We start from the raw sequence: 144179 nt of genomic DNA on the forward strand, positions 1-144179 counted from the left end.
CAAAAATGGTTACAGGTTAAGGGTTAACAAAACTGTAGCGAGAAGTCCATTTATCCATAAACGAGGCACTACACAGAGAGCTGTAGGCAATCGTTTCACACACAGCCAGGCCCTAGTTTAGTAACTCAGAACAATCCTATAGTCATCAGAAGTTACTGCTTTCAAAAGTAGCCAAGCAGTGCCGGGTGTGGTGCCCTTTCATCTGGTTTAAGACGAAGCCCACCAACGCATTCTCAGTGGACACATCCTGGACATCCCCTTTAGGGCTCCTACTTGCCAGCCAAGGCCACTGCAGATGGAAGCACTGAGGGACCTTTTAAAAATGAATGCAATGAAAGCTGCACATTTGATATTTTCACATAAACTATTTAAAAATCAGTCACAAAAGCCACAAGAGCCAGATAACTTACCAGCACTATTACAAACTTGTTGTTGGCATATTTTGTATGCTTAGCCAGTACATAAATATAGCATAAAGCTACTTACAGGTACAGTATCTGTAGCACTTTGCTGAAAAGACAATTGGACAAGCAAAGCCCTTGGAGTCTGAATATAAACTAGAGCCAGGAAACTTCACTGTTATTTTGAACTACTACAGTAAATCACTTAAAATGATTAACCTTAGGAAACAAACTGTCCAAGCATGTATTCATATATAAAAATGCTTAAATATTTGGTATTTTAGCAGTTCATACATCCATTGTTTTTTTTAAATGGTATAGGATCTTATCCCTGGGATATAGGATCTTATCTTATTCCTGTATATAGCCAATACCTTGGATCCAGTAGCACTGAGGTCAGTCACCTTCACAGGCAGCTAATGGTCAGATACCAATGACACAATGATGTTGGAAGGTTGTTATAAACTCATAATTAAAAGTAGATTACCATGAATAACTATTACAGGGTTACAATAGTTAACACCGAGGTATAAAATCCTGCTACAGAAAATGGTTTCACAGTGGAAACAATGTGAGGGGTGCTTGATCCAGTGGTCTCAAAAGGTGCATGAATATAGCCAGATTTGTCAGGTTACCACACACATCTTAAAAGGTATTTGATCACTAGGCTGTCCTTGCAAAAGAGACTTTTCAATTTAAAAGCACAAGTGAGAAAGGCAGTCACCCACCTGTAAGGACTGCAGCATTCAAGCAGTTAACAGACATAAAACACACAGTCACAGTTCAGAAAGCATCTCTTCAGAAAAGAAAAGTCACCACATCTAATAATGCTGTGTATTCCCAATGATGCTGAATAAATAAAACGTGAAAAATCAAAAACGACAAGTGTGGTTCTGGCATTAGTGCAGGAGGACTGTATTAATGTGCCATGTGTCATTCACATTACCACAGCATGAATAATGGGGATAATTCTCAGCGGCAGTGCGGATTCTTTAATAAAAAGGGCCTATGTAGGACCTTCAACATCTTGAAATCAAATACATTGAACCCTGAAACGTTATGATTTTAATAGGACAATAGCTCAGATAAAGCACGTATAGTAGCGCCACCCCTTTTTGTCTTCAGACTATGTGGATTTGTTGGGGTTGAGCAACTGAATAATTAAATAAAAGTAGGGTTGTAACGAAGGGTACATTTTCACCTGCGAAGGTTCAGAACACATTACCGAAGGAAGGTTACTGTTCTATGCGTTATAGAACAGTAAATAATGTTTTTATCATTTAAATAAAAAAAATACACGTGCATCGTGGTGGCGTCTTTGATAAAGAGGTGCTACGTATAACGATCTACCGAACGAATGACCTTCGAACTCCTGGTTAGCGAACGAACCTTCGAACCTTTGAACGCAGCCCTAAAAATAAAAGCCACGTTTGCTTAGGAACACCATGACTATTTTGCAGTCCAGAGATGACACACATTAATGGCACTAAATTAGCAGAAGCTTGACCTAGAGCTTAGGATAAGGGTGAACTGGATGAAAGGCTGGAAGTGCAACTCCTCCTGGGGACCAAGGCTTCCAGATTTATGAATCGAAATTACAGATGAGAGTTCCTTTGCATCCACATGCTCAGTGAAAACGGATTACTGCTGTACCATTTAACAAGAAAAATATTATCTGCTATACAGCTAGATGTGCAGGACCATATATCAAAAGAACAGTTGGGACAGAGCTAGGGAACTGCTTTGTAAAACCTGCCGTGATGATGCCCAAGTACTATACTGTAAAGAAGAGTAAGGCAATTCAGTATGTTTTGTTGTGGGAAAACTTTATATAAAAAATATTTTAAAAAAAACAGTACAGAACAAGCCAGCATTCTACAAAGAAAGCAGGATACAGAGGTACAGTATTGTATCACTCAACCAGTCACTCAGTTTGAATAGTTTCATTGTTGAGAGAGAGAGAGAGAGAGAGAGAGAGAGAGAGAGAGAGAGAGAGAGAATTCAGAAGCCAACATGATTAGTGTTAGAGCTGCTAGCTAGCATGCTGTGAGAGAGCGCAGCCTCCTGTAGCCAGAGTTCACAGCACAGTCGCTGTTACTTAGTGTAAACCATTTGATTTAGGAACCTGGATGATGATGATGATGATGATGATGATGCACAGGAAGCAGCCCACAGTGAGTTTAGCTTAATTCTGTATAAATACACATAGCGACCAAATTACTCAGCACACAAACACACTGTGCTAGGAGCTCGAGCAGGCACCCGAGAAGCCTTCTGAAATCGTACATTAAATTGCACTAATTGAAGTAACACAGTCGCTGCTCGGCTAGAGAACCGAGTCAGCAAGCTCTCCCCAGCTCTGCTGTCGAGATCCAATCTGTGTGCCTTCGCCTGAGTTCAGCCATAAACAATTCATCCGAGTCATTCACTGATTTATTACCCTGCCCATGACTGTGGCACTGCAAATCGTGAATGATGTAGGTCAGCGTGTTCATTTATTTATATTTCATATAAAACAAACTGGACAAAAACCACAACAGCCAGACAGCATACCCACTGAAGATGATCTGTAGGACTCCACTTGCTCAGCCCCTCTTGATTAGGGTACATGCAGTGCAGAAAACAAAGATGATGTGCTGTTTGGCAGCAGAGAGAGCCCTGCTAGCTGGAATAGCATATCAGCAGGGGAAGCTGTGGTACTAAACACCAGTGCATGAGGAAACCATTCAGCCTGTCAGCACTGCCAAAAAACTAATGATCACACACTCCCATAATGCATTCCTTTCAGAATAGCGCCAAGGCTGGAAACAAAAAAAAAACCCCAAAAAAACAAAAAAACAAAACAAAAACAACAAATAAAGGTAAAAAGATGAGACACAAACTGCAGTTCTAGATACCCGTGTGGTTTAAGAGACTGGTTGAAACAACCCGCTGAAGCCGCTACACTACAGACAACCCCCTCCCCCTCCCCCTCCCCCTCCCCTTTAAAATAGTATTGATGCTTCCTTAGCTGTGTAATACTGTATTACACAGCTTGCCAATTAAATTCATTACAGGGAAATGATGCCGGATTAAAATCATCCTGAAAACAGGTCGATGATAGTTTTCATTATTTCGACAAGGATTGGTGGTTTGGAATGGAGATGGCCCCCCAAAAATCACAGGAATAAAATGGCTTTGTATTCAAGCAGAGAAAAAATAATAACTATTAGCCTTGATAATAAAACAAATAATACAAATGAACAGAGAAGCTTCTGAAACCTGTCCATTTTCTTCTGCACCGTTTCTTCCACATTCTGGTTTGGGCATTTAAAGAACAGACGGTACAACCCCCACCCCTTGCTGAGACACTGTAGGTCAATATAAACCAGGTGTACACTTGGCTACTCTGACTTGCCCCATCAACAAGCAGGAGTTAAACAGATTTGGTGGGATTTAAACCCCCCAAACACAGTTGTCATTCTCCAAGCCAACCTACAAACTTTCCAAAGAGATTTTAAATAACTAACATCTCAAATAAAAAGGTAAAACTTCTTTTCCCAAATAAAATGCACTTCCTATGCTGTTCAGATCAATCAGATAACAAAATAGCTGATAAATAAACAAAGACTTTATTCTATTGAGTGGTGAACACTATTTTTTTTTTTTTTTTTTTGCAAATCATGGAGCATAAAATTGACCAGCGTCAAGCAAACAACCAATTTTCTACAGGCGCCTCTGACAAGCGTCTTAATAAACCACGCTTTCTGCCTCCCTGCTCCCAAAATCATTTTTAATGCCGATACAGTTTTAGCCAACACAAGAAATGTATTATTATACTATATTGAGCAGCATTTGCTTGCAAACCAAAACCTATTCCAAATAAATATTATATATATAGATAGATAGATAGATAGATAGATAGATAGATAGATAGATAGATAGATAGATAGATAGATAGATAGATAGATAGATAGATAGATAGATAGATAGATAGATAGATAGATAGATAGATAGATAGATAGATAGATAGATAGATAGATAGATAGATAGATAGATAGATAGATAGATAGATAGATAGATAGATAGATAGATAGATAGATAGATAGATAGATAGATAGATAGATAGATAGATAGATAGATAGATAGATAGATAGATAGATAGATAGATAGATAGATAGATAGATAGATAGATAGATAGATAGATAGATAGATAGATAGATATAGATATAGATATATATTATATAATGTTGTAGAAATCGACAGTACAGAATAGAAAAAGAAAATGGTTTTGTGTTGGGTACAACATTTTGTTGATTAGTTTGTTCTATGTCAGAGCAGGCATATTCCCCACCCCCCCACCCCCTAAATACAAACATTTTACCACTGGCCCCAAATCTAGCACCTATGCCAACAGGTTTTTCTTGCACTCTATTTTGAAATGGCCCTGATAGTTTGCACAGCTCCTTCACTCAAGGGCAACAAACATATTGCCCAACAACATGCCATCCTGCCAGGAGTCTGAAGAGGACCGCTTTAATGTCCCATTAGAAAGCAGAATTAGCTTGAAAAACAGGAGGAAACCTTGTTACAGGGAATCAATTTAATACCATCACGAAAAATGCTCTTCTACAGACAGTTCTCTCTGTGTCATTTCCAAGTACAATTTACAATTTGGTGGCATAATGCTTCAATATAGTCAATTTGGTTTTACTAAACGACCAACAAGTCAGAAATATTTCAGAAAGGATTTTGTGGACACAGAAAAGGCAGCACATTATGAAAGGAGGGGTACCCCCTCCCACTGAACCTTCTCTCCTAAGCATCGCTGGCAGACGACCAGGGTTTATCTGCAGTCTTGCGTTACCCAGTGGGGAAACGGCTCACCTCATCAGCCACTTAGGAAAGCAGCACCCACTGTGTGCTGCCAAGCTCTGGAAACTGGCTGCATCACAAGGGGAGTCCAGATGCCAACCCGACTGGCAGCAACAGGGCAGGGACTCAAAGCATTGTTTTCACTATGAATAGTGAATGCTGCAAACTGCTTGCAAAAGGAAGGGGGAACAAAAATAAAGCAAGTGGAAAGTTAATTAAAAAATGTCAGGTTACACAAGATATTTAGGACTTGTAGTGCACTGGGTATTAACCTCTGGAAGCGTGGGATGAAACGTCCACTTTATCAGATAGGTCAGATGGGAAATGATTGCTGGTTTAAGCTCCCAATAGAAAGCCCCTTCTTAATACCAACACACAATCTGGTCCAGTGTTTGTTCAAAACAGACCAAACGGCACTGGAGACAGACCCCAACCCCCAACATCTCCTTCCCCAAAGACAAAGCAAGCACCCTCATGGTCTTGGTTTAACCGTTAAAGTACTTCATGAAATTGTTTATATTGAAGCAGACTCCATTCCTTATTTGTTGGTAAATAAATGGCGTCGGTCAAATGATGCAAAATAATTATTTGTAAGCATTCTGAACATTGAAAATACACAATGTACAGAAACAAAGACTATTGTCCTTTCCCTGCTTGTCTTTGCATTGCTACTATAGACCTAATCATTTTCCCTAACCTGAGCGGAGAGGTTCCCACTGCCCAGATTAAACCTTATTAAACTCTGCCCTAATGATGTTAGCCTTAGTTGCTCTGTTACTGCCCTGCTCTCTCTTCCCACATGCGAGTAATAAAAGCTGATTACTGTATAGGTCAGGACTTCAGAGACAGGTAAGACAGTATTTAATTGGAATCCAGCTAAGCTGTTCATCTTGTTACAACTGCTCTTATCTTAAGGGACCAAAAGTAAAGGTGCTGCCACACCTTAGTGTGGCTAATTAAAGCAACTGATCAAGCATCCAGCAAGCCAGCAAAATGTGTGTTAACATTACAATCCCCAACTGCAGAATCCAACAGGCAGTATAATCATTGGGCTGTGGTGTGTGTGTAGCAACATGCCAATCTTTATGTGCTCCAAGAACAAATTAAAAAGACAGACGTTTAATTACTCTTAGGAATAAATACTCAATGCCACACATGCCTTCCCCCATTGCTTTATAGATTTTTGCTCAAGTACAATTAGATTCTAGAACACTTTCATTGTACTCTTGAATAGTTGGGGTGGGGGGGGGGGGGGGGGTTCCGTTTCTCACAATTTTCTATTTATAAAAACAGTGCTAACCAAACAAGCTTTCCACTCAACACTTAAACCCATTTCCCTCCTTCTCCAACACCCCCCACCCCCCAACTTTTCAACACATAATCCTCTTGTGTTACAACATTCAGGTCAGAAAGATAATTTCTGGTTTATTGTCCTTTTAGTTTTCACATTAATCCTATAGCATGCCCAGCCAAATGACAGTTCATTCTAAACAGTAGTGGAACATCGTTGCCCACCAGACAAAGAACTGAAAAAACAATTTAAAGCAGATTGTTGGCAACTGGAAAATTCAAAAAGTTCTTCAAAATAAGAAGCTACAGCAGCAGAATCTGAAGCTAGTTAGAAAGTAATGGAGGAGAGCAGCGACTCATTCAATTCCTCTGTGAAGATGAATCAATATATATATTTATTTAAAACTACTCCTGTTTATGAAGCAAGAGCTTCTGCACAAGGCACAGCGTTAAGCATTATGTTATTCACTGACTTTCCTCAGTTCGCCCCCCGCCCCCACCCACTCCAGCAGAAGGATAATCTGCAGAGAGAACTAAACAAGAGTGCCGCCTAAATCTTACAACAATAGGGCTGAAAGGTTTTAAGAAGCCCCCTTATCCGTGGCTGGGAAATCCCCCCTAAATCAGTTACACGTTTGTAAAAAGGTCTTATCGTTGCATCCCAAGGACATCTGCTCGTCAATCAGGACTGGGAGACTGACTGCAAACATTTACCAACAGCCCCACACTGACTGCTGCTGATTATGCTTTATCTAAATATATCCCGGTGAGATCATTCATCAGCCTTGTGAAATATCTCAGCAAGGATGTAAAAACAGGGAACGCCACACTGAGTAGATCTTCAGTTCACCCGTTATGAAGGTTTGCCCCTCAAGTAAGCCAACCTTTTCTAGTAGTCATGTACCTTTCTTATTTTCGTTACTACTGGCCCATCAGGGAAATAGTTACTCTGTTTGTAAGAAGTCTCCTGATTGACTGGATTCATTATTAACCCATCCCCTCTGCCCCCACAGCAAAAAAAAGAGGGTCCCTTTTCCTTCCCCCAGCTATTTACAGATGCTCAAGGAGCAAGGAGCCACAAGCCTTTAAAAAAGCATCTGAAGATTAAAATCATTGTAAACTGTCAATCTAGAAATGATATGAGCAGCACTATCCCTAGCAGTAGTAGTTGTGAAGAATTGGAATTCAGTCTGCATCTCGATAAAGTGAATAACGTGCAGCTTTGTGACCAACAGCTAAAAAGAGATAAATTGATATCATATTGCTGAATGAAACCCTGAATGCACAGCAGTTTGTGCTCATTACAAGACTGGAACCCTCCTCTCTTTAATAGCCCTTCAGACAGATTGTTGCACCAGTCCCTTTAAAAGGCCCTTGTGACTAGGAGAGATCCATCTTAACCCCTCCCCCAAAGTCCTGGTTCAATATATCTCCACATGCCTGGGTCACTGTGGTACAGGAATATGAAGCTAAACCCTAGAAGTGCCCCAGGCAGATTTAATCGTCCCATTTCCTGCCTGTGAAGTGTCTCTGCAGATTTAATCAGACACTTCAAAAGGCGATGAGACTTTCGCTTTGAAACCAATGGACCTGCAAGAGCTGCAACTTGACGACATACAGAGAAGCTCCCAAACAGTAGTGTTAAGTAAATAGTGGTGCTTAAACTGTTTAATAACTATACCCTTATATACCTTTCTATTATGGACCACTCCTCAATTTAGCATCTGAGTATTTTGAATGAATAGAAATGCCTGCACATCTAGGTCTGAAAGACAAGACCAAAACCAAATTATGCAAACCCAATGCATTACCAAAGCATTGGGAAGCAGAATGTTACTGTTATTTTTACAAGAAAAAAAAATAATAAAGGTATAACCGGTTTCACTGCCCATTTGTTTGTTCAGTTTTGTTCTCCTATTGGCTGGACAGGCCAGTCAGCTCTCAATACCTGCACCCAGGAGTACTCGCCCCCTTCATATACAGCACAGGCGTGCAACATTAGCAACTTGCTCAAAAAACATTCAAGTTTTGTGTTCTACTCTCCTGTCCAACTGAATTGCTTACTGTCTAATTTGTGAATATTAGCTCTGATGAGAAAAGGAAATGTGGTAAAGTTGAAAAATTCTTTGGGTCAAAACTGTAAAAATGTAGCAACAACTACATCCGATGGCTAATCTTTGTTCTGCCCACGTCCTGGGTTTTACTCACTTCCTCTCCACTTAATCCATTTCCTGTAGCTGTCTTCAAATCCGACTGATGGACGAACAAACAAGCCCGGGATTGAAAGAACTTACAGGGATGAATAAAGACGTACCAAGTTCCTGTATCAAACTGGTGTATTTATTTCCACAAACTCTTGGTGGGGTAGTACCACTACCTAAAATGTCAAATGCAGCACAAAGTACACATTTCCAACCATATTTTGGGATATCTTTACAGTTATTGAGTCTTGCCATGGCAGACCATAATGGCTCTTACTGAATCAGATCTCATCAAGTAAGACTATGTTGAAAAGAACCTGGTGCCAAAAGACAGTTTTACCAAACCATGACATTTAAGAATTTCCGTGAGAGCACACACAAACACACACGTAAAATGAAACCACCACACGTCCAGAAGCTTATCCCCTTGGATTCAGATGGGACCCTTGACAGAAAAGACCAAGCCTGGGCTTGAACTAATGACCTACTGATGCAATAGAGTCAGCTACTGCAATAACCACCGAAAAAAAGCATTATTTATCAACCAATAAGGATTAGAATGATGTAATAATCATCAAAAGACTAACTTGATGTCACGGGGGGAGCTAGTAGTAAATGAAAATGGACCAATGCCCTTGCAGGAACAGAAGATGCGTTGGGTAAAATCATAGCAGGAGACAAGTGATAAATAGGACACACATTTTTGGCTGGATAACTAATAGCTTTTTTGTCCAGCACAGAACAGAATACAAGTTTCTTCTGCTGAACAAACAAAATCACCAATAAATTGCGCAGATTCCCTGAAAAGGGGACCCTTCCTAGGTAAAGCAAATCCCAAATTATTCTTGTTCAGTTCCAAAATGCAAGACCCATGCCCACTGGGTTAGCAGTACAGTATAGCCAAGATTTGCAAACATCTTAACGTGGTCTCGCACAATTCATTTGAGAGATCCTACATCTAGTCATGTGCACAGATGTGGTGTCTGTTTAAACTCGCTGGAAAGCAGTTACTAAAATGGAAAATTTAAAAGTCAAAGCACTTCATTTGTTTGTGCATATTGCAAGCAGGCATTGGTTATTTTTTTATCAAGGTTATCTAGTAACAGACAGGTATACGGTAAGCACCATCTGCCTAGTAACCAGACCTCAGAATATCATAGTATTCATCTCCTAAAACACATCCCTGTTGAAATACACGGACAATAAATCAATCTGTAGGTGAAGGTATATACACTGTAGCACCTAAGATTATAACTAACAATATATTTAAAATTGTGAGCTATACAATCAATGTTGTTGCTCATGAACACATTACAAACATTGTAATGAATGATATCAAAGCAATGCAGAGGGTTTGAGAGCAGCAGCTTTATTATAAACTCTACTAGCTTCCAAAGATGTAGGTCACCCACAGCAGAACATTGAAATGAAGCACAGCCTTTATTATGAATCCCAGAACTGGGGGTTTAATCCATCCCAACCCCTCCACATAGGGTAAATGATTTTGCAGAGGAACACTAGTGTGAAATGGCTTACATTTCTGCAAGATTAAACACAATATTTAGAGGATGAAAATACTTTTAGCCCTTGATATCACCAACCCGTGTGTTAGCAAAATTTTACTGATAATAATAAAATCCTTCCATCAAACTGAAATCTGCAAGTGAAAAAAAAACTAAAACAAAGCCTTCTTTGGAAGGAAGTGACTTCACAGTAATCCATCTTTATTTATTTTTTTTGCTGCACCATGCTGTGCTTTACAAACTTTCCAAATGGGTTGTAAATGTTTTCTGATGGTAAAGAAAGAAAAAGCCTCTCATTCCCCCCCCCCCGGCTGCAGCTTTTGTCTTCAGTGTGCTACACCAACCCAGACTGGATTTGTTAATGATTGACTTTAGCAGGGCCTCCTTCTACAGACAGCACTGTGTGTTTTGCCTTGAGGCGATAGCGGAGAAATCACTGCTTCTTACAGGATCATAAATAGGGGGTTGCAAAAGGCCATGTGATAGCGGGGCCTGATATTCCGATATATTTTTATATCAGGCAGCAAGGACCTGTTATGACATTCAAAATCAGCTGAACATTTCTGAAGGCGTACTCTTGTTTCATGTTTTGTTTTCCTTCCATCTCATATCTTGCAAAAAAAAAAAAAAAAAAAAAAAAAGAAAATATAAAATGATTTAAAAATCACTTCAATAACTTAAATCATGTGTAATTAAAAATGATACAAAAGCTTGTGTGGCCAAAATGTTTGATACATTTAATAAACTTTGGCACCACCACATTTGAAAATTGATTTAACAATTACACAGCAAATAGGCTTATGTGAAAAAAGAGCCTGAATCCGTACACACCCGTTTTGCAGTCAACAGAATAGCACAGAAGTGTAGTCAGCTGTTTATGCACAGGATGCATTGGTAAACAAGATAGATAGATAGATAATATTATATATATATATATTATATATATATATATATATATATATATATATATATATATATATATATATATATATATATATATATATATATATATATATATATACACACACACACACATATATACACACACACACAGAATCAAAATCCTGCCAGTTGACCACAGCTACCAGCTCCAGTGCAGGTGCAAGTGTTTTGCTGCTGTTGTGTTTTTGACCCTGCGCTAACTGAAAAGGAAGCGCATGACATTATAATCCTTGGAGGCTCTCTGGTTTAGCACACTAGCTAAACAAAATGGTCAGCTTCAGGGAAAGTTCTCCCATCTGGTATTGTTTTCCAGAGCCCCTGCCTCACACCCCTCCCAAGTTGATTGGCATCTGTTCTCCTCCCCCCTCCCATCTTACAGACATCAACCAAACAGTAACACACTGACCACAACACCCAGCGGGAGGAGTTTTCAAGTCAAACGCTGCAGTTAACATGAATAAAGCATCAGCCCATGTTTATGATGCTGCTGCATCCATGCAACATGCAACAAAGGTCAACAATGGAATTCTGCTGTCCACAATCATAAGAATCATCATTTTCCGCGATGAAGATTTTCAATGAATTTTTAAGGGCTGGGAACCCCCACTGTGCCAGCGTCTCCAAGGGCTTGATGGTGACGGATTGAACATGATTGACAGCGACTTCCAAACTGTCAAATCTAATGCTTAAAATAACCCCCCCCCCCACCACCACACACACACACACAAAACCCGCCTCCACCACTAAAGTGACAGTGGGCTTATTTTCTATGTATCGCTTTTTATCCTTTCATCTGAGGAACAAAAGCACTCCATACTTAAATTTGTTTCAGTCACAATTTTATTTATTTGAACATTTTATGAATGGGTTAATTTTTCAATTGCATCCTTAATACACATATGCTTTACATTTCATTAACATTAAAATAAAAAAAAAATGGCTGCTGTCTTAACGCCGATACAAAAGGATCATTTAGTACAGCAATGCTGAAAAGGAACAGCCAGTCCCACAGAAGGAGGAGCATCAGAATGTGACCCCGGATAACCACTGTACTGCGATTACCACAACACTGACCCCAGCCATCGAGAAACCTCTTAAAAGCATCTGAAACAAGCAACCGGAAACCAGGCATCCCACCCTGCTAGCTACTTAATGCTTCCCTGCTGGAGTCCCTATTGCATCGTTATAGAAATATATCTGTTCAGCAACAACTGTAATGGTATACATACAATGAACAGCAATTTACTAGGCGAGAACATACAATAAATACCACCAGACTGTGAATTACAAGGTTTCGATCACATCAGGGTTCCTGAAACGCTGTGCACCACGAGAGCTAAGCTATGGAGAACAAGCTGGACTCTTGTTACTATCCATTTCTTCTCTTTATAGCGTCATGGCTGGTTCAGTACAACAGACCGAGGTTTTCTTCATAATGAAGCACTGAAGGGATCATTTTGTGAATGTATTTCTGCTGCTCTTTACTGTAAATTACAACTTTCAGCTGTGGCTTTACACTGAAATGTGTTAATTCTGTGTTTGACTGCGGCTTATTGCAGCAAATAAACTCTCAGTATTTGTACACTTGTGTGGGCATCTCTTTGCAAATCTTTGTGCGCATCCAATGTAATCAAAAATGGGCACCAGATTAAAGACACAAACCACAAAAATAAATAAAAAGGGAAGGTACAAAAGTGATTAGGATTGACGAAGCTACATTCAATCTCAAAGGGCTTTATCCTCGCTACAGCACCTGTTCAGCAACTACTCAAACTACTGTCCACTGCTAATTATCTCATTAAGATCTATTTATATGTGGTAACATCTTATTATAGGCCTAGTGCTGGCGTCTGCAATTCAGCAAGTACACTGGGGTCAATATTTTCTTCTCATAAAACCCCATACAGAATTGGATTACATGAATCAAGGTTTGCCTTTACTGTGGGGCAGAGACCAATTGCCACCTCCATAAGGACTCGGGACTATGGTTTACCATATTTGTAGCTGCTTAAATACACCTATTGAAAATCAGGTTATACTGTTGCAGAATATTTATCCAGCTCCAAGTCTTTTGACCGTGACATACTGTACATTACAAGGCTACAGAAGCAAGTCTCATTCACCCTGCACGGACACTCGGGATTAACACTTCGTACAGCAAACCTCTGCCAGATTAAACAAACTACATCCTCAGATACAGTGACTGCCATTCGAGGGATTCAGGGAGAATTGATCTATTGGAGTACCGTTTTAGGAACGATACGAAACGATCGCAATCATGAATTTAACTAGACGAAGTGCAGTTTTGGAGTGGGACATCATATATAAAATCAAATACAAATTAAGCAGGTAGTTTTTCAGTCCATTCTTGACAAAGCATTTACACCTGGAGGACAGCCTGGTGCTTGGGATTATGAAGCCAGGTAGTTTACAGTACTTGCAGCCACTGGAATTGCAAGAGGCTTTTGGTCATTACAGCCAGTCAATTAGTGGAAAAGAGTGTGCCTTATTAAACTCTGTTTTACATTTGAACTGCTGTGGGCCAATGGTTAATCAATGCACCAATTATTTGATCAATGCATGCCGTAGTACACGGTTAGTGTTCCACTGCCTCAGACCGACTGGGACTTAAGTCACAGCCCACACATTTTAGTATAAAATGTAAGCGCGTACCAAAAAAAAAATAATTAAATCTCAGTTCCTTTAAGTCATGCTCTGTGGTGTGCCAGCTGGTATTCAGTTTTAATTGGACCTGCATTACAACAGTGGGTCAGGCAAAAGTCAACTGGTATTTTAAAAATCGAGAGTCAGTCAGAGGGAGGGAGTCGATTCAGAGTAATTTTGCTGCTCCAAAATCATTAAAAACAGTAGAAGTGAGAAATGATAGAATTGGAATGCCATCATGAAATGTAAATCTCAGGTTTAGCGGGGAAAGGGGGCTCATACTGAAATGAAAACACCATGCTGTGTTCGGACCTATTGTTACTTGGCTGCGAACATGGGATCAATTAGTGCTGGATCGCACCGGATCTGACTGGCGAGAAATAGTCCGGAAAACCACACAACAAACCTATACAATAAAATAAAACACTTTCCTATTCCATGAATTGAACGACAAGTGTACTTTAATTATATATTTGTGGATGTGAAAATTACTATAGTTTGTTTGTAACCCACAAAGCAAAACGTCAAAAAACTAACACTCTTACCATCAATAGTGTCGTCACTGCTGTTCATCAGATTAGTCTGCCCGCCACTGAAGATTGTTCAAACATGGCTAGCTAAAGGTCAGCATGCAGCTACTGACACCAACAATAAGGCACGAAACCCACAAGCAGATTAGAACATAAAGCATATATGGATGCTAGTGAAGAAGAATGCTTCCTTAAGGGCAGCAGTGTGGAGTAGTGGTTAGGGCTCTGGACTCGTGACCGGAGGGTTGTGGGTTCAATCCCCAGTGGGGGACACTGCTGTTGTACCCTTGAGCAAGGTACTTTACCTAGATTGCTCCAGTAAAAACCCAACTGTATAAATGGGGAATTGTATGTAAAATAATGTGATATCTGTATAATGTGAAATAATGTATAATGTGATGTCTTGTAACAATTGTAAGTCACCCTGGATAAGGGCGTCTGCTAAGAAATAAATTAAAAAAATGATACGATCCAGTGCCTTTTTAAATTTACAAATGAACCTCTACTGGTAACAATCCGTCAATTAAAAATGCACACATACACAAAATAGTGCTGGTCGGAACATGTTTTTTTGTTCATGTTTGAAGTTCAAACTAATATTAGGTTATTTTTCAAATTATGTTATTAACCAACTATAATCTTAAATAAAAAAAAAAACATTTCCAGCTGAGTCTCAATGACTGCTCAACTTCTTTTTTTTTTTTTTTTACTGTTTATATTACCAGCTGAACACAGCTGCTTTGAACTCTCAAAACAAGCTGTTTAAAAGTAACAGGGTGTGATAACAATCTATTTGGAATAGTTGCGGTTTCACTGCATTAGGAGTTTGTATTACGCTGGTACGTTATTTTAATTGTTCTAATTTTTCAAAATCAGCTATGTTCATGTTTGAATACTTGTCCGTTTTCATAGCCCTTAAGTTTTCCAAACCTTAAAAAAAAAAGAGAAATGGGTTTGTAAACTGGCAAGGTGTACTAAAACAGTGTCCGATTTCAACACATATGTAGAAGTCTGTCCAGTCAAGTACGGCCTGACTAATGGAAACAAGCATTCCCCACTTTACTCATTAGTGGCCCTGGATGCTCATTTTGTATATTCAATACACAAAGAAATAGGAAAGTTAAAAGGTCAAGGGGGACTTGGGTCAATAACCCTGCATCAGGACCTTTCAACAATGCATTCACATGTGAAGGTCACCAACAACATCCAGCTATGCTTGGTATTGGTGGATACCAATGTATGTTACATATGCAAACATCTCTCCCACCTCCCCTCAATTCCAAGTCCCACCAGTTTTAGGACTAGTTTGTAGTGGCAAAGACCAGATATTCTAGCACAGTTCAGTTTGTCAACACTGGCCATGCAGGACTGTTACAGTACACTATTGTTACAGGACCCATTATTCTTTGATACAGTAGTTAAATGGAGTGGTGCATTTAAGTGCACGGTGCCCACAGCAGGATTAAAAGGAAGGATAGTGTCTATGAAAGACAGCTCTAGGATTTTTTTATTCCTCATTACCAATGTAGAATAAATTGAAACAATTCCCGTTACTATGGATTGTAAGTTTTGCAATATAGACACACACAAATTCCTGGAAGCAACTCCTCCATTATTCTGCACGACAAATATTTTTGTAGCTGAATACCAGCAATTCTGCAGACAGAAGCACCAGCTTTAGTTGTAAGAGACCAGCTGGAGAGCCGCAGCCTCTTGAAATAATGAAATGCCAAACCAACCCCTACATCTTCTCCAGTCTCACAGGTCACCTGCCAGATTAAGAGGACTGTTGCTATGGCAACCATATCTTGCAATTGCAAGCAGAACGTTCCCTATTTTAACCCTGCCTTGGTTTCTAATGAAAAAATACATAAATAATAATAATAATAATAATAATAATAATAATAATAATAATAATAATAATAGCAACAGGATAGATGGAACACAACTACAAACTGTGGTAATATCTTGCTTGTTTTTCTTTCAAGATTATTTTAAAAGGGATGCTTCACAGCATTTTCTTGTTATGTTTGGCAGTTCCAGTGGCAAGATAGTTAAGAATGAACAAGAAACAAAAAAACCAAAAGATGCAATAAATATATATTAATCCCAGTTATCCGGAAATAACTGTTTAAGTATCCCTCATTTTCCTAATTGCGTATACTGGGTTTGATTGCAGCTACACAGCTGGACTGAGTTTGAACTAGAACAGGTGAAATCAATACAGTAGGTACTGGACCAGGAAGCAGCTAGTCTTTGAAACAACTCTCATTCCAATTTAAAAGTAGGACACAAATACATAACCAAAAGATCATCAACAGCAGGAAAAGGCAGACTAATTCTATGAGAAGAGGCTTACTCAAACTGTCTGTAACAAGCACTGTTTTCAAGCATTGTTTAAAATGTGCTGCAAGTAAAAATCAGTAGGTTCATCTACATAACCGGGCAAAAAAAACCCAGTTTGCTAAAAGTAATTCGAAACAGGTGTGAAAGGAAGTGTCTGAATTCTGCTCGTCTCATACATGCATTTTGTTTTGCCTACTGGTTTGCTGTTTAGAACAGGCAGTGCCTCTGCTTCTAGAGCTTATCAGCGAGCTGCACACAACGCAAATTTGACAAAAGTGCCAGCTGTTATTATGCAAGGTACACAGATATGGAATATCTGAGATATCGCCCAACGGATTCTCAAAAGAGCAAACTTAATACACCGATGACAAGCGGCCTGGCAGGATTGAACTCTTTCTTCCCTTTGTGGTCAGGTTGTATCCTGCCAATGTAAGCTTCGCAGAGAAATTTGAAATGCAGCCACTCTCCAGTTTAATCTGGTATAGAAATGCCTCATTTAAAAAACTTGGGGATTCCAGCCAAGACGGACAAAGACAACCGATTGTAAAGCTACTCCTGTGTTAAATTAGGAATTTATTGACAATTAAATTAGGAGGTAACTAAAAAAGGGGTACAGTCATTCACAGAAATCCCACCCTGGAGACACCAGATCTCAGTCTTACACCCAGTGAGTGCTAATGATCAGAGGATTTTTACCATGGCAATTCCCACCAGCTATAGTGATGTGTGTGATAAAGCCACTGCACCACGGCTCAGTGACGTTTTCCTACTGATGTGAACTGAGATAGCACACTGGTTATACAATGTGCCCTGAAAACATGTTACATGAACACCACAGCCTGAACAGGGAGACTCCTCTGACCAAACAAGTCAAGGGTAGTCATATAAAACCTACTTTAGCGTCCTTGTTACAACCCGAGCTCCCTATAAAGCTGGAACTTCTTTCTGAGCGCAACACAAAAGTATCACCAAGATGATGGTTTATCAAGACGACATGTAGAGTTCAACACAACTACGGCAAGTTTTAAACATTTTTTTTTTCCTGCTTATGCTTGGGGAGGTCTGAAGTTAGTTAGGCACCTGTGTTTTTTTTTTTTTTTGTTTGTTTTTTTTTAAATCATAACTATTGAATTAAGTTTGTATTGGTCACAATGCTTTCCATTTTCAACACTGACATTTCAACAAAGACATTTCCTGAATGACCATATATGGGAGGTCATACATCCATGTGTTATGGTTACAGATTAAAAAAAAAAAAACGAAACCAGAAAATAATGTTGCTGGATTGAGGCCCCCAGGTCCCTGGTAGTCCGGTCTCCTGGACACAGGAAAGAATATTCCAACCCCTGCGGATTCCTCTCACCTTGCCAAGAAACAGAAAGTACACAAAATTCCTATATAAAATAAAGGAAATTCTTGAGATATCTTCCAAGTAAATGATCCAGACATGTCTTAAAGCCAATGCATGTCAAAACAAACATCAAGTACTATAAAACAGATATTATAGAATCATTATGATCTTTTGTCGTCCCCCCCCCCCAAAGACTGGTTACCCATTTAAGACTATAAAAACAGACACGTTTGGGAATTAAAATTAAATATATATGAAATACAAAAGTTCTATTTATTTATTAAAATCCACAGCACGAAATATTCCCCAGGACATACACATACATAGAGGACATCGCTAGAGTACTGCTAAGCCCACCCCCACCCCCCCCAAAGACTGGTTACCCATTTAAGACTATAAAAACAGACACGTTTGGGAATTAAAATTAAATATATATGAAATACAAAAGTTCTATTTATTTATTAAAATCCACAGCACGAAATATTCCCCAGGACATACACATACATAGAGGACATCGCTAGAGTACTGCTAAGCCCACCCCCACCCCCCCCAAAAAAAAATTGCTCTCCTCTTGCTCTCTTAGCAAAAACAAAACCAGATGACAGCTCTAGCACCGTGCAAGTAGGAGTGCATGTCAGCACGCTGGTATGAATGCATTGCGTGGGTAGCAGCACTCTGTAAACAGCCCTGTGTCAACTGCTCACACACCACCGGAGCGACAGGCTGGGACTCAAATTCCACACGTCCCCCAACCAGCTTTGTCGCAGCCCCCCTCCCTCCTTACCCTGAGCCACGGCCATCACTCCAGGCAATAACCAGATATGCAAATACAGAGCCTCCCATCCCTCCTCCTTCACCATCACCTCCCCTCCCCCAAACAAACACTGAGCTGCTATGCATCTGCTCCCTTTTTAGCAAGGCGATGGCATCTTTTGTTAGGCAGCTCGCAATGCTTGTCACACTATCAGATGTCAATTCAGATCAACAGACACACCCAGAACAAACAATTGAGACTTCAAATTATTGATTTGTTACATAAAGATATTGTTAATTCAAGCCTCAAATGTTGCTTGCCAAATCTTACTGTGGGCATTATATTTTGTTCACCAAAACAAATACTGCACAAGCACCCTTTGCAAGCCAGGATATTTCCTTTATATTTGGAGTAAATTGTACCTTATTTTTACTGTGCTTTAAAATAGGTGTTTTGAGGGATACACATTTGTGGGCAGTAATCAATTAACATTGATTGGCAATGTACACACATTAAAATAGTTCACTCTAACTATACAAAAACAGAATTCATTTAAAAACGACCAAAACTTTACAGTACTAGCCCTGTATAATGCCGCAGTCGAGAGCCAGAGTGTGCTATTTATTTGTGTTGAGCCTTATAACAAAAGTACAAGTGCTTGTAAAATATTAGTATATGCTATTAGGATACTTCACTAAGCCATAAGATATAAAGCAGCCTATGTAAAACCTGTCACTGTGTATTGGATGAACAGCTAAAAAACTAGCGTTATGAGATGGTGCAGGACAAGTGCTGTAAAACGAGACAACATTAAGCTTTCATGTTAATTGAATTACAAAGAAAATGTTGCATACAAGACGTGCTTACTGCATTTGCTGTCCTCCAAAGAGACCATAATGAGAAGCGTGTAATATGAACCATTTAACTGACTTGGTCTATTTTGTACTATGTGCTATACACTTTAAATGATCTGGCTGAAATAACAAAACGCTTACCTTTTAACCACTGAAAAATTTAAAGTAACAAGCATGCCTTAAAAGTTCCTTCGCTGTGAAGCAAGTATTGAGATCCCACTTTAATCATATGTTAAAAAACGTGAGTGCAAGGCTAAACTGGCTTCACCGAAGACAAAGTTAAAATAAGAGTCTGGAAAACGTTGTGGTCATTACACATTTACACTGAAACCAAGCGAGCACGTGTTGGTATTTGCAATTGTCATTAATAGATAAACCCAGTAAAATATGTGGTTTAATACGAGTCTATCATGGCCATGTTCGTTCTAGTGAGTAAGGGGATCTACACACCCACAGAAACCCCAATGTCAAGGACTGCAGAGTGGAGAGCTGGTGGCTGGCTGTATGCTCCTCCCATCCTGCTGTATCAGGTTTGAAGCTGGAAGCTTGGTGCAAACCTCACGATCATCAACTCCCCAGAATGAAACCAACCAGCCCTTCCCCCACACTGCTAACAGTCCAGCAGCAGCAGTGTCAGTTTTAAAGGGCCAGTGCTTATTAATTCTGCCATCATGTAATACTCTACTAGTCAAAGCTTTACTTCCTTACAAGTCAAAAAGGTGTAGGCTAAAGATGCTTCTTATTAAAACAAACAGAACAGAGACAAAGAAGATAGGGCACATTTGTCCCAATAGTTATAAAAGGTGGACAACCTGCATAATCATGTGTTAAAGCACAAAAGGGTTGGCTTGATTAAGCAGACTTTGGTGCTTCTTCACTTCACAGGAATTTCCCCCGAGTGTGTCAACTTGTGGAATGCTGTGGAGTTCATGCCAAGATCATGCACAGATCCACAGAGATTAGTGAGAGAAAAAAAAAAAAAGCTACCTGGGAATTTTTTATATTTATTATTAGTAGCATCAAAAATAAATTTAAGCATATTAAAAAAAAAAAAAAAATTCTGGCTTTGCTTTGCTTGCATGAGGGCTTACTGCTACAGCAAAGAGAAAAGGAAGATGGCAGTATCAAGGTTTTTTATTATTTTATTAGCAGCGTCTATGGCGGCCAATGTTCATTTTTAATAGACTCCTTTTAAATAAGCCTTCCCTCAAATTGAAAATAAAGGTATTCAGTCTTTAGTTTCAAGGGAAAATGTAAATGTTCCCCACCCCCTCCCCAATCATCATCCTTTGTTCAGAAGGACAGTGGGAAGATCCTGAACTGAAGGGTCTGCTTGCTTTGTGTTTACAAATTTGCCACTTAGCATTCTGCTGAATGAAGTGACCCCACCCTTACCCCAGACAGGGGTCAGCCAGCCAGCAGTAAAACGTCCTGCTTGGAAAAGACTAGAGACTCACAGCCACCGACACACACACGTCCCGCTGCTGACATTACACACGGTGAAGTCATTGGCAAGCAAACAATGAAACTACAATCCACAAACAAAATGAACATGGTGGGTGTTAGGTTTAATAAAGACTATTTTACTTTTATAAAACACAATAAAAAAAACAGAAGCAAAATAGAAACAGAACACCAATTCCTGAACTGTGGCATTTAGCTGCGAATTGGTTTGGCGGTGTTGTTTTTCACAGTCCCCTTGTGCCTTAATTCATCTCATGTCTACAGTACAAACGATTTAACACCCGATAGCCACCTCCAGCTTCAAACAGGCTCCGAGGGAAACGAGCAGCCACTGCTGTCCGATCCTGGGGACGGACATTCTTACTCTGTAAACAGCAACACTCTCCCATCGATTGGAGGAGACTTTCATTTCTAATAGGTATCAAACAAGATTAGAAAACACATTAAAATGTTTCTAAACTTCATAAAAAGGTTTTTGAAATTTCTCCAATGTATAGATTATACTGGAAGTGTACAGGTTTACCAGATAAAAAACAAAATGTTTCCAAACATAAAAATTCAAAATCTACCTGATCCAGGTACTACTCCCTATGGAATCCTACAGTGCATTCCATGTTGCACAAAAATAATGTTTCACAAAGACTATGCCGCTCAACAAGTATTAAACTTTATTAAAAAAAGAAACATTATTTTCCAGGACCAATTGGCTGCCATTGGAAAAAAGCTCAAATAAACCTCAAGAACATGCGTGATTGACACAGGTATAACCACAGTTTTTACTGCAAAGCACTTTTCAAAGACCATGCTAAATTTGGTGGTACCACGATAAAAAGACTGATCTTTTCAAAAGAGAGCGACATAAGGAGACTGTCTGCTTCTATTTTAAACCGTCAGAATTAGCATTCTGTAATTAAAACTCACATCCCCTTCTCTTAATAACCCAAACAGCGTGATTCAATAAGGTTGTGCCAACTATTTAATCTAATTGACTAATTACAGATTTTAATTTAGCCAGTTACTGAACAACTGCTGACAATTTGTTTTCATTAGGGACAGAACAGCATAAATATTTAGACTTCCACTGACAAGAGTCCTTTCTACATTCTCCAATACCAGAATTTGAATTCATTTCATGGGCTGCTTCATTTTGCCAAACAGAAGTTTATTAACCACCCATCTATTATACATATTCAAGAACATGAATAGGAATTCACAAGCAATCCAACATTAACACAAAAAAAGTCAAGAGGTGCTCTTTATAGGAACAGCCATATTTTAGATTTACGAACCAGACATGCTGTACACTTTACAGTTATATTATTCAAACTACACTTAACCCTTGACTTGATTTATCATCACGAATTTCCCCAACCTTTGCAAGAGATTCACCAGTACCAAGGCAGATAAATATTTTCATGTAATAACTTTTAAATGCCATGCAGTAATTTGTAGTGGAGCTAAAGAACGTGTAAAACAGCCTCAGCATCACCTGCATTTATAAATTATATGTTGTGATGTAAAAGACGACAAGCCAGTGGTCTATTGCAGTTACTTTTCTCCATTTGTTGGACAAACTTCTCAACCCAAAACACACACTGCAGTATTGAAAACGTCTTTTCAGCGCTACGTTGAAATGCTGAACTACAGTCATGAATTGGACAATTCTGAGATAACATGTCAGTTGTAATTCCCTGTCATGACCTGGGAGATGCGTAATGAAACCTGCAACAGAGCACCCTGTCACAAGAGCAACAGTGTAATACAAGCATGCTGTATAGGGCCATGCTGGGAAGCACGATAACTGTGATGGAGCCAACAGTGATAATGTACAAAGTGTGTAGACAATTCTATCTGCAACAAAGATGTTCAGCAATTACGGATCCAAAAAGAACTCAAGTTAGATTACTACTAAGCTCACAACTACCTATGATGGAAGAATTCAACGTTATCTATGAGGAGAACAAAAAACATCAACAGCAGATATGGCAACAAGGGAGCTGCAGTATTACTTTTCAAAATTCTCCTATCCACTTCATAATGCAGAACTTCGAAGCCCCTGAGTGTATGCATTTTAATTACTATAATACTATTATTCATTAGGTCACCTAATGAGCTTCCAATAAGTAAGTCCTGTTACAGAAGGGATTGCAGTCCTAGTACAGGAGATTAAAAGTAGCAATCTAGAGTTTACAGTTATTATTCCTCAATTTAAATGAAAAAGAAAAAAAATGTTCACCATATGCACAGCAGCTCCAAACTACTCTAATCTGGGCAGTTAAACGGCAGCACTGGAAGTAATGCATTCAGGAACTGCAGGTGCCAGTTTTAGTCCTTGACTCTCTTAAAGATAGAAGTGAGGTCGCCAGCTAATTAAAAAGTAATAAGGCAGGATGAGAAAGCTTTGGGGCTCAGTGATCAAGGATTAATATATTCAGTCATATGCTGTAAACCAGTGGCCAAAGCTATTTAAAGTGCTACTGGAACTCGGACTGAACTCTTACAGTGGAACAAAGTGGATCCTATCACTATTTGGAGTAATTCAGGAAAAGTTTAAACCTACATTATATCCACAGCTTCCATATAAAGACAGATTTCAACAGCTTGCTACGTTATGTACTGAAATACACAAGATTAGTTCACAGGCCGCTGTTTTAACTTTAATTTCAAGAAAAGTAATTGAGGCTAGAAATAAACCTATGAGAGACTGCTGCATGAACACAGAACTATGAAATTCATTAAAACAGCCTTTTAAAATGATCCATTATTCTTCAGTTTGGGCTTTGTGAAGACGGACTGTTTTGGTAAAAAATAATCAAATCTGAAGATAATAAAGGGTGTAACGATTCATCAAATAATCGATACATTGCAATCTTTTATAAAACGACCCGATCCACAATCCATGGATTTTGTATCTCGATACAACAATAAACATACATTATGTTTTCATTTGTAAACCGCCACATTGATCAGAAAGTGGTTAGTTGCATTATCCAATAGTTGAACGTAAAATGTACAGGAAGGGATTGAACTTCACTGCCTGCTTGTTTTGAGGGCGGAGACATTTTCAGGAAGTACACAGAAACAAAACATGACAATAACTTGTTTACAGCTTAGAAAAAAAAAACTAAGCCACTGTAAATCCCATGTATTTGACTTGGTTATAGAAGTATAGTTATATTAGAACACTTATTTTATCTTGTGTGTTTTAATATAATATTTTGCAACATTTATAAAAGAAACAAGTGGATATAAGCAGATACTATTTCATGAGCTTAATGTATGGTACATTTTACTTTCCTTTTTACAGTACTGATAATGGAATAAATCAAATATTTATTTTGAGAAAATAAGCGAGAGAAGTGTCCATTGTTGCTTATAAAGACCCTGAGAATAAACATGTCATCACTCAGGCGAAACAACGTTTTAAATTTGCCCAAACATCAATTTTTTCAACAAAACTTTCAAGTATCAAGGCCCCTCGGCTCATAGAATAACATGCATCTCCAAGCAGAATACAGAATACACACACCACATACATATACATATATATATATACACATATACACACACACACACATTATATATATTATATATATATATATATATATATATATATATATATATATATATATATATATATATATATATATATATATATACACATACACACACATATATAGTTTTAGAATGTTCCCCAGAGTGTTCTAAAAAAAAAAAAAACCCACCAATTCCAAGATGCTACTGTAGTGATTTTTTATAGGAAAAAAGAGTCACCACTAGCCAAAAAAAAATTAATTAAATTAAATAAAATTAAAAAGGTCCTGGGAGGGGGAAGCATCCCACTGAAAAACGGCAGCTCCTTTGTACAGTGGTCTCAACGCTATGCTTTATTGCGAGAGGTCGCGTGTTCGCGCCCGCCCTCCCTCCGCCTGTGTGTGGATTGCCTCGCCCTGTGTGATGAGCCTGCCTGCATTAAACAAGATTGCTACATTGATGTTAGAAGTGGACGCAGGAACCCTGGCATGCACTTGTCGGACTGTAGCCTGGTTAGCAAGTCCGGGGCGGATTTGAGGCTGGCAGGGGAGAGTGTAGCGTGAACGGGGGAAGGCAGCAGCAGGGCTGGTAGGTGACGTAATCACACACAGAGACATAAGCCCGATATACGCTCCTTGCAAAAAAGCTGGCTCTTTTGTACAGCGCTATCAGTGCAACGCTTTAGTGTGAGAGGTCCCGGGTTCGTGCCTCGACCTGTGTGATGCGCCTGTCTGCATTAACCGAGATTGCTACAATAGATAGACAGATAAACAGATAGATAGCTGCCATTTAGGAGCCTTTTTTTCTTTTTAAATCAGAGCTACCCAACCCTATAATTATTGCAAGATTTAAAATGTGTTACTCACGTAATCGTGAAAGGCTTTTGCTTCACTTGAGTGTTCGCAGGTATCTCTTCTTTCAGGAGCAGCACAATATAGGTCCCAAAATACACTGTCAGAAAAAGGATCAGGTTACTAATTATTACTTGTATGGTAACCAGCAACTGCACAACAATGTGCTTTGAGTCATTCGGATAGTTTTGAAAGAAAACATTGAAAGAACCATTATTATTAGTATTATTTATTACTAAAATGACACACATGGCAAACTTTAGTTCAAGCTACTATTACGACAGTCTCCTGTAGGCATCTTTGCAGCTCAAGAAATTGGTTTAAAAGTTGCCATTATCAGATTATAATACAAACAATCACTGTTATTAATAAGCCAGTTTAAAAAATGAAAATCAACATCATTGTAACAAGACACAAAGCTGTTGTTGGGTCAGCTGATCATTGTGTATTTAAACCCACTTTGTGTACAAGTCAGCATGGGTTTGGTGTTGTTTTCCCACAATAATGTATTTTGTTCTTCTCTGAAATAAAGCTAACTGCAGTGACATCAGGTAAACACTGGGCCACACCGATAGTCCCGAATCCAAATCCAAGCGAGACATGGATCCCACAACATACCACTAGGGTCAGGTCTGTAGTCCAAATAACAATTGCCTTAACACAGTGTTGGCTGTCTGACTGCTAGCGTTAATTCTCCAGCTCAGATTAGTGCGTTGCAGAACTCCCATCATTGTCTGCACTTAAATGTAACATGATAGGAAAACAAAAGTAAACGGCGGTTGCGTTTTTGCATGACCAGTAAGGCCAGCCATAGTAAACTCTCGTTATTACAACAACACTTAACTGCCTCGCACCACATGAGAACGCACTCCGCGGAGTAAGGAGCTGCCATCGCGGGCTTAACTGCTTCCACACCAGTGTGCAAAGCAAACGAGACAGTAGGCAAACAATAGTTTGCAACACTAAAAAACACAACAATAACAACTGTTTACATTCGTTAAGACACAACTTAATATAATACATTGGAGTCCAAGTGAAATATACATGACAATACTCACCACCACCAAGAATGTAAAAACCCAGGCGGCTCCCCTAGCGTGATATTTTTCTCCCATCTTATCTAGAAATACAGGCAACACACACACACAAATAATTAAGCGTGGATAGCTGCGTGTCAGAGTAAAAGAATGTTCTGTGAAACCAACCGGCAATAAATGGTAAAAGGTGATAAATTCAAAATGGAGGCCACGTAGGCTCTCTGAAAACAAAGGGTATCGCAAAAGTAATGGGGGTCAAGCATAACAAATAAAATACATTAATTAAAAAAATATATACATCAAATTACCTCTGATAAAAATGTCTGTGCTGATTTCTGTGCGCCTACGTGTAGTAAATATTCATATACATATAAAGCTAACCTGTGGAAATAAAGGAAAAGGAGTTTGGTTATTACATTGTATCCTGTACTTCCAATGCAGAAACAAACACAGAGATCAAAGTGCTGCAGATACAACATCAAACAAAGCAGTTACTGGTATCATCCACATTTACACAAGACGTACAATAAACATGAAGAACAGCGACTTAAACAGTAGGTACGCATTTTTATAATTATTAAAATAAACTTTATATATATATATATATATATATATATATATATATATATATATATATAATGAATAAAATGCACAAAATAAAACACCCACATAAAAACGACTGCTCAAATATTAACTTCAAAACGTACATATGTTGCATCAATCACAAACAAAGTCTTACCAGATGTAACGTTAATTTTTAAATACCTGCAGCAGGATAACTTACACACATATGCAACGTTTTAAAAAGAGCGTAACAAGGCAACACATTGTAGCTTGCAATGCGAAAACCGAAACTCGCGCTTCTTAAAGGCAATCTTTTAAAATGTTTCTTTACTTGTATTAGATTTTTTTTTGAAAAAAACAACATAATTTACGCAAAAGCAATGGTTTAACAATACCCGCGGACTATACCCCCTCTGTACTTTAAAATACAAATGTAAATATAGTAATAACTTTACATCCAGCGCTATTGGGTTCAAGCCCATCTTCGGCTCACAGCAGTAACAAGAAGCAAGAAATCTGAATGGAATGAAAACGGGTTTACATTCAATTGCCTGCAACAAGAAGAGAGGAAACGCGCTTGCAAAGAACCCCAGTGTGTCCCAAGAACGCCAACAACACAAATGCATTCAGCATTTAAAATCCAAAGAGGGCAGGGGGGAATCGAAGGGTAGAGAAGTCTTACTTTTCCCGAGCTTGCCCGTCCGAGGGCACCGACGAGCCTTTGCCTTTAGCGAACATGGTTTGCAGTGCAGAGCCGCTCGCTCTTTTTTTCCTCTATATCTTCTACTAGCTGTCAAAGCGTCAGCCCCGGCTTCGACCCCATCACACTGCAACCGCACTGCTCAACAGAGTCTGGTCACGCCAAGGAACAGGGGCGAGACCCGTTTTCCCCTGATTGGCAGACAGATTACCCAATCGGTTAGCGAGACAGCCGCGCGACCGACTTGCAGCATGCCAATCATTTACAGAAGCCAACCGGAGTCTTGCAAAATTCTGAAAGACTTTCGTTTTAGCAGGTTAGTTTAGTTATATTATTAGCCAAATTGCTTTTTAAAGCGCCACAGCGCAAAATTAGAAAAGCGATGTTTGGTATTTGCTGGGACTTGATTTATGTTTATTCTTTGACTTAGCACATTTAATAATTATTTTGCCGTGAAAATAACTGGTCACGGGTGGCATTTCGAAGGTACAGTAATATAATGTAAAAAAAAAGGAAGAATATTTATTATGCCTGATTATTCAAACCTAATCTGTTTTGTTAGTTTGATTGAGCAAATGGATATGCAGTGGTCTGGATAAATAATATAGGTAAAATGCATTTTAAAAAGGCAATTTTATGAAGCTAAAGAAACGCACAGAAGCGTATATTCTAATATGATGCTACTAATTATGAACTCCCTCGTTTGGATTCCTATGAAGGTTAATAATATTAAACTTTTTTTTTTGTAAAGACTGTAGGTTTAGCAGGACAACACAAGAAAAACTATGGGTTTGTTTATGGTTACTTTTACTAGTACATTTCTTGCGTCACTATAATAATACAATAACAACAGCAGAACAGTTTATATTATCCGTGTGTGTATTTTATTATTGTTGTGTTGTTTTTGTTAAAATATGTATTATTTTCTTTTAACAAAAATACGTGGAAGCAGCTTGAGAAACTATAAATCAGAAAATGACTATACTGGTTTGTCTATCAATGCCACGCTTAAAAAAGAGACTCTGTCTCTTTAAATAAAATAGGAAAAATAGACCTATCCTGATTGGTTGTTGGTTGGATTCACTTTAGGGGCGCCTTGAAACCGTCAGTTTTTTTTTTTTTTTGTAAATCTCGAGCTCTTCAAGTAAACAAGCAGCACGCCCTCCTTAGCTGGCAACTACTAAAGGACCAGGCCGTCAATTTCTGTACTTTTCACGCTTAAACAATGAAGTGGAAAAATACAGTTAACTCGGTCGCTTATTTCCATAAAATGAATGCTGATTGTGAAAACGAGAGATATACGTTTATAATTACAAACCAGTGACAGCAATAGCGTTTGTGTGACAGTACAGGGTATTGAAATTAGGACTGCAAAATGATTACAAAACATAATGCGATACACCAAGACAAAATAAATAAATGTAACAAAGAACATGCCTTTGGCACTGTGCTTCAAGAACACATTGATTCAGTGTGTTCTGTTTCTGTTACACAAAAGTGCACCGGGGAGCACATCGCATCAGCGCTAATGGGAGAGATTGATACTGGGTTGAGTGGGAGAGGGTGAAAATAAAACTAACTGGGGAAGACGTGGAAGCGCTGTCTTTTTTTACAGGGGCGTATGCCTTCATTTTTGTTAGACAAAGGTTTGCACTGTGGTGGATGGATATTGCTGTACCAAACTGACTCCCACTACACCAGCCTGCATGCTTTAAAGACAAATTACGTGACAACCCCAAAATGAGTCGTGTTTCCCGTGTCATTTGCATACTCCCCGCATACTGCAAATGAGAAGCTGAAGGTTAATGTCAGTTTAGCAATTGCCCGGTTTTAGACCGTAAGTAAAGGGACGGTTTCCAGCCAGGTGTTGTCTGTAATCTACTGCCATTTTGAATTAGAAGTTTACCTGCTGTGTTTCTCTTAATCTTTAATCGGTATTTCACTTTTATTGTTTAAATTTTACATTATTATTATTTTTGCACAGATGCTACAGGATTTGTAAAAACGAGGACGCGGATTTCTAAGTAAACGTACCATTAATACAATAGGCAAAATAAAAATTTGCCTACAGAAATATGCAAAAAGGTTGTAAAAACTGTGTTATAAATGTTATGTTACTGCATTTGGAGATGCTTTATGAAAATTGTTTTCAAATAAAATGTGTCACAAGAGAATATCTTTTATTCCTATGATATTTATATTTGAATTTGTAATATCGTCGCTATTCAAATGTAATTCCTATATATCTTTTGGACCGAAGATAGAAACTATATATATATATATATATATATATATATATATATATATATATATATAGGGAAAGAGTGTTTGAAAACAAACAGTGGAGGGACTTCACACGGTTTTGATGCCGTTGCTATTCTTGTTGAATTCACTCCAGTTAAGTTGGAGATTCCTTGACTTTCAGTAGTTTGAAACTCCCCAAAACACCTCAAGAAAAGCAGCAGCAAAAATCCGAAGCCGTACTTCAGCGGTAGAAAACCAACGCTTGTACCGACAGACTTGAGAATTGCAAACGTAATACCGATCCACAAAAAGGGAGACAAAACTGAACCAGGTAACTACAGATCAATAAGCCTGACTTCTATTATATGTAAACTTATGGAAACTATAATAAGATCCAAAATATAAAATTACCTATATGGTAACAGTATCCTGGGAGACAGTCAGCATGGTTTTAGGAAAGGGAGATCGTGTCTAACTAACCTGCTTGATTTTGTTAAGGATGCAACATCGACAACGGATAATTGCAAAGCATATGACATGGTTTATTTAGATTTCCAGAAAGCTTTTGACAAAGTCCCGCATAAAAGATTAATCCGCAAACTGAAAGCAGTAGGGATTCAAGGAAATGCATGCACATGGATTAGGGAGTGGTTAACATGTAGAAAACAGAAAGTACTGATTAGAGGAGAAACCTCAAAATGGAGTGAGGTAACCAGTGGTGTACCACAGGGATCAGTATTAGGTCCTCTGCTCTTCCTAATCTACATTAATGACTTAGATTCCGGTATAGTAAGCAAACTTGTTAAATTTGCAGAGGACACAAAAATAGGAGGAGTGGCAAAAACTGTTGCAGCAGCAAAGGTCATTCAAAATGACTTGACAGCATTCAGAACTGGGCAGACACATGGCAAATGACATTTAATAGAGAAAAGTGTAAAGTACTGCACGCAGGCAATAAAATGTGCATTATAAATATCATATGGGAAATACTGAAATTAAAGAAGGAATCTATGAAAAAAACCTTTATGTTGACTCAGAAATGTCTTCATCTAGACAATGTGGGGAAGCTATAAAAAAGGCAAACAAGATGCTTGGATATATTGTGAGAAGTGTTGAATTTAAATCAAGGGAAGTAGTGTTAAAACTTTACAATGCATTAGTAAGACCTCATTTAGAATATTGTGTTCAGTTCTGGTCACCTTGTTACAAAAAGGATATTGCTGCTCTAGAAAGAGTGCAAAGAAGAGCGACCAGAATTATCCCAGGTTTAAAAGGCATGTCGTATGCAGACAGGCTAAAAGCATTGAATCTATTCAGTCTTGAACAAAGAAGACTACGTGGTGATCTGATTCAAGCATTCAAAATTGTAAAAGTTATTGATAATGTCGACCCAGGAGACTTTTTCGACTTGAAAAAAGAAACAAGGACCAGGGGTCACAAATGGAGATTAGATAAAGGGGCAATCAGAACAGAAAATAGGAGGCACTTTTTTTACAAAGAGAATTGTGAGGGTCTGGAACCAACTCCCCAGTAATATTGTTGAAGTTAACACCCTGGGATCCTTCAAGAAGCTGCTTGATGAGATTCTGGGATCAATAAGCTACTAATAACCAAACGAGCAAGATGGGCCGAATGGCCTCCTCTCGTTTGTAAACTTTCTTATGTTCTTATGTTCTTACATGGTAGACGTTTACTACGATAAGGGATGGCTTTGCAATTCCTTATTATAGCAACATCGTGGGGCAAATTCAATACTTATTGCAAGCCATCCTTTGCAAGGTAATACCTGTACTGTACTAGGCATTTCCAAGGTTATACTGTACCAGGCATTTATGTTTTACTGTTGCTCCAAACTCTGTGCTCTCCCATGGAGCATAGAGCACCCATAGTGCTACTCCACTTGGCCAAATGGGGTTCACATTGTACCCAATTCTAATTTAAACTAAAATAAACTGAACAAATAGGGTCACAATGAAATCATAGTGCTTGGTTTCATGCTGTTTTATGGCTTTTATGGAGTGATTTGTTCTGTCGTAAGAATTTATAAGTTGGACTATTAGCATCACTAATGTTCTCAAAAGCAAGGGGTTGCTTGGTTGAACCAAATCCTTGTGTGCTGAACCCCTGTACGCATCTGCATCACGATAAGCGGCAGGTAAAAATCAAAGAGCAGTTCTTGTCATAACCTATTAATATCCCAGAAATACTGCAAAATCGTTTCCTGTTTGTACTCCAAAGCCATACTGATACATGCTAAAAAAATATAAATTAGCAGTTATGTTGCTTTATAAATATATGCAAATAGTACCTTTCTTATCTTCATTTTGTACCTGTATTCAAACAACAGCTGAGAGCCTGCACACTTCCTCCATTCGTCAACCTTTTATCGCCTTTATGTTTTCAAATACACACAGCAATGCCATAAACTGCAAGGAATTGCAGATGAGAGCTACGGAAACTTTAGGACAGTAGGGCCCCAGTGCTAGCTTGAAATAAAAATCACAAAATGAACAAAGGCTGAGGTGCAATATTTATTTTGATAAGATTAACAATTCAGTGATAATACATCAAAATAAAACTGAGCCAGATTTGCTCTGATCGTTGTAATAATTCATGTTCCCCAAACCCCCTCTGCAAGCTATAAGGTAATTGAATAAACCCCCAAGGGTTTGCACCAGTGCAAAGCATTTTTTTTTAAACTGAAAGAAAGAGCAATGCTGCTGTACACAGGCTTTGTGCAAGTAACCCATTTTCTGATTTCCAAGCCTGCAGATCATCTCTGCAATAATGAACATTATTCTCTTTTATTTTTTACAAAATATCCATGCAAAAAAAAGAAATGCTATTCATTGTAGATTACAGCACCAATTTATCAATTTACCTGCTGTAATAGTATTGCAGCTATGCTTTAGTGTGAGGGGTCCCGGGTTCGCACCCGTCCTCCGCCTGTGTGTGGATTATCTCACCCTGTGTGATGCGCCTGCCTGCGTTAACCAAGATCGCTACATTATCTTAACAAACCCTATTCTCAAAAATGACTTTTTAAACACATTAGAAACATTTTTCTTCTGCAGTACAGGGATAAGCATTGAGATATACCATATGTCTTTCAAAAAAGGATGATTTTTTTTGTGATGAATTTAACACAAAGGGATTCATTACAGACTACAAACTCTCAAGTCCTATGTTCATCCACACTACAGCCACAGGGAAAGTGGCCCCACACAACTCTGTCTGTGTGTATTGTGCCTCCTCTTTCAATGGCAATGCAGTAGTCTGTGGACTATTCGAGAAGTAATGGTAGCACAAAGGCTGCTACAGTGGAGCCATTGGTATAAAAGTAGCACAGTGTACCATTGTGCTAGTGTTGCTGGTTATGCTGGGGTTTACTCAGGGTAATATACAACTATTAATAGTATTCCAGTGATATTCCAGAAGAGAGAGAGAGACTTTGACTGCTGCTTCTGCATTCGTACTGCAGTCTTGGGCTATTTTGACACAAGCATTTGTTTAGCAGAAACCGTTTTGATTTCAAATGGATTGATTCTTTTAAATGACAGTATAAATGGTTAAAGAGAAGGTAGTTTAAAATATTGTGTAGTGTTTCAGGTATTGTGGGGAGTTCAGGATCTGTTCTCAGGTGCAGTTGCCTGTCATGTAATAGCTAGATCAGCCAAATTGCCTTTACAGGAGCCATCTAGTAATAAGTTTCCTTTTGTTTTGCTGGCAATACACTGCTGTGCACTAGATGGCGCTGGCGCTTCTAAATATAAAGACACTTTGGTTGATCTAGAATACCTTACAGGCAGACAACTAGAACTGCAAAGCAGCTTCTGTCTACTGTAGCCAAAGCAGCTTAATGCAGGCTTATAAAAACACACACACAGTACTTGAGTAATTGCAATAAGAAACATTCAGAATGATTTCAGACATATAAAAGGCAAGGGGACTGTGAGCAAGTCTAATAAAATTGAACGTGAAGCTACTCAGCTGTCTCTTGATACATTTCATTCCTGTCTATATAAATGCACTCCTGCACCATTTCATCAAATTAGCAATGTGAAAAAAAAAACATATGTATTATGTAGGACAATCATTTTCTCTTAGGAAATATGTATTCTTAGAATCCATAGATGAAAATGCTGTGAATGACGTTATTCACAGAGCAGTATTTGAAATGTCAATATTGCATGCAAGGGTTTCTTTTTTTTATTATTATTTTACATTTTTTTTACATACAAATCAACCAACAGTTTACTCCACAACAAAAGTTAATGTTGCTCGTCAAGGGAGTTTAGTACAGAAAACTGTACAGTACATTGAGGATTACAAGATATGTGTATGTAAACGTCTCAGCAATTTTATGTGTTGGAAATAGAGAAGGGGCATCTTGAAACCGTCTGCAGACTGTAACTCATTGGAGGAGCGTCGTGTCAGGGAATTCCGTTTACTGCGCACCGCCCCCTCCGGAGCGTTCATCCCGGAAGGAATTAACTCTCCTGTTGCTTGGTTGTTGCTTTCTTTGTTTTGGTAGAAACACGGTTATTAAAGTTCAGCTGAGTTCTGAGCTTGTGTCACACAAGAAAAGAAAACCAGGCAACAGCAGAGTATGAGATGTGAAAACAGCTTTATTGGATTTAGATAAGCCCCTTTCACACTGGCATGCTCTACTCGGGTCAGAACCTACCCTGGTCAGGACCCGGTGTCATGCGGGTCGGGTATGCGATTTCACACTGCTTTTGAAACAGCAGGGTTAACTATTTATTTAAACTGATCAATGAAACATGACTAGCTGGACTTCTAAAAATAATTGAATATGTTTAATTTTAGAATGTCAAATCTACATCCAGCCCTTTAAACCAGCCTCATAAGAATAGAATATTTTATAAATGAACTTAACATTGATGCAAATAGCTTTGTGTGCATGTTGTACTCATATTAACCCCTTATTATTATTATTATTATTATTATTATTATTATTATTATTATTATTATTATTATTATTATTATTATTATTGTTAACAGAGGCAATACATAGCTATGGGAACATCCAGGGCAGTGAAGGGTTAAAGAATAATGAGGCGTATGCTAAAAGAATGGGTGGTGAAAATGGTGCTGAGTGCAAGGGACATGTAATTAACCATTTATTATCCAAGCATTTGTGATACAGTTTAATGATCACAACCAACCAGCAAAACCTGCTGCATCTCATCACCAGTTTCACAGGTTAATGGCGGCCGTTGGTTATAGTGATTAAGAGATGATTCATGATACAAAAGGGTACACTTAAAGTATTGGGAATACAATTATTCCAGGTGTGAGGGATTGAACATTGTCTAAGACGTCAGAGAGCAGTGAGAATGTAAGTTTCTAACATCTGTGGAATCGCTTCAAATTTGTACCTTTTAAACACTGAAAAATATGAAGTTACTTTATACTCACTAGTGATCCTAACAGGGTTAGTAGGAGAGGAATTGTAGTAGTGTTCTTTATGTACTCTACAGTTCAAACCTTCTGTAGTTATGCGGGGGATTGTGGAGACAAAAGACTGGTAAGGGAATGGATCAAGAGGGATAAGGTTAAGAATACATGTGGAAAAGATGACAATAGCAGGGCAGGGTCAGAGAAGAGGCTCTGGTCTGATTAAGACTTCCAGGGTTTAAGGGTATGTTTAGAAAACAAATCAGCACATGTCAATAACAACGGGATGTTTACAGTGTTACACTCCTGGCCATCTGTACAGAAACCACTGTAAATGCCACAGATGCATTCAGTTCTAATCACCAATGAAACATTTTGAATGAAATACATTTCCATTATATAGAGAGGGTATATAGTTTGACATCAATTGTACATGCAAGTACCTACTTGTTTCCCTTAAATACAGTATCTTATATTAAAGTAAAAGGATTTTTACTTTGCAATGCTGTTACTAATTTGAGTATGCTAGATATAGTCAACATGTTTGCTTAAAATAGAGCTTTTGAGTCATAAATTCTGACAATATTATTTCAACATACATAATTTGGAGCGTGTCCTCACAGTACCTGGCAGTTTGATTATTGTTCAAAAGGGAAATTTAAGGATTGCGTGTTGGCACATGTTCTTTTGTAAAACCAGGTATGTTTTGTGTGTTAGCTGGTTGCTATACAGAGCGGTAAAGACTGAAGACCTTTAAAGTTGTTTTTTAAAGACATTATGGGCCAGGTTTAGTTTTGCCACAATTTAATAACAACCATGGTTACAAAGAGAGAATCCTTTTCTTCTACACTCTAATCCTAAATTGTTTGCCTCCATTGCATGGATGTCTTAGCAGACACCCTGGATGAGGCTTACAATTGTTACAAGATATCACATTATATTTACATTATTTTTTTTCTGCACATTATTTTTACATACAGTTACCCATTTATACAGTTAGATTTTTATTAGTACAATCTAGGTAAAGTAGCTTGCTCAAAGGTACAGCAGCATTGTCCCCCACCTGGGATTGAACCCACAACCCTCCGGTCAAGAATCCGGAGCCCTAACCACTACTCCACACTGCTGCCCGTTGTATGGGTGGCTACATAGAAATGGTACCCTTGAGCACAGCTCCCTCTGTTGGTGAGAAAGGATAGTGCAAGCTTGATCCAGTGGTTCATTAACTAAATATGCCTTTAAGCCATGGGGCATCGTAGGTATCTTCTAACATGCTATATATAAACTGGCAACCCTAACTGGTTACCTCATATTCCCCAAAACACATCAAGAGTGCATAATCTGCACAAGATAATTATTATGTTGACACATGCATGTGTATGAGCACCGGTGCCCTCGCTACCTTTGTATTAATGTCAGATGCTTTTGAGTTAAGATGCTTTTCAGTTAAGCTGCAGGTAGTAACCAAATCAAATTAATTAACATCCATGAATATTAGTACAGGATTTACAAGCTGTTTGTCTCATCAGGATAAATGGAAGTTATCAAAAGTAGGTGCTGTAAAAGGCTAACAGCTTGTACAGTACATGCCAGTGCAAGTAATTCAAATCTTCATTGGACTTCACCTTGTGCTGAACTAGCCATAAGGAGCCTACCTTTTAAACATAAAGTATGTGAATTCATATAATGAGGACGCTACTAACACACACACAAATGTGACTAAGAATTGGCAATTTATACCCATTACAATACCTACAGTAGACAACCCCCTTTATCTGAACTGATCTATTATCCAAACAGTGCCCCCATCATTTTTCAGAAAATGGTAAAAGCAGGATACAATAATTATACACTTTCTGTTCATGCTTGTACTCATGATTCACAAATTCCTATTCTCCTAGTCAGTACACTTTTATGGTGCACTGAAACACCTGCTTTACTGCAGACTGAGGGGGAAATCCTATACTGACATCAATAATGTTTCCTAGTGTGATGGTACCCTGGCATTGCATAGATGATCCCCCAATATCCTTATCCTAACCATGTACACAACGTGCAATAAATAGGAGAGGGTTGATACCTAAGCTGCTGTGTGTAATTACTGCTTTATCCCAAAGTAATAGCAATAGCTGCAAAATGATCTACATGCACAGTTTCCCTTCCCCCTCCTCCTGCCCCTAACACTGGGATCTTCAGCAGCAGCGATTTGCAGAGTGCATCATATTTCAGCCTATGACATATCACAGCTGCCATCTGGAAATTGGTGCTCTTGGCAGGACATAAACCCCTGACTCAGCAAAGAGCAATAAAGAAGCCAATACATGTCTGATGCAACTTGACGAGGTTATTTTATTTAGCCCACAATCACACCCAGTATTTTATACAGTACACTGTACTTGATACTCTTGCATAACTAAAACGGTGCTGGCCAGAATGCAGGGTAGTTAGGGGAAGACTATGAAAGAGCATGTAAGAAGGCATGTGACTGAATATAACAATAATAATAATAATAATAATAATAATAATAATAATAATACTAATACTGAAGCATGCATTGATTGTGTCAATATTAAGAATAACTTTTGAGCTGTTTAGATGCTACTCTGAGTGGGCTACATATATTCATATACTAGCTGAAGTACCTATAAGTTACCGATCTTGGGCGTCTCACAATGCGCTCGGACCCCTTTCTCTTTTTTAACTTTATTTATTTTTTGGTTTTTACCATTTTTTATTTTTTTTAAATTGGTGTTCTTTTTATTTATTTATTTGGTTTTGTGGGTTTCTTTAATTTGAGATACATGGCTACTGTCTACTGTAGTGATCAAGCAATGGGGTTACTAAGTAAAGGGGTCAAAATTTTGGATCCAAACATAGCCCTCGACCTTCCCCTGGATGAAAGAGGAGGCCATGCAATGTTTGGTTGCACTGGCTCCTGCAGGGTCCGAATGCATAAAGGTGAGCTCTTTTTTTTTATTTAACACAGCAGTTCAAATTACTATTAAGGTTGAAATGAAAACTTTTTTCATGTTGCTTATTTTTCACCATAACCAGTTCACCATGTTGATGTTGATACTTTTATTTGAAGTTGTAAACCTGTACAATTTGTTGTACTCGGGGTTAATGGGACCAAAACATGTAATAACTTCAAACCAATGAAAAATTATTCACAACAAATGATTGCTGTTAGTGAAATAGAATACCAGCCGAAATACCATGGGAATAATTTAGTTTGTCTTTTATTTTTACACAGCATAATAAAGAATAGGTTGGTCACGTGAAAAATCAATGTTTACAAAAGTGTTTGCTTTTTTTTAACATTAAGCAAATATTTGAGGATTGCGTTGTTTTAAACAATAAATACACAACTCGACCATAGCCAGTGATATACCCGAACCACATTTAGAATCGCAGAGGCCAACCTTTCTCAGTAATTCACAAGTTCCACCTTAAGTGTTGGCACCAAGGGATTTGGGCGTGTGTCACCTCACACTGCAGCTCGTTGACAAGCCGGGGAGGGGGTAGGTCTGTGGAACACTGGCTCTAACTTTGAGCTGTGGGGTATTCTATCGAGTCCAAAATATTAAGCCATGTTTTGACATAGATAACATTTCGACTTTTTGACAGATGTGATCTGAGATCCAACAGTAAGATATCGAGGTAAGGCGATCTGGATTAGAGAGAGGATTGAAATCAGAAATAAGCGGATCTCCCAGAAGTATCTTAATTGAATTTGTTTCCATTGCTTCCCCAGGTAATCAGGATTCAGGTAGTGGGGGGCAGTCGAAACCTTCAGTGGTGTAAAATGTGATGAACTTGCAGTACTTTAAAGTTGTGAATGTTATTGCTGCTAGTTCTACCGGGTTTTGACCACTCATTTTGTGGAACGTTGCTGATGAAGAAAAGGGATAATAATAATAATAATAATAATAATAATAATAATAATAATAATAATAATAATAATAATAATAATAATAAGACTTTTCATAATCCAGGCGGGTTGTGTGTGCTCCCAACTGAAATGGGTCAAATTTGTTAAAAGAAGAAGAAATAAAATACATTGCACAGTGAATTGGGAAATACTGAGGTTTTTGGGAACTGGCATTTTGACATTGCACACCACTAACGTCATTAAAACAATATGTTAAAGAATGAAACATTTACTGAAGGATACCCACTTGAGTGTTGATAAGCCACAGCTTGTCAGCGCAATGTATTTCTCCAGGCTTTGTGTTACACTACGTGACAAATGACAAGCGAGTGCTTTCATTCACCTGATGCGGCGGGGCTGTTGAAGTGTTCCAAATCACATTCAAGGTCAGGACTGGCTGGACACCTGGCAAAACATCATTTTTGCAGTCATTTTTGCAGTCGTCTTACGTTGTGTTTTTGTTATTTTCCCCACTAGTTTAACAGATGTCCTGACAGATTTGTTTGAATCATAAACATGAATACCTAGTGCGGAGTGTACACTTATAGCAAGTCCTTCATGCTCTGCGTATTTCGCCAAACATACCACAAAGCATTTGGGGATATTGGAGGATACACAAAAAATGTAGTACGGTATTACAGCGTCCACACTTCTGATAAACTGCACTACCTGAAGCGATCTAATTAGAACCGGACTCGAGACTACCTCCTGAGGTGGTCTCGAGTCCGGCTCTCGAGTACGGTATTAAATGCTGCGTAGTGTGGACGCAAAACGTATTTAGCACTTTTAAGCCGGCTTAAATGCAGCTAATACGGTTTAAAGGCATAGTGTGGACAGATCCTTTGTGTGTCCTTTGAGCTGGATGAGGATGGTGTAATGTTGAAAGATTCTGTAAGGTATTTAGAATTTGGGATTGTCATTTCAATAGTAGGCAAGCCTTGAGTCCAGAGAAATTAGTATAGGACAGCTGTGGTGTTTAGGGAAAAAAGGATACAATGGCTGTATTGTCACAGGTAAAGTACTAGCTTTCTACTGGCTGTGGGTTTACCTTGTCTCTATGTTGTTTAATTCAAATACATTTAGCTAACTAGACACTAATAGTGCTTCATCATCTAAACATGCTAATCTCTTGGGAAGTTTGTTTCCAATGTTGCATGATTTTTCTGAGAAATATGTAATGGTGCTTTTTTTTCTTATTTTCTTGTTTTTATAATTACCCTCATGAAAGTTTACCACAGTAGCAGCATAGTAAGAAAGCACAGTGAAAGCATGGTAGAGGCTACATTGTTAAAGCCCAGAGAGGTATGGTAAATAAAAAAGTGTTTAGTGCTCAGTTCGTGTGTTTATTTCAGTTTAAGGGAACTTAAAAACCCTGTGCAGTCCCAAAAATACATGCCAAGGTGTTATTCTAAGATGCCTGCCAAACCTTAAAGAAACAAAGATCCCAATCCACTTTAAAAATTAGCAGGCAGAAACTTTTTTTTTCTTTTTGGTGGTGGGACTGATTGACCTTTTGTAGTTCCTCTTCCATAAAACATGCATTTCAAATGTATAGAGTTGAACCCATTTCAGGGGTCTCCAACCCTGGTCCTGGAGATCTACTGGGTCTTCTGGTTCTTGTTTCAACCGAGCTCTGTTACTTAATTGCACCAATTATTGGCTTAATTAGTCACGATTAACAGGTGTTCTAGGTCTTTAGCCATTGATGATGTAGAGACAGATGGGACTCTTCAGGACCAGGGTTGGAAATCCCTGCATAGAATGAATGAATGAATGAATGAATGAATGAATGAATGATGTTGCTTTATGTTGTTGACAGCAGCACTTTCACATTTTTCCTGGGCCTGTAGTAAATAAATAGTTCGCAAGTGCCTGGAGAGGCTTGTCACTGCAGAAGTGCCTGTTGTTTTATGTATTACATTTAAATTGACTAATATCCCTTGGGGCTTATTCCTACCCGACGTAAAATCTGCACAAAACAATTATTCGGATAAGCTCGTCACAGGTGAGGATCATTGATGTTCCTGATGCTGATTTACCATTCCAAGTGAAACAAGAGAAGAAACAGCTGCACAGATTTGTGTGGATTGCAGCTCTCCACTGAGTTTAAGAAAAATAGAAGTCAAAGCAGCTGGAATGGTAAATTAGCCCAATGAACACCAATGACCCTCACCTGTGGAGTGCTTATCTGAATAATGGAATACTGGTTTTGTGCAGCACTCCTAGGATGTGTCCAGTAGGATGGGCTGCTGATTCTGCTTGCTTTGGAGGTGGTAAAAGGAGGAACTACATGGTTTGATTTGCAGTTTGTCACCTAGTAGTTAATCAGTTTGTTCCCGGTGGTGGTGTTGGAAGATTGAATAAATGGTTAGTTAAAGATTGTTGTGTTTCCTAAACCCTGATTTCCAGTTGGGGAAGTCTGTTACACCCTTAATTATACAGGCTGGTCATGTGAAATGTGACAGGAGAATTTGAATATGAATAACTCGCATATTCAAACTCGCTGAGTTTGGTTCACCACAGGGCTGTCTGTACAGTTTTCCAGCAATGACATCAGGCTTCCAAGACTGGGCAGTGCTTGAAGAACCCTTGCTCATCCTGGAATATGGGGAAGCTTACAGAAATCTGACAAGTGAAAATGAGTCCTGCCATGCCACGTTAACCACTGTATTGAGCTAAGCATTGGACAGCTGCTAAAATGGATGGACACCACAGCCTGTCTAGCGGGTGGGTTGCGATGCACTACAGTAACAGCAGTTTGAACTCCTTGATGTATTACATTCAAGGATATGGGCTCTAATGACTTGAATGCACTTTTTAAGGTACCTCTAAAGAATTTATAATCTGTATATGCAAGATATTTAGATATCATCTGTGACAGTGCATTAAATACATATTTTCTGCAGGACAATGAAAGCTCATCCTCTTTTACTAATGATGTACTTTTTGTTGGAGCTCAAGTGTTTGGTATTGCACTGCTTGTAACGGAGCACCTCTCTAACACAGCACTGTTTATTGCATGGCACTTAATGACTTTGCCTATTCATCACATAAGCACTAGCTGTTTGTATGCAAAATAAATTAATAATTAAGCAGCTATTTGAGAGGACTTGAGGTAGTTCAGCGATTATTAAACATTGAAAAAAGATAGTAGTGGTTTATATTACAGGGATTGTTTTCTGTATACACACTTACATTTTTGGCAACATACAGTAAAAGCTGACACTTAATCATGAACGGGTTATTATAATACCTAGTGTTACATACCTTGCAAAACCTTTTAAATCTAGTGTGGTCCAATGGTTAGCGAAAGGACTTGTTACCAAGAGGTTCCCAGTTCAATCTCAGCTCAGCCACTGCCTCACTGTGTGTGACCCTGAGCTAGTCACTTAACCTCCTTGTGCTCCGTCCTTCGGATGAGAACTTGCAAGTGACTCTGCAGAAGCAGTTGTGATGCATAGTTCACCCCCTAGTTTCTAAGCCACTTTGGATAAAAGCGTCTGCTAAATGACTAATAGAGTTGGTTGCAACTCCTTGTAATATAAAACATGTCAATAATAGGGCTGTATTTGTATGTACTTCTGCTACCAATAGTGGGTAGAATCATGTCACACAAGCGTATTTCTTCTCCGCTGAAAAGCATGCTGGCTCCCCCTGTATTACAGCATCAGTTGATGACATCCATTTCAAACACACTATCAGGTAACCGATTCAAACCAAATGTTTTCTGTTCCGCTCTCCATAGTGTCATTGTGTAACTGCTTGATCAAGGATGTGGAATAACCCACATTACAAAGGCATTGCCAATGATCTTGTAAATGCAATTACTTAATTATTAACTTGCAATTGAATTGCTCAACAATGGTTACTTGTATAAAACGGCTGTGCTATTTGCTGTAGACAGTTTAAGGTAATGCATCTCATTAGTTGTAAGGGTTATAAAACCAGTATGTCACTTTGAACTTCTGCTATGGAAAACCACTCCCTTGTTGAAGATATCTGATAAGGTGTGCTGTGTGCCTCTGTTTTAATGCCAACCTCACATTCCAGCTATTCTTCATGAACCAGTGCGCACCTATATAAACGCTATTATTTGCCCCTGATAAACAGGTTCTGCCAAACAAATGTACGTACATGCATTGCGATCGATCTTAGTTTATCGCTGGCAAAATACTTTGACATGTTACCCGTCATGTTTATTACTGTACAGAACACCGTGTCATTGGACCGAAAAAGAAAACATTGTGATTAACACGTGCAGGGTTGTAGTTTTATGGGATTTTTAATGACCATCGCTATGGCGACGGTTTGGCTCCAGGACTGTACTTGGTGGTATAAGGAGGGAGGGCTGTGTTGAAAAGGGACTCTTCCACAACTGCCGTGCTGACTTTAAAACCACCCTTGGATTCATCATGGCTCTCCAGCGCAGTGCGATTCTCCAATTGGACAAAAAGGTGAATCAATAAGAGGGGCTGTTTGGTCTCAAGTGTTTTTGTGTGCCAGACAGCGCAGGTATTCCTGCAGTACCTTTCCCCTGTACTAACACTGATTATTGTGCAGCTAGACAGGATTTGAACTCATGCCAGACATTGAGTCTTATCTTCACAGCAGGGGAAGATTTAACTAACCATTTATATTTTATGAGTCCAATCTGTACTTTTTTTGTAACATCTCCTGAAAATGACTTGACTGGACTCGAACCCACGCTCAGCTTCATGTCAGACTATAGACAGCCCACTTGTAAATATGACCAGGTAGCAAGCCGTAATAAAGACTTTCCAAAACCCGTTCATCGTCCAACAAGTAAAACTTCTGAACGTATTGTGGTAATGCTATAGGAACCCCCAGCTGCTTACTAAAACATTTGTTAAGCAAATAAAATTTGAAGTCACTGACTACTTTACAGCTAGGCCTAATTAGCTCTCTGGAGTAGTGTAAACCACGAGCAGGCATAATTAATGACTGCAGCTGTTGCTACTCTGGCGGGGGGGGATTACAGTTAGTACAATTAAATTAAAATGTCAAAATAAAAAGGACACCAAAGCAAGCCTCGAAGTCACTCATCTCACTGATCTCTGGCTATGTGACTGATGAGGATAAAAACATCTATGTGATTAATCTTTAAGCTGCAGAGGAGACTGCACTTCTTCATTCATGTTTCTGCCGGCCGTGAACAACAAGATGCTCATTTGAATAATGTGCTTTATGGGGCAAATACAAAACTCTAAGATGTATTTATATAGCAGTTTCTTAAGTTTTACTGCTTCAAAGTTGCCTCTGCTCAGCTGTTGTGTTCATGTGGGGCTGTGTTTGGGGTCTCTTCGGTTTCTTTTATACTGTGCATTCTTTAGAAGTCTGCCTGAATGTGTCTTTTTAAACAAACTGTGATGGAATACAATGGTATCCTCATTGTATTTGACTGCTGTACAACAACTACTGATTTAAACGTGTTCTATGGTACTTTAATATTATATTAATATTATAGTGATCAGTTATTCAAACAGGAGTGTCTGGGTAAATACTCGTCTGCAGTATTTGCTTGAACTTGTTCTTGCTTATCAGCAGTTCTTTCATAACGAGTTGTCACAAGTTCAGAATTGTCACAGTGTACCTATCCCTCTCCGTGTAGTGTGCATATGTTATTCTTGCATAAACTCAATAGCTCAGGGATTGCAAAAAAAAAAAAAAAAAAGTGATCAGGATTGCGTACCCAGTATTGCCATGTCATTGTGTCAGAGGGATACATGGATGACATGAGAAGCAGGGAGATTAATACTGTAAAAATTATGAATAAAAAAAATTGAGAAATAGAAAAAATAAGGTGATACATCAATGTGACCTTAAAGTAATACCCATCTTCAGTCTGCCTTTTTTTTTTTTTTTTTTTTTTTTTAGGTTCGGCTCAAGCCTTTAGTCCCCAGGACTCGGGAGGAGCAGATGGAGTACAGCATTGCTGTGGAATGTTGGTGAATGAGATTAGTGCATGCAGACATTTTGAAAGATCTGCTTAGCAATGGTGCCATTCGGAGAGGTAAACAGCAGTCGAGCAGGTGCTGCCCCAACATGCCAATCATCAGGGGAACATGTTTGGCTGGCAGATCATGGCGTGGATGGAAAACGTGGCCGTGATAGCTGCAAGGTAACTTTACCTGCTGCTGCTGCTTTGTATATAAAAGCAGCTGCTTGAAAAATAACTCTTGTGGCATAGCATTATATCTATATATATATATATATATATATATATATATATATATATATATATATATATATATATATATATATATATATATCTGTGTTTACAAGTGTGGCCAAAAGTTTAGCATCACCTAGAATTTTGAGACATAATTAAAAACAAAACAAAACAAAAAAACTATATGAACATAATTTGGGTCTTTTATTTAAACTGACCAGGCATTATATGAAACAGCTCAAATGTTCACTGTGTATTGTCAGTTTTATCACTGGAAGGAATTTTATTAAATTGACATTGATTATTTACATGAATGTATTTGTTTTTAGTGCCTGTATCTACCATGCTGTCCTGGCATTGTCCACCAGATGGCAACCTTTCATTACCTGGGACATGTTGGTCATGGGTCATGTTGTGCTGTGAGGTTCATGCCCTGGGGGGACTTGCTGGTTTTAAAGGCTATTGTTAACAACTCCTTTAAGAACAGGTATGTGTAGAATGCAGTGTTCCAACAACATGACAATCAACCAATGATTATTTTCACTATTAGAGGCCACTGCAAAGCAGATGGTAAAAATGAGCTGTGATGGTTTAGAGAGCTTTATGTAACATTACATGTTAGGTTCATTTTGGATGCTTGCTCAGTTGTGGGCTGACATTGCTAGAGGATTGTATATAGGAAATGTTAAGGTCAGGTGACCCAGGCAATTGCTGTAGATTCCTCTTCAACCAGCTCGCCATTTGTTTTAGGAGAAATGAGTTTTGTTTTCTCAACTGAGATCAGTTAGTAAATGGAATGTTTGTGCTATGACCATTCAAACTCCATCCAGCAATGGTCAAGACAAAATCTACTTTCACAAGTCATCGTACTAAATGGTATAATCTATCATGGAACACCCATGCTCCCCTACTCAATCTGAAGAAGTTGTGGATAATAGTATTCTGCTTAAATAAATCAACCACAGGATTAATAACTGCTGTGCTGTCATCTGTTGAATCTTGTTATTATGCTATATTAGATCAGTTTTCTTGGAAATAATGGCTAATGCCTGTGGATTGGATTGTTCTGTGTCGGCTGTGTGCTTCACAAAATATGAAACTGTCCGCGAATGGCAGTAAAAGGGATCAAGCTAAATCGGAGATAACATTTTGGTTAAGGACAAACTAACCGCTGTAAAAGTATACGAGGCAATGTCGTTTTTTTTTTTGTATATGTATTAAATACCCTGATGGCATTTGAAAGACAAAATCACAAAAATAAGGAAGTTATAATCCCACCCACCTAGAACCACCAAAGCTGTCATTTTTACTGCCTTTTACAATACATGTTTTTATTTAATATAACCTGCAATATTCTATTTGATTTTTATATACAAACCTGTTGTTATCTCTGCTGTACCAGGCAGCCATCAAATCCTTCGTTTTGTACAAGGAATGCACCGGGGAAAATATCACTAGGATTTCATCTTGAAGCTAGCCACATTGCTCCGGCAGAAACATTTCGATCAGAAAACTACAAAGCAGCAGGTGAAACTGCACTGGCCATTGGCCGTCTCAGGTTCACTGCTCTCTCTGTGGACTGATTACATTAGATACTACTGACTTCAGCAACAGTGAGGATGCATTTCATATTGTTGGGAATATCTTTGTCTTGTTTGTACAAGTGTCGGTTTACTATGACCTGTCAAGCACTGTCTCATGTGGCTAGCTTTAATCTGGGGGGAATTATTATTATAATAATATTTATTTATTTATTTATTTATTTATTTTAGACCACAATGACTTGTTTTTTTGCTTCTTAGTGATAGCACTGCGATCAGTTACACTGCCTACACATTCAGCCACAAAAGATTATACCAGGGGTGAGGTGTTAAGTGCTTAAGTTTGGGAAGAATTGGATACTGTTACAAAGGTAAGATCTTTCTTCTCAAATTCACAAATATTGTCAGTGTTGTGAATTAGGATAGTTCCCTTATTCGGTAAAGCTTCTGTGCTGGAACAGTTAGTATTCAACTTCTTTAGATAGAATATCGCCTTGGTATGTGTGATTTATAAAATACTTTTTGTTTTGGCCTTTTATTAGGTACTGAGTAAAGTATAAAATCCAGTATTATATTTAATGTCCCTTCAAGAATAGAGCTGCACAAAACAATTATTCAATTATTTGGATAAGCTCTCCACAGGTGAGGGTCATTGGTGTTGACTGTGGTAATTTACCGTTCCAAGTGAAACGGCTGTATGGGTTTGTGTGAATTGCTGTTCTCCACAGAGACTAAGAAAAGCAGCAATCAAGTCAAACAATCACCAATGACCCTCGCCTGTGGATAGCTTGTCTGAAATGATGCTTTTGTGCAGCACTACACAAGTAACCATTGAAAAGTGGTCTTCATATCCTGCCCTTGAACACAGGAATCATACATACGGGTTCATTTGACAAACTAGGATATATGATATGAGCTTTTGAAGTCATGAAACTGAGCTCTTGACATGTGTGGGTTGATTGGAGCATTTTCTATTAAGGTCAGGGTCAGATATCTGCAGGTATACAGTAGTATACATAGTGTTTTTCTCTTAAATTCCAGGTGTCCTACTATAACCAGGCTAACCCTGGAGTGCTGCCCTACATCTCCAGAGACATTGCTGGACTCTCCTCCAACTTCTGCACAACATTCATTTCCTGTAGCAAATTCCACACCCGCTCCTGCTTCAGAGTTAACGGAAATGCCTGCAGTGCCAAAAAAAATAAATAATAAAAAAGCTGTATACTGTACATTGCCTGTTCACTTTAATATTGGGGTTTAGTTGTAAGGGCATTTACTGTCATGTAGAATTCTTATGCCTTTAGGTTTTTGCATTAGCATCCAAGCTTTACATGTAGGTTACAAATTCAAGATGCTGTTCAATAAAGTCAGAAAGCTGCACTTTGCAACAAAGTAACTTTACCCCCCGCACGTGAATGTATTGATGCCTATTGCTCTGTAAATAGGACACTTTTTTAACTTACAACTTCTGATGTTCTGTAACTGGTACTGTGTGGTTTATGTTAAAGCCTTGGCAAGTACTTTTATATTTTCTCACTGATTTACTGTTGCTGCTGCTTTGTAATTGATTTAGATGTCAAATTGTCATAGAATGTGATATTACCACACATTGTTTCAAGAAAAATAACCTCTCAATCAGTATATTTACATGTTAGACATATCCAGAATACTTCAGTAGCCAAATAAGTGTTCTGGATAATCTGTTAACATGCAAGTGGAGTTCGTTATTCCACATTGATATGCAGACAGAAATACCCTCAACATGACACACACTGGGTATGCTCAAGGTGTTTGAGTTTTTACAACGAAAGACTAGTAAATGGTTAAAAACAGGGTAAAATGGATTCTATGTACAGATTAGTGAAAAACACTAACATGTTGGATCACTTACTTGAATATTAAATGATTTACTGAAAGTGGTGTTGTGTTCTTATTTATTGGACCTGTTCAGATTGGACTGGTGCGTTTGCTCCCAGTTGTTATGCAAATAAAACCCTTTTATGGTGTTGGTTCTTATTGGGATTCTTCCTGCAGCTACTCAAATAATGTGTTAAGGTGCTTTGACTGTGTGTTCAGGAGATGCTCGTCAGTTCTGGTTGCCTGCCACAGAGGCACAGTATGTAATGTTGAGAACAATAGAACTTTAGTTTGGGTCAATGTAATACAATGTAATTTCTGAGTTGTAAAGCCCCTTTAAAGATAGGGTCCAAACATACCACTCTGACTTATTATGAGGTATATATGATGTTGTTGTGATAAGCATGAGGAATTTCTTCATAACCTTGGCTTTTGGTTCTCATTGATTCAACCAGTTGTAGCCTGACAAGTTATCTAAGCAATAAGTAGAGGGTATATGGAGGTTACAAGGAGATAACAGATAACAATTGGATAAAGTCCATGACCAGAGGTGACACTAGCACGAGGACTGTTGTCTAGAAGTCCACTTAATGCATCCTCTAGTCATAGCTGTTATGTGCTTTGAACTTTCCTTGACAGTGTGGCATGATTGGGACCCTGTGATCAGGATGTGAGGGGTGTGGTGTACAAAGAGATTGTCCAGACAGTAATTATCTCCCAAAAGAACGTCCTTGTATATTTGAAATACTAAACAAAAAAATCCCACCCCTCTACCAATGATGGTATCGAGGAGAGGAGGGGACACGGCGGGCTTGTTCGCAAACAACTCATTTCGTGTATGTGCAGCTACGCGCTTCCGTCAAGATGGCCGACCTCCAGTTTCTGCCTACCGTCGAGTCAACCTGTCTAGGGGGAAGCATACCGCCAACCTCACACAGCGCCCTTTCTGGTCAGGAGGGAGATTTACAGCTTAGATTCACAGACCCCACTGATTCCACTTGTCGTGTAATTTAGATCATGCTGACACAGGCTATGGACACATATTTACATGTTTACTTTTTTTTTTTTTAATAAAAAGAATTGGACACCTATTTCTATAGCAGAAGTGGTCTTTTTTGGTGAAGTCCCAGTGAATAATGCTGATTTGATAAAATTTGAATACCCCTTTTAGTAAAGTAGAGAGACAATGGCTATAGTCCCAGCCCACCAGATCCACCTCTTACTTAAAATAAGCAAGAGTTGCATATCTGATAGTCTGTTGGGCCAGAACAGAAATATCAAAACATGTACCATGTGATTTGGGCTGCATAGTAAATTCAGATGTGACTGATTTGCAGCAATAACAACATTCAACCATCACTGCGCTGTGTAAAATAAATCCCCTTCAAGAAAATAGCAGTTACGATTTCTAGCCAGTAGCTGACACTATGTGCTATACAAATATCATATTAGAATTTAAGGTAAATTTGTAATGTAATCTAAAAATGGATGTGGATCTTAGGTTTTGTAGACCTTATACAGTTTGATTTGTAAGTTTTGGTAACATATAATTTATTTGTTTAGGTGTTTAGCTGGTTAGTAAGGCTTTGCCATTTTAATTCAGTTGTAAAATATCTTTCAAAATTGTTTTGTCATGACAAAAATAGCGTCTCCCTCTGAAAATGTGTAATACTTGTAGAAAAAATGTGAAAACTGCAAATGAACTAGAATATACATTGATTTTTCAAGACTTTATAATATTACGCTTTTTAATAGTAATTACTGCTTGTGTTCATAACCATTTCACTTCTAAGAAGTAAAGACGTCTCTTGCGAAATTACTACTGTAGTCCTTGTGCAGATTGTAAAAAACTCTGTCTGTGTTCCTTCCACGAACTAAGATCAGTCCCTTATAACCAGTCATGTAGCTCCCCTGTTCCAACTGGTGTTCTATTGTCAAGGAGTGTAGAGGTGAACTCTGCTGTAGCAGCTGAATTGCCAACAATGATTTACCAAGGGGCACAGCTTGCAGCTGGTACGATACCTCTTGCCACAGTCCCTTACAAAGACTCATCATATCTTCTATTAGAGGCTTTGTATAGCCCTGGACCAGTAGATCTTTTGGCCAGCTAGGCGCTATAGTTACATATGGAAACACCTTGTTAATTTCCTTTATAAATTGATCCCCTCCAATATATCCAGGAGTTGCAAATCTTCCATATGAAACGTCCATGTTTATCCAAGTTGGGTTATAAAGGAATTTCTTCTCATTTAAATGCTTCAGTAAAGCGAGCGCTGGTGTGAGTAGTTCTTGAGATTTGATCTTCAGATATATACCCCATGGTTTGGGGGATACAAGTATAAGGTCTAAACACTCCTGCAGCTGAAAGTCTGAGCCGTCTACCGCCGGAACCCCAGGACTGCTTTGTGATTCTCCGACTGGTACAACAATCATCCCGCTGATTCCTTCTGCAAAACAAAAAATAATACCATTTATTAGTCTCAATTGCTGTCTATGTGGCCCACGATCATGCCAGATTTGTCATTCACCAAGTAATACATTATTAATGTTAAATCTGCAGTACATTGTTTTCTGTAGATTTTCAAATAATACATAATATAATAATATACTGTATATTGTTCCCAGTTTTATATGAGTTAATACTCTCCCTCATATAAACTAGCACAACAACAAATAAACATAATAGCTGTTTTTTTTTTTATTGCATCAGACAGATGCTTTGCTTTGCAGAGTAGTCAGGATTCCTAAGTGTTGGTTGGTTGACTGTGAAAGGTCACTGTGCTGGGTTGCTATTGGTTTAAAGTTGCTGTGTTCAGACTGTTGTGCAGGTTTCACATGGAATTAGTCGTTCAGTTTCAGCCTAATCCCTTGCATACATGAAAGCACAAAGAAAAGCCATTTAATGCTATTATTTTTGGCACATTCAGCAACCCTTTCTTCTAGGAGGCCCCAGAATGAATAGTCCTAGAAAATGAATTGCCGTTTTTATGCCGATAGCGTTTTTTTTTTCCAGGTAAAAAGCCAGCAAAATCTGACAATGGACTTGGGCTGTAGATAAAACTGACTTTACTACCCAATGATGGGAATACCACACATTAAACTCATTAGAAACGATGAGTTCATGGTAATTAAATCATTTTCCTTCTGGTGTTGACAACAGCACCATGTTTTCATAACTTAGCACATAAAAAATACTACCATTTTGATTTTGTATATATATATTGGAATTTTGTATATATATAATGGAATTTCATTTGTTTCTATAAATGTAAACATGTGTTGACCCATGAAAATGCCCCCAACTTTAGAGCTGGCAACAATGTCAACACAAGGCAGCATCTATACACAGTGAATGAAATATAAAAGTCTTCTGTTAAGTCATGATTTCTGTCACAAACTGATCATCATAGCTTTACCAGTAAACTCTTTTGATATTTGTGTTTTGTCCGAGAATAAACTGGCTCATTCAAGTAGAATGAATGTTTCATTAAACTGATTACAGTAAAGGCAGTTCTTGCTTCAAATGTTCCTTTACCTTTAAGCAAAGTCATCAGTGTGATCCTGTTGTCAATGCTGTGCCATTGGATGTACATCCCATCCGAGTTCCGAGGCTTAAAATAATCAATCAGGTTTCCCCCGGAGTAAAACCGTCTACTCCTGTTTGGTTGAACTGTGGGAATATTTTATAATACAGTGTGTGTGTAATTATATATATATTATTGAATATAGCTGCCAAGACCAATCCAACATTTCAATGAACTCGACTCAGACTGGCTCACTCATGGCTGGGTGGGTGGCGGAGTTAAACCAGTTCAAATGAGGATGATATGATATGTTTTTGGTGTTGATTTAGTTTTCCAGACTTTTTTTCACTTTGGCTCAGATGAAGCCAATGCATAAGCTTGCTTCCTTTGTTACAGGGAACAGGAGCCCATCTGATCATTTTAACCAGATTCTATGCTGCACACACATCAGGAAAAGATCATATTACCTCTAACACAGGAAGTGAACGAGCTGCACATTTTTGTTTAAAGCCTAGATGGTTGCACATTTAACATTCTGCTTTATACTGACATGCCACTTCTTTGAAGGCTGATAAGACTGGGTCGTAGATGTCATAGTAGATCTGATCTGGCTGGCTGTTGTCCCGGATGAACAGAAGGTCCTCCACAGTGACAGGATCGTCCTTTCCCTGCCACAACGTCAGGCTGTAGCTAAAAATAAAGGAGAAGCATGACAGTGAGGAATGCATATAAACAAGGTTACATAATATTAAAATGGCAGGGACCTGGCAAAGGAATAAGGGTTCTAAAAGAACAATGAATATTTAAACTGAAATACAGATATATCCACGTTGCATGCAGTTCCCCTTCAAACACTAATACACAACTGTATGCGTAGCTGGTTGCTGTAGTCAGTATTTCTGCTGTGTTTTACGTCTGAATTGCTGTAGAACAGCTCAGCCTGTAACGAGCAACAGAACGTACAAATCCAAACAGCTATCTGTGTAACTGTTACCTGGGGGACTGTTCCAGCAGCCATTTGAAGTGTGGCCAGGCATTTTTACCCATGACAGCTCGGATAGGGAAGGTGACTTTCTGGGTAACATTCTTCAGGAGTTTATACATATCTTCCACCATGGCGCGTGTGTATGTCTTGTTGGGCAGCAGGGATACATACAGCACCTTCCAACCAGGTGAGATTGTAGCATTGGGGAACTTCTCCTGAATGAGGTTCAAAAAACTAAAAGAAAAATAATAACATGCACTTTAATGACATGATTTGAATGGGATGAGGAACTCTGCGCAGTCAGTGGTCCTTGAGATCCATTTCAGTCCAGGTCTGTTCCGAGCAGGTCCTAAATTAGTTCCTTGAACCTGCAAAAAACCCCGACTGGAATGGATCACGAGGGCCGGTTGTGCACCACTGCTCTAGATAAACTCTAGGCATGCTCAAAGCCCAGTAAAACCAGAACCCACAACCACTCTGAATTATTGCAAACACCATCAAATATTAAGAGTCATCTAAAAAAGCAACTGAAATGACATCAGAAGCCACTTAGGGCCACGTTTCCACAGCTTTTACAATAGTCTTTAATTAACCCGTTAGTCAACAGTAATATACAAAACAGCGAAACAAACGACTTGGGAGTGCATAAGAGACCTTCAATTAAATGACTTTGATATTTGAGTTTTGTAAAGTCTATCAGTGTTTTTCTCCTTTGAAAAAACAGAAGCCTGGCATAAACTCAAGAGGCAAAGCGCCCAAGCACACTTACCTAGTAGCATTCACTACTTCTATAAAACCAGGAACATTTGGGCCATGGAGAATATCCGCATTCAGCCAGACAGGTCTGTTAATGCCACTTTCCAAAGCTTTCTTTTTCAAAATATCCAGAGAGGGACCAACTGACTCGATGGTTTTAAAATCCAACTTAATACCTGTTCAATACAATAAGGCTAAACTTTATAATTGTGCATGGAAAGACATTTCACCCTGTTCAGTGATTTGAGCTGTAATCAATAAAAATCCTGCATAACCATATAGGCTCTGTGCTGTTGAAACAAAAACAATCTCTGAATAAATGTTGCTGAAAACACGACCAAGGTAAGAAAAATGTCAAATCTTATCTACCGTATCTATTTATCTTCTGTATCTATATATCACTACCTGTTTATCTATACTTGTGTATGTGCTACTGTAAGTCGCTGTTATATATATTTGGCATAATAAGTAAATATTGTTTATTAACATACATGTCAGACAGTCCTGTAATTGCTGTGAGACGCGGGGCAGCTGCGTTGTCGGTGGCAGTTTTTTTTGCATTTCAAAGGTGGCAGCCCTACAATGTATGCAGGCTTTATTTATTAATTAATTAATTAATTAATTTATTTATTGTCCTGCGGTTGCCTTGAATTAATTTTTCTGCACGTACTACTACTTTATATATGAATGACGTAGAATACGTGATTAACACTAGCACGTACAATACTCTTTCAAATAAACATGCATGATTTTGAATCTGCGGTTCTTAAGAAAGATAATATTGTCATTGCTTTCGCCCCGGCACCTCTTTATTTACAAATTAAGCACTGTATATATATTTCGTTTGCCTAGGGGGGCAGAAATCCTTGCGCCGGCCCTGTGTGCAGGTAGCATTATAGGTTTTAGAATTAGTAAGCAAAACAGAATATGCACATGAAGACAGACATCAAGTCTGAGTTCACCTTTATTGGACTTGAGAACAGCATCCAGCCACTCCTGGAGAGTATTATCGCTATAGATGTCAGGTGGGTGGGCCATGATTGGGATGCTTGTCTGGCCATCTGTGTTGTAACCTTCAATGTTAACATCTGCCTCCAGGACCATTGCATCGCCTTTTGATAAAAATTAAAAAAACACAGTTAGGCTCCCGAGTGGCACATCCAGTAAAAGCACTCGCTACAGTGCAGGATGCGCTCTATAGCCTGGATGTCGCGAGTTCGAAACCAGGCTATTCCACAGCTGACCGTGGACGGGAGCGCCCAGGGGGCGGCGCTCAATTGGCCGAGCGTCACCCGGGGAGGAGGGAGGGTTAGGTCGGCCAGGGTGTCCTCGGCTCACCGCGCACCAGCGACCCCTGTAGTCTGGCCAGGCGCCTGCGGGCTTGCCTGTAAGCTGCCCAGAGCTGCGTTGTCCTCCGACACTGTAGCTCTGAGGCGGCTGCACGGTGAGTCTGCAGAGTGTAAAGAAGCGGGCGGCTGACGGCACACGCTTCGGAGGACAGCGTGTGTTCATCTTCATCCCTCCCGAGTCAGCGCAGGGGTGTTAGCAGTGAGCTGAGCCTAAAAATAATTGGGCATTTCAAATTGGTGAGAAAATAATAAAAACTAATTGGCAACGATAAAATTTTAAAAAAAACAAAACAAACCCCCCCCCCCCCCCCACGGTTATAGGAGGTAGTGAAGCAAACACTAATAACCTTCCATAGACTGTTCACTGAGCATGCTAACCATTAATAATAACAACAACAACAACAGTAATGTCTTATTATCATCGGCTCGAAACCACCTGAATCTTTGTTCTGCCTTCAAATTATCATTTAATGATGGACTATTTTATTAATACCAACTATAAAACACACTTATTCTTCATTCAACAAGCATTTGGTGAACTAAAACTGGCTAGGATGTGCTTTTGGTCTTGTATCATGATACCCTTATAAAAGTGTAGCATAGTAAAAGCATAGCAAAGTGTAATAAAGCATAGTCAAAGCACTGGTAACCACTGTAAAGACCACCAAGGTATGGCAAAGCATATTAACAACATGGTAAACCAGGGTAAACTATGGGAAACACTATATAACCATGGGAAAAGCATTGGAAAATTACAAAGATACCACACAAAAATACTGTGGTAAACTTTTATAAGGGTACAAACGATACATACCTCTATTACGATACGACGTATCATGACACACAATGACTATGAAGTAATCATTAACATGATTTACAATTATCTGGAGACTGAAGTCCATTTTTATATATAGTGTACCTTCAGAGCTGTTTCAAAGTTAAGAAAACTTGAAATGAAGAGTTGAACTCAGTGTAAGTGTGTATGTGTGTGGAGGTGGATATTCTAATGAGATGAAAGAAAGGGTTTTAAAGTTCTACATAGCACATCAAATTATTTACACAAACTTAAAACCATAGATTAATATATAAGGTTCATAATCATTTTTTGTTCAGTATACAAGCTGGCCAAATACTCAAATACACTCCATCATAAAACAATAAAAAGGTTACTTTTCAAGCCTTTCTCCATCTCACTCTTGTTGTTAGCAGAGTGATACCAGGACACCAGCAACCCATCCTTCTTTTGTATGAGGCTGAGATCCAGCAGGTAGTCCAGCATATCTCCATCAGTAGGAAATGTAAATCCTGGCACATGATCTGCAAGATAACAACAATCAATACACATTCCATTAGCTGAAATCTGCAGGTAAAGTTTCCACTGAAAGACAGTTTGCCCTGATTGATGCACACCCACAAAGAAATACATTCACCCCACCCTCTACAGAGTGCATGCGACAGATTTTCATTAATCAGTGAAAGAATATCATATATTGGACCGTTCTGCTATCATGTTATTTGTAAATAATATGGTGTCCACTCACAAGATGAGTGGAACAGATATCGGAGGAAAATCTCACTCATATGCAGCAATGATATGCAACTAAATGATAAATACTGTCTTAGAACAAATGTATCAATATAATACATTCCCATCACTGAATAATTCATACTTTAGTATCAGCTGCTGTGCTAGAAAGAATGTACAGATTTACAGTGGACACCTTTCTTCACCAGGCAAAGAACGTGGCCGAATTTCTGCACACGCACCTTACCTAGGATGCATGGAACGCGAACGACCACCTCGTTAGAAACTGGATCTCGCTAGTGAAAACTAAAACGAAATTTAACTAATTTGCCACATAGTTGGTTCACGTTAGCAATCGCATATTGCAACATGTTCACAAGTACCTGTAGCAATAATAACCATAATGTTGTCCTTCTCTAGTAACGGTTACGTGATGAGCAAACAATGTTAAACTATAAAGATAATTCAATAAACACTGTTATTAGTTATGCAGTAAAGAAATTACATTATCCTTCGCCCTTAGAAACATAACACAGCTCCCCTTTGTTTAACAAAAAAAGTATACGTGCTACATAGAGAATTACCTGGAGAAAAACTTCCGTTCATGGAAAATATGGTTACAACCACAAGGACCAAAGCCACAAAAATACCAACTGCTGCCATCGTGCATGCTTCCCGTGACATACAGCGCGCCTTCTTCTCTATGACCCTTTTTTCCATTTTCCTGTATTTAGACAGTCGCCTACACGCACACGTTCAATCACCAGATGCTTGGTGTACTGTAGTAATGAATGCCTCCCTCTCTATATATCTGCGAATGCTTATCTTTGAATCATTTCCCGTTTTCTGTGTTTGTCGGTCTACCAAGGAAACACCCCTTGCATTCGCCCTAACGAAACACATGTTGCTGCCCTTGTAGTATTCAGTTGTCCTTAGTTTCATGTTGTTTAAGGAGTGCATACTGGCGATCGTCAAAAAATGTGATAAACATAATTATTTTTGTATTACAAAAACACGGGTTGAAGCTAAATGACTTCTGTATTGTTGAGTCGACAGTAACGCTGCTTTGCCAACAAACACGTAGGTGCGCGTCTAGTCGTATTCGTGTTTGAACCACTTCTGCATTTAAATTTAGAGGCAGTAATGCAAACAGCAGTATGTGAAATTTAAACACAACAACTTACCACAGGCGTTGCAAAGTAAAAATCTGAAGAAAAAATTACACATTTCCACACATGATAAAGTACAGTTCATCTCTATTGAATTGCAAAGCGGTTTCCCATTATGTTACACGTGTTTTGTTGTTGCTACACAACACGTGCTACATTATACAATTAACACGTAATAATACAAGTAAAACCACAGCACATTAAAGGTTTGCCTTAGTATGACAGTTGTAGACGGTGCTTATACATCACTCTCACTCTATCACACAAATATGCTACAACATGTGAGTCAAAATTTACTGTGTGTATTCTATCAATGTATGTGTCTTTAAATGTCGAGTTACCTGCTTCAGCTTTCAATAGATTACAATTATCCTTATAGTGCCATCTGTTTAGCTTGCAGGGATTCTATTTCCGTATGGTTGCAATTAAATACAACATAATAATGTACTGCAATAACGTTTTAATTCTTTTAAATGTTTTTATTGGTGTAAAACGAATATTTTGATTTTCACACTTATATAGTCATTTTTTTCTGCTTTAACAGAAAACCACAATTGCACTGATGGGTATAATAAGGGCACTGTAAGAATCCTTTGGTTTAGTGGTTCTTTTGATTTACAAGTAGAGTATACCATTTAAGGGGGTTTGAAAAGACTTAATGGGTTTGAAAAGACTACAAGGGCAAAAAATAGTCTTTTGCAGAAGCAAGTATAGCCAAAATGTAAATACAATAATCTCTTTTAAAAAAAGTAATTGCTACTCACTCAGTCAGCTATTGCTTTTAGTAAACTCATTTTATGTTAGTATGTTCTGTTGTCACACTCTAATGCAGTAACATGGCTGTTTTACAGAGTTATATTTCTTAATTTACTGGACTGCTCTCTAAAAAAAAAAAAGCCAATATAAATAATTCTAATTTTTATAGGCATGACTGAGATGTTTTAAATGCAGGCAATTAATACATGTTACCGTTTATAAAGTAGCCACAATCAAATCACAGATGGCAATTTAAAAAAAAAAAAAAAAAAAAAAAAAAAAAGTGGTAGTAATATCTTTTTTTTTCTTCATGTGTATTTGTTTATATAAAATCCGTTCAGGTTGAACGTTACTCGTTCCTGATATTGGCATCTGTCCTTTTCCCTTAAGGTGTGGTCTTTCTTTTCTACCCTTTCCTTACCAACCACACAACTACAGTATATTCAAATTACACATGGAAATGCAATTTGAGTATTCATTCAGTCACACTGGTGTATCTACATATCACTATTTGGAATGGAGACATCAGACAAACCATATTCAAATTTCATTTTCCCGTGCTACCATATATGTTTATCAAGTTGACTTACCATGCAAGTGTAAAATAGGTAAAAATAACTTCAACAAAGAAAAGCCATGTTTTAAAAAAATATAATTTGAGTAATTTTCAGAAACTCCATGAAGTTGGTATACTAGAGTGAGTTTTAAGAAAAGGCAAGTAGAAGACTATATTTTTAAATAAACTTCAATGCACAATTTCAGCATTGTATGTGTAGAGATCACCCTCATTTTAATGTCACATCATTTGTTTCCTGTACATATTATATTGGAATTTGATCCACTGGAACTGGTTGCATAGCCACTAGGGTGGCTCGGTGAGCTTTCTGAGATGCTACTTTGGCTCTGACTTGCTTCAAACGGTCATTTGCTTTTTGCACAAGACGACTGTCGATAGCCATTTTTTCAAAATGCGCTTCAGTCTGAATGGCAAATTTCCTAAAAAAGATAAAAATGCGGTCTGTTCAGATTTGTGTAACAACATGGTCAATATGATAACTGCATTGCCTCCCCCCCCCCCCCCCCCTTCAGATATCAGTTTACATTGATAAATCAGTTTTATTAGGATTTTTCAAATTGTTCGCCATACAGAATATACAAGAAATAAAAAAAATATTAAGCCAACCTATGTTCCATGTACTTATGGACCAGCTGCATTCGCTCTTCCTGTTTCAGCTTACAGGTCATCACAAGGTCTGTCTTCTCTTGTCTGAGGGCGTACTTTCTCTCTTGCATTTTGTATTTCAACATTGCATTGCTTATTGATATATGCTGTGCGCTGAAGTCCTTTACGTGTGCATTTTCAGCAGCCCGCTGTTTCTTTTCCTCCAGAAACCTTGCATGTCTTTGTCGTGCTAACTGAATCAGCTTTGAATCATTTGTCTTGTGCTGCTCCATGGCTTCCTGTAGTTGTAAACTATCTCTCTCAGATTTATTGAGAGCACTGCTGTTTCTTGACTCGAGATACCCCTTGATGTGGTTCTGTGCCTCAATTCTGGTGACACGGGCCTGAGCGACCCAGTCAGCCTTTAAGTTAAGGTTTTCAGCTTTCTGTCTGTCTCTGTAGGCTTTTTCAATTACCTGAAAAGGAGTGAGACTTATGGATGCGTAGGACCTGGCGATCAGTCTTTTCTCCATGCTAACTGGTGGACAATAATTAATTTTAGGCTTTGCAGCAGCATCCTGGCTTGCTGAATGGAATTGGTCAATGGCAAATCTAATCTCCCTTCCATTCTCCCGATGGGATATCAGCATTTCACGCACTGGGTCAGCTTGATGGAAAAAAGCCTTAGATCCGGGAAGCCTAAAACCTAATTCATCCAAGTCGTATTTCTCAGAGTCAGACTCACCTGTAATATGACAATTAATAAAAAAAATATTTGTAATAAAAATATTAATAATTGATTGGGAGATGAAAAAATGAATAGCAATGAAAGCAATTAACTTTTCCTTCATGTTACATATTTCATTTAGTTAAAGGTTTATTTTATTTGCCGTATAAAAAGGTGAAACTGACACTTTTTTTAAATATTATTTTTAAAAGGAAATTAAATATGTGAGGGTTTTCATTACATGGAGTTTTCACAGATAACATTCAAATGATATATTACAATTCTTCTATGTTTTTGTTTCCTAATCATGCTAACAAACACTGAGATTTGAACTGAAATAAAACTGCTATATGGCACAGGTTTGTAACATACAGTAATATGAGCCCTGTTTGATTTATGCGTTGCAATATGAATCTAGCTGTTTTTTCTCCTTTACTAGAAGGAAGCCCTCTAAACACATGTGCATTTTACTTTATTTAACGGATGCCTTTATCCAAGGCGACTTACAGAGACTAGGGTGTGTGAACTATGCATCAGCTGCAGAGTCACTTACAATTACGTCTCACCCGAAAGACAGAGCACAAGGTTAAGTGACTTGCTCAGGGTCACACAATGAGTCAGTGGCTGAGGTGGGATTTGAACCGGGGACCTCCTAGTTACAAGCCCATTTCTTTAACCACTGGACCACACAGCCTCCCTACATGTGCATGTCTGACATACCACTTCAAAATACACTGCTTCACTGAAATTCTTAATCCACCGCTGCAACCCTCAGTTGTCAGTGCAAATAGTATATAATACAAACAGAATCCCTGGTGAACTGTAGGCATGTATCTGTAGTCTGTAGCTTTGTTGTGATTCTGTGCAGAAAAGATGTATTAATTCATTGACTGCAAAGGGTAACAGCACCACCCACAGTAGGATATTGATATTACAGGACACTTGTTTTAAAGGGCAACCAACCAGCTCTTGAGAAGTTCTAGAACTGGTGGATTACAGGCAAAGACACATTTACAGGATTCTTGTTCGATTACATGATGTGTGTGTGTTCTGTGTAATGTAAGCAACTACAAATTGATGAATCAATAATTCAGCAGAATGTATTTAAACACTTATTTTCATTTCTGATCAGAAAAGCAATTCCGGAGGCAAATGGCCAACAAAGCTGAAATCTATTAAATGATTGCTATAGAAATAAGAAAAAAAAAGTAAACATACTGGATTTTGGACTTTGAAAGATAATCAGCAATGAGAGATTAAATCAATCAAAATGGAAAGTTTCATACCTTTGTTCCACTTGGGCTTCGTTTTACTGTCTTCAAACAGGTGGCTTTGCACAGGAGTGCAGTATGGAGTATTCCGTTTTACATTTCTTTCCGAGTTTAATGAGTAAGATTCCTTTTTACTTTCTTTAGCCTGATTTGGATAAATAAGTATTTAAATCGAGACATAAGAGATTAAAAAAAAAAGCAAAAAAAACCAAAACATTCGATTTCTATTAAATCCAGAGTATTCACAAGATTTTGGCACACATGCCACATTAATGTCTGATCTTTTACAACGTGCAGTTCAATATCATAAATGTGAAATACATATTTTTGTATGGTTGTTGGGTTAGTTTTGCATATTACGCATACTTTTTCAGCACTGAATACAGACTATATACAGTTTATACGACCACAAACAAGAAAGTTAAATCATGCATACGTACTGTACCTGTACAATGTCTGATTGTAGTAGCTTTTCCAGGTCTACAGCAATATTCTTTTCGGATCCACAAGATGGAATGCAGAATTCATACTTTAAATCCTAACAGTAATAAAAGAGTGACATAAGTAAACAAAACACTTATTGTATTTTAAATCTGTTTTCGACATTTCTGTATTGATTTTTTATCATGGCAACACCATAATCTCCATGACTGTAATTCATTGCTTTATTATTTTCAAGTAAATCAGAAGGGGACTTAAAAACAAGTCACTATATGTAAGTAACGTAATACCCCAAGGATATAAAATAATGACATGTTACAGGTGTCAGTGCAGTCTCATAAACACTTTGCATGCACATGGCTTTTACCTGCTTAGTTGGGGTACTGCTTTTTGTCTGATTCTTTTTAAACCTAGCCTGCTCCATGACGTGGGATCTTTGCGGTGGTCTTGGATCCCATGAAACTTTTCTTCAGAACAAACAAAACAAAAACACATTGTCAATATTAAATCACCTCACCTACTTGTTCCAATAGTTCTATTAAGAAGAAGAACACCAATATGTTGTCATGCTTTGTAGCAGTCTATATCTAGCACACATTTTTTTCCATGTCTTGTTTTATTGAGTGGGTCTGTACAGTAAAGAAACAGTAGTACCCCCAAAAGTTCAGTCCAATAGATATATAATCACACCGTAATACATTAACAAACTGCATTAAAAAGTGCAAACCCCTGTAAAATGTACAAATGAACAAATACAATCACAGACATACCCAAGTCTTTTCCGTGTTAGATGCCCCCGAATCCATCGCTGAATAATTAAAACTGGTGAATAAAAGGCCAGAGTATAGTTTATCTTTGAGATGATATCCTTTACCATTTTCATTTCATCTGTAAATGATTCCTGATTTGTGAAACAAAAACAATATACATTATATAATCATTGTTATTTTTTTTTATTCTAAATAAATAAGATAATGCTTTAAAAAAAAAGGGTATTTTCTACATTATCATGAATTGAAAAATATAATTTGTGATTTAGCTTTTCAAATAAATACAGTCATGTGGAAAGTAGGTACCCACCATTTTAGTGACTGGGCACAGATCTACAAATAAGTTAGGTGTTTGTGCTTTGAATTTTTGAGGAAGAGACCAGTCTTCAATAATCTCCTCATCAGAAACGACATAATTATCCAGTGCTTTCAGGGACCATATACTGTTAATAATACAATGCCTGTAACTTTCCCTCAGACTCAGTGGGGTGTCATACAATGTTAATCCAATGAGGCTCTGGCAGCTTGACAGGAACTGAATATTGTTTCCTATTGCATTGTCATGAAGGTTGAGGAACTGTAGATTCTTCATCCCATCCCAGAAGTAGCTTCCTGGAAGCTGGGTTATCTGAAAAGATGTATCTGTATGAATCCAGTTTAACATTTATATTTAGAGGATAAATTTCCAGCAATACATGGTTTTACACGGACAATTTAGATTAAATGCAGCATGAGCTTTCAGTTGTTTATATATTTTTATTGCTTAAACACAAAAACAAAAAAACAAACAAACAAAAAAAACAAAACGTTGTAATTGACTTAAAGTCAAATGTCTATAACTATCAACAAGTCACTTTTTCAAAAGAAGAAATTCATTCAGCTTCAAAGGAAACAAAAACAAAACAAACAAACAAACAACAAAAACAGACGTTACCTGGTTACCATGAAGATCTAATTTAACCAATTCGTGGCAATTGGAGAGGGCTTCTATTTTTGTGATGTAATTGTTGGCCAAGATACAAATTTTCAGTGACCTGCAGTATTCTATGTTGTTCAGATTCTTCAATCGCAGGCTAGTCTGCTTGACCATAACAATGTCTTGTAGTTCATTACCACGGTGTTCTTGGTTGGCAGTTCGTCCATGCTCAAGTATTAATGATTTGGAGTTGGACACTAGAATGTCACTGGACTCCAGTGGGGGAACACTTGTCATGAAGTTCATCCTATTAATGAATGATCTATTTCAAACAAAAAACATAAAAATGAGCTCAGCTGTGTTCCATGGCAATATTTATTTCTGTTGGAGAGCATAAATAATAATTATTAAAAAAAGAATAAATACATACACAAACAAACATGTCATAATTGCCATTTATAAAAAACAACACACTGACTTTAACAAAATAAAAATAAACAGAAAGTGTAATTTACTTAATATTTTAAAACAAGCGGTATGTATATCGTCTCAATAGTTATTCAACAGATACACCAAACTGGTAACGTTTTGTATGGGTTGATCGGGTAAAATAAACTCATGACAAGCTAGTTAACGTAATTAATTTACGACTAAGTGCATTATCTCGAATGTCTACCATGTCGCACACAGTAATAAATTAATTTCTAAGCTATTATTGTACTGTTTCTGGTACTTACTTGCCTGTTGAAGTTCACAGGGTGTTACGCATGTAACTATGACGACGGTACAACTACGGAAAGCAGGACACTGCCGATGTGTATATTTTAAATATTATTAATTTTTGTCTGTTGGGATCACGTTTTTATTTATGTTTACTTTGTTTTCTTGCATAAAATGTAAATAATTACGTATGTATTCTAATACAAATAATTACCCGTTAAGAAAGGTGTTTGTTTTGACCCGCATAAAGATGGCTTCCATGAAACATGTAATGTGAATGCATTTTTCGTTGTTAACATCAGCCACGCTTTAGTGTATATTGGACATCAAGTAACTTTAATAATCTAACGAGCCTCTTTGCAGATGTTAATATCATATAAACTGTAGCTCTATATTAAAAAATACATATTTTACCCTCACAACAATGGCTACCGATACCATTTTCAGCAGCTTCCTGGTTTATTTTGCAGTCATGAGTGAGCACCATCTATCTTCAGAAATTCCTTTGCTAAATGCTACAAAGGAAAAACTTGACAAGTTTGATAAAATTAGAGGTACCGGGTATTGCTTTTTCGTAACTTGATTTAGGAAGTTATTTTGATCGCAAACCAGTAATCAAGCTCCAGAAACGCCACTGCTACACATTTACAATTAATTTAAAATTACTGCATAGCTTTTTGAGGAGAACAAAAGTACCATATGGAGAAATGTAGTATGATAATAATAATAATAATAATAATAATAATAATAATAATAATAATAATAATAATAATAATAATAATAAACGCTGCAATAACAGTAGGCTTCCCCAGCCTTCGGCTGGATCTTGAGCCTCCATCATAGGGAGGATGGGACACCACCCCGAAATGCTGAGAAGTCAAAGCAACGCAGACAAAAAGGACAACATGTAGGGTCTAAATAGGGAGGCTTAGTGTTTTAAAAAGGCACTGCTTAGGGGTTGTCTTGGGGCAGCCATTGCTCCACCTTACTACCAGATTCTCCACAGCTGCTCAGCAAACCAGGGCATCTGTCTTGAATGTTTCTTTCTTTTTTTAGGCTGTCGACATACTTCTCCAAACATGTTAATGTCCAAGATGCTGTATTTTTTACATCTTTACATAGTTCAGCCTGCTCAGGTAACCTATGAACATGTTTATTTTGAGAACCTTGCTATTTGGTTAGATTGTAAATGCAGCAAAGGAAACAGTTTGTGTTACTATCATACTATTGTGAACTACTTAATTAGATATTAAATATTGTACATGTTTTTTAGTAAACATGTACAAAAAGGGAATATATTGGTGCTGTGAGATACTTTTGCTTATATACCCCTGGCTTGTTGCATGTTTTTGGATAACCTATATTGTCCTGGATTCATTTACAATTAATTATATGTGTATAGTTTAGGCTGTCTCTTGTAATGGTTTTTATTATTCTATTTTAGCGGCACTTTCCTTTTGAATTACTGAACGAACATGCCCTTATTTGTGTAGGTCGCTAGGCTGCTGTTGAAGTTTGGTGCTGATGTGAATGTGAGTGGAGAGGTTGGAGACAGACCCCTTCACCTGGCAGCAGCCAGAGGGTATCTGAATATCGTCAAACTGCTAATGGAAGAGGGCAGTAAGACTGACGGTGAGACACACTACTTCTCATATTACTGGAATATTATATAAATGTATTAAATAAAATGATCCTATTGTGTGTGTTCAATTTTTACCTGTTTGTTTAATTTTGCCTCTCCGTTACAGTAAGTAGCAGCATGTCTTCTTTCAGAAGACAGCAGGGGGAGCACTGGAGCTGAAAAAAAAGATGGCATAGCGGCAGTGAATTAAATAAACAATGCTTGTCTTCCACCTACAGTACTTGCAGTAAATGGCTTCTGACAGAATAAAAAATAATAATAAAAAACATTTGAGAAACAAGATATTCTTTGTGATATGATATATTTCTATGGGGGTTTTGTGGAGAAAAAAAAATGAACAGAATGAAACACCGTTTTCTTTAGCTAATGCCCAGGATAATGAAGACCACGTTCCGCTCCACTTCTGCTCTTCATCATGAAGTTGTCCGCTTCTTGCTGCAAGGCAACTATAAGGTCCAGCCTCACTCTGTTGACTGACGAATATTACACTAACAAATGATCAATATTGCACTGGTGGATTGGCATCTGTCTCTGCCTTTCGACTAGAGCTAGTTTTGTCGTCTAAATAAGGAACATAGCTGGGGTAGGTCAATAAGCCTCAAGACATATTGCCAATGATAGTCTGGGCTACAGTATTGTAGTTACATTGTGTATAATACATTGTGATTTAAGGTGGTGTTATAAGGTTGCCACTCGTTCTGGTTTTGCCTGGATTGTTCACTAATAAACAATGTTATAAGATGAGGCACAGTGGAAGACTCGAACTTACTGACCTATATTGACCCCATGCACAGTTTTTCAATTGGCGATCATGGTAAATCATACAATACTGTGTTAAAGCATAGTAAAAGCTATGGTTAAGTTTTGAAATATCAAACTATTTAATAGTATGTGGTTCTACAGAGCAGTATTACATTTACAAAGTGACTTTTACATTCCAAATTTATAATAAAAAGATGAATTTGTTCATGCAACACAGGGTCACTTGGTCTGTGGTTGCTGTACCATTACCAATCTCTATAAATTTTTCTTTGTAGAAGAAGCTGATATCCTTCTACTCCGTGCCAGCCTCCCGTCTCAGTACCACCTCCAGCTGTCAGAACTTGAATTCAGTGAAATTATAGGATACATATACAGCTTGTCAGACTTTTTGACAGTTCCGTTTCTTACAATGGTATAGAAAAAGGTAACTTTAAATGCAAATCTATATATTTATTTAGGTTCATTTGGAAAAGTGTACAAAGGACGATACAGGAACAAAGTTGTAACAATCAAACGGTAAGCATACATACTTTGTATACATATTGCATGCCCAAAACATCAGAAACTACGTATTTGAATATAATATTTGTTTTTGAGTGTTTTATATATTTTTCTTACTGATACGGATTTGTAGTGTGGGTGACATTCAGACAGAGAAAGCAGAACATTCACACATGCTGTTCCATATACAATGGTGTGATACTAGTACATTCTTTACTGTGGGTAAACTAATTATTATGTGCAGGAGCACCATTGTTGCAAACCAGAGGCCCAAAGCCCAGAAGACAAATTCATACAAACAGCATGGCAATCCAATATATTTGTGATACATATGGTGGATCCTAGACTATCAACACACACACTGACTCTAAGACACTGACCTAACATATTTACCAATCTCAGCTTTTTTTTATACATGTTTAAATGAGATTCAGTAATTTCTATTACTAATTATAGATGATTTGTTTTGGAACCGGTATGCCATAAATGTGTACATTTTTAAGAATTTATAATTGATAATGATTATCACATTAAACCTGCAGGATTATTGATCTTCAGTCCAAACTTATTATTGCAACAGATGTGGCAAAAGGCATAGAATATCTTCAACCTATCATACACCGAGATCTTAACAGGTAAGGGAGTTTTTAGAATTTTTATGTTGCTTTCAATTTCATATTTTACCGGGGAACTGCAAAAGGACTTGTTAAGTAATTTGATGGTGTTTAACACGTATCTTGTTTTCTTATTTTGCTTATTAATAATCTATGTGACGATACATGGTCCTGTATCGATACTTCTATAGCTGTCTTAATTAAAAAGAGAAATGCATACTATACAGTATGCCTTAATACACTACAGCACTTTTTCACAGGGGAGAGATGGACCTGGGCAAGACTTCCCCCTTCTTCGACGGCCTTTGTTTTCAGCAACTTCATAGAGAAGGTTCATTTCCAGGTACTGGTTGTCATTCAGCAAGTCCACATCACGTGGAGCGGGGGCACTACAGTCCTTTTTATATCTACCCAAGTCAGAAACAGAACTAAAGGCGACTGCCTTTCTCCTGGCTTTGCCAGTGGAGAACTGCGCAGGTGGAAGGCTAGATGTTCTTCGTTTCAGAAAAAATGATCTGTTCAATTTGTCTGTCTGGTTTTCATTGCCAGGAAAACTGTGTTTCATGGCACTGGCAACATAGGAAATTTGGGTTCCTACTTTATTATTAATTGGGCTCAGAGGATCCTCGCTTAGAGCTCTTTTTCTCCTGATTTTATTTTGAATGGTAGTCATGACATGCTTTGGGCCAATGTCCTCTTTACATTGTTGGGGAGTCTCTGGGAAACAAAGGCTTTCAACACTGTAAGTGTGGGAGTCAGTTACTTCAGCGTCTGATGTAAAGCAATTAATCATGTTTTCACAACTGTCCATACTCCTGATGGATTGCTTTTCTTGTCTTTGTCCTCTGAAACCGCACCTGTTTATCATGGCCATGTTATCTGCTGCTGCCGAATTAGTATCTACATTGTAAGGCTCATTGAAAGCAATGCCTGGTTCTGTGCCTGCCTGGTAGCATGCACCCGGCTCTCCTTTGCTATCAGATTCAGTTCTAACAGCATGTGCCTCTGGCATCTTCTCATGAGTTAGTTCTTCATGTTGAGTATCTGCTTTACTGTCAGGTAAATTGACACCACTAGTGGACAATGCTGGGCGAGGGCTCCCGTCACAGTCTTGCAGTGATAAAGCACTGTGATCAGAAATACCTTCTCCTGTCTTTTCTTCTGTAGAGGTAAGTTTTTCAGTTTTAAAAGTTGTCGCACTCAGTCTGATTTCATTTTGATCCGGTTCACCTGGACGTGCTTCATCTGATTCACCACTTTTATCATTTGGAAAAGAGGTAATGCTGTCAAACAGGTTTTCTTTATCTGCAAGCATACAAGACTTCCCTTTACCATTAGCTGCAGTTAAATCAGAATCTCTGTGCTCCTGTAGAACTTGGGCGCTGAGTTTGAGATCATGTTTATCATCCATGGAGCTGTGTGAGGCTAGTGTGCCGTATACAGGGGTCTCGGCACTAGTGGGATCTTTACAGGAGTCATTATAATATGTGGGGAGACGCTGTATAAAACAGAGCTTGTTCATTATGATGGGCGGATGCTCTGCCATGCTGTCTTTGTTGCTTTCCTTCTGCTCTGTCTGTTCATCAGGATGTCTTCTACTCTTCCTTCCAGTTTTTGCCCCTGATTCTCTTTCCCCTGCCTCATCCAAGTCCTGGCTCAGGATAATCTTGTTGTCTGACTCAGGCTCCAGGCTAAATCTTTGTATGTGATGATTCTCCTCTGGATACATAAAGAGTTTATTTTGGGCTGTAAGAAATAAGCCAACAAACAAAATGATGAATACAAAAATTCTAACTTCACCATTTTGGTTGCTCCAGGTATTTTAGCATTGAGACATTTTTTTTTTAAGTGAACATAATATGAACATAATCTTTTATTTAACATCATGTAATCAAAGAAACTACAAGACGATATTGCAAACGTCTACTGGAAGCCATAACAGTAGTACAGTATTTCAAGTTAGTTTAAGAAATGTCACATTTAAAAATTGTTGTCACTTTTTCGTGAAGTACTGTATATGGAAAACTACAAAGCGGTATGCAATTCAATATGTTAATGTAACATTATTCAGCAGGTTTCATTCGACTTTATGAAGCAAAATGAATTAATTCTATTGGGTGATGCAACACTTTTGGCCAAAGCTGTAGTAACCATGCCATCAAAGGCCTATATGCACCTCCACTGTTTGTTTTCACACATAACTTTCCAAAATGTTGGGAAGTTGGCTGTTTTGAGCAAAAACGTATTTATTTATAAATATATATAAAAAAAAATCACTTACAAACTTCCTTATTGATATGGTGTTTGCACTCATCTTTCCTGGTTTCGCTTATGGTTGAAATGTTCATTATCATTGCATCCATTTTCTCACAGCTTCCTGTCTGCAGCTGCTCAGTAGTTTTTTGTACTTTTTTGAAGACTGAAACATTGCTTTGATTCGGGTTTGCCTGGGTTTGGTTACAGTTATCTGCCACTCCACATTCTAGGTCATTTTCCTTTGGCTGAACAACCTTCCTTTTTCTTGAAACAATCAGCAACAACAGACACAAACAAAGGAAACACAAGACTGAAAGAGAATAGAGAGACAGCTAATTGTGTGATTGTGGCTCAGCGGGGCCAGTGGTTTAAACTAGGGTTAGGGATAAACAATATATACTCAGTTTGCCATTTACAAAATAATACATTGCTTCATTTGTCTATCTATTATATAAAAAAAAGTTGCATGCTGTAATTAACAAACAAGCCTTACCAAAAAAGAGGAGCATTGAACCAACTGTGATCCCAGCTAGGGTTCCTTGACTGTCTGCAGCGGTGGTATGTCTTGTGATGACATAGGCATTTGAAAGCGTGCTTGTGAGACACATATCACTTAAATTCCAAAGGGCTAGTCCGGCTACATTCAGAGGCTTGGCACACGCTGTGATCAAAGAGTTGGACAGTGTCTTATTTCCGTTCTCCGACGTGAACGTTCTCAGCCATTGGACGAAGTCCGTCAGCTCACATTCACAAGTCCAAGGATTGCGGGACACATCAAGTAGTTTAAGCTCTAAGCCATCAATCCCGTCCGCACCGAGAGTCATTAGCTGGTTACTAGAAAGATCAAGTTCTTCAAGTCCCTGGAGATTCCTGAAGCTTTCTCTTCCAATAATCTGAATCTGATTCCCGCTCAGGTTCAGTCTTCTCATACTTTCTAAAGGTGGGAAGGTAGTTGATTCTATGGCGCGGATCTGGGTCTGGCAGATCACCAGCTGGTGAAGGACGGTCATGCTGGAAAGCCAGTGCTGTTTGATCATGGTGATTGGGTTGGAGACGAGATGCACTTCAATCAGGTTGTGTAAAGAGGAGAACACATGGTCAGGAAAGTCCTGGATGCCTGTCCTTCTGATAGTGAGTTTCTGTAAGGCTGTGAAGCTGCTGTCTTCAAACGCATTTGCCTCAATGCTTGTGATGGTATTTCCGCCAATAAACAGGCTTGTGATATTGAGAGGCAAAACTGCAACAATGAAAAACAACACAATATAACTAAAAACATGTTAGAAACATATTTATTTACTTGCACTCGAATGAATAACAATAGCTAGATAATATAAGTATTATATTATTTAGCTGGTAGAGTGGCTGAAGCATAAAAGCTCACAATAGGAAACCAAATAACAAATCTATTTGTTTTTTACTACTTGCATGTTTTAAAGTCATGCTGCAAACAAGGTAAGGAAACATACGTGAAAATCTCAGGGGAGTCTTTTAATTGCTATTATGAAACTCACTTGAGAAAATATTACATTTTAATAGGGTATAGTGTTCAAGGTTGTAAACAAGCTATAGTGCTACATAAGCAAAAATCTGTTTACACAACAGGTTCTCAAATAAAATAACATAAAAAAAACAAGTGTTACAGCATTCATAAAGCACTTGTTTTTATCTGTAATTTCATAGCTTTTGATTAATGAAACTATTTTGGGGAAACCAACAGCATTTCAATGATTTTCTTACTACTAGCAAATTTAACACTTCATCTTGAACTACCTAATGATACCTCAGGAAAGGGAGTCCAAGATTATTATTTTCTTAGCAGAGTGACTTACAGTGACTATGCAGGGTGACTTACAATTGTTACACGATATCACATTATTTTTGCATACAATTACCCATTTATACAGTTGGGTTTTTACTGGAGTAATCTAGGTAAAATACCTTGCTCAAGGGTACAGCAGCAGTGTCCCCCACCTGGGATTGAACCCACGACCCTCCGGTCAAGAGTCCAGAGCCCTAACCACTACTCCACACTGCTGCCCTTGAGAAGTGATAATCAGGGTCTGTGTAATACAGAATTCTGTCATTTTTATGAAACTGGATATAAGACCAAATTAAATGTAACAACAAAAGACAAACTGTACAAGTCAGATTTTTGTTCCCTACCTTTAGGTACAAGTCCATTCAAGCAGTAGAGTATGCCAGTCACTTGTGAATCTCCAAATTCATCACCTGACCAGCACACCTCAGTCAGTTGGGTCTGCATGGCAGACTGATGTGTAATACTCAGCACAGCCAACATGAAATAGGGTAATCTCGATAGTGCCAAAACCTTGTTGTACTGCATTTTAACCACAACAGTGTGTTATGAGAATAATGAGTTTAGTCTTTACTTAGAGTACTGGTAGCCACGACAAGAAAGACTAGTTCTAGCACTTGGCCTCCTCTGCACATGTTTTTTTTTTTTTAAATGTCAGCAAGTTGTATCTTGCCTTAATATATATATACATATATGTTCCATCCCACTAATTTTTCAGGCCATTAATGTGACATACTGAACTGACTGCAAGGGAGTGGACAGTGTCAGGCTCAGTGGATGTTACTTGGCAACAATTCTCTGAACCAAATATAAATAAAAAAAAATATATATATATATATATATATATATATATATATATATATATATATATATATATATATATATATATTTGCCTTTTTATTCACAACCAAATTCCTTTAGTTATATTCAAACCCTTTTCTTTAATAGCTATAATATCCTGCTTTATGAAGACGGCCGTGCTGTGGTTGCTGATTTTGGAGGTATTATCTTCTGTTAAGCTCTCTGAATGATTGTAACGAGTTATAACATCCTTTAAAGTTATTGTATCTGTTATTGTATTGTACTTTTAGCGATTTTTTTTCTGTAGAATCCAGATTCCTTTTGTCCATGGATGTGGACAATATGACCAAACAGCCAGGGGTTCGTTTCAGTTTCCTGCATGCTTTTTTAAAATGTTTCTTACAGTATGTGGCACAAGGTAGTGTGCAAGCAGACTGGCACTGAACAAGTAAAGGAGCTCAGTGATCAGTATGTGCTCTATGTAATTCCATTATGATTCCTTATTTCCACACATTGTATTTGGTGCAAAGTGAAAAAGGTTTCTTCTAGTATTTCTAAAGTGAAAGGAAATGCACAGAACAAAAGACCACAGAACAAAAATCTTAATAATAATAATGTATAAAGAGGTGAGAGCATTGCTTATCAGACAATAGTATTTGTAATTGTCATTACCATTGTGCTGGATGTGCAGAACCTGCACTGGATGGCCCCAGAGGTGTTCACATAGTGTACCCGCTATACCGTCAAGGCTGACATGTTCAGCTTCGCCCTCTGTCTCTGGGAGCTCTTAACAGGAGAAATCCCATTTGCCCACCTTAAATCAGGTAAGAGAACTTGTACACTGTAGTGCCTGGCATACACCCCACATTTCATGTTTTAAAATACTGCTGCGCACTGCACCTGGTTGAAGTACAGTCCAATAATTTCCTCTTTACATTCACTTCTAAAGCTGCGAAGGGCTAGACTGCATATTCAAAGAGGGGATTTCCATTTCAGATTTGTTTGTTGTTGTTGTTGTTGTGATATTTTCAGTATGTTATACTTTATTTAGAGGAACTTTAATTATTACGAAAACGCAGCCTTGTATATGGACCAACAGCCAGTGCCTTATTATAAACATACTGTATTATGATATTGCACTAGAGTTTCATAGTTACTTAATTACCCTGTGGACAACACATTTGCAAACAGGTTACCTGGTTACATTTGATCACATTTCTCAACAATAATGCACAGTGCAGTAATTTACTGCAGCCCTATCCTAGCCTAAAACATGTTTCTCAGAAGGATCTGGGATCCCCCATCAAGAGGCCTTGTTTGTAATGATCTTCATCACTAGTAGGGATGGTTTTCCTTTGTATCGGTACACGGTAGGTGCGCTGTGTTGAGTCTGCAGTGTCTTCTTACAAGCTGACCAGGCCTGATCTTTCTTTTGTAGCAGGCCTGATCTTTCTTTTGTAGCAGGCCTGATCTTTCTTTTGTAGTGGCAGCTGCAGCAGACATGGCCTACCATCAAATCAGACCTCTGAACGGCTACTCCATCCCCATGCCCATCTCTTCACTCTTAATGAGAGGCTGGAATGTAAGCCAACCACACTGTAGGTGAAATGATATTGCAGAGCAAGAGGAACAAAAGTACATTTCAATGGCATGATGTATCCACAGTCGCAGAAAGAAATGACTGGCCTCAGATATACTGTAAGCGTGCAACAAAAAGAATTGAGCAAATAAAGACATTTGTGTGCAAAATCTTAGTAAACTGGGCTGTGGCTTTGGTGGCAAAAAAAAAAGGTGTTATGGTTTATGCCTTTATTTTCAGTCAAAACATAGCAAAATTACCTAAAACCCCTGCCCTTTAATACTTTGTCAAGATATATTTTCAAAATATATTTTTTACAAAAAACTTTAAAAACAGTATTGCGTACTGTATATACAGTATTACACATCAAAAGAGTGATTATTTGTAAGCTACTGTTGAAGACTGTGAAATAGATACATACATAAATAAGAAAATAAATAAGTAAATCAATAAATTAAAAAAAAGACCACACATCTTTCATCATACAGTCCAGGTTTAGTTGATGAAGGGACAGCCAGTGAGTCTGATCTGAGGCTGTTCTAATAGATGTAGTCTACCTTATTTTTTTATTTAGTGCGCTTTGTAGCCTGTTACTTGATTGTTCAGGGAGCACAAGGCAGATTTTCTTTTTCTGAGTGCCCTCTCCTGAAGGAACTTCTATCTCTTGTAAAATGCTGAGACTTGTTGCAGCTGCCTTGCCAGTGTATTTATCTGGCTCTAAATTGGACAGCAGCACATTAGCTATTTGATTGTCCACAGCTACTGGTCCTTTGTCATCTTCTTTCTGTGTCAGAGAGAGTGATGAGTGGGTGCTGTTGTTGTTTGAATGGTTTTCTCCACTTGGAGCAGCTTCTGCATGACTTGTGCTATTAATCGTTTCAGATTTTGCCCCGTCTAGAGATGACTCTGAATTGGGAAGGGCATTATCCGAGGTAGTGTTTGTACTGTCCGTCATTTGATTTTGAGGAATCATTCCTTCATGAAACTCTGAAGCTACAGGCCCTTCGACCTCGGGATCCTCTATTTTATTGATACTTTGACTCTGAGAGATAATGTTTCTTACATCAGAACCTCCTTTTAAAATGTCATCGTGGGTTTCATAGTTGCTGATTTCAAGAAGACTATCTGATCCTGGGATTTCTTCATTGGGAGCTGCAGCGAGTGACGTCCTGTTTTTACTTTGGTTGATAGTTGGGTCCTGATGTGGATTTTCAAAAGCAGGAACGCTGAACTTCTGGCTTTCACTCTGCTCTTGGACCTGCAGCGCTCCTGAATTCAACACCTGCGACTCTTTTCCATTCTGGATCTCTGAACCCTCATCTGCTCCAGTCTCATTGGTTTTGAGTGTACCAAGGTTCGGAAATGTGGTGTCTTGTTCCTTGGGTTCAACAATATCTGAATGAGGTTCTACATTTCGATCAGTCGAGGTTTCTGTTTCCAAAGCGCTTTCGGTTAAAGCTGTGACAGGCAGTGTTTCATTATTCTTCACATGACTCTCCTCCCTTGTGTTTTGGTCTTTGCCTTTCTTTACTTTCACTACCTCAGATGTGCTTCCTTGAGATTCATTTGGCCTGTCTTCTTCAGGCATGTTTAGTATGGATGGTTTACCGGGGTCCGACACATCTTTGTCCTTCTCTTGTGGGGTACTGGCTGTTACATCGTGCTGGGCTTGTAATGGTGTTGCATTGTCAGGCTCTTTTTCAGCTGATGAAGAACTTCTGTCCAAGTGCAGCGACCCCTGCTCAGGGTCTCTCCTAGTCCCTATTGTTTGATTTGGAGTGGCATCTATTCCAGGTAACATTTTGTTATCCTGACTAAGTTGGTCTTCCTGTTTCTTGGTCTCTTGAGCTTTGTGAGCTTTAGATTTCTTCTTGCTAGCGTGTTCTACCTCTGGGGTGGCTACTTCTATGGGGTCTTTTTTTTCTATAGATTTCATTGTTTTACTTTTCTTTTTCAATGCTATTGTTCTTTCTGGTTTTCTGTGAACCTGTTGCTTCTCAACGTCCTCTATGCTCCCTTTTCTACTAGGATGAACTGTATTTTTCCAGAAAGGATCTAAACTTATCTTTACCTTTAATAAACCGCTCGATTGTGTCTTGTGTTTGGATTGGATTCGAGTCTGCTTATCCTCTTTGGAGCTTCCAGCTTTTCCATTTTTTGAGGCCCTTTTAATTGAACTAACTGTCCCCTCTTTATCTTCGTCAGTAGGACGGGTGTATTGTATGCTTTCCACCTCTGCATTGTTATGTTTATGACTGCTCTTTCGTTTATGTTTCCTAAGAGCTGCTATCTCTTTTCGAGAAATGAAACGCACATTTGACATGATGTTGTCGGGTAGTTTAAAGGATACAGTCTTTTGTATCTGTGCTAGCTTGTTTTTAGGTGGTCCAATAGGGGTTTTTTCAATATAGTCCCTGTGCAGTGTTGTTTTCCTAATCAGTAATGCTTCATTTCTGTGTACCAGCTCTTTTGTCTTTTCCTCTGCCAATTCTGTTTTGATGTTGTTATCTTCACTCCCCTCTCTCCTGTATTCATAGGTGGTGTGACAATGAACACAATTAATGGTGAGGTAGTCTGGCAGCGAGTGAATGTTTTCAGGGTGACCTTCTTGTATAGAACGGTTACCATGATGTCCTCTCTGCATACAGCATGTTCCCAATCTGGAATGCATTGTATTGTACTGCGTGGGTTTATTCCCTTTGGCTCCACTACAGTAATGCCCCTGTTTTCCTGCTTTTTCAAAGATGTGAGTGATCTGGTCTTGACACTGACCTGGGTTGTGACCTGCATGCCTTCGCTTATGTTGGCTCTCGTTTCTGGCATCTGGAAAAGGGAGTTGGATATTGTTAATACCAGATTCTGACAAGTCAATACCCGCGAGTGTTTTTAACATTAGATAGATAGATTACGTTTACAATTAGGTATATTTAAAATCAAAAGGTAGAGCATGGCACACAGTCACGCTAAAGAATCAATAAGTGCATTTAAGATATTTATTGACTGGTGAAATACAATTAAAAGTTGCTGCAGTACGCCCGCTGTTTCGTCATTTTAAATCTTTTCACAAAACAAACATTAAACTTTAAAGCTTCAGTCTCCAGTGCAAAAGCACATTATGAGAAACCACATTTGTAGGTGAAAAATGCTAAAATAAAAATCGCTAATTTTAAAAATATATGAACACATGAAATTTTTGGTCTACTAAAATAAAGGGCTTTACATAATCTTTGTAAGTAAGAAATTGCCATCTCCAACACAAAATAATTAATCAACATCCAAAGTAGCACTGTAGCATTAACATGTTCAGTACAAAAAAATGGCCTGAGTTACAAGCGCTTGCAGTGTCTAGAAAAAAATATATATCCAAAATATGGATTGTACCGAGCAACAGGAAAGCATAATCAATTAGACTGCACATGGTTATTCAAAACCGGAAATTAATGGTGAAAATTTGACTTTCAGCTAAAAGTTTGGGTGGGGCAATCGTTCACACCGGGACGTTGACTCGGTAGAATCTGGTATTTAGGAACAATTCATTTTAAGCCACTGCTGAAACTGGAGAAACAAAAGTGAGTTTTACCTTACTTTTATAAAACTTAAATGGTAGTAGTAGTGAAACATGCATTAAAGAAAATAGATTTTGAATGCTAGAGTGTTTCATGGGACATGGACTGCTTAATGAGTAAAGCAGGCAGGAAGGCTGTTATTTTTGATGAGCAGTTGGGACCCTCCTTATAAGCTTACCTTCATTATTATTCGATGCAGGATGCTGCAAATACCTCTGCGTTTCCTCCCTCTGTGCCAGCCCTCTCTGCTCGCTGAGGTTAATTGTTACCTGACTCAGATTCTTCAAATCATCGCACCCCTTATTATCAGCTTTCTTTTTCCCAGGTGTTCTCTCTGATACTGACTGTACCAATCTGCAGTTGAGACATGCAAAAACGTTTCTTGCAGGCTCGTCGCTTTTCCTTGACCTGTAGTAGTCTGTCCTTGCCATGGCTGCTACTGTGTTTTCCTGCTTGAGCTGGGGCTTGTTTCTGGGGTGCACGATAGACAGCACCTGCACTTCATTGTCTTCAGTGAAGATACAGTCAGGGGTTCTCCTAGAAGACGCATGATTTCTCATACGAGGAGCGTTATAAGTGCCGTCCTCCCCATGTAGTGGACAAGGTCTCTCTTTCCAACACCGCTGCCCTTTACTTTGCAACAGTTTGTTGTAAAAGAAGAAAAGCCCTGCCAGTGTAAGGCCCACTGCACCTACAATTCAGACAAGAAAAAGAAAACATTAGTTGGTCATTACATGTAAGTATAATGTTTAGCAAATCTAATTAAAAATGAAAATGCCGAAGCCTGCAGTTCCCAATTGAAACATTGCCATTTTTTGACCAACCACTTAAACCTTTAAGATTAGAATCTCAGTATATTTAATAACACTAAAGAGCTCTTACCATGAGGCCACAATATCGATAAAGGGTTAATAACAAGGAGTTGTGTAGCAGTTGTTAACCCCCTGCTACCCTTGGAGATAGAAACAGATACCAACGTGTGACATCAATATCCCTTAATCTTCCTTGCCTAAGAAAATGCTGTATTTTTTTAGATAAATTCCTTACCTGCAAAGCAAAAGATGGCTGCTAAGACAACATCCCTCACATAGTGCTTGTAATCTTTGTTTTTTATCACGATGGTGATGTTTTGGTTGGGTGGCACACAGTTGGACTCCGTCAGCTGCAGCACGGTTTGAATGGCTGGGTTCTTGGTGTTCTCACAGACCAGCTTCTTGCCGTTGAGCAGGACCTGGTTTTGGTTTTTGATGAATCTCCGAAGGAATGCAGAAAGCTCTTGTAACTCACAGGTGCAGTTCCAGTGATTCATGTCCAGGTTCAGAACCGAGAGCCAGGAGAGGTAGGAAAAGGCATCTGGTATGATGGACAGGCTGTTCTTGGACAGATCCAAACTGTACAACCGGGGAAGACTCGAAAAGGAATCTTTGCCAAGGTAGCTGATCAGATTATTAGACAAATCCAGACACTTAAGGTTTTGGAGGTTAGAATCTGTGAAGGTATTGCTGTCCAGTTTTGTAATCTGATTCCCTTCTAACTGTAATGTCAGTAGGCTTGTCATATCTTTAAACCAGCTTCCATTGATGTTCTGCAGAGCATTGCTGCCCAGCTGTAGGGTTTCCAAGCTTCTGAGCTGGGTAAAAGTAGAATCCAGAATAGCAGTACTTGTGATCTGGTTGTGGTCCAAGAGCAGAGTTTTCAGGCTTGTAAGATTGTGGAAAGCATTCTCCTCAATGTTAGCTATGACGTTATTGCTAAGTCCAAGCAGTGTCATGTTGGACAAGTGTGAAAAACTGGCGTCACGAAGAGAGTTGATGTACCCATTGGTGAAGATCAAGGCTTTAGTGGTTACAGGAATGGCTGTATGAAGATGAACACATCACACATAAGTTACTGTGCTAAACACACACACTAGGTTAATTGCTTTGTCAAGATTGTCTAGGTCAGTGGTCCTCACAGAATGAGATCACAGTCCACATGCAGCCCAAAGTGTGTCCCATTCCTACTACTGTATCTCCAGATAAACTTTACACTTGTTAGTTTTCAAATCACCCTAGTGTGCCAGATAGTGGCCAACTTAACCAATCTACAGATCTGTAGCATTTTGTGCCTACATGACTGCCTGAGGAGCTGTTTGAATTAACAATCAATGTCTTTTGTGATAGAAAAGTGAGAAGAATTATGGAATTATAATGTTGGGGTATAAAAGTAATTGTAGCAGAATAATTAAACTATCATTGTATGTCCCCCAACAATTTTGTAACGATACTTGTGTCCAGCTGCACATTGTTGGTGAGGGCCACTGATCTAGTTGCTATTATTGCTAATGCATGTAAACCATGATGAGGATATTGTGCTATTATTTCCATCAGATTAATATATCTCAGGACTGAATTGAGTGAGATCATTGTCATAATTTTATATCATAATATTTGGGTTGGTGCTGTTTCAATCTGGTTTCTTACATATAACATTGGCCAGCTTTTGGCATATCGTTGCATCTTCTGAGCATACCACACAAGAGGCAGGGCAAAAATCCATTAACTGAGCATGCGTGAGGGAAGTCAGGACCACGAGCAGCACACCTGGAGAATAAAAACAACCTGTTACAAAAGGAAATGAGACGATTCTGTACACACTAATCCACATTTTATGTGATATCATTTTTAACAAAATGTTTGAATCCTGCCATTAGAGACAACCTGGATGGGCCTTCTTTATGCTTTATTAACCAGCATGCTGTCTGGGGAGTGCATTGTAAAGGTGCCAGTGTTTGGTTGAGGTTGTTATGAACAGCATTTCATTTCCGCTCTGCTTGCTCTGCGTGGCAGTCAGCTCGTTTCAAGGACCTTCAGGCTTTGACTCTCTGCACGCACTTTCTTCACGTTGTAAAAATGTGGTCCCCAGCTTTTGAGCCAAAAACGGCCATTGCCAAAAGAGCTGTGACCCAGTATAACTTGGGATAATCCTCCCCCCAGACCCCCAATACTTCCCATCTCTAACCCTGATGGGATGAAGACTTTGAAGAACAAATAATTCACTCTGGAAACAGCTGTGCTGTAATACATGTTAAAATGGGCATTCTTTTTGAAGACAATAAAAAACTAAGATTGGTTCAACTTACTTTTCATTTTTTACTGGTGTCCCTATAAAAACATATTGCAGACTGTGTTCTCCCACAACGACCAAGAAGTCTGTGACTGGAACCGCTGCAGTTTGATGCATACTGCATCTTTTACCAAATTAGTTAACTGTTGCAGACCTGAAAGAAAAGTCTAGTCATTAGGACTGCATTCTCCACCTGTAGCCAAAGGTTTTTGTTATTTACATACCAAATATTTGAATAATGTGTGAAGCTTTAGGTCTGTATAATGTTTAATACAATGCAGATCAAAAAGTAAATTATGGTATTTTCATCCAACAAGAAAGGCCTGAGTTTTCTGAAGTGGTTACCAGTCTGGAAGAGTGTCTTTGGTAAAGATATGTTTCTATGTTTCATCTATTTATTTATTTATTTATTTATTTATTTATTTAATTGGGCTATTAGCATACTTTACTCAGATTATTATTTCACACTTCTATTGACATGACAGGTTCCTTTCAAGGATCATTCACTCAAGGCTTCCCCATGCTTAGACAAGGAGCCAATGCTTAGACAGTAAGACCAGTTAACTCAAAACCATGACATTTTGAAACAACAGGTTGACGTTTAAGTATTGGTTTTGTATTTCCAGTGATACTGATGTTTTTTTCTGTGCTACTCCTCATGTAGCTGATGTCCCCTGCCTCCAGTAACAGCAGCGGCTCCCTGTCTCCCTCCTCCTCATCAGACTGCCTGATGGCACGTGGAGGGCCGGGCCGCAGCCACGTAGCTGCCCTGTGCTCCCGCTTTGAACTGGAGCACGCCCTTAACGTGAGGGCCTGCGCTGTGTGGTCTCAAAGGTAGGACTACCTGCTATAAACCCTTCGGGGCTTAGGGTCTCCAGCAATATCAAATCCGGGGACCTCAATCTGTCTAGAACAGGGGTGGCAAACCCTGGTCCTGGAGAGCTGCAGGGTCTTCTGGTTTTTGTTCCACCAATTATTTTCTAAAAAAACGTCCAGGTCAGTAGCCATTGACCATTTAAAGATATCCAGAAAGCTTGTAGGATTGAACATAAGAACATAAGAAGAACATAAGAAAGTTTACAAACGAGAGGAGGCCATTCAGCCCATCTTGCTCGTTTGGTTGTTAGTAGCTTATTGATCCCAGAATCTCATCAAGCAGCTTTTTGAAGGATCCCAGGGAGTCAGCTTCAGGCTTTGACTCTCTGCATTTACTTTTAATGGTTTGTTGATTTTATGGAGTGCTCATGCCAGGTCTGAACACACTTTCTTCACGTTGTGAAAATGTGGTCCCCAGCTTTTGAGCCAGAAACGGCCATTGCCAAAAGAGCAGTGGCTCTGCAAGACCAGGGTTGGCCACTCCTGGTCTAGAATGTGGGCACATACAAATGTTGAATTCCTGGACTGTCCAGGCAAAACCTGGCTGTGTGGCAAGCATAGTTATAACACAATTCTAGGACCCGATATGAACAGGTCACAGGCACATTTACACCAGCCGAGCGTATTGTTTATTTAACACCATTGTTAAAACTCCACACATTTCCCTTTGAACTGTTTAACAGGTGTTGCCCAGTGAGACAGGGCAGAAAATAAATAAAAGTAGCTGTAATAAAACATGCATGACCTCCCTACTGATTACATCCCTGGTTGCTGCTCCCCTGTTTATTTATTTGTGTTCTGTGACAGGCTAGCATGGTAACAGTTTCCATGTGTACGGTAACAAGAAGTGGGAGACACATGTTGGGCTCTGGTATTTCTCTGGTCTAGCAAATGCTATTTTTGGAGACGTCTCTCTCACATATGAGGCAGCATCTTTCTCGGGTGACTGGATCTGCAGACCCGCTTGTTTTGGTGTCCATGGTAACAGAAACACTAGCTACCATCCACAGAACTCCCTGTCTATACCAGTTAAACAGAGTTCTAGACCAGTAGCAATTACTAGAGCTGACCACAGATTAAAAATAGGAAAGCTACTAATTAGACTACCTTCGAAAACCTAATGCCAAGCCCCATTTGATTGTCTGCCTTTGTGTATATATGATGGTTGGCCTACATTCAATATACCTGTTGGGGGTCCCTAGTATATAGTAGTATTTAACCATTAAATAATAAGAGAAGAAATAATCACAGTCACTGTTCCTTTTTACAAATTGAGAGAAAAAAAAAAACACAGCCATAAAAGCCATACAGTATGTAGCAGACTGTACAGTAATGCCAAAATACGACTTCCAAGGTACATTTTACAGTGCTACTGTATGTTCTCTGTCCTCACTAAGTACTAAGTGATTCTCAGCCTCACTCCACTTAACACAGACAATAAGGTCAAGCTAACTTGGTGTCTTTGCAATGTGTGAAGCTTTAGATGGTCAAACTGTTATAAACTACAACTATTTATATACAACTTTATCAGCAAATTGTGTAATATTGTACAGGTATTAAGCTCATGGGAAAAACAGCAAGTTTAGTTTTTTACACATAACAAGTTCAGTGGATTAGTGGATAGGCTTTCATTGAATGGTATAGTGTTTGTTTAAGCAGATAGCAAATAAAATAACTAAAATACCTTCAACATTATTATTCAGGTAACTTTTCATAGCTCTAAAATGTTTTGTTGTGGTATGCACTGTACCATATTTAGCTGGTGTGGATGTTTTTAAAGCAATGTGAAAAGCCAGGTAAACAGACAAGTTGCCAATTTGCTTTAATTATCACAACGAACATGCTTATGTAATGGATCAGTAATGTGACATACCAAGGTTAAACTTCTGTTACAGTTAATTGCAGTGTTGCTAGCTAAACACAACATTAAGTACATGTAGAGAAACTAAAGGAAACTCAAGGAAAGACACATACTGTTCAAAGGTTTTACAGTGTAGTGAAAAAATATACCTCCATAAATGTATTGAGCTTACCTCCCATGGGATGACTGTGGATCCATTAACTTAATTTGCCACCGTCCTAATGTTCTCTCAAAGCATTGTGCCATTCCCACCATGACCTGTTATCAGACAGCCCTGAAATAGTTCAGGCAGTCTTATACTGTACTCTAGCACCCACTGCATCAATGCAAACTGAGTCTGAAAAGAATTAGTCTAAGTTTACGAGGGTCATATTTCTAGGGTTACATTTGATCTGGGCACGCTCAGCCCATAACAGATGTTACCTGAGAATACCAGGCTAGGCTGCCTACTTGGAAACACGGCTAAAATGTACAAGCACTTTGTAACACAACTTTAATGAAATATACTCAAAGGCACATTACTACCAACTCAGGACTGCTTTAGAACTTGCTGAATCAAATAGTACATGACATTGGTTATACGTAAGCACTTAAAAAAGGACAATTATGCAAATTAATATTTTTTTTAGCAGTTTAATATCTGGTGAAAAGTTTGGTGAGCCACCTTTAACTTTGGTAGGAGTAACATGTCATCTTGTGATGGTTCCCAATGTATGCATTATTGACTGTGAAATATCAGCTATATATCGCGTCAGTCCCCTCCCCTAATGGAATTCTGGGTAGAGAGGCTGCCTGTGAACTAGAGGGTTATGTCCCAGTTATTATTCATTGCTACAAACTATAAATTCAGGCTGATCAATTCAAACCTCATCATTAGACTGTTTGCCTATAAAACGGGATGGCCCGTTCCTATCAAAAGCTCACCACAGTGTTAACATTTGTTACTTATTTTACAAATGATTCTATTCAAGAATATAATCTCTCTCTCTCAGCGCTGAATGTCGATCAGAGGTATGTTTGACTGTGTGCTGTGGGTTTTTACAAGTGTATACTGATTTGCTGCCTGTACTGTATAAGTTTCCCTGTGCAGCAATTTCTAGATTCTCAGGTTATGTAGGTCCTTTTTTTAATGTATCAAAAATGTCCCTTACATTGTTTAATGTGGCTTGAAAATGGTTTTTTCAATAGTCTGAAAAATTAAAAAAAAAATGGATTGAAAATAAGCAATCAGTGAGATGTTTGTAAACAGCGCATACTGTACTTAAAAGTTTGTACTGACTCCTCTTTCTACAGGGTATGTATCTGATCCCATGAGCACCATGCGATTCCATTCCTGCAGCAGTAATGGTAGCTTTGAGGACAGCAACTGACTCTCCAGCAAGAAAGCTGGTCACGTTCTGGAAGGCTCATCAATTGATCATTTTAGTGTGATGCTTATTCTGAATAGCATGGTCAATAAAACCATCAAGGCAGTGGCTAGTTTTTGTGTATCTTGAGAAATAGTGTAATCTTGTGAGAACCAAAGGAAGGGCATTTCAATTATTTTTACGTTGTAGGGTTGATAAAAAATAGTAAAAGTAAAAAAGAACAATTCTGAGGCATACAAGGTTAGTAATTGAGATAAAAAGGTTATTGATTGTTTTTATTGAACACAAATTTTATAAGCAATCAAACAAAGTATGCAATATTTTGCATTACAATAAACTGCATTCAGTTTCTTCAAAAAACAAACACAAAAACAATACTTCAGCTTGAGAAATTATTACATTACAGTCTCTGCATGCATACAGGTTTTCTTTGTTGTACAGGTGAACAGGATACCTATGGCTTATGCTTTGACCCAGTATTAATAAAAGACATCCAAAATAGCAGCAGCAACATTTTAATTAACATATTGTACCTTTAGTACTGAACAACTTAGTAATGAAAAATGAAACAGTCTGCACAATAAAGGACATCATATATGAAAGTATACAGCTGTATATTGCAAATGTTTCTTTATGTTTTCAGTATTTATTCCATGTTTGAAAGGACTTGTTTCAGATACCAAACTAAACACACTGGAAACAAAACAAAGTGACACAAAATGTCTGCAATACACATTTATATTCAAGTATTCAGAATTGCATTCCTAACAAAGCAATTAAAAACACATAAAAAGAAAGAAAAAAAATCATTCAGCAATAATAACTGACAGATATTATTATAAATATGGAGCTAACATAATGTGATTGTATGTATGGCCTGCTGAAAAATGAGTTTTTATAATTCAAATACCTTTAAACATCTGTACTGTGAAAAATATACTTGTAACCTTATCTCATTAAATATATATATATATATATATATATATATATATATATATATATATAATTATAATTTTTTTCCAGTAAATATAAAAATGAATAAATGCATCTCATATATTACTATTTTAATGTTGATCAATAAATACATTAACAGTATCTATCAGAAACACAGTTTTTTCAAACGGGTTACTGTTACAAAGGAAAAGGGAATAATTAACCTCAATTACATTCAGAAACTCAGGTAACCACCCCTCAAAGTTTCTAAGGCAGAATATTGCACAGTAAATGCACATTAATTACTTGTTTTGGTATAGAATGCTTTTGATGATATACTTCAGCCTTCAGTTAAACAATTAAAACATATAAAAATACATTACTCTTATTGAGTTGTAGAGCCTATAGATTAAGGGCATAAGTGCACATAATTGAGTGTATTTGTCTCTGAATATTACAGGTAAAAAGTGCTATTTAGTGCAAAATATTTATAAAAAAAAAAAACTGACAGCTTTGACCTTCCTGCAATTTTGAAGAAAAGGGCAAAAATCTCTAATTCAAGTTTTTCATTCAGTTTCACTCTTGATCAAGTCACAACAAACAAATCATTTTCCCCCCACAGCAAAATCACAAATAAAATAAATGTGATCATTAAACTATGTTGTTGTATTCATATCGGTACAGTATCATGTGGATGCAGTAGCGTAGTGATTGATTCATATATATAGTTTCCAATGTCCAGTATGAGTCAAGCTGTACAGAGGAATATCAGCTTTCAAGGATCCTATTCCATGCAGTCTTAACACGTTTGATAAGGAATAAAGAAATACATAACACTAATGGTATAAAATGGCTACAAATTGAACACCTTAGATAACAAAAAAAAATTAAATAGCAACTTTTACATTTATAGAAACTATGTACAATATCCAACTATTTTGAGGTAAACATTTTGGTGTCAGGTAATAAATGTGTTCATAATCACTGACACTTTTCCCAAGGACAGAAATACATCATTTGGATTCACATCAGATGTGACAATTGATTTTAAGCCTTCGACTTATTTACTGCTTTCAAATTATCTTACTGTGTACATTTCATAGCCACTTTGTATTTCAGAAAATAAATGAAAATAAGTTATTCTAAATTTAAATGTTTGGTGTAATGAGTTTGCTTCAGCTGAACATGTTTAAAAACTGGTCAAAGTTTTTTGAGCAATAATAATCCATATTCCATAAGAGTATTGTGCTTGAAGAATACACCAACTCTTCCTCTGTGTCTCAGTCAGAAAACAAATCTTGGTAATCAACCTGTGGAACAAAAACAAATCAATAAACAAAAAGGCACCAGGAAATTCAAAATAGAAGAGTCAACAGTCAATGTTTTTTTTTTCTGCCAAGTATCTGATTTCAGCACCCACACACATTTTTTTTCTTTGAATATAAAAATAACATGATTCATTATTACTATTAACAGATGATAACTATTAATTATTTTAAGCAATAATGGACTTCAAGTCATCTAACATCCTATACAATAATTATAATTATTACCTTGTGTCTGTAGTGGGAGATTTCAGAGGTTTTTTTTATATTACTTCTCTTCTGGAGAGTACCTGGCCATCTTGTTTTCTTCACTTTTTAAGTTTTTGTCAGATTCCAGAGTTTTGTTTATTTCTTCTACGGATGTTTCATAATCCACAATCTCAGGCTTTTTGGTCTCAAAATCATTTTGTTTTTTCTCAGTAGACTGTTCTTTGATGTCCCCAGATTCTATATTTTCAACTTTAGTCTCTGATTCCAATTCATGTTGTTCTGCCTCTTTTGGTTTACATTCATACTCTGCCCCAGTTTCAGTCTCTTTCACTTTAGCCTCAGCTGCTTCAGCTCCAGACTCTGCACATTTTGTGTTATCCACATACTCTGTCTTTCCTTCTTCAGTCCCAGATTCTGCCTTATCATCTGGATCTGCCACTACGTTAGCCTTAGTGACTATTTCTGGGTCTGCCTTTGCTTCTTTAACATCTGCCTCTTCTGCCTTAGTCTCAGTTGCTGCCTCTGTGTGCTTAGAATCTGATTCTGCTGCTTCTATAGCCTCAGCCTTTTCTACTTTAACCTCAGACTGTGTCTTTTCTTCTTTAGCCAATGTCTCTGTCTCTTTTACTTTATCATCTGGCTTTGGCATTAATGTTTTAGCTGTAGGCTCTGCCTCTGATGCTTTAAAATCTGCCTCTTCTACTTTAACATACAGCTCTTTTGCTATCGCCTCAGGCTCCCCTTCTACTGCCTTATCTTCATCCTTTTCTACTGTAGCCTCAGGCTTTGCCTTTCCAATTTTAGCACCAGCCTCTTCTACTTTAGCATCGGTTTTAGTCTCTTCTACTTTAGCATCGGTTTCAGCCCCTTCTACTTTAGCATCGGTTTCAGTCCCTTCTACTTTAGCACTGGTTTCAGCCCCTTCTACTTTAGTACTGGTTTCAGTTCCTTCTACTTTAGCATCGGTTTCAGCCCCTTCTACTTTAGCATCGGTTTCAGTCTCTTCTACTTTAGCATCGGTTTCAGTTCCTTCTACTTTAGCATCGGTTTCAGCCCCTTCTACTTTAGCATCGGTTTCAGTCCCTTCTACTTTAGCATCGGTTTCAGTCCCTTCTACTTTACCATCGGTTTCAGTCCCTTCTACTTTACCATCGGTTTCAGTCTCTTCTACTTTAGCATCGGTTTCAGCCCCTTCTACTTTAGCACTGGTTTCAGCCCCTTCTACTTTAGCATCGGTTTCAGCCCCTTCTACTTTAGCATCGGTTTCAGTCCCTTCTACTTTAGCACTGGTTTCAGCCCCTTCTACTTTAGCACTGGTTTCAGTTCCTTCTACTTTACCATCGGTTTCAGCCCCTTCTACTTTAGCATCGGTTTCAGCCCCTTCTACTTTAGCATCGGTTTCAGCCCCTTCTACTTTAGCATCGGTTTCAGCCCCTTCTACTTTAGCATCTGTTTCAGTCCCTTCTACTTTAGCACTGGTTTCAGCCCCTTCTACTTTAGCACTGGTTTCAGTTCCTTCTACTTTACCATCGGTTTCAGCCCCTTCTACTTTAGCATCGGTTTCAGCCCCTTCTACTTTAGCATCGGTTTCAGCCCCTTCTACTTTAGCATCTGTTTCAGTCCCTTCTACTTTAGCATCTGTTTCAGTCCCTTCTACTTTACCATCGGTTTCAGCCCCTTCTACCTTAGCATCGGTTTCAACCCCTTCTACTTTAGCATCGGTTTCAGTCTCTTCTACTTTAGCATCGGTTTCAGTCCCTTCTACTTTAGCACTGGTTTCAGCCCCTTCTACTTTAGTACTGGTTTCAGTTCCTTCTACTTTAGCATCGGTTTCAGCCCCTTCTACTTTAGCATCGGTTTCAGTCCCTTCTACTTTAGCATCGGTTTCAGTCCCTTCTACTTTAGCACTGGTTTCAGCCCCTTCTACTTTAGCACTGGTTTCAGTTCCTTCTACTTTACCATCGGTTTCAGCCCCTTCTACTTTAGCATCGGTTTCAGCCCCTTCTACTTTAGCATCGGTTTCAGCCCCTTCTACTTTAGCATCTGTTTCAGTCCCTTCTACTTTAGCATCTGTTTCAGTCCCTTCTACTTTACCATCGGTTTCAGCCTCTTCTACTTTAGCATCGGTTTCAACCCCTTCTACTTTAGCATCGGTTTCAGTCCCTTCTACTTTAGCACTGGTTTCAGTTCCTTCTACTTTACCATCGGTTTCAGCCCCTTCTACTTTAGCATCGGTTTCAGCCCCTTCTACTTTAGCATCGGTTTCAGCCCCTTCTACTTTAGCATCTGTTTCAGTCCCTTCTACTTTAGCATCTGTTTCAGTCCCTTCTACTTTACCATCGGTTTCAGCCTCTTCTACTTTAGCATCGGTTTCAACCCCTTCTACTTTAGCATCGGTTTCAGTCTCTTCTACTTTAGCATCGGTTTCAGTCCCTTCTACTTTAGCACTGGTTTCAGCCCCTTCTACTTTAGTACTGGTTTCAGTTCCTTCTACTTTAGCATCGGTTTCAGCCCCTTCTACTTTAGCATCGGTTTCAGCCCCTTCTACTTTAGCATCTGTTTCAGTCCCTTCTACTTTAGCATCGGTTTCAGCCCCTTCTACTTTAGCATCGGTTTCAGCCCCTTCTACTTTAGCATCGGTTTCAGCCCCTTCTACTTTAGCATCGGTTTCAGCCCCTTCTACTTTAGCATCGGTTTCAGCCCCTTCTACTTTAGCATCGGTTTCAGTCCCTTCTACTTTAGCATCGGTTTCAGCCTCTTCTACTTTAGCATCAGTTTCAGTCCCTTCTACTTTAGCATCGGTTTCAGTCCCTTCTACTTTAGCATCGGTTTCAGTCCCTTCTACTTTAGCATCGGTTTCAGTCCCTTCTACTTTACCATCGGTTTCAGCCCCTTCTACTTTACCATCGGTTTCAGTCCCTTCTACTTTAGCATCGGTTTCAGTCCCTTCTACTTTAGCATCGGTTTCAGCCTCTTCTACTTTAGCATCAGTTTCAGCCTGTTCTACAGGTTTCGGCTCTTCCTTTACCGCTATAGCTTCAGTCTCCTCTGTTTTTACCCCAGACTCGATTTCTTCTATTTTAGCCTCAGGCACATGCTCTGCCTCTCCTGCTTTATCATTAACCTCTTCTACTTTAGCATCAGTGTCTGCCTTTGCTACATTAGTCTCACTCTCTCCCTCTTGTACCTTGAGCCCAGCCTCTGCATTTTCTACTTCAGTCTCATGCTCTTTTATTTTTGTCTCAGGCTCTGGCTCTATCTCTACCATTGTTTCTAGTTTTGTCTCTTCTACTTTAGATTCTGCCTTCGCTACACCAGTTCCTGCATCTTCAACCAGATGTATCTCAGATTTAGTTTTTATCTCTTGTACTTTAACCTCAGAGATAATATCTTCTGCATCTTTTACATTAGCCTCAGACTCTGCCTCTTTTGCTTTGACCTTAGTATTTTCCTCTTTTGCCTTAGCCTGGGGCATTGCTTCTCCTGCTTTACCTTCAGTCCCAACCTCTTCAGCATTAACCTCACTTTTACCTTCTTCTGCTTTAATTTCCATCTCTGTTACTTTATCTCCAAGTGCTACTTCTCCCGCATTTATCTCTGGAATCAACTCTCCTATCTCTGCTGCTCTTCTAACACCTGTCTCTTCTACTTTGGCTCCAGACTCTGTCTCTTCTGTCTCAGCCTCAGGCTCTACCTCCACTGTCATAGCCTCAGGCTCTGCCTCCACTGTCATAGGCTCAGGGTCGTTCTCCCCTGCCTTAGCCTCAGCCTCTGACTCTACTACTTCAGCCTCAGTCTGTTCTGTCTCTTTATACACAGGATCTGCATCCATTACATTTGCCGCAGTCTGTGTCTCTTCTGCCTGACCCTCAGATTCTTCCTCTGCTATTTTAGTCTCAGTTTCTTTCATCTTAGCTTCAGGCTGATCCTCCACTGTCTTGGCCTCAAATTCTGTCTTACCCTCAGGATTTTTCTCTACTGCTTTAGTCTCAGTTTCTTCTGTCTTAGCATCAGGCTCTTCCTTCAGTGTCTCAGTGTCTGCCTCTTCTGTCTTAGACTCTGACTCTGCTTCTGTGTTAGCCTTAGATTCTGACTCCACTGTTTTAGCCTCAAGCTCTGTCTCCACTGTCTTAGTCTCAGACTCTGCCTCCAATGTATTAGCCTCAGGCTCTGTTTCTATCTTACCCTCAGGCTCTGTCTTGTCTGTTGTAGCCTCAGGCTCTGCCTCCACTGCCTTAGCCTCAGGTTCTGCCTCCAATGTCTTAGCCTCAGGCTCTGCCTCCAATGTATTAGCCTCAGGCTCTGTCTCTCCTGTCTGAGCCTCAGGCTCTGCCTCCACTGCCTTAGCCTCAGGTTCTGCCTCCACTGTCTTAGTCTCAGGCTCTGTCTCCATCTTACCCTCAGGTTCTGTCTTTTCTGTCTTAGCCTCAGGCTCTTTCTTTTCTGTCTTAGCCTCAGGCTCTGCCTCCACTGTGTTAGGCTCAGTCTGTTCTGTCTTAGCGTCACTGTCTACTTCATCTATGTTAGCCTCAGGCTCTGTCTCTTCTGTCTTTGTCTCAGGCTCCACATTAGCCCCAGACTCACCTAGTTTAACCTTAGGCTCAATCTCATCTACTTTTGCTTCGGGATCTGTCTCTGTCTCTTCTGTCTTATTCTCCTTATGATGATTATCTCCTACAGATTGTGTTGCTTTCTGAGCTTCTTCCTGGGGTTCCTCTTCTTTCATTTCAGTGTCTTTAACCAAGTCAGTTTGATCATCTTTAACAAGTGCATCTTCAGGGTTTACTGCTGATTCTTCTTCCTTTTTCATCTGCATTAATGAAAAGGCTACAGCATCTTCCGCTTCAGTACCTAGAACAAAATGTGAACAATCAGCTCTGGCAGTAGTTTTGTTCATTTACATAGGACACACAAATTGATCTGTATCTAGTCAGTACTTCTGCTTAACTTCTAGCTTAAATTCTGCGTGTTAACATTTTCTTTTTTTATTACAGTATGCAAGGTCTCTATAAGCAGTATAGAAATATGTAAGCTATAACCCACGGCGGGGTACTTCTCAAGCAGTGATTTTGTATTGCGTTGTGAGTGATAGGCTTCTTCGCTCAAGTTTAGGCAGCATTTTGCCAAGGAAATGTATTCCCATTGGTTCACAGGAGTACCAGTAGGGTTTGGTGTTCAAGGTTTGCTTCGGGGCTTTGCGTATGTGCAGGGAAAATGCTGATGCATCTGGAGGGCATTTTGCCATATATATACACACATATATGTATTTCAAGCTGTCCACCCTTCAACTGGTGTCGTCAGGCTTGGCAAACATGAAACCTTGCAAGTTTTCATTGTTAGCATCTGCCACTTGTTTTTGTCCTAGTTTTATGCTTTTGCTGACTGACAGAAATACATTATTGCTGTTTTTATACTCACTGTCAATTGTCTATAGCTATTAAAGCACTGTTAAAAAATATTTTCAGTCCCGCTCTCAACATTAAAAAACTGGACTGCGTACTGGTTGCCAGTTGTACTTCTTGCACTGGTATAAAATTCCCTCAGAATGCTGTTGAATTTTTGAGGATTTATTTCCTTAACATTAATGTCCATATTTTTTTCTTTAAGCCAGTCTTTAGGTACATTAACAGCCAATGTTGTAGTTTGTTGTGCGTTTTTTCATCTTTGTTTTCTTCGTTTTCTTTTTATTTGTGCCTCATTTCTTAAATTCTGACAGTTGCTGTAGTACAGGTGGACTGCTGTCTTCACTGAGAAATTTGGTGCTATATCACTTCTTAGCCCTCAAATATATCAAAGAAAAATGGGTGGTATGCCACTCATTTTGTGGCAGTGGTTTGATACTAATAAATGGCATTTTAAAATGCTGTAGTGTGTAGTGATTCACACTGTATGAAGCGTCTCAGTAGCATGTAAACTGTTTGTAAACACAATTTTCCAGCATACTCACGTGATGCAGTTTCACCAGTCATGGGTTGTGATTTTCCCAAGCCGTTTTATAAAGTAACTTATTGTATTGGAAAGTAGTAGGTACATTGTCATGACCATCTTTTTACTTTGCATCAGATTTTCATTCGGACCTGTGCAAGTTTGCAAGTTATAGGTTTCTTTTTTAACTAGAACATGGCTCTTAAGATCAGTGGTACACGTTTTGTTTTATAAAATAAAAATGCATACATGCTTCTCTTTCATTTTATGTATACAAGGCGTAGTCTCATTACCTTAAAATCAGTATTTCTACTTTTTTTTAAAAACAAGATAACCTTGAGCTTAAAAGTAGACACCATACCAATATGTATTATATATGGTTTTCTTGCTGTGCTTGTAGTTTCATCATCCTCATCAGTACTGGAGTCACTTGGTTCTGGTTCAGAACTGCAACGTGCCTCGTTTATTATAGCATCGGCAATTTTCTCCTTTACTGACTTGGCTTTTTATGAAATGCAGCAAAAATAAAAAACAAAAAGCAGACAAACACATCAAAAATATTAAAAGAGAATAATACAGGCTGACACATTTCCTACAGAACACACGATGGCCCTTATGTTATATTTCATTATCTGCTAAGAGTTATGGACAACATTCAAGTAGTTTTCATGCAGGAGTAAATCTCCACAAACTGAATAAAACCACAGCTAGAAGCCAGTAAAATCATCTTTTTTTTTTTTTTTTTTTTTAATGTACACTTTTTGTTGCTAATGCAAATGTTATAAATGCTGTTTTATAAATTAGCGAGCAAAACAAACATTCAAAATGGGATACCATGATTTTGTTATTCTGACTATCTATGTTTCTCATGATAACCCCCCCGTCTGCCCTTTTGGTCACTATCTTTAGTAAATATTTAGTACTTGGCTTTCAAAATCAACACCTTCTTCAACAATTATTTTAGTTTATTACGGTGTTTTGTTCTGTTTAGTGACAGGAAACAACCACCTGCACACAATCATGAAAGACGTTTAAATTAGTTTTGGTCAGATTATATTTATTTGTTCAATATAAGAATCCCAAAAATGAATTAAATATACATTTTGTAAAAAAAAAAAAAAAAAAAAAAAAAATTTAACAAATCCTGTAAACATAATTTATAAAATTCTTTTAGAATTTTTTGTCTTATTATTAAAACCAGCTTTGATGTTGTAAAAAAAAAAAGTATTATAGACAACAATAATCCTAGGAATTTACATAATTTGAAAGCTCATAAGTTTGGATAACATTACAGGGATATTGAATTTTTGAGTAACGTATGTATGCAGCGTATTTAATAAGCTTACTAATGCGTCATAAATGTGTCCCTTAGTGTTTGCAAGCCAGAAACAGAATAAATAGATGGCATTGGGTTAACAATTGAAATACACGCAATAGTGGGCTCTATTCAGAAAGCTTTTAAGTTACAATTTTAACTATTTAAGAAGAATTATTTAAGAATGTAGGTAAAAGTTAGCATATTACAACATTTGTTTATGCAGAAAAATCCATAGAAAATATAAAGTTTAACATTTACATTTTATGACAATCCACAATTTTGACTTCTAGCTTTTCTAGGTATATGCTTTACTGTGTATTACTAGTGAGTACGAATACTAGTGTCATTTGTTTATATGTTTGTTTTTGGGCCATAACTGGCATGTTTTCAATTTGAGTTATACACAGTAATACATGAGTTATAGAATAGAAAGCCAAAGTCTCCGACAGCAAACAGCAAAGATTATAAAGCAGTAAAAAAATAAAAATAAAAAAAGACAAAAAGGAACATCAAAACAAGAGACATGATTTTTACAGAACATATTATGATAATTTAAATACACATATTCAATCTTTTCTTCCACAAATTAGTGGAAAAATATTTTACATGCATAAGAAACATGAAAATCAATTTACAAAACAAACAGCACACAGTAAAGAAAAAAAAAATCTTAAAAGCCAGGTCACATGCAAGAGTCACATCATAGCTCTGATGAGCCAGCATACTTACCATTACCCTGTTTTTCAGCTTCAGCAGGTTCAGCAAAAATAGCTGTCTTGGTTTGAGCCTCTAGTTTTGAATCTGTAATGCCATCCTTGTCTTTTGCACTCCCTGGCCGTTCCATGTTGTCTGTTTGTTCAACAGCTTCATTTCTTTCAGAAGCAGTGAGTGCAGCACTCTCCCTTTCTACCTCACCAGTTTGTTGGTACTCTGTAGAAACCTGCTCGCTGGATTCTGCATTTTCAGCAACCTCTCTTTGTTTTGCCTCTTCATGGGTATGTTGTTCTTTGTCATTGTCTGATACAGCCTCCTCGTTTTTTACCTGGTCCTCCACGTCATTTGCTGCCTCGGATTCACTTCTTGGTTCAGTAATGGATACAGAACTGGAGGTTGTTTTGATTTCTTCTTTCTTCACATCATCTTTTGCCTCTTCTCTATCACTTTCTGAATCGTTTCTGCTGCTGCTTGAAGAATACAAGCTACTAGATGAGTCAGATGACCTTGCTCTCCTGCCACCTATGTAAATAATACATACTTTTTTGTTTTACATTTGTCAACATTTATTAAAACTCTGAACAGAACTGAGCAGAATAAATAAAAATAAAGTCTGAAGGAGTGTGTCAGGCAATGTTTATAATTTATCTATACTGATTCATATCACAGTACTTACAAATGAAAAGATAATTAGAGACTTTGATAGAAAGACATGGATTGCTTCTACAGTTTATCTTCTCGGGTCAGATTAAGAAAAAGGCCCTACAGAAGAACATGCCTTCCTTTTAGTTTTTGTGCAAGCCAACAAAATAAAACGGAACAGGAAATCATTTTGCAATGACTGCTCTAGTAAAGGTGCTTTGTACTTTACAGGTTTCTGGTGGATTAATTACTGAAATGATATTATTGGGATGTTTTCAAATCTAAGGGTTATTCAAATACATCAAAGAATGGTAATTTACCTTGTCTGCTATCCTCCTCCTCACTGTCAGAGTAGCTGGCTCTATCATCATCACTGCCAGAATGGTGCTTCTGTTTCTCTTTATATTTGGTCTCCTCTGTGTCAGAATGACCCCTTTCATCATCAGAGGGGGTTGATGACCTTCCATTCATGTCAGCCTCTTTTCTGTTCTCTTCTTTTGCATCAGGCTTCGCTTCATCTACTTCAAAATCGTCATCATATTCTGAAAGCAAAATGTTATTAATTAGCTGATAGCAGAATATAATTTGTCTTTTTTAGACAGTTGTTGAATGATTTTGTTGTCTCTCAAATCTCTCCTTTCTGAGGGCTGTCCCACAGAGGGCATGTGGCTGAGGTAATTTCTGACAAAATGTTTGGTGCTTATTGTTTTTCTCAGAGAACTTGAGTTATTCTTGCGTCCCCATTCACCATGTATACGACTACTATTACTACTACGACTACTACTACTACAGACAGATTAACTAGAACATGAACATTTTTTTGTACCATCCTTCAATTTTTCATCATCATTAACTTCAGGTATCTCATTCTCTTCTTTGGGTTCTAATTCCATTGGATTTTCCTCCTCAACATCTTCTTCATTGTGTGGAGATCTCAAGGAGGAATTTGATCTGCTCTCTTCTTTAAGCATCTCTTCGTCACTGCAGCTCTTGTCTTCTTTACCCTGATCTCTAGTCGACTCCTCTGTTTCTACCTCCTTTTTTATCCGTTTTGGTGGAGGGGTGGGTTTCTTATCTAAACCCACAGCAATGATACACCTGAAGACAAAATATAGAGGTGCACATATATAGTACAACACACAGTATATCACGGCAGGTACAAAATACATAGTGGGGAGATTTGTACAGTGCAGATGTTGACCTGTTGTTGAAATGCTACCTAAATAATTATTAAAAAAAAAAAAAATATATATATATATATATATATATATATATATATATATATATATATATAATATTAACTTTTGTAACAGTAATTGTCTTTTTTTTGTAAAACCGTTGGTATAGAACCTCAATATAAAAGATGAATATTAATTTTTTTTGGCATACTGATTTTTGTTTTAATAAAGAGCAGTACATACTGTATAGTTCTATTGATCACACTTTTAGAAATTCTTACCTGTAGCAAGGGGAAGCTCCTTCAACACTGACAATGCCAAAGTGCCCTTGTTTTCCTCCCAGTCTAGCTCCTTTACGATGTTTAAACTCGCAGCAGGAACTGAGCCTATCAACTTGCATTGTATTCAGGAAAAATGTAAGACTGAAAGGAAAACCGTGGTGGCGTCGGGAGACAAACTGAAAAGTTTCTGCAACATAAAAAGAAACTCTGTACTGTACCTCAAATAATTTTGTAGATTGTTATGCTCATCTGTATAACGAGGCCACGTCATGAGCTATCAAAGTATGTGACAATTTACATGACATTGCTTGATTTAAGTAACACTACTGCTACTGACCTCCTTCTGCGAGTCTTCCTTTGTAAACACAGAGATTTTCTCCACCACAGTGCTGCTGGTAAACTTTCACTTCATCTCTAAAGTCTGTGTCATCATGAGACAAATGAACACTCTTTCCAAAATACAACATGGTGACAGCAACGTTACTGTGCACAGACGTCTTGTGGAATTTAGCACAATCCTGCACAGAAAATAAGTAGATTCAGAAATATCACAAATCATGGACTTTTTTTTTTTCTTTGTTGAGGATAAAATTCTTCTTTCAATGCATTACCTGACCGTCAGTTTGCAATCAAATGAAAGGAAATCAGTAGTATTGTAGTACCACATACTGTTTTATGCTGATATCATAATTTTTTTTACCTTTGTTTCATCAATTCCATTTGGTGCAGTTGTAGGTCGTAGTCTTCTACCCCTTCTCGCTCCAATAGAGGTTCCTTTAAAACTTCGGTCCCTTTTTTGGGGGGGAGGTGGAACTGGAGTTACATAATTGTTAATAACTGGAAGTCGGTAAGGGGAGATTCCACTGGCAAAATCTGTCGAGGTAATATGCCTCCTTGCCTCTCTGTCAAGCTGTAAAATAACAACAGTCCGGATATGAAAACTAACTGAACCCCTATCCATTATCTTCTGATGTTTTAAATTGCAAGTAAAATATACACAGTGCTCCCTTTGCCATATGACTTACTTAAAAAAACAAAACCATGAAAAAAAAGAGGAAATTAATTAAGAATGGTTTTTGCATTAGATTACAGTACATACACATTTCCTGTCAACATGGCTTGACTGTGAATTACTGAATCAATGCACTGTATTTTTTATTCTACTGCCTCATGATTACATCATCTAGCTTCAAAGGTAAGGCAATACTGAATCTATCATTCACCCTGAATCTAAACATGCTCTGAGGTTAAAAACATACAAGCTTTAAGAGCTCATTCACTCTGAATAAATACATGAATTAACTGAAATGTAAAACAAGGCGTCTTAGTAACAAGCGTCTAACCGAATAGATGAAATGATGTTCTGTCTGTCTGGAGCCTGGGTATGTCCTTCTGGCTGATGCTGCAGTGCCATTGCTCTGTATGGGCTGCAAGCGAACAGGCCTTTGTATTTTTCCAGGTGCAGTGCATGGTCGAGGGGAAGCAGACTTCTGATTGAAAAAACAAACAAAAAAATGTTCCTGCAATTCTCAGCTTTAGGGATAATAAAAAATGCATGGCCATTATAATTCTGTGATCATTTGCAAAGCATGCAAAACAAAATGTAGCTGTCCACAAACACACAACATGTTCTGTCAGCATACAGAGATTTGCAACCTAAAATGACAAATGTGCAAGGAACTTGAAGCCAATTATACTTATGGCTTAATTTTTATTATGCATGTACAATATTTCAGCTATAAGCCTGAAATGTGTTCCTGCTTATGGCCTATATACAGTAGTGGGGTATTTAGGTTATAAGGTAACATGTATAATAAAGCCAATACTTTTGTCTACTCGACTTACTGTTTTACCTATTACATAGGTAGGACAGAATGATTTCCTGCTTTCCAATAAAAGTTACACTGCCTGTTGTATATACAAAATATACAACAGCTATAGCTATTGTGGTGTCTACTATTGCATACCATTCTTCAGAATCACAGAGGCCTGCCTGTACATGTCTGTACCAAATATCTGTGTCAATAAACTTTCTGAAATAAAGACAGTGTTTAAATAGTAGTTATAGAACACCCTGCAAAGTTTACATGAAACACATCACGTTACCTTTGCTGTGCCCCATATTGTCTATATCGCAGCATTATATTTTTAAACACAGTGCTGACTTTTTACATTTGTAATCACACATAACTGGATCATAAATCAACTGGATAATGCATTTCACAGCTATTAAATCGGGAGCGTTCACCAGGAGGAAAAAAAAAAGCTTTTAAGGAAGGCAGTGTATCCAGATCACACCCCTAACAGGCTTCTGTTCCCACAGTACGCCACTCATTTCCATTTTTATCCTGCCACATGTTCCTGATTAAAAGTTGCAAAAAAAAAAAAAAAAAAGTAATTCCCTGGTTTATTTACCTATGATGTGTGCGAATAAAAAATATATAAAAACTATCGGGAATACGTTGAAAGAAATTGCTGTGATATGGACGACACGGAATACAGCCAAGGTAATGTGTTTCTTGTAAACACTGCAGGGGGTTCTAAAGTATAACATTTATTTCAAATGTGTTTTTGTTTATTAGCAGCAAAAAACAGATTAACCCTCAGTAAGCAAGTTCTTTTTTATAAAGTACCTGTATGAAAGTACATTTTAATGTAAAGTTTGTTAATCAAATAGAGCTTACAAGAAAGAAACAAACAAGACTAATACCAAATGTGAACACAAAAGCATATTTAACCTACAGTACAGTACTTCTGCCTAATGCTAAAGTAAACAGTGTATGTTACACAGCTAATCCTAATATTTACCACACAAATCACATTAAACATTTTGAAAAGGCAGGGTAAACACTTAAGGTGTACATACAGCTTTTATATATGAATGGTTGCTCTGAAAAGGCACACAAACTCTTGGAACCAACTTACAATAAAACTTCCAACTATCTTTTAGTTAGTTTTTAGTTACTATTTCCTAGCAACTAGTTACTAATAGCTAAACAGGAAAACACATGCATGAATGTATTTCATTTTTAAATGACTCTTTCCTATAATTTCTGGTGCTCTTTCTCACTTGCCCACACAATGCAAAATAAACTTTTATTTGGACATGCATGGGTGAAGATGGCCAATGATCATTTTGACTGAAACTCCTGGGGCAAAACCAATTAGTTGCAGGAAGGACCAGTCAAGAGTTATTTCTTGTTTTATACCATTACAATGGTCTTATTGCTCTAAGAAATTGTGTCTTTGCCTTTGTGCTTGCTTCTAAACATGGTGCATTGAGTTAGAGGGCAAAACAATAATGTAACTGCTACTCGTGCAACAAGTCATTTCTTGCTAGTTTTAAAATATTTATATTTTTTACTTTAGTATTCAGGCAAGTTTTACACTTGCTTCAGATCGGGTTGTTGTTGAACTTAAACCTGTTCATGGCCCCGCAGCAACACAAACCTACTAACGTCCTTATTTAAAAAAAATACATAAATAACCATCTGAATATAATTTAATGAATTGAGAATAAAACAAATAAAACTAACGGAGAACTTTCACCCATGGACATGTTAAATTATTCTATTGAAGCTTCTTATAATCCGTTACTGAAAAAATTGTAAGCAGAAAAATACAATTCAATAGAAAATATTTTCCCAACAATAGTTCTCTGTGCAGTTCTTTGTAACATTTGCAGGACATGACTTACGGGTTCTGAGGATTCAGACTGACTGGCCTCTGGTCCAGAGTGACCGACATTGCCATTTCTGGGGGCTGTTGGTGGTCGTGGGGAGAGTAAAGGGACAACATCTTCATCACATCTCTTTGATCGTTCCACCTTTAAAAGATAAGCGCTGCAGTACAATTCTGTTCCATTTTCACAATGAAAAGTGGTTTAACAAGTTTGAAGGTAATATCAAATAAAAACTAATCCTATGTGCTTCATGGATAATGTTATTGATCTCATAACTCCAACCTGCAGAAGTAACAAAGAAAACACACAACAAAAAATAAAAACAAAAATATTTACAAACGGAACCTTCCGAGATAAACTACCTTGATCCTCTGCACCCGCTCTTTGCGTTCAAAATCTTCTAATTTCCTTTTGATCTCTATTTGATTGTGTCTCTAATTTGAGAAGATAGAAACATTAAAATAGTTTATTAAAGTAAAATACTTAAAGCACATTTCCAATGTACATGTTTCTCATAACTACATATTGAACTTCTGTAACTTTTCAACTTATATATCTTGACCTCACTGCATTAAAGTTTTCAGGGAAGCCTGAATTTTATTTTAATTTCTTTTTCAACAGTCAACTACAATTAAAGTACACTCAGTATAAAATCAGAGGGGACATTCTTTGTGTGAGGAATTTAAAATCTGCAATGAATTTACTTAATATTTGTATTAATTCTGCACTAGTATCATGCTCGTAATTTATTTTCTGCATTTGTATGTATCATTTAATTACAGTCATATAAACAACAACTGTATATAACAAAAATATAATTACTTTACCTCCATGTCAAGCACCTTGTGAAAGATGGCTTGTGCCAGACATTCTCGCACATATTTTTGATGATCCCTCCTCATTATGTTATGTCTGTACTCTTTGTCTGGTACAATTCTTCCATGTCTTGTAATCTATAGTCACAAGGCATAAGGATGTATTATAGGACATACTGTATTCCTAACAAGTACAATAAACCATTAAATTCAATCCCGAGTTGGGACACAGCCAAGCTGTAGATGAAAGGTGTGTGTTTGGTCTCTGGCCTTGCAGGTAAACTAATCCCGAAGATGATGAATGTAACAGTAAAGCCGGGTGAGCTTGATAAACTGCGTCGATGTGGCTTTAGCCCCTCTCCTGAATATCAGTCAAGCGTTTAGGTTGTATTTTGTAGTTTTGTAGAAAATTGAAGTCCTAAACATGTCTCATTTAAGTTTCATTATCTTCCACATTATTGCACATTAAATACATCAACATTTCTCATTGCTTCCCATTTGATTCTCTCTAAAAATAATTTACCTTTAAGGATGAAACGTTAAAATCTGCAATTGTGCTTCAATGTTTCGAACTCAACATACATACCAGTCCAACTTTCTGAAGATGTCTCCTTATTCTTGTGTTACTGAAGTACCCAGTCAGGTGTTTATCCGTTAGACTGTTGTAGGCAGCAAGTATTCTATAATTGAAATATAAAAATTCTTTAGAGCATTTACACTTCATACAGTCATACAAGGAAGATTATTATTATTTATTTCTTAGCAGATGCCCTTATCCAGGGTGACTTACAATTGTTACAAGATATCACACTCTTTTTTTACATACAATTACCCATTTATACAGTTTTTTTTTTTTTTTTTTACTCGAGCAATCTAGGTAAAATACCTTGCTCAAGGGTACAGCAGCAGTGTCCCCCACCTGGGATTGAACCCACGACCTTCCGGTCAAGAGCCCTAACCACTACTCCACACTGCTGCCCTGTGATTATGATTTCCCTTCACAAAATGTTTTATACTGACAGTACTCATTCAAATTAGCTTATGCTAAAACGTATTAGAAACTCATTAGAAACTGAGAAAGTCACAGACAAATGTATTCACTAGTGCCTTCTTTAGTGTACACCTTAGAATTCTTAAGATTCCAAGTTCAAATTAAATCTTTGTGACAAACATACTGTACATTGTGCGACCATGACAAGCTCTTTATTCTTTACTCTTTAAACATCCTGTTCATATTCTGTCTCCTAAGTAATCTTAGCCACTTTAAATAAGCAATTAAAAAAAACTCAACACAGATAAGCCACAGCTTGTGATTCATATGCATTATGTTGCTGTGTTCTTTGTTCCATACAATGAGGATGTTTCTTGAATTATTAATGCTGCTGTCTGCTGCCAGGAAGTTTTTTTTTTTTTTTGAAAAGCTGTGGTTTAGGAATCATTAGTTGACACAGTAAAGCAGTTGATTATGATGATCCTGTATTAAGGCTATGCACAAGATGCGTAAAAATCCACATGGTAACTATAATTGTGGTGGCATCACATGCTGTAGTTTCTTACTTGTTTAATGTGTACTAGAAACTGACTGCTTAATATTAGTCTAACAACAGAACAGTAATCTTCTTTAGTTTTACAGGTGAGCTCCAGGCCACCACTGTGTGTCATTAACTAGTGATGCCTTGTGTAATAACACAATAAATGTCCTCTTGCGTTTTTACTAAACATAACCATTTTCTCTTTTTCTCGTTCATATAAATGTTAAATACAATGCATTTAATACAAAACATACTGTCACACTAAATGAAAGCTGATACTGGATGAGGAAATTTTATTTTTTCCATTTGTTTTAGGACCCTAGCAACAATTAGTGTGATACAATCTGTTTGCATTCTTGAATACAGCCACTTCTTTGAACTTTGAAACAGCACCTTAAAATGTCTCAGGTATTTTGTTTGCTTTTAAAATATTTTTTTATTTGTAGTGCTGGTTAAACTATAATCGCAAGAAGTAAGCAACGTGTAGCTAATGAATAATACTATACAAATAATGTTGCACCACTTTACTGCAGATTTCCCTCCATGGACTATAGAAAGTGTTTGTCTTGGTAACAGCTCCTAAGGTCATACAATTGGTTAGATCCTAAATCTTAACAAGTGGAACAAAGCACATTCCTGGCTTTTTTGCCTTTCGCTTCCTAGTTGCACTACTTTCTAATAGTTCACTGTAGAAAACCTCTATAAGTTCCCACAACTGGACAAAGGGAAACAAAGTTTAAATGAGATACAATCTGTGTAAAAAAAAAAAAAAAGTGCAAGCATATAAATCTACTGATTGTTATTATCTGCTATGATACTACTAGACAACAAAACAAATACCTGTACAAGAAAAAGTAAACACAGTTCTGCCACCAGCACTAAAACGCTTTTATGACTGAGCCTATATTTAACAGTTCAATTTGGGTTTCTGTATACTACCAAATTCTTGGAACGATACAAAAACATTTGTTCCATATAAGACAGATTGCATTTTTTTTTTTTTTTTAATTTAGTCGTTGCCAATGATTTTTATCCAATTTTTCTCCCCAATTTAGAATTGCCAATTGTGTTATTATTAATCCCGGTTCACCGCTGCAACCCCCCGGCGACTCGGGAAACGCCGGCTGACACACGCCTCCTCCAAAACGTGTCCCTGCCAAGTCGTTTTTTTTTCACACCGCGGATCCATCAGACCTATAGTGCCGGAGGACAACATAGATCCGAATGGCTCCACTGCAGACCTGCAGGCGCCCTATCAGCCACAAGGGTCGCTGGTGCCCTGCTGACCTAAGCCCTCCCTACCCGGGCGGCCAATTGTACGCCGCCCCCTGGGAACTCCCGGTCATGGTCGGCAATGACCTAGCCTGGATTCGAGCCTGCGATCTCCATGCTATAGGGTGGATCCTGCACTCCACGCGGAGCGCCTTTACTGGATGCGCCACTTGGGAGTGTGTGATTGCTTGAGGTCATAATTCATGATCATTTTCAGTTCTGGAAGGTTAAGTTACCCACATTGGGTTGTAAGGCTTAAGAATAACATTGGTGTCAAATTTTCCAATGAGCTTTACAAGTACCCATAACTTGAACACACAATTATCTTAGGAAGTGATGAGAGAAGAGCATATTGAGATGAGGGTGATTATTTTAAAGCCAACATGTGTCTGTGCTTCAACTGATTTCTGCAGGACCAACAAGAAACACATATAGGCTACTGTAAGTCTGATTTGGGGTGTACCCTTCTGTATTCTTATTTTGTCAAAACACCATCAAGCATGTTTCCAAGATGAGGACAAATAACCGTATTCTTGTCTAAACTTCCAGTCATGTTATCCAGTTACCTCTGGATGAACTATACTGTATCAAATATTTTATAAACTACCTGAATCATGATGCAAAACTACATTGTATACTGTTACTTTTGCACTGTGCACCTATACCAATTCCCTAATGTCTGCAACTGTACTAGAGAAAACAGGATCTAAACAATCATGTAAAGTATAAGATTACTGTATCAAATAACCTGTACTGTATGAGCAAAGCTGGAAGACACTTAACCCTGGAGCTCTATGTGTTTATATCTGTGTGTCTCCCCATTGCAGCCAAACAAAAAAGAAAAAAAAAAAAAAAAGAAAAAAAAGAGGATCATCAGTGACCAATTCTGGAAAACTAAAGGACAATGGAACAAAATAAATTTGTTAAACTTGCTCAATTATACAGAGGCTTTCAAAATGTGACAGTTTTACATTTAGATGTTAACCTGTAGAGCAAAATCAGGAGGCCTACATTTTCATACAACTCTCATATGCGATTTTGAGATAAACTGTTTAAGTGACATTAATCCCCACATTCATTATTAATTAAAATCACATAACTACAGTAGACCTTCGAAAAGAAACTTAATATTATGCAGTCTTTTTTTCATTAACTGTGCATAATTTGCATTTAAATAACGTGTTAATCAAAATACTGACATGCTGTGTGTTGTTATCACATAAATTATAACCAAATTATTACATCAATACATCGTATAATATAACCACGTTACTTTACAAAAGGCTGATATTTTTGGTAAACAAAACTATTAAAATGGTATTCACAAATAACATTAAAAAAGGTTAACAAGCACAATATCTTATTCTACTTCACACAAAACAAAAGTAGAAATCAAACGTGATTTTTGGTTACCATGAACTATGACTTTACTATGAATGTACAGAATGAATTCGATTTCTGAACTTGGTATAATTTAGCAGTATACATATTTCTAAGATAAACCATTCCGCTCAACCACAAAAACAAAATCAAAAAACCAAAAATAATAATTTAAAAAGAAATGACGTTACGTACACGTTTATATTATACACATATATGCAGTGCAACGTAGACAATCGTTTAAAGCAACGTTAACATGAATACAAAATAAACATGCAATGGGTGTCTTATTATTATTATTATTATTATTATTATTATTATTATTAGGTAAAATTCTCATTAAACATTTTTTTTATTATTGCTTACCCGGGGTTTGGGCGACTCATGTTTTCTGAAGCCTGCGCCCTTTAATTTATGAAAATGGGTTATACTTTCAGGTATTTTATTCCCCTTACTTACAAAATAAACACATTTCTACAAACAAAACTGCGGCGTACAGGTCAAAATTCCTCTCAGCAACGGTCTGCTCTGCGCAAGAAACTCTCCTTACTGCAAACCTTTTTTTTTTTTTTTTTTCCGCAGCGACTGCTGACATCCACCCGTTGCTAAGGAAAGTCACGTGGTGATGCTTTACAAGAGGCGGTGCCGTTTCATTTCATCTCCAATTATGTTTATTTTCTGTATAACAAAGACTCCGCCCTTGGTGGTTTGCCGATGCGCTAGTGAGGTTGATTGGATACTTTGTGCCGTCAATCACTTTCTTGGCGTTACACCCTGGGTAGCGGACTTTGTTGACTTTGCACTACTGGATGTGAGCTCCTGTATAAAAACCAGGTCAGTCATATCAAACAATACTCGAGTCTCCATGCAAGTGAGGTCTGTGAATGTGACATTTAACACTTATGTCTGATGTAACTTGTCATTGTGAATTTATATGTAGAGGTTTATCATTATAGCAGAAAGTACACAATTCTGACTTGATATGTAAGCTGTGTCATATTCAGGATAGGCCAGTTTTCCAGCATTGCTTTGTATAGCATGAAGTACAGTCCATGGACGTATGTGAATTGAAAGCACAGAAACCATGCACACTGTTGACAAAGAGATGCATGAGCACAGAAAGACATTGAAAAGTTAATATGTGTTGACAGATTTTGTAAGGTGGGGAGCATTGTGTTAAAACTAATGTTTAATTTTTAGTTTCAAAATGATGCAGAAAGTGTTGGCTCACTGCGAATAACACTATGATAGCATTCCATTCTTACTGTTTCAATAGGTTACTTGCAATACCGCATGACTACATTCACGAATCTGTTAGGGAATCTTCTTTTTCTTAGTCAGTGGAAGCCCAAGAAAGAAACGAACACAAACATATCAGTACAAAGCAGAATGCAAATAATGACACCTTGTGTTCTTTCACCACGATCACAGGCAGGACTGCCCGGGCGCCTGTGGGCCTGCCTGCAGAGGACGCGTGTGCTTATCTTCGTCCCTTCCGAGTCACAGCAGGGGTTACAGCGGTGAGCCAGGCTTAAAAAAAGTGGGCATTTCAAACTGGGAAGAACATTTGTTTTATTTTATACAATTGAAACTAATTGACAACAATATAAAACTATGGTATATTGAAACTTGCAGAGAATAAATGTTGGTGCCACTGTAGCACCATTAATTAGTTTTCTATTTAATTACCACTTGCATGCAATGCAAGAAAGGGATCACATTATCAGAACCATCTTCCCTAGGGCTCCAGAGCTGCTGATAATATCTTCATGAGCCTGAGATGCCAGCTCCAGTGGATACTCGGGTCCGATTACTGGAGATAACAACCCAGATTCCATTCCTGCAAACAACGAAGCAGACGACTCTGCTCTGTCCTCCTGTACAAATGAACAGCACAAATGGTTAAGACAGTAATCCTGGTGAGGCTTTATACCATGCCATGTACAATACCTCATGCCACTTGCCATGCCAGTAATGTTAAGTGTTCTATGAATATAGAAAACAATACACCAATGCATTCTGGCCTGCTTCCTAAACTTATCTCAGGTAAACAGTTCAAGGTCATTGTTAATCAGGGTCTGTGAAACCAAACATTTATTTATTACAAAAAAAAAGAATACTAATGATAAAACTGTAGTACTAAACTGTCTTACTTTTGTTGCACTGAACAGAGAAACGCCAATGATGCTGGTTTCTTTGGCCATTGTGTCTCGTGGGTTTATTTCAATGGGTCCTCGACAGCCCACAATCTGCAAAGCACAATTGTGTAATCGGTAAATACATAGAATATACAGTAATCTCAACAATAAATACACTCTCTTAAATGCCTGTTTTAATACTCACAATCACCCTGCCTCCAAATGATAGCAGCTGTAAATCAGCATTAAGGTTCATATTAGACAGCATTTCAATGATCACATTCACCCCCTGTCCGCAGGTAGCTTCCTGAAACATAGTCAGCGGAATAGAAGAAAGACAAGTGCATTAGTAAAGCAGATCTATAGTAATTGTTTATATATATATATATATATATATATATATATATATATATATATATATATATATATATATATATATATATATACAGGTAGTGGACAAAAAAATGGAAACACCAATGTAAAGTCACTTAAGAGGGCTGTAACAGGGGGAGACCTGTGCTGACTCTTCTGATGTGTTCATAGTGCTGCAGGGAGAGGGCAGCAGCCCGTCAATATCCGCCTGTCAGTCATGGCAGTGACACGGAGAGGTGGGAGAGTGGGTGTGCGGACTTTCCTTCTCTCTGAGTGGCTGAGAGGCGGGTCTTGGGGGAATTGCTGGCCCTATAAGTTAACATTCTGCTGTTCCCTCAGGTCTGCCCTCTGAGACGTAAACGGTGTGCGGAAGCGCTGGAGTGTTTAGCTCCGGAACCACGGCTGTGGGTACAGCGGCAGGCACCCGCCACCCTGGATCAGGCGGTCGCACTGGCAGAGCAGTACCAGGCAGCCGAACCAACGCCAGCCAGGCTGCCAGGGAGAAGCACTGCGGGATCATCCGCACCACCGGCCCCGGATAGGGCGAAGGGACTGGGGGGAAGGGGTGTACAAGGTTTTGGACGGGGGGGGGGGGCTGTGAGAGCTCCCGGCCCGGGGACCAGGGCAGCTTCCGCCCACTGTTGCCCTTTGGTGATGATGAGTTCGATGCCGAGATCACCTTAGACACCGGTGCTCGTGAAACATCAGCAAGTTGAGCTGTCTTGGTCATTGAAGCTCCTGCCAAACGCGCCCCAACAATCACCCCTCTTTCAAAGTCACTGAGGTCTCCTTTTGCAGTCATGCTATCCATAATTATAGGCAACCAGGCCTGTCCAGCATTTTTATACATGACCCTAAGCATGCTGGGATGTTATTTGCTTAATTAACGCATGAGCCACACCTGTGTGGAAGCCCTTGCTTTCTATATACTTGGTGTCCCTCATTTACCCAGGTGTTTCCATTTTTTTGTCCACTACCAGTATATATATATATTTATGTTTAAACTCGATTTTGAGGGGTATGTTTTCTCGGCCGTTTCAAAACCAATCGGGATGCCATTTGGCACGCTTGGTGTCCTTGTCATGGAGATTTTTTTGGTATAGATTGTGAAAATCCGTTCCGTAGTTTTAAAGTTACAGAATGGCGTAAAAATTTGTTTTTACAAATTATTCAGACCATTTTTGGCGCTCAAATAGCTAAAAAAACGTCTGCAAGTTTAAATACCTCCTTTGGTAGGCTGGTAGAACTCGTTAACGAGGAGTGCCTTTTTGTGGAACCAACAAAATCAATTAATCAAGTAATCAATTAATCAAGTAATTACAGAGATATTTGGGATTTTCTTCGTGCATGCGTGGTTAATTTTTTCCTACTATGAAAATATGTGAGTCTTCAAAACTTCTAAAGGATATCTACTCTATTGGGCTGTTTCAGAGAACTTTTGAATCCTCAGCAACCCCTGACCTGCCCAGTGGTGGTGACTACCTATGTTGTCTGAAGTTTGTTTGTTTTTTTCAGCACAAACCTCTGTTCACAGCTCAACCCTGACGGTCTTTTTTCATTGAAAGATGAACAGTTAGAATATTTAATTCAATTAATGTAATACATTTAAAGCCCTGCGCTGAGGAGTTCTGCTAAACACACACTATACATGTACAGTGCAAATAAAAACAGACTCTCTCAAAGAGCCATTTCGTAGCAGGTCTCTACCTTTATTTTTTCAATGTAGCCTTTTTCTTTGTGGTTAAAGACCTGATGAGCTCCATTCTTCAGTGCTAGACTGAGCCCTTCACAGGTCCCTGCTGTACCCAGCACTTTCATTCCAAAGGCCCGGGCTATCTGACATGCTGCCACCCCAACCTGAAAGAAACAATGCATGTCAATTTTTTTTACGGTTAATCTTACTGTTTGGCGACAGGATTACCAGAAATATAGGCACAAAAAAGGCATCACTGTGCTGTTCTGTATACTTACCCCACCACTCGCCCCGTGAATAAGCACTCTCTCTCCTGCTTTGGAATGAGCCCTAAAGAAAATAAAAATATATATAGAAAACTAAAAATGACACATTTACATGTTTTTGTAAACTGAACTGCACCATTTAAAACGGAAGAAAAATGCTATATTAAACTAATGTAAAACAAATATATATTGTAGGTTCTTGATAAAATGGTCAATCCTGATTCTGTGCCTGTGCTCTGTTTGTTGTAATAAACATTTTACTGTTATTCAATTACTTATGGAAGAGCGCCCGGTACGCAGTGAAGTATGGGATTCCAATGGCAGCTCCTTGCTTGTAGTTCAGATTGTCAGGCAGTGGGTGAACAGATTCCTCTGAAGCAATTGTGTATTCTGCATAGCCACCAGTAACTGTGCCACTTGTAAAGACCCTGTCACCTGCCTTGTAGGAAAAGACAGGCAAGTAAGAATGTCCTAATGCTAAACATACAGCACAACCACACACACATATTGGGACACGACCAAAGCCTCCAGCATCTACCACACCATGATTTGCACAGACTAATGACAGAGTGGATTAGTTACAGGGATACGAGTGGAGTATTGGTAACACATTGTGTTAAAGACAATTACAGGAGTTAACATTATATCCTCTTGGAGCCTCTGGTTTTGCAGTGTACAGTATACTGTATGGTGAGGTTCCAAGAGACTATACAGAGTCCACAGTTTGAGCGTTACCCTTGCTCTACTTGGCACTTTTACGTTTGTAATGCAATACTCTGTATAGACTCAAGTCTAGCACTTGGCTGTTTCAGAAAGTAAATTGCTTGTGTATAAAGTTACTGTATTCACTGATCGCTCTTGTGGCATCTAGTTTCTATTTCAGAGAAATCCCCAGGTAACTAGGTTAGTCAGATACAGTAGAAATGCTGTAATTGTCCCTACAGTCCAATGGTTCTGTTTGCCAGGCAGTAGTTTACCTTGAATGTTTTGACATGCTTTCCTACTGCCTCCACCTCTCCTGCCACATCTGTACCTGGGGTATATGGCAAATTTGGCTTCCTAGCATAGGCACCTGAGCGGATATAGGTTTCAACTGGATTCACTCCGCAGGCATGGACTCGGATTAGAACCTGTCAAATAAACAACAAGAAATTAGGACACCATTATAAAACCAGGCGCAGCGTTTTCAAAGTTTTTAAACGCAGCTACGTTTCTTGTATGGCTGGATAGAATATGTAATACACACAACTACAACTAAACAAAAAACGTCTTCTTTTAGAAGTCATAGCATAATATTACAAATCATCTAGACTACAGAAGCCACCATGACATGGTTTAAAATTAAACAAAAAGTAAATAATTACTCAATGGATTCCAGCTTTGAGGGCATTCAAACTGAATTTCAAACCGAGCAGCGTGACTCAGACCATTTAAAACAACTTCAAGTATATAGTCTATTTTTTAGTTCATTAGACCTGCTGGCCATATAATGATTTCTGGGGGGCAGAAATTTAATGATTTAAAAGTGACAGATGATCTTCAGATAATGGTGTCTACTACTGCTTTCTTGTCTAAATAATTACAACACAGCAATACATAAACAGTACATTGCTACTACCTGTGTGAGGCCTGGATTGGGCACAGGAATGTCTGACTGGAACTGTAGTACAGACGGACCACCAAACTCAGACACCACGATAGCCCGCATTAACTTCCTTGTTGCCATACTGCTATCTAAGAACAAGAAGAAGAATCACGGTGTGATGAAGTTTGACAGTTTCTACAGCACCGGTGTGTCTGCATCTATTTGTTATACGAAACTTAAATGTACCAAAATTGAAATCAAGTTGAAAAACTAGTTGACAAGCATGATGGAATTCTGGCAACAGATGCATATAAATTATGCCGCATTTCTGCACAGAGAAAAGAACGAGTTTTTTTAATCATGTAACAAAATAGATCGCGGCGGCCCCGCCCATGGCTATGGTTACGAAGTTCGAGCCCCTGTACCGAAAAAACATTATTGATAAAGCGCGTGTGTTGTGTTTGTTACATAGTATCAGTTTTTTTTGGTTTTGCACTGTAATTTAGTATTCTAATATATATGGTGCTGCTAGTGCTGTCGCTCGGAGTCAGCAATTGACTTGAACTATGATAACGATGTTATTGATTCTGATAAACATAACGCTGTGGCTACCTTCTCGACAACGGTTCTCAGTTAACAACTAACTACAGTATTTCCCTTGACCCCGGTGTCCGTGTAAATAAATCCGTACAGAAAACGAAATACTGTGCAGTGGTGTTCCATGGTTTAGATACAGTCAAGTCTCGTAAAGTAATGAATACCTGCTTTTTCAAGTTGTCATGAACCTCATTGCCTAAAACTACATAAAAACGAGTTACCTATTGCACCATGAGATCTTACTTTTATCTAAAGAGGTAGGTTTAACAGATATACTAACCAGAAGCACACAATTGTACAATTTACAATACTGTACAATACAATTAGTTTCCATTCATATTTAAACACGATATAATATGCCACAATAACAAGTGTTTCTATCATAGGATTCAGAGCAACAAAAAACAAACAAACAAATAAATAAATAAATAAACACACACATTTCAATTAACATCTCACTAACGTACTGCATATACAAACGTTCTAGTTTATACTGCCGAGTATTATAATATGAATGCTGCTTGCACAGTAATTTACCAATACATACGTGTTCTGATAACTGCACACGACACTGTTAATTCGTATGCACGATTACACAAAATACTCCAATAGTGAATTTACTTTAACCTCTATATGCTATTGAGTCATAAATCTCTTCATACCTTGACATTACAACGAGTGTGATCAGCCTACATTTCAAAGAACTGCAAACCAACTGTAATTGTATAGCAGCTGTTATTTTTAAACAGACCTGTAGGTGGTGCAACTAACTCACCTAAAAAATAAAAACAAATTTTAAAAAAGTAATTTGTTCTCCTAGTTTTGTCCCAGCCGGACACCTTACAAACATGGCGCTGCTCCTTACAATATTCATGTGATTCTCAGGAATCAAATTCTACATTGAAAAATGTGTAGCACGGTTTTGTTTTTCCCAATAAAACTGTAATTTCTGTTGCAAAATGGAAGCGGGAAATAACTTCAAACAATGGAAGAAACAGTGTTTGAGTAAGGTAGATTTCAGCAAGAAGGGGAGTGTCGATGAGGATATCAAAAATATTGTCAGTTTTATCAACGACTGCCACAATTATTTCACCACCAGCTCATGCTCTGGACGGATAATATTAATCAATGGGGTGAGAATTGAAATACCACATGAATGTTGCTGGGCAATGGCAAATTTTACACTGCCGCTATTTAGACACACAAACTGATAATACAGTATGACATATGGACGCATGCTAAGTTATTATCACAACGGAGGGAACTGCTTCTGTTTTGAATGGCTTGAAGAACTAAATTGAAATGAAGACTGTGTTGCCTATTTATTTATTTATTTATTTTGTATTTATTATTTTTTTTCAGGAAAGTGATAACACCGAAGTACAGAAGCAGAACTGCTCCTGGTTATTTGTCTCTCATCAGAAGTGTCAAAAGGAAGATGTGGTACCACTTTTTGTTATTATTATTATTAATACCCTTTGCAATAACATTTGTCATTAGGATCCTGTAACATTTATTGTACCTCGTCCACAGCTTGCAGGACTACGGAAAGCCTGTGGGGACGCTGTCTTCAAGTTTGAACCATTTGTGCTCCACGTGCAGTGCAAGCAGCTGGAGGACGCCCAGCTCCTGGTATGGCTAACTTAAGTCAGTGTGCTGGACTTATGATTGAAACACATTTTCTTTTAGTTTTGCAGTTATTTTCCAACAAACAATGTATGTGATTTAAAAGTTACTGGACAAGTTTGAATATAATATGTAATGTTTATGTTTATCCATTAATAAATGTGTCATCCAGTATACAGAACTGTATATAAGAGATTTGGTTATTTCTAAGGTTATATTTTTAAAGAGACATTTCTGAATACGGATATACTGTACCTCAATTTGTAAAAACAAACAAACAAACAAACAAACAAACAAAAAAACTATACTCTTTGGACACCTACTTCTGATTCAATTATTTTAAAATGTTTTACAGCACTCTGTGGCTGTAAACTCTGGATTTAGGAATTCTGGGATAACTGTTGGCAAGAAAGGAAAAATAATCATGGTAAAGTTTAAAAAAAGTTTTTTAATGAATAATATTGAACTGTTCCTTCCAAAAATGATGTATCTTGCTAGACATATTGCTTTTGTTACCCCCTGAAAATGAGTGTTATGTGTTTTAATGTTTTCTAATGCTCTGTGTCACCAGGCTGTGCGAAGCACCCATTGCTTGGAAGTTCCACTTAGTCATAAAGGTCAGGTTCTTGTTCAAGAAGAGTATATTGACTACGTGGTGCAAGTAGCCAATCAGAAAATAGAGGAAAACCAGAAAAGAATAGAGAGGTTGGTTGAGCGTCATGCAAGTAATACAATTGGTAATCTAGAATGACTTGGATTTGAGGATTGTGCATGTAAGTGGAAGTGATGAATTTGTTTTGTCAGACTAATTTCAATTGATTGACACATTATATACACATTTTACATAGTTATTTGTAATTGCGAGTATTTTTATCTGTACTGTAGCAAATAGAAAGTTGAGTAGCTGTTGGGTCTTTGTCAATTAAGCTTCCCCTTTACAATTATTAATGCTCATAACTGAGAGCAGATATATGCAGTTTTATATTTACATGATCAGTTGATTCTAGCAGAGGGTTGATACTGTGCTGTAGATCCATATTATTGATTATGTACTGCACTATGTAGGGCAGCAGAGTGGAGTAGTGGTTAGGGCTCTGGACTCTTGACCGGAGGGTCATGGGTTCAATCCCAGATGGGGACACTGCTGCTGTACCCTTGAGCAAGGTACTTTACCTAGATTGCTCCAGTAAAAACCCAACTGTATAAATGGGTAATTGTATGTAAAAATAATGTGTAAAAAAATAATGTAATTGTATGTAAAAATAATGTGATATCTTGTAACAATTGTAAGTCGCCCTGGATAAGGGCGTTTGCTAAAAAATAAATAATAATTATGTGCTGTTTATTTACAGGTTCCATAGTTGTCTGCTGGCTGCAGTGGGTGCAGGTGAAACTTTTAACAAAGGCAGAGTGGAGGAAACCAAAGCGGAACCCGTGTACACCCGAAGAAGAAAAAGGGGACAAGAAAAAACTGACAGTAAAAATGCCTCACCAGTTCAGGATGATGTCATTCTGCAGAATGATGATGAGGACAGTCTAGAGAGTGGACTCCACTTGTTTTGTTTGGAGTCCTGTTGAGCTACAAAGGAGGGCCATTTTTATGGAAAATGTAGATTGAGGGGTTTGATGTCTGATCACAAGACTGTAAAGAATGGTCTCTTTACATGTTACGTCATGAAGGGGTTTGTCTCTGGTAAGACATTATAAATAATAAATGTGTTTCTTTTCAAAAGGCCATAAAGTTGTCAACTGTTATCTCAATCTAACATTACTTAATTTCCTCCATTAAGAGTAGTTCACACTTTATCATCCTGGAGTGGAGACAGCGCTAAACTGAGCAATGTAACAGTGTGATCTTAAACTAATTTCCCCATTGAAGACACTGAGAAAGACTTCTAGTATTACTACGTATCCTACCATTGATTCTTTTATATTAATAGATGAATTTCACTCCTAACATTTTTATCTTTGGCATAATGTTTTTTTTTTTTTTCTTCAGCTTTACCCTACACAATTCCATCCCTGCTTTAACATCTTAAAACAAATACTTTGGTGACAGCCTAGTAATGGCTCATTAAGAGCATGTGCCTAATTAATTATTATATTGTTACAAGATATCACATTATTTTTATTATTATTATTATTATTATTATTTGTTTATTTAGCAGACGCCTTTATCCAAGGCGACTTACAGAGACTAGGGTGTGTGAACTATGCATCAGCTGCAGAGTCACTTACAATTACGTCTCACCCGAAAGACGGAGCACAAGGAGGTTACGTGACTTGCTCAGGGTCACACAATGAGTCAGTGGCTGAGATGGGATTTGAACCGGGGACCTCCTGGTTACAAGCCCTTTTCTTTAACCACTGGACCACACAGCCTCCGTATATACAATTACCCATTCAAACAGTTGGGTTTTTATTGGAGCAATCTAGGTAAAGTACCTTGCTCAAGGGTACAGCAGCAGTGTCCCCATCTGGGATTGAACCCATGACCCTCCAGTCAAGAGTCCAGAGCCCTAACCACTACTTCACAGTGCTGCCCAATTAATGTGTCCGTGTTCATGGCTTTCTAACGTTGGAGGAGATGTGGTTTACATTTACATGAATTTGTACAGATTCAAAATGTTACATCATGAATTCTACTGGTGATCTGTCTTGCATTACTCCCTATTTTCCACACAGTTGATGGTCCATTAAAATTAAACACTACACACTTTCTTCTGAGACTAATGAAAGTAGTTGTGGGATTTACAAATATAATCCTGATTTTGCTGTTGTGATCCAGTATCAATAAAGCCATTAACATTTAATTAATTGAAATTACTGAAAATTCTGGTAATATAGTATAGAAAATGTTGTCTATGGTGCTTTCCGTTTCCTTGGCACTAGCCTTTTATATCAGTTTGGTTATTGTAATACTGAAAAGGCTCAGTAGGTGGAGCAGATATTCATTTAAGAGCCTTGTAAATAGATTGTGACAAAAAACTTAAACTGGTAAAATGATACGTTGAGTAAGATTTAAATAATTAAAATAGGACCATACTTGGCATATTTCAAGTTTGTACATAATGAAATAACTATGAGATTTGCATGCACTATTACATTACCCTAGAACTGAGAGGCACTTCTTAGAGCTCAGGCCACGATAGACTATGCAATTTCGGTGCAATCCGATCGCATGCAATCCGATTGCTGATCACTCCAGGTGCAATTGGGTGTGGTCGGATGCGATGCACTATATATAGAGGGCAAGGCGGTGCCTAGGGCCCCGCACGCGGTATGACGTTTTCAGAGTCGCGTGAGTATTATGTCGACCCCTCGTAAGTACGAGTCGGGCCATTGTAAAAGGAAAATAAAAAATATAAAGAAATTCAATTCAAGCGGCAACAAGGAGCTCTGCTGCCATATCTAGACAAACCACCAAATAAAAATCTGCTTCGGGAAGCAAATGAATCCGATTCAGACTCTTCACAATAATCATCTCCAAAATATTGATTTCTGCTTACCAATGTAACGTTACCACATTTGCACTTTCTAACTGACAAAGTGGATCATCTTTTAAAGTTTTACTGGAGGCTTTTCTTAAAGTGAGTAGGCTACTGTTAATCGATAATGAAATCGAGATTGTCTGTATTAAAGCAAGACTGACCACCACACCAACGGTCTGAATAGGTATCTGCGACAAATTAAATGTTTGGAAGTACACTCGTAAATGCAGCGTGGTAGAATATTCGTGGGTAGAATATTCAGAAAAAAACGTTTTGTTTTGTTGGGCATATTGTGTTAGTGTAATTTACACAGCAACAATTAAAGAGCACTCAAAACTGCAGCTGAATGTGCAGTATCCAAATGTGGAGTGTTATACGTGGATGTGATAAGTAGATTGGTCAAATATAATTTTAGATTTACAGTGCAGTGAAAAAGTATTTGCCCCCTGTCTGATTTTCTGCATTTTTGGACATTTTTCACATTGTATTTGGTCAGATTTTTTTGTGGGTTGTAGTAGTATATAGAGGGAGTCTGAGAGAAAAAATGACACCAAAGTTTGGTGCTTTTTTCGTTTGTTTGGTGTGCAAGGTAATCAAACATGCAATCTTCAGGTGTGAAAAAGTTATTGCCCCCCCCTAACAACCAGGCCTGATTTGGGCCAGTCCTGCCCAATATAAATCTGACTAACGTTGGCCCTTACCATCAGAGTGAAGTTGTCAGCACACAGGTTCTAGAGGCACATCATGCCACGAACAAAATAAATTCCTGAACACCTCCGGAAAAAAGTTGTTGATGCCTATCAGTCTGGAAAGGGTTACAAAGCCATTTCTAAGGCTCTGGGGCTCCACCGAACCACAGTCAGAGCAATATTGTCCAAATGGAGAAAGTTTGGGACAGTAGTGAATCTTCCCAGGTGTGGCCGTCCTGCCAAAATCTCTCCAAGAGCAAGGCGTAAAATCGTCCAGGAAGTCACAAAGAACCCTAGAACAACATCCAGGGATCTGCAGGCCTCTCTCGCCTCGGCTAAGGTCAGTGTTCATGACTCCACCATCAGAAAGACACTGGGCAAAAATGGGATTCATGGCAGAGTAGCAAGGCGGAAACCATTGCTCACTAAGAAGAACATGAATGCTCGTCTCAAGTGTGCCAAAAAGCACCTGGATGATCCTCCTTGTGGCCTGTAACAGTGCCTTACTCAAGAAACATTTTTTTGTTGTTTTGTGTGTGTGGTGATGAACTTTAGTATTCATTAATATTTCTGGGTTGGCAGCAAAGGAGCCTGAAGGCTGTTTATTTAAGGAATAGCACAAGCATTTGCAAAGTGACATTCCCCACATTGCCCTATGAGCATGAATCAAATCTACCCACAGGGAAGGGGGAAGGAGCAGCTTGCTCTCCATGGATATCCAGACACTGCCCTTTCATTTCCAGACTGCTTGCAAAGGTTCAGAGTGCTAATTGTGCAATCTGGTGGTTGATGATGCTGTCTTCTGTTGAGGCTCTGTTGAGACCACCACAATCATTTCAATGAAAAATAAAAGTTATGTGACGTTTTTTTCTTATTATCTAGAGTTAGATGTTGATATTAATTAAAATATGAATCAGTGCAAGCTTATTCTCGATATTCTCCTGTGACAGAAAGACAATGATTCTTGGTGGTAAATCTCCCTCTCGACCTGTAAGGGCGCTAAGTAACGGGAACAGAGTACTCTGGACTGCTTGGTCTGACACTTCGTTCCGAGGGTTAAAGGGAAGTCAGTCATGTAGAAAAGAGACGGAGCTTTGGTACACTAACTCATTGACCCGGAAGAGAAATGATGTGGCAGCCGTGGATTGGAGGAGCGGCTGCAATCGTTTACCAAGGGGTCATGAGTGACGGTATAAGTAGGGGTTGAAGCGATGTTATCTGTTCCTTCGTTTTGGTTATTGTAAAATGACCCGGAAGGACCTGTGTTTGTTGTGGAGATAACTGTGAGTGTTTTGTTCTGTACTGTCTATTTGTTACTTGTATAACTGGACAGCTAACATGTTCTGGAGCTGTCGCCAGAGGCCAGCACAAACCCGCAACAGCAACTTGTATTGTACCACAATCACTAATTCACGCGCTAAAGGGATTTATGTATGTGTTTTGTGTTTAATGTGGGGATAATTATTTCGGGACCAGCTTGGGGATTATAAATGTAAGTAATACACTCCGCTGTATTACTTACCAGCATTATTATTTACTGTTTGTTTCGCCGTCAGGCACTGGACAAAAACAAATAAAAACAAACCTTTACACATGGATTACAATTGTCTGTCTATTCTTTAATCACCCTATTAACCACTTTGCCATATCTCCACATTTTTTTTTAAGACATAGTCAATAGTATTGAAGCAGTCATGTGGATGTGGAACCAATTTGGGGTAAATTAGAAGCAGTAATGCAAACTGTAAACTCACAAATCCAGGATCCCAGCATGTGTATCATTCCCTGCACACTAGATGACATCCAAAACCTCTGCAGCATGGCCTGGGAAAAGAGAAAGAGAGCATATTGTTAGGACTTAAAACACACTGAAGTAAATTATAATTGGTCTCCAAAATGAAATATATCAATTTGGTAACACTGAAAATGGCTTCTGCATCCACTATTCCTGCATTGTATTTGGATCGTGCATAATTTTAGTGTTAAAAAACGCTAGATGTCTGCAATATAAGCTTTAGGTACGTGACACTCAATAAAAAATAATAATAATAATAATAAAAAAAAAATACATATGCCATTCAACAGTGGTTTCCACCTCAGACCATTCAATCAGACCATTAAATTCACAAGCAGGCCAGTACATTGTAATGGGAATTCACAGCACATCATTACAAACAACAACAGATTTTCTATTGGCTAGCAGCAGTTCTGTACTTTGTGATGATGAACCCTCAGTAAAATCCAGATTGTTGTTGTTCTCTACCAATAAGATACATGCCTTTCAATGTTTTCAGTTGGATTCTATTATGTCTGATTTTAATCTAGTTCAGACAGGAAGTCTTACATCTTTACCTCAATTTCCAAACACTGGGGTTCCCACACATGTGTGTGTTACCATCCTGACAACAGCCAGAAGAGCTATGAACAAAAACATTGGACCCTGTATGCTTTTGTTTGTATTGTTTATTAAAGCAAATATGTATGAATCAAAGAAATGTAATGTCCTGTCTTGCTGTACGCTCTGAATACAGTCCAGTGTTCCCTGTGACTTTGAGTTAATTTGCCCTATCAACTACGGTAACTAAAATCCAGATGACTTTATCCTTGAACCATTGATAATAATAGTTATATTTCTGAACTCTTAAATATAGAGCTGTGTTTAGATACACAGTGCAATAGACCCTGCAATGTAGCCGCATTATACTGTATGCAAACAATGAGCTGAAAGCAGCATTATATTGTATTATAACTACCTTTCATGTATTGTATTTACTTTGTAGCTGCCAGGTTCAGCACAGGTACTAACTTACTAACCTCTTAGCCATTATTTACATGGCTGTCTGTCCATTTTGCAATAGCAATACAATGTCACCAATCTGCAGGCCCCCCTTTAATTGTGACAACGTTTTGCACAGAATAATAACTGTATGTGTGTTTTTAAAGAGACAAGTGCGGATTATCACAAATGGACAGAGCAGGTGGACATACTGGAGGAAAAAGGGGCTGAAGCCAAATTATGAACATCTAATCCATTAACTGCCTAATTTAATAATTCTGATTATTTTTTTGCATTGCACAGTCATCATCACTTTGAAAAGCTGAAATCCTAGATTCCACTTTCAATTCCCAGTATCTGTCGGGAGCACAAGTAGTTGGACTGGATATTGCACGCCAGTCTTTCTTCACCCAGTCTGGATTTCTCTCCCTGCTCAGTCCCGGATATACAGCTACAATATAGGCAGCCTGCATATTATGATCCAGAAATACAAAACCTCTTCATAACCAGCTAAAATTCATTAGATGTCCTTGTAAAAGCGATGACAGCTAAAACTTTTAAGTAATTCCTTTATATTCATACTGAAGCTCCGTTTCCTGTTGGATCCTTGACGGGACAGGAACATTTTAACCTGTAATGAGAAACCTCTGTATAATATATCAGAAAAGCTTTCAACACATTTAAATGTCTTCATTTGTAGTTCAAGGACGAAGAACAAGGTCAGTTCCTAATTTAACTTTTACCATTAAATACATAGCGTGTTCTTTGAGGCACTAAATCGGCTCACAATTTAAAATCTCTACTCCTATAATAAACTGCATCTAATCACGAGGAAATCTTTAATAAACGCTCAATACAAATTCCAAAGCAATTAGCCACCGAAAGGAGAGTTTGGGGTTATTGTAATTTCTTTTCAAAATTATTACTTGCTCCAAAGATTAGGGGAAAAAAGAGTTTTAGCAATCAGTCCTAAATGGGAGGATTTTCTGGTAAGATGTACTTGTGTGATTGTGAAGTGGGGCCATTACTGCCTTGATTAAGCCTTTTTCAGCTTTCTCTGATTTGACATAGAGGGGTGCACATCACTCACTGCTCAACCTCATGCAATCAGGGCTCCCTTCCTCTATCATTTTTGCCCAAGTGATTTTTAAAATGCAGCTTAGGCATCACTAAAATTTTTTATACCCTATAACCTACATTTCACTCTTACACCTCTGCGTTAAAAAAAAAAGCAAGGTCAGACAAACTCACTAAACAAATTGTATAATGTAATGCTGCAGTATCTTAAAAATAAATCTGTTCAATTTAAATAAACCAGATTAATAGTGTTACAATTGAAAGAACAAAAACTTTGCTGCCCTGTGACATTATCGATTATGGAGCCTAACAGAGAATGCATATCTATAGATGTGTGTATTTAAAATGAATTGGATATTATTTATTAAACTAGGTTCCATGATCTCAGCCCTTACAATCCTCGTTGTATCGCTGCAGTAATCTTTTATGTAATCAGCTGATTTTTGGGTCTGAATTTTGATCGTAAAATTTTATAATGAGACAATAATGAGGTATATTTAATTGATCTAAACAGTGGTTGGATTTACCTAAACTACTGTTTAAATAATTGATATAGCCCACAGTTATGAAAACAGTGGATGTTAGTGTCTTTAATGTTTTTCTGTCTATAAAAATATATATATAAAAAAAAGAAATGGATAATGGAAAAACAGATTTTTGGGTCGCCAAATTGGGAATTACATTGGAAAAAATCTATTCATTGAGAATGAGGTTGGAAGAGGTCAATTGCAGAGGCTTGTTGATGGCTCTAGACCAAGTTGGCACAGTGAGGACGTGATGTGCCGTGGAAGAGGCTACAGTCTATAAAGAAAACCTGACAGAGTCCATGGCTGTGGTGGCACTAATACAACAATTACAGCGGTATACCTTACCAGTTCATTTCACTGTACTGCATTGAACTGGAGGGTTCTCAGTTCTGTTTTCTCGGCTCTGTTTCTTCTTCACTACAGTTCTAATCTTTTGTTATGGTTGTCCCAACCTAATTATTAGCAGTCACATGGTATCTTACGCTCCCCTGATCAAGCGTTGGCACCCTTGGGGATGGGGCAGCATTGGCCTCAATGTACAGACCGACAGCAGGCCTTGCAAACGCCATCCTCCTACCGGGAGGTATTATGTCACATGTCTCTTACAGGAAGCACATTTTTCTTTTTTTTCCCTGTACTGCTCTGACATGGATAAATTGATTACATAAGTGGGCAGTGGTGGTCCTTTCATGCAGGTTCCCCTTTTGTTTCTGCCTTACAGTAAAATTACCAGCAGCAGTTTACAATTAAAGGGGGAAGGGGATGCTTTCATGTGAGCAGCACAATTACAGTTAGCCAAATGCTTTAATAGGATTCCTGAATATCTGACTTTGACCCATGGAAAGGAAAATAACATTTCAGTTCTGGATATCACAACAAAGGGAAACTCCTGCAATCTGAGGATTTAAACATCTGGAGAATGTTAATCACTACAGAATGACGGATGCTTTTTATTTTACCTTATGACAGGCATACCACCCAAATTATTATTTGTATACATTACATCACCTGTGTGACAGAATACAGCAATATCTTGAAAGGGTCAAAAGCCTTGCAAAAAAGATAGACAGATGAATACTCTTTTAAATATGTCACAGACGCATCACATTTTTAAAGTGTTATAACTTTTCAAATTTTGCAAATGCAGAACTGACTGTTTGCATTAAATGTATACCAGTAGCAGGATAGCAGATCCTAGTCTGTGTTGTAATGTGCTGCAGCAAAATGTGGCCAACTTCTGTTATTTCTCTATTACTACTATAGTATATTTGTTTTAACAAATAAAACGTGTTTCATATTCCTCAACAAGATTTAAAAAGGCAACTTTAAAAAGAAACTATACCATCCTTCATATAGTTTTGAATATTGTATTGCCCTACATTTTTAGCCTGTCTACCAAAAGCCATAAACTACTAAGGAAGTGCAGAGTATAGCTTTCATAATGATTATTGTAATGATAACATCGTGGCTGTGCTTGCAGTGCAAACACTCTTTATAAATCTTCTTGCTTGGGTCTATGGATATATGGATATCCACTCAAATGAAGCATTCTTCCCAGTACTTGAAAAAACAACATTTTCAATTCAATTCAAACCTTTATTTAACCAGGTAAAGACTTTGAGAACAAGTTCTCATTTAAAATGCCGACCTGGCCAAGAGGCAACATAAATACAACAAACAACAATACAGAGACAGTTAGAGACATTACGCTTGAAATGTTTTTGCTTACGATTGTAAGTCGCCCTGGATAAGGGCGTCTGCTAAGAAATAAATAATAATAATAATAATTACAGCAAACAAAAAAAGTTGAATAGTTTACTCCATTTTACCACTGACCTCTTGCTTGTATAATTATGTAATAATTGTATAAGGGGCAGCAGTGTGGAGTAGTGGTTAGGGCTCTGGACTCTTGACCGGAGGGTTGTGGGTTCAATCCCCAGTGGGGGACACAGCTGTTGTACCCTTGAGCAAGGTACTTTACCTAGATTGCTCCAGTAAAAACCCAACTGTATAAATGGGTAACTGTATGTAAAAATAATGTGAAATAATGTGATATCTTGTAACAATTGTAAGTTGCCCTGGATAAGGGCGTCTGCTAAGAAATAAATAATAATAATAATTAAATCACAGGGAATCATGATGGGCTGTCTGCTTACTGTTAAATGCCAGTATGTGGCTTTTGGCATCTATAAGATAATTTTTCATTATTTATTTCTTAGCAGACTCCCTTATGCAGGGCGACTTACAATTGTTACAAGATATCACATTATTTTGACATATAATTACATTATTTATTTACACATTTTTTTACATACAATTACCCATTTATACAGTTAGGTTTTTACTGGAGCAATCTAGGTAAAGTACCTTACTCAAGGGTCCAGCAGCAGTGTCCCCCCACATGGGATTGAACCCACGACCCTCCGGTCAAGAGTCCAGAGCCCTAACCACTACTCCACACTCCTGCCCCAATGTGTGTTATAGAAATCTACAGGATAATCAGATCCAAGAAGCAGTTTCTCTTGCTTCTGTGGAAGGAAGCTTGTACCGATGAGCCAGGGGAGATAACCACCACCAAATGTCATTCAAGTACTGTAGAAATAGTGAAAAGGAAAGCTTTTTTGTCTGGTATCTTTGTTATAGTGATACAGTACAGATCGATTTCTGTAGGCACGGGTCACTTCTGTTTTGACAGATCCAGGCCCTGCATGGCGCTGTACAGTAGTTGTACAGCGTAGCTCAAGTACCCGTGGTCTCCTCGCTGCCTCTCTGTCCCCTGTGTAGAAGTGGAAGGTTTCGAGGTAGCCTGCATTCCTTCATCAATCCAGTGACGGGTGGCGTGCTGCCTCATGGTGGTTGGTAGACATTGTGTAATTTATCTGATTGTCCGCAATTTCCTGGTGAACTCTGAAGTGGTTAGGGGCCTGACCCTTAACTGTTTGTCTTCATTCGGCAATGAATGTCACCCTAAAGGAAGCTATTAATAGTGAGGGGGCACATTCTCTAGAAACAACCACACATGAGTCACCCGAAGCAGCCCTTGACCTGGACCAGTTCACATTACACTGCTGGCACTTTGAAGAGGACCTCAAAAGATCTGGATGCATTGAGTGCTTCCAGTAAATATTTTTTAAAAGGTTTTTTTTTTTTATAACTTATCTCACTAATACTTTGGCGTGAAATGTTAATATGGGGTGTGGCAAAGACATCACCATTACATCCCCATTCAGGTGATTATGGCATATTTAAATACAGTACAGTGTCTGTCTTAATAACTGGAAAAAAGTGTTCACCCAGTATCCTCTGAGGCATTTGTTTTCTGGTGCATCTCTAGTCACATACTTCCATTTGGTCCCTTAGGATTAGTCTGCTTATATTATACTTTTCTTCAGCCTCTTCTTTGCAAACAATCTATTTAAAATCGGAAAATATAAATTTGATTCTATATTCCCCATAGGCCAACAATGGGAATCATGATGGGCTCTGGAAAACAACCAGCACATTGAAATAAAATGGAAATGTCAAAAATAAATAAATAAATAAATACATTTGATATATACCAATTCATTCATTCTGCCAACGAATTTTTCAGCAATCTGCTACAATTTACAAGTGTCTAATTACTGTGTATTTACATAGTAGTTACTTGGTAAATACATGTGTACTAACACATAGTTACAATGTTATTATACATAGTTACTATGTACTTAATGGGGAAATCTTTTTGCATATGTATCAGAAAAGTGGTAGGGTTAGGGTTAAGGTTATACTTAGGGTTAAGGATAGGGTTAGGGTTATATTGTGCAAAAAAATACACATTAAGTACATGCATAATAACATTGTAATTATGTGTAAGTACACATGCATTTACCAAGTAACTACTATGTAAATACACAGTAATTAGAGACATGTAAAGTGTATAACTTCTCTACATAGCGTTGCTTGCAGACCTCTGTTTAAGGAACTAACAGTGCAAGAACTTACAGGTAATGATAATTATTTTTGCTTGTATTTATTTTCCCATTGTAAGCTAAATATAATGAATTAACATAAAATAAAGATAGGTCTAATGATATTATGATAATTAGCAGTCATTGGCATTATGTCAGCTAGTTTGGCTTTTCATTTGTCAATGTACACATATCTATACTGTGTGCTCTGATGGCTTGTTTTTACAATTATTAAAGTGTAGTCTATTACCCATCCAAAATATTTCTTTATAGTGTGGTCCTTTATGATGCTCACATCATTTTTCTTTTCATTTTTTAAAATATTCATTGAATTGAAGTAACTATATGCAGGTACAGACTGTTCCCCAGTTTACTAAGTATTTGCCATTCATTTCTAGTAATCTTGCAAAAAACTAAATATTATTTCATATAACTTTAAAAAAAAACATGTCAGGTTAGTCTGGATTGCAGTCATTTGTTTTATTAGGTTATACAATGTGTTACAAGGTCAGGATGTTGATAATACAAATATACATTATTTATATAATGAATTACTTTGACTAATTTGTTTATTTTGTTTTTCACCCACCAACTGTGCAGGATACACTGCAGCACATCTCAGATGTGTAATCTATTCCTAATGCTTACCCTGAAAAAAATGCTTACAAGGTACAAAACTTCAACATGAAAATCATGTGTGAAAACCTGGAAAATCACTGGTCAAATCCACTTCAAATTAGCTTATCATAGAAAATGAGCCTTTGCAATATTCTTTAACTTTTAAATAACTGTAATCCTTGTTAATATAGTGATGCAACTAACACCTTTTTAAATAGTGTTTGCAAGTTTTTTAAAATTTTATTTTCAGTTTACAGCAGGCTTACCAACCCAATTAATATTTCAATTCAAAACTTTTTACCAGGATGAAAAATGATAAAATTCATGCAACACAAACCCCCTTCCAACACGCAGATTTAGAAAAGAAACAGACCAGGCTTGTTATATTTACCTTCTTGTTCTTTTCTATAAAAAAGTTAAAAACTTCATATACACCTGTGCCCCTGTTGTCTATGCAACCTTCTGTTAAACTGACCTTTAATGGAACATCGAAAGAATCAATATCATTTTTTTGTCTTTTTTCTTTAAAAAAAAAGAAGAAAAAGCAAACATGTCCACTAAGTGCTCTAATAAATGCACACTATAGGTGGCTTCTGCTTTTATCCAGTTGTTTTCCTGAGGGAAACAGGCTTTTGAAATATCCCATGCTTGGTGTATCCTGCCTTATTTTGTCTGATCCCCCTGTGTCAAAAAAGTAACGTTATTACCTTAAAAGAATCCAGGAGTATTCTTTTTCTACCAGCAACAATAAGAACACTTTGGTTCCACTTATTTTCTTTAGAGATGCCAAGCTATCTACTTTATAAATACAGTTTCTCCTCTTCAAAATAAAAGCTCAGATCCTTTTATACCCCTTTCACACAGCTTAAATTCCTTATACCAACTATAAAGGCATAATATGCACTCTCCTATTCAGCTCAGTGTATCAGCATGCAGCATCTATCTATCTATCTATCTATCTATCTATCTATATATATATATATATATATATATATATATATATATATATATATATTATACATATAATAAATTAAGATTATAATACATAAGTCTGAATATTTAGTCATTGTGGTTAATTTACAATAAGGCACATCTATAAATATAAAGAATGTATTGTAACTGCATACTGTAGTTAGTAACAGTAATCAAAAGCCATGCTAGGAAATGAAAACATAAACATGTGCTTTAAATTTTAGGAAATATAATACAATCAGTGCTGCTCCTTCAGTAAAACTGTGTTCTATGAATGATCACATCATGACTCCTTCTTGCTTTCCTTCTATGAGAAGCATGGGCTACATGGGAATAAAAATGGCCTGATTTGTATGTCTCTGTTTTGATTTTTTTTACCACCACATACTAGGATAAAATGTTGCTGGTATTCTCTGAAGCACTTAAACTACTCTGGTTGTAAGTGGATTATTGATTTTATTTTTTCTGAAACTACCACATTAGTCAAACACTGGCATGCGATGCTTATTTGAGTCGCTGTGGTCTGGCATGAACTGCAGTGTGAAATAAACACAAGAATATTATTTACTTTTCTTGGCATCGCCTCTCATGGAAAGAAAGGTAACAGCTAAATTGCAGAGGTGGATCAGGTTTTTAGAGCCCCTTGGGCAGGGAGGGTGTGAGTGTGGGGCTTCCCGTGCCTTCCAGTCTGGATTCACAGTCCTTCAGTCTTCACTTCACTGCTTTCACTAAGAAGGGAGTGGCAAAGAGCAGAAATTCACAGAAGAAAAAAATCTGAAGTCTGCTCACTTACTGGAGCAAATGTGGATCACTGTTTATTTTGATTCTATTAACACATTATCGATGTTCGAAATAAATCAATCCAAATAAATATAGATCCATATACTCTACTGTAGAGCCTGAACATACTGTTTTCCAGCTACAAAGTTAACTAAAAGTCAAGCCTATTTTAGCACTTACATTAAGTAACACTTACATTAAGTGTCTCTTATTACTGTGCATTTACATAGTAGTTACTTAATAAATACATGTGTACTTAAACATAATTTCAAAGTTATTATGCAGTTACAATGCATTTATTATTATTATTATTATTATTATTATTATTATTATTATTATTATTATTATTATTATTATTTATTTCTTAGCAGACACCCTTATCCAGGGAGACTTACAATTGTTACAAGATATCACATTATTTTTACATACAAGAGTCCAGAGCCCTAACCACTTACTTAATGTGTTAACCTTTTTGCACAATATAACCCTAACCCTTACCCTATCCCTAACCCTAACCCTTTTCTGATACAATTGTGTACTTACATATACAAAATGATTTACGCATGAAGTACATTGCAACTATGTATAATAATATTGTAACTATGTGTTAGTACACATGTATTTACCAAGTAACTACTATGTAAATACACAGTAATTAGAGATGCTTAATGTCAAGTGGTACCTTCAGAAGTATCCCCATTTGAATACAACAGTGAGGTGTGTCTGTGAAAGCGTATAAACGAAAAGTGTTGTCTTTTCTCATTTTATTAGGGCTATTTTGAATCTTTAATCACGACCATCATCATCATTCTCTCTTGTGCTGTCAACCTTATAGAGCAAAAACCTACAGAAAATATGACTATTTCATCAAACAATTAGACACATCAGACAGTGTTTATTAACAAAAGCACCCCTTTCAATCTCAACGTTAATGAAATGGGAGCTTTTAACTGATAAGGTGCATTTATAATTCACACCCAGAACAACAATAAATACACGAAGATAAAAACATATCCATGTATTTGTTATCTTTATTGGCACCTGAAGTGAGTCAGTTGCTCCAGGTAAAAGCCTATTACGGATCATTTATCATCATGTGAGCTGCAAGGGTACACCTCAGTGCCTTTCAAGTAGGTTATATTATTCCGATTTACAGGTCATTTTTCAACCTCTTTTCGGTTTCCTCGTGCTGTCAGCCACTGCAGCACTTTTTTCTTTTTTTGTAGCACTTTATTGTTCTAGCATGCCTGCTACAATTTCATATATAGGATGATAGGCAGAGCTTTGATCAAGATATGACGCCAAAGTCTTGAATGTGCTTTGGAAGGGAAAAATCAGACTCAAAATCTTACACGAACCTTGAAGAAGCATCTGCTATGGGAAATGACTCTGAAAATCATGCTGAGTGGAAAAGCTAAGGATTTTTTTTATTTTCTGTGTACTTCTTGCAAGTGTAACACTGTTAAAATAATGATATGGTTAAAAAAAATCTTAATGAGTCAACTACATGAAAAGTTGCTAAAACTCCTGCTATGTCAGGTTATAACCACTCCCTTTTTATATGTCCACATATGTACCATATATACTGTAAAGATTAGATTGTCAATCACATAATGTATCTCTATTAGTCTGGCTTATTCTTCTCTCAAGGCATGGACAGTATACCACTGATTTCCCAATAGCAAGGCTAATAGACTACCCATGCATACTGGCAGCTGGTACGTCATTGAAAACAACAATTGAGTTTACATCGTTTATCACTGCACACAAAGGCAAAACAAAACAACAAAAAACTTTATTCTTAGCAGTTTCTAATATTTTAGAAACTTCTAAGCAGAAACAAAAGCCATAATAAATAAAATCAACCCGTGCACACAGTCACCAAACGCAATGAAAAAACCACATGAACCATCCTGAAGTTGACACACTAACTATGCAGTTATTCCTATGCAAATAAAAAAATGTATACCATACATTATGCATTTATTTTAACAATAATATATTTAACAATTCAAAGCACTGTCATATCGTTTTTTAATTAATTCAAATGTATTCCTTGTTGAAATATAAAATGACAAAAATTGTTAATCTTTTTATTTTATGCAAAAAAAACCAGCCTCTGTGAAAGAACACATCTAATCAAAGCTAATCAGAAAAGGGAAAAGATGGAAACAATCTAGAAACACGCAAGCTTTAACCACCAGTCATCATGAACTAGAAAAACAAACAAAACTGTAATGGAATATTAATCAAAAAACAAGCAGACGTTCAGACAATCACTGATATTTTTTAAATTAATTAATTATTTTTTTTTTATCATTTTTTTGTCCTACAGTACATTTGTTGTTGATTTTCACTTGCTGGAAGGTAATGCAGATACCCCCTGTTTTGACCGCTTTACACTGGCTCCCTGTGCAATATAGAATTGATTTTAAGATTTTTCTGTTAACTTACAAGGCCCTTAATAGGTTAGCACCTAGTTATTTGCAGGAGTTACTGACCCTGTATCTTTCAAACCGCACTCTGAGATCACAAGATGCGGGGCTGCTGGCACAGAACATTTCAGTGTCTAGCTCTGTATTCACAGTTATTTCATATTCATGCTCTACAATCAGACTGTTGTCATGAAAAAAAAAATAGAATTCTCGGAGTTTCTCACAACCAAAAGAAACAGTTTTGTTTAATTTTAAGAAAAAACAAATACACCGGGTCAAACCCTTAATAAGCTGGTCCCTCAATAATTGCTGCACATATGTTAAATTTTATGAAGTTAGTATTTATTTAATATAGAAAGGCTTATTTTTATTTGAATTATTATGTTTTTTAATTGCATGTTTGTGTATTTTATCCTTTTTTTGTATTTTTATGTAACATAATAATAATAATGATGATGAATGTACTCATAAATATATATATATATATATATATATATATATATATATATGTACAGTACGCCTCACATTTGCTAACTAGCATCATATTTTAATTTACAGTACACAGACTTATCTACGTTTGTTTTCTACCAAAAGAGAAAATGATACGCACTGCCGCACTGCTCGCTGATTATCATTTTTACAATCTTAACAGGCGTATTTATACACTACACAATTTTATTGCTTTAAGTGACAAACATTCGTTACTTTCAACAACTTTCAACAACTGTTTTTTTTTTTTTTCACTTAGCAACATTCTGCCATTCTACCGTAAAAAACAAAGTGACGCCCCGTTTTTCCTGTCTGGCCTTTTAACAGGTATAGTCATCTTACATACAAGTTATATCAAAAGTGTCTGGTACGCGCTGCCATATTTTGTGATTAGATTTGTGATAAGACCCATTCATCTCCATGGAGTGGAACGAGGTGCATAGTGATCAAGGCACGCTAGGCCCTTTATATTTCATCTCCATGCACAGATTAAAAGATATGGAAAACCATTTCATGTTGGTGCAGGTTTCACAGAATACCCTGAACTCGATCGACAGCCTGGCTGCAGTACTGGTGGCCTTCTGCTTTCATTCCTGCATGAACAAGATACATACAACATTTTATTTAATCATATATATACTGTATATATATATATATATATATATATATATATATATATATATATATATATATATATATATATATATATATATATCTTAGCAGACACCTTTATCCAGGGTGACTTACAATTGTTACAAGATACCACATTATACAGATATCACATTATTATTATTTATTTATTTTTTTACATACAGTTACCCATTTATACAGTTGGGTTTTTACTGGAGCAATCTAGGTAAAGTACCTTGCTCAAGGGTACAGCAGCAGTGTCCCCCACCTGGGATTGAATCCACGACCCTCCGGTCAAGAGTCCAGAGCCCTAACCACTACGCCACACTGCTGCTCTATACATATATATGACTAAGAGCAAAAGACACATTCCACAAGGGTACAAGGTGTCTGTCGTGTAAATTAACCAAGGCAATAATATGCAAATACAACTTTAAATTCATTTCATCACTGAGGAAACATTGAAAGAAAAACAAAAGACAAACAAAAAAAAAGTTTAAAAAGCAAATAATGTATAAAACCAGACCAAAATTAACAATGCAAATAAATTCATGCAACCATGAATAATTACATTGGCAGTTTGTTTTCTTCCGTTAGCATGCGTAACAGAGGATTTACCGAAAAATAATATTTGTTATTTTTGATCCTGTTGGAAATGACAGAGTTTCAGTTGCTTTCAAGTCCAGCAGTCAGGCACGCAATGGTAGGAAATCAGATAATAACAGGTGTTAAGTGATGGGTTATTTTGGGCTCCAGAGCTGGTCCAAACCAAACTCTGCATGGTCAGTGTACGGGTTACTCATGCGAATGTTTTATTATTGTAAATGAGGAAACAGCTCAGTCACATAAGCATCAAACGCACCACAGTAAAAACCATTGTTCCCAATGCTGGGTCTGATATCTGCAAATGTACAGCTATGGCCAAAAGTCACAGATGTTATTTGTTTTGTTGTTTGGTAATTTCCAAAAGGATAGTGGTGCCATAATTATAATTTAATCCTAGAATTAATATATGTTTTACATGGTTTAATTACATTTACACAAAACAATTCATTTACATACTTTTGGAAAAAAATAATATTATTATAAAAATTATATATATATATATATATATATATATATATATATATATATATATATATATATGATTTAAAATAAAGATCTAAATATTTCCGTTTATGAATGGAATAATCTGGCAGATTATTATTTTTTATTTCCATGGCTGAGCGCAAGAAGAGCTGGATTTTATGTAATGATGATACCCTGGTGTATAGAGCATGCCAGGTTGTATAGAGCAGCCAGGTTGTGGGGCGACCAAAAATACACTACTGTGAATAGTGTGGATGAAAAGCAGCAGCAGAGAAAATGAAACTATGCAACAGAAAAGATATCGTTTTGACATTATTATCGGTCTTTGTGATAGAGATCTTCATGCTCTTTGCTGTTTTTGTTTTTTTTTCAATTGGACGTAAGGAGATTTTTTTTTCCAAAACTACTTTGTAAAGCTGGACTGCTTGGTACTGGAATGCTTTCACTTCCTGTGTCAGATTCACTCACATGGTCTACCAGAGTGTGGCCCTTTGGCAAGACCATGGAAATTGAACTTTACCACAGGAAGTGATATGGAACCAGGAAGAAGGGAATTCAGACTTTGGTGAGTGAAAAATCTCTAATTCAAGTACAAAAAATATCTTCATCATAACGATAATGGGCCAGTGAGAAATGTGTCCAGTACCAAGAGGTAAAAATTTAGATTGGGAAGCTGTGATCATCTCTCAATCCTTTCTGGGGATGTGTTTTCCAACAGGGCAGTGTGTCTCTGAATAATTTTGATGCGCTTGTGATAGACAGCAGTGCTGCAGCTGCAGAAGTGCTTTTCAAATTAGCATTTTAAATAAAAGGAGTTATTAGGAGGATATTTGTAGCAAAGACATGCTATACGGTGCAAGCCCTTCCTCTCTAATCACCGCTAAGAACTGGATGTAGAGGAGAAGAGGCACTTTAGTGATTGTCAATTGGAAGCTATTATTCATTTGATGAAGCTCCTGGCAAAGTGCCATCGATTGGGCTGCAGTGGAGCCTCTGGTTCTTCTACTTCGTCTCCGGCAATCAAGGCTGTACCTGTCTGCTCAGGAGTTATTCAGACGGATATTCTCTTTCGATTAGCCCCCTTAACAACAAAAAAAACTTTTCACTTTAGGACATTTAACCTGTTTGCCCAGCTGTTATTTATATTTAATAATCTACAATAAATACTCCACAAATTGAATGGAAAGAGATCACACTTGTACGTGTAACACATTTAGATGCCAACAACAATACAACAAGGAAGGTACTTTTTAGTTCAAGCGAGCAAATTTAACAATGAGATTTTATGACACCCAGTAAGATGCATTCATTACCACTGCTATTTACATTATCATGTGCTCCACTGTCAATTTAAATCATTTTACACGAATTATGTAAGCGCTTATTATATAATAAGCACCTATGTGATTAATATGAAATGGTTAATTTTAATTTCTGCTCATTGATTTGACTGCCAAATCTAACCTTTTCAAATCATTTTTTGTGTGATGCACTATAATTGATTAAAACATTATATGTGTGTTTTTCTTTCTCTTTTTATTAATAATAACTAAATACATGTTAAACATATTAGCTAACTTGCTTCAAACCCCCAGTGTTCCTGTTTGAAACTATGATATGTGTACAGATATATATATATAACCTTTAAAGTAAAAAATACATATTTACTGCCATTTTTCTAAAATACATTTTTCTCTTGGAAATATTGTTTCATCTTTTTAAATATCTACACAATTATTGTATTGAAAACACAAATCTAAATAGCATGTTAACAGTTTTAATATAAGCTATATGATGTACGCTGTACCTTTTAATGTGTTGTTAAATTATTTACAGTTCTATAATTACATCCTGGCTGTGTCAAGCCATTGAAGAAAAGGTACATTTCTTGTAATAACACCTTCTTCCCTTTGACAGTGTTTAAACCCTTACCTGCAGCTATACTATATACTATATAAATATTGACAGCTTGGGTGTGCCATTATTATATTGACCTCTTAGAGTAACTGTGAGTTTGACTGAAACTGAATTTACTTAAATGTGGCCTTTTTTCTGTTTAATTATACTTTACGCCACGCTTGACTTAATCAATAAGCCTTATGTTACTTAAATCCACACTTCTCAAACACCAAATTCTAGTGTGTGTGCGCGCGTGTGTGTGTGTGTGTGTGTGTGCGTGCGTGCGTGCGTGCGTGCGTGCGTGCGTGTGTGTGTGTGCGCGAGCGTTGTGGTCAGAGGCGCTGGGACCATTTTTATAGTGGGGGTGCTGAAAGCCATTGAACAAAACTGTAACCCTTGTATATGATGGAAGCCAAGAAAAGCCTAGTTCCAGTGCCCTTGGTTGTGGTGCTAATGATTTATTGTGTAATACAAATATTAACACTGATAAAATGCTACAAGCAGGTGTATGTCCTTTTCTATTTATTATCAGATATTTTATTACATGCACTATTCATTTATTTACTGTACAAAACTGTAGGTACACACATAACATGTTTGGTATCACATTGTCATTTATACTATACACTCACACTTTCATATGACAACTGAAAATAAAAGTTCTAAACATAAGCATGATCAATCATTCATCCATTATTGTACAGTAACTAACATGGCATAGTTTGAGGGATCTGGCTGGCTGCACTTAAATCAAGCATTGTAACTGATACAGTTTTAAACCCTTAACTCCCAACCGTTTTTGACGTTGCTGTCAGACCACAACAAAACAATATAAATAGCTCAATTAGTGAAGCCTTCATGTACGACACAGTAGTATGCATTAGCTTTCTAATAAGCATCATGGGTAATCTGAATGAACAGGGTCCCTGAAGTGGGCACAATGGTGACATGGGAAATATATACAACTCCAGAGGTAAAGGCATACAGTGTTTTTTTTAACTAGTAGAAAATATGATGCAACAATGAAAACAAACCTTGAAGGCTCGACTCCTGTTACAACAGGTTGGCTCAAACTGCATTTGCTTGTTATCTCGATGCACATCAGTTTGTTATTCTGCAGTGTCTTAACTGAGTCATTGTAAGCACATGGCATAACAAATGTTAACTAAAGATAGCCTTTTGGAGTGCAGCCCTAACGATACCTTGCTTGAGAAACCTCTGGGTGCCTGTTAGAACTGGACCTGGAACTCTATTGCTTTTGTAGCTTTCTTAAATGATTCTAATCTAGATGGCAATGTATCATTGTGAATTTATCTTAGATGTCAATATCAAAATGTTTTACTGACATGCTGGTACTTTATGAATGCGGCCCAAAGTTTCCCATGGATGTGAAAGACTGGAAAACTGGAAAATTGTTTTTTTTCTTTTGTGGTTGTGGGGTCCCAATATTTAATGTGTGAGCCAATTAAATAAAATCTGAGGAAATAATGTTGAGCAATGCTTTACGAATCATGGCTAACGTTTAACGTTTAAGTAACGTTTCATATCTGACATTGCTTTACTGTCTAAATAATCATGTTTTGCATGCCAGAATTTGAAAAACAACGTGGCAGAGGCTCAACAAAATATGATAAAACTGTAACAATTTCAATGAACTATTATTTTCAGACACGCAAACAGTTCATTTTTTTATAACATGCTACCAGAGTCAGGTTTGGGCATGCTGTGAGCCTTGAAAGTATTTTGACAGATGGTGATCCATGATAAATGAGGGTTTTTTTGCATGTAAAAGTAAATATTTCTTTCAGCATAGAAAGAACCGCAGTCACACTCTCACGACTTTATAAATGAAACACCACTTATGTTGGCATTATTGCTAAGATTTGACTTTTGCCAGATTTCTGAGGAATTGCTGTCTGTTTGCAGAAGAAAGTATAACCCACATTGTCGCTTGCAGAATAAAAAGTGCAAAAACTAACAATTTGGTAAAAATAGCATGGTTTGTTTTCTTTGCCTTAAATGACACGAGACAAAAAGAAATGCATGCCACTTTGCCAGAATGGTTTGGAACAGTATAGTTAAAATATGTATTTGATCATTTTTAATAGAAAATCTCTCTAACCCCACTTCATAAGGTAGAAAAGTGCCCGTGCCCCAGCCCTGCCCTGCCCCGCCCTGCCCCGCCCCGCCCAGGTCACATGGTGCATACAGTACATGTACCGAGGATCATCATCACAGTGAAGTGTGAAGTCCAATCGATTTGGAGAGGTTGATTCTGGTTGGAATCCCAGAGCTGCTTCATGATGTAAAGCTCCTGGGACACAATGCTGACTTGTCACATACATTCTGTTTGTTTGTTAATTTCCTGTTTCCAGATACTGTAAAAGCTTGATTGCCACTGTAAACCTTGAGTCTGAATTCAGCCATACAATATGGAGAGCGTTCAGATTTTGGTCACACTTAGACACAGTCACATACAGTTGGCGTGTTTTTAAAGTGTTTTCTCCACAGTGGGGTGAAGACAGGATTTCAGTCCTTAGATTCTTCATGGTTAATTTCATGACTTGACACGGATCTGAAGGAAGCACTGGTAACAGAACCACACAGGTACTCCAGTTCATATTGCAATAAGAAAGCAATAACACACACTAACGCAGAGCAGCTTCTGCACACTTCACCGGTATCATCAGCTTGATGGAAGGAATCAAAGCGAAGGACCTGGCAGATGGGATTTTGCCCTGGCATCCTTCTATGGAAACGCCATGAGAGTGATAGGCAGCACACATGTCAGAAGTCATGCTCGGCCTGATGAGGAGTTTTCTACCCCAGGCTGTTTCTATATGACCTAGCAGGATTTCCTGCTACATGATGAAATAATTAGAGGCCTTGAACAGGGGCAACAAGATGCCGGTAATGAAGAGCAAGAGAAGTGAATTATGTTTTTTTTCTTTTTCTCCAGATTATTTGTCTTTGGATGGCTTATCTATTAATTGTATTTATTTAAAAAAATTTGAAGCTTGTTGGATTTAACATCTTGTTTTTCAAGGGCGCCCTAGGTGTGAGGGAGAGTAGACACACAGCACATAGGAAGCAACAATACTGACTAAAACAAGACAAAAGAAAACAGTTTTTAACAGAATGAATGGTATGTTGATGCCAGATGATCATGTAGTGTGGAGTAGTGGTTAGGGCACTGGACTCTTGACCGGAGGGTTGTGGGTTCAATCCCCAGTGGGGGACACTGCTGTTGTACCCTTGAGCAAGGTACTTTACCTAGATTGCTCCAGTAAAAACCCAACTGTATAAATGGGCAATTGTATGTAAAAAAAATAATGTGATAACTGTATAATGTGAAATAATGTATAATGTGATATCTTGTAACAATTGTAAGTCGCCCTGGATAAGGGCGTCTGCTAAGAAATGAATAATAATAATAATAATAATAATAAATACAATACCAGTGTGGTTTTTCTTAAAACTTAAATCCCGTTTTATCATCACAAACTAAGCCCTATACTACTGTTTTTGAGCACATAAGCTTTATAGCACATAATAATAATAATAATAATAATAATAATAATAATAATAATAATAAAGGGAGAGGTAGGGATTTGAACCCAAAATTACAGTACAGGTACAAGTACAGTTTGTACCAAACATTACATTTTCACTGTACCAAGGCTGCTGTATTTTCCTGGTTGCCAGAATCCTATTAATTATAACAGCATTAAAAATGACCACACAAAAATGTAGAAAATACTATAAAAATAGCTATTTATTGTATACATATGTGGAATATAATGTAACAATAAAAACAAACCTTGAAATCTCAACTTCTATTACAACAGGTTGGCTCCTTCTGTATTCGGTTTTTGTCTCCTTTACTGAAATGTGCCTATTAATTAATGTCACATCAGTGAACCTAAACCAATGCACAAACACGTATCTTCCCTTGACCTCATTTCCATAGTCCTTCTTTACACCAGAAAGCTGACCTTGGTCAAACAAAGTCCACGTCCCACAGTCCGGAAACAGCCTTTCAGTCTAACACTGAAATCCTTGTTGGAGTCAATGAGGTGTGTGCCATACACCTGAAGACATTTTCTGACAGGCACCTGTGAAAGAAACGTACCACTGACAAAGGAGAAGCTCTTTGCTGCCTGGAAGGATTGTTTGCATACAGCGAATTAGCCAATGAAGTCATGTTGTAATACCTCAAAGCCTTTCAGTCTTCCTTTCAGCCCCATTTGTTACCTCTTTACATTTGCAATGGAGTGAAAAAAGTGTTCCAAGCTCCTCCTGGGGAGCTGTGCAGGTGAAACACCAGGCTTGTTTTACCACCTTCCCCTTGTTTTCATTACTTGCATAATTCTCCAGATTACTGTCATCGCCTGCAAGCCTTCTGCTTCACGCGTATTCCCCTACAAGAGCAAATATTTACCCTTTTCATTCCTTTTCTTGTTCTTGCCTTTAATAGACTTCAGGGAGATTGAGCAGAAGCTTAGGCGCTTAAACAGAAACTTTAGAATGTAGTTCTGTGTAGAGCTTTTGAAAGGCGCTAGATTGACAGCACTGTGTGAGCACTCTCTATTCATAGTTACCTGTGCGAAGATACAGAACAAGAAGCTAAAGAGAGAGTAGCACCAGGCCCTTTTAAATGACGTTTGGAAGAAACTTTGGAATATTAAAAAAAAAAAATGTCTTTAAAGTGAGCGAAGTTTGTGAACAGGTCCCAATTAATTAAATGGATTTTTTTTAACAGTTGACTTTTACCAATCTTACAGGCACAAAAAATAATATCCAAAGTATAATAAAAACATATTCCTGCGTTTGGTTAATTCAACTGAAATTCCATCATTTTGATATTTTGAAATGGCATTTGAACTGAAGGGGAGTTCAAAAGTGAGGGCACTTTGTAACTTGGAGGGTGATTTCACGGACATACCCCTGGAGAATAACGGAAGTTTTAAAAATGTTGATGTCAGACGTACTGCAGCTTTATGCCTGGAGCGAGGAACAGTGTATCACAGGAGTTTATAAAGTTCAAATCTTTGTGCTGGAAAAAAAAATATATATATATACAGTGCCTTGCGAAAGTATTCGGCCCCCTTGAACTTTGCGACCTTTTGCCACATTTCAGGCTTCAAACATAAAGATATGAAACTGTAATTTTTTGTGAAGAATCAACAACAAGTGGGACACAATCATGAAGTGGAACGAAATTTATTGGATATTTCAAACTTTTTTAACAAATAAAAAACTGAAAAATTGGGCGTGCAAAATTATTCAGCCCCCTTAAGTTAATACTTTGTAGCGCCACCTTTTGCTGCGATTACAGCTGTAAGTCGCTTGGGGTATGTCTCTATCAGTTTTGCACATCGAGAGACTGAAATTTTTGCCCATTCCTCCTTGCAAAACAGCTCGAGCTCAGTGAGGTTGGATGGAGAGCATTTGTGAACAGCAGTTTTCAGTTCTTTCCACAGATTCTCGATTGGATTCAGGTCTGGACTTTGACTTGGCCATTCTAACACCTGGATATGTTTATTTGTGAACCATTCCATTGTAGATTTTGCTTTATGTTTTGGATCATTGTCTTGTTGGAAGACAAATCTCCGTCCCAGTCTCAGGTCTTTTGCAGACTCCATCAGGTTTTCTTCCAGAATGGTCCTGTATTTGGCTCCATCCATCTTCCCATCAATTTTAACCATCTTCCCTGTCCCTGCTGAAGAAAAGCAGGCCCAAACCATGATGCTGCCACCACCATGTTTGACAGTGGGGATGGTGTGTTCAGGGTGATGAGCTGTGTTGCTTTTACGCCAAACATAACGTTTTGCATTGTTGCCAAAAAGTTCGATTTTGGTTTCATCTGACCAGAGCACCTTCTTCCACATGTTTGGTGTGTCTCCCAGGTGGCTTGTGGCAAACTGTAAACAACACTTTTTATGGATATCTTTAAGAAATGGCTTTCTTCTTGCCACTCTTCCATAAAGGCCAGATTTGTGCAGTATACGACTGATTGTTGTCCTATGGACAGAGTCTCCCACCTCAGCTGTAGATCTCTGCAGTTCATCCAGAGTGATCATGGGCCTCTTGGCTGCATCTCTGATCAGTCTTCTCCTTGTATGAGCTGAAAGTTTAGAGGGACGGCCAGGTCTTGGTAGATTTGCAGTGGTCTGATACTCCTTCCATTTCAATATTATCGCTTGCACAGTGCTCCTTGGGATGTTTAAAGCTTGGGAAATCTTTTTGTATCCAAATCCGGCTTTAAACTTCTCCACAACAGTATCTCGGACCTGCCTGGTGTGTTCCTTGTTCTTCATGATGCTCTCTGCGCTTTAAACGGACCTCTGAGACTATCACAGTGCAGGTGCATTTATACGGAGACTTGATTACACACAGGTGGATTCTATTTATCATCATTAGTCATTTAGGTCAACATTGGATCATTCAGAGATCCTCACTGAACTTCTGGAGAGAGTTTGCTGCACTGAAAGTAAAGGGGCTGAATAATTTTGCACGCCCAATTTTTCAGTTTTTTATTTGTTAAAAAAGTTTGAAATATCCAATAAATTTCGTTCCACTTCATGATTGTGTCCCACTTGTTGTTGATTCTTCACAAAAAATTACAGTTTCATATCTTTATGTTTGAAGCCTGAAATGTGGCAAAAGGTCGCAAAGTTCAAGGGGGCCGAATACTTTCGCAAGGCACTGTATATATATATAAAACTTGAAGAAGGTTCAATTGAGACTGACCTCTTCTGTAAACCTACTGACATGCACCAGTATTTACACATGTCCTCTGCACATCCGATACACACTAAAAGGGCAATCCCAAAGGGTCTAGGAATAAGAATACGAAGAATATGCTCAAAAGAAAGTGACTATGTAAAACAAAGAAATGTATTAAAAACAAATCTTAAAAAAAGAGGATACAAAGAAAGAATTATAGAGACGGAGTTAAGAAAAGTGGATAAACTAAAAAGAGATGATCTACTAGATTATAAAAATAGAGATAAAAAGGTCAAAAGAGTCCCATTAATAATGACTTACTCTAAACTTTTGCCCAATATTTCTAAGATAGTTTGGAAACACTTGCGGATTCTACATAATTCAGAAAAATTAAAAAAAGTATTTCTTAAGGCCCCAGTTGTAGCATTCAAAAGAGAAGCTAATTTAGGTGATATTTTAGTTCACAGTAAACATAAAAGAATAATTGACAAAATAGGTTCTACGAACATATGCACTAGTAGATGTAAAGTGTGTAAATACATAGACAAACGTAAAAATATAATTAAACATAAGAACACCACATATCCACTAAAAACTAATACCTACTGTAAAAATAGCAATGTTGTTTATGGAATAGCCTGTGAAAAATGTGATGAAATCAAATATGTTGGAGAGACTGGAAC

The 144179-nt window shown here is 37.8% G+C and overlaps 8 protein-coding genes, 1 long non-coding RNA gene and 1 pseudogene across 24 annotated transcripts in view; 3 read left to right on the plus strand and 7 right to left on the minus strand.

Moving 5' to 3' along the window:
- Positions 1-28106, minus strand: part of LOC117417266 (single-stranded DNA-binding protein 3) — a 44006-nt gene extending 15900 nt beyond the window's left edge. The window contains exons 1-4 of one of the 9 annotated variants that reach the window (XM_034924886.2): positions 27843-28106; positions 26905-26977; positions 26618-26679; positions 25575-25659 (exon numbers count right to left, since the gene is read on the minus strand). In XM_034924886.2, coding sequence (XP_034780777.1) covers positions 25575-25659; positions 26618-26679; positions 26905-26977; positions 27843-27898 — 276 coding nt within the window. In that variant the 5' untranslated portion in view covers positions 27899-28106. Of the gene's footprint in view, positions 1-25574; positions 25660-26617; positions 26680-26904; positions 26978-27701; positions 27809-27842 lie in introns of those variants that run through there. The other 8 variants (XM_034029261.3, XM_034029262.3, XM_034029266.2 and 5 more) reach the window with 8 other exon arrangements.
- A 10936-nt stretch (positions 28107-39042) lies between these two features.
- Positions 39043-49103, plus strand: LOC117416821 (uncharacterized). The gene is made up of 5 exons (XR_004546636.3): positions 39043-39185; positions 45352-45595; positions 45976-46133; positions 47449-47558; positions 48229-49103. It is a non-coding gene; the product is annotated as an uncharacterized LOC117416821 (long non-coding RNA).
- Positions 49104-50095: 992 nt separating this feature from the next.
- fam151a (family with sequence similarity 151 member A) lies at positions 50096-58531 on the minus strand. Of its 3 annotated transcripts, none has more exons than XM_059034946.1 (8): positions 58368-58531; positions 56829-56975; positions 55272-55421; positions 54323-54485; positions 53563-53787; positions 53119-53258; positions 52580-52714; positions 50096-51491 (listed from the first exon to the last, which is right to left on the minus strand). In XM_059034946.1, the coding sequence occupies exons 1-8, from the start codon at positions 58435-58437 to the stop codon at positions 50833-50835; spliced, it is 1689 nt and encodes a 562-aa protein (XP_058890929.1). In that variant the 5' UTR covers positions 58438-58531; the 3' UTR covers positions 50096-50832. The 3 variants fall into 3 exon arrangements, with proteins under 3 accessions (XP_058890929.1, XP_033884117.3, XP_058890930.1); XM_034028226.3 differs by lacking the exon at positions 58368-58531 and adding an exon at positions 57768-58294; XM_059034947.1 differs by lacking the exons at positions 52580-52714; positions 58368-58531 and adding an exon at positions 57768-58295 and having other exon boundaries at positions 51390-51491.
- Positions 58532-59399: 868 nt separating this feature from the next.
- lrriq3 (leucine rich repeats and IQ motif containing 3) lies at positions 59400-65312 on the minus strand. Its single transcript, XM_034027604.3, has 9 exons — positions 65133-65312; positions 64414-64717; positions 63790-64107; positions 63480-63610; positions 63077-63176; positions 62714-62806; positions 62284-62413; positions 60292-61015; positions 59400-60104 (listed from the first exon to the last, which is right to left on the minus strand). The coding sequence occupies exons 2-9, from the start codon at positions 64699-64701 to the stop codon at positions 59930-59932; spliced, it is 1959 nt and encodes a 652-aa protein (XP_033883495.3). The 5' UTR covers positions 64702-64717; positions 65133-65312; the 3' UTR covers positions 59400-59929.
- Positions 65313-65389: 77 nt separating this feature from the next.
- LOC117417003 (serine/threonine-protein kinase TNNI3K-like) lies at positions 65390-86802 on the plus strand (annotated as a pseudogene).
- LOC131740105 (uncharacterized) lies at positions 68655-71549 on the minus strand. Its single transcript, XM_059034945.1, has 3 exons — positions 71384-71549; positions 70916-71200; positions 68655-70380 (listed from the first exon to the last, which is right to left on the minus strand). Exons 1-3 carry the CDS (start codon positions 71496-71498, stop codon positions 68876-68878), a joined length of 1905 nt encoding a protein of 634 aa, XP_058890928.1. The 5' UTR covers positions 71499-71549; the 3' UTR covers positions 68655-68875.
- lrrc53 (leucine rich repeat containing 53) lies at positions 75310-82372 on the minus strand. Of its 2 annotated transcripts, XM_059034944.1 has the most exons (5): positions 81774-82372; positions 81115-81234; positions 79700-80509; positions 78831-79343; positions 75339-77909 (listed from the first exon to the last, which is right to left on the minus strand). In XM_059034944.1, the coding sequence occupies exons 1-5, from the start codon at positions 81778-81780 to the stop codon at positions 75640-75642; spliced, it is 3720 nt and encodes a 1239-aa protein (XP_058890927.1). In that variant the 5' UTR covers positions 81781-82372; the 3' UTR covers positions 75339-75639. The 2 variants fall into 2 exon arrangements, with proteins under 2 accessions (XP_058890926.1, XP_058890927.1); XM_059034943.1 differs by lacking the exon at positions 81774-82372 and having other exon boundaries at positions 75310-77909; positions 81115-81421.
- Positions 86803-86885: 83 nt separating the features above from the next.
- LOC117417387 (glutamate-rich protein 3-like) lies at positions 86886-107887 on the minus strand. Of its 2 annotated transcripts, XM_034029522.3 has the most exons (15): positions 107435-107887; positions 103471-103564; positions 102897-103022; positions 102432-102503; positions 102085-102213; positions 99731-99877; positions 99088-99297; positions 98725-98905; positions 98388-98574; positions 97755-98026; positions 97249-97470; positions 96302-96808; positions 94616-94756; positions 88348-93180; positions 86886-88104 (listed from the first exon to the last, which is right to left on the minus strand). In XM_034029522.3, exons 1-14 carry the CDS (start codon positions 107452-107454, stop codon positions 88388-88390), a joined length of 7101 nt encoding a protein of 2366 aa, XP_033885413.3. In that variant the 5' UTR covers positions 107455-107887; the 3' UTR covers positions 86886-88104; positions 88348-88387. The 2 variants fall into 2 exon arrangements, with proteins under 2 accessions (XP_033885413.3, XP_058890934.1); XM_059034951.1 differs by lacking the exon at positions 94616-94756.
- Positions 107888-108622: 735 nt separating this feature from the next.
- On the minus strand, positions 108623-114460 carry LOC117416877 (quinone oxidoreductase-like). 4 transcript variants are annotated; one of them, XM_034028334.3, is made up of 9 exons: positions 114382-114460; positions 113156-113271; positions 112515-112667; positions 111813-111976; positions 111550-111601; positions 111286-111435; positions 109412-109513; positions 109222-109317; positions 108623-108945 (listed from the first exon to the last, which is right to left on the minus strand). In XM_034028334.3, the coding sequence occupies exons 2-9, from the start codon at positions 113261-113263 to the stop codon at positions 108784-108786; spliced, it is 987 nt and encodes a 328-aa protein (XP_033884225.1). In that variant the 5' UTR covers positions 113264-113271; positions 114382-114460; the 3' UTR covers positions 108623-108783. The 4 variants fall into 4 exon arrangements, with proteins under 4 accessions (XP_033884225.1, XP_058890935.1, XP_033884224.1 ...); XM_059034952.1 differs by lacking the exon at positions 114382-114460 and adding an exon at positions 114267-114341; XM_034028333.3 differs by lacking the exon at positions 114382-114460 and adding an exon at positions 113735-113819.
- Positions 114461-114527: 67 nt separating this feature from the next.
- tyw3 (tRNA-yW synthesizing protein 3 homolog (S. cerevisiae)) lies at positions 114528-117086 on the plus strand. The gene is made up of 6 exons (XM_034029551.3): positions 114528-114852; positions 115082-115162; positions 115253-115351; positions 115701-115772; positions 115917-116050; positions 116698-117086. Exons 1-6 carry the CDS (start codon positions 114679-114681, stop codon positions 116921-116923), a joined length of 786 nt encoding a protein of 261 aa, XP_033885442.3. The 5' UTR covers positions 114528-114678; the 3' UTR covers positions 116924-117086.
- Positions 117087-144179: the final 27093 nt, after the last annotated feature.

The sequence above is a fragment of the Acipenser ruthenus genome, chromosome 12 (genome assembly GCF_902713425.1).
Source record: "Acipenser ruthenus chromosome 12, fAciRut3.2 maternal haplotype, whole genome shotgun sequence".
Taxonomy (NCBI): Eukaryota; Metazoa; Chordata; class Actinopteri; order Acipenseriformes; family Acipenseridae; genus Acipenser; species Acipenser ruthenus.

Bases quoted from the DNA above. Each gene is read 5' to 3' on its own strand.
- fam151a (XM_034028226.3), bottom strand. From the start codon at position 57,903: ATGGAAAAAAGGGTCATAGAGAAGAAGGCGCGCTGTATGTCACGGGAA. The intron at 56,976-57,767 runs GTAATTCTCTAT...GTTATCTTGCAG, and splicing joins GAACGGAAGTTTTTCTCCAG to ATCATGTGCCAGGATTTACA. The intron at 52,715-53,118 runs GTCAGTATAAAG...ATATTCCCACAG, and splicing joins AGCCTTCAAAGAAGTGGCAT to TTCAACCAAACAGGAGTAGA.
- lrriq3 (XM_034027604.3), bottom strand. From the start codon at position 64,701: ATGAACTTCATGACAAGTGTTCCCCCACTGGAGTCCAGTGACATTCTA. The intron at 63,611-63,789 runs GTGGGTACCTAC...TTCACAAATCAG, and splicing joins TGTGCCCAGTCACTAAAATG to GAATCATTTACAGATGAAAT. The intron at 61,016-62,283 runs GTATGAAACTTT...GTCATATTACAG, and splicing joins GAAGCCCAAGTGGAACAAAG to GTGAGTCTGACTCTGAGAAA.
- LOC131740105 (XM_059034945.1), bottom strand. From the start codon at position 71,498: ATGTGTCTCACAAGCACGCTTTCAAATGCCTATGTCATCACAAGACAT. The intron at 71,201-71,383 runs GTAAGGCTTGTT...ATTCTCTTTCAG, and splicing joins TTCAATGCTCCTCTTTTTTG to TCTTGTGTTTCCTTTGTTTG. The intron at 70,381-70,915 runs GTAAGTGATTTT...TATTTCTTACAG, and splicing joins CCATATCAATAAGGAAGTTT to CCCAAAATAAACTCTTTATG.
- lrrc53 (XM_059034943.1), bottom strand. From the start codon at position 81,313: ATGATATCACATAAAATGTGGATTAGTGTGTACAGAATCGTCTCATTT. The intron at 80,510-81,114 runs GTAAGAAACCAG...ATCTTCATACAG, and splicing joins AAAGCTGGCCAATGTTATAT to CCATTCCTGTAACCACTAAA. The intron at 79,344-79,699 runs GTAAGGAATTTA...TCTGAATTGTAG, and splicing joins AGCCATCTTTTGCTTTGCAG to GTGCAGTGGGCCTTACACTG.
- LOC117417387 (XM_034029522.3), bottom strand. From the start codon at position 107,454: ATGAGTCGCCCAAACCCCGG. The intron at 98,906-99,087 runs GTAAAAAAAATT...TTTTCTGTGCAG, and splicing joins ATGGAATTGATGAAACAAAG to GATTGTGCTAAATTCCACAA. The intron at 97,471-97,754 runs GTACAAAAAAAT...TTTTGCTTTCAG, and splicing joins TGATGAAAAATTGAAGGATG to AATATGATGACGATTTTGAA.
- LOC117416877 (XM_034028334.3), bottom strand. From the start codon at position 113,263: ATGGCAACAAGGAAGTTAATGCGGGCTATCGTGGTGTCTGAGTTTGGT. The intron at 112,668-113,155 runs GTAGTAGCAATG...TTTATTTGACAG, and splicing joins CCAATCCAGGCCTCACACAG to GTTCTAATCCGAGTCCATGC. The intron at 109,514-111,285 runs GTAGAGACCTGC...ACTATGTTTCAG, and splicing joins GCTACATTGAAAAAATAAAG to GAAGCTACCTGCGGACAGGG.
- tyw3 (XM_034029551.3), top strand. From the start codon at position 114,679: ATGGAAGCGGGAAATAACTTCAAACAATGGAAGAAACAGTGTTTGAGT. The intron at 115,163-115,252 runs GTACCACTTTTT...CCTCGTCCACAG, and splicing joins AGTGTCAAAAGGAAGATGTG to CTTGCAGGACTACGGAAAGC. The intron at 116,051-116,697 runs GTTGGTTGAGCG...GTTTATTTACAG, and splicing joins AACCAGAAAAGAATAGAGAG to GTTCCATAGTTGTCTGCTGG.